This window comes from Pipistrellus kuhlii, unplaced genomic scaffold (assembly GCF_014108245.1).
Source record: "Pipistrellus kuhlii isolate mPipKuh1 unplaced genomic scaffold, mPipKuh1.p scaffold_m20_p_5, whole genome shotgun sequence".
NCBI lineage: Eukaryota > Metazoa > Chordata > Mammalia > Chiroptera > Vespertilionidae > Pipistrellus > Pipistrellus kuhlii.
Window position 1 is genome coordinate 32,592,108 of NW_023425551.1, and position 144,179 is coordinate 32,736,286.

The 144,179-nt window shown below is 41.4% G+C and overlaps 2 protein-coding genes and 2 long non-coding RNA genes across 10 annotated transcripts in view; 2 read left to right on the top strand and 2 right to left on the bottom strand.

The window, feature by feature from the left end:
• Positions 1-1,222, bottom strand: part of LOC123651368 — a 1,647-nt gene extending 425 nt beyond the window's left edge. The window contains exons 1-2 of the long non-coding RNA XR_006740024.1: positions 927-1,222; positions 1-577 (exon numbers count right to left, since the gene is read on the bottom strand). The exon at positions 1-577 is cut by the window's left edge and continues 425 nt beyond it. This is a non-coding gene — a long non-coding RNA (uncharacterized LOC123651368). The remainder of the gene's footprint in view (positions 578-926) is intronic.
• A 14,812-nt stretch (positions 1,223-16,034) lies between these two features.
• LOC123651387 lies at positions 16,035-73,812 on the top strand. The gene is made up of 3 exons (XR_006740061.1): positions 16,035-16,134; positions 67,681-67,686; positions 73,675-73,812. It is a non-coding gene; the product is annotated as an uncharacterized LOC123651387 (long non-coding RNA).
• Positions 73,813-106,533: 32,721 nt separating this feature from the next.
• Positions 106,534-128,013, bottom strand: QRSL1 (glutaminyl-tRNA amidotransferase subunit QRSL1). Of its 5 annotated transcripts, none has more exons than XM_036414913.2 (12): positions 127,858-128,013; positions 125,558-125,717; positions 125,153-125,251; positions 123,416-123,512; positions 120,013-120,189; positions 115,967-116,142; positions 115,765-115,877; positions 113,019-113,211; positions 112,370-112,487; positions 109,497-109,702; positions 106,915-107,260; positions 106,534-106,692 (listed from the first exon to the last, which is right to left on the bottom strand). In XM_036414913.2, exons 1-11 carry the CDS (start codon positions 127,879-127,881, stop codon positions 107,043-107,045), a joined length of 1,581 nt encoding a protein of 526 aa, XP_036270806.1. In that variant the 5' UTR covers positions 127,882-128,013; the 3' UTR covers positions 106,534-106,692; positions 106,915-107,042. The 5 variants fall into 5 exon arrangements, with proteins under 5 accessions (XP_036270806.1, XP_036270807.1, XP_036270808.1 ...); XM_036414916.2 differs by lacking the exon at positions 106,534-106,692 and adding an exon at positions 107,398-108,817 and having other exon boundaries at positions 107,074-107,260; XM_036414914.2 differs by lacking the exon at positions 125,153-125,251.
• RTN4IP1 (reticulon 4 interacting protein 1) overlaps positions 127,704-144,179 on the top strand; it is a 43,075-nt gene continuing 26,599 nt past the window's right edge. Inside the window, exons 1-4 of one of the 3 annotated variants that reach the window (XM_045573385.1) lie at positions 127,704-127,721; positions 133,727-133,878; positions 134,659-134,727; positions 135,640-135,764. In XM_045573385.1, coding sequence (XP_045429341.1) covers positions 133,753-133,878; positions 134,659-134,727; positions 135,640-135,764 — 320 coding nt within the window. In that variant the 5' untranslated portion in view covers positions 127,704-127,721; positions 133,727-133,752. Of the gene's footprint in view, positions 127,722-128,102; positions 128,772-133,726; positions 133,879-134,658; positions 134,728-135,639; positions 135,765-144,179 lie in introns of those variants that run through there. The other 2 variants (XM_036414918.2, XM_036414919.2) reach the window with 2 other exon arrangements.

Sequence of the window (144,179 nt, forward strand, 5' to 3'; positions counted from 1 at the left end):
CAGCTGATCCTCAGACCACACTTGGATCCACAACAACAACTTAACCAGCTTTTCTGGCCAGGCCAACATGGAGCAACTTGAAGCCATAGAGTTAGTTCTAAAAGAGAGTTAATAAAATAATAAAATAATAGACTGTAACCATGCACAAAATAGTTTACTGAATAGCTTGCTCTTTAAAAATATTGCCCCCCAGCCTCTGAGAATGCATTGAGAGTCAGCTGCCATGCCAAGATTTTTTTCTTTTCTGGATTTCCAGGTGTGTTTTATGTTCTCATATGCTTGTATTAGTTTTTACCTAGTGCTTCATATCTGGGTTTCTCAGAGAGCAGTGCTTCTAATTTGATCTCCACGTTAACCATCGACTGCTGATGGATGGCAAACGAGGCTGACATTCTCCTGTGTGTCTCACAGTGAGCTCTGGCCTTGGCAGCTGTCTGTAGTGGAGATGTTTGGCTCATGGAACCATGTTTTCCTGATCAGGGGCTTGGCGTCCCCTCTCGGTCACACGGGTGAAAGGCCCCATCAGCCTTGACTGCTCAGGCTCTCCTTACTCACAGCTTTCTCTGTCTCGTTGTTTCTGCAAATCAACCAGATTTGGCTATCAGCAGGCACTCTGGCACATTACCACCAGCGTTTTTCATATTTTCACTTCCTTCCTAGCAGATCTAAGCAGCTACTGGCCTGCTTCTGCCAGGCAGACGTGAACGTCCTTTCTGGAGGAGGCATGGGAAGTTCAGTTACTTCAGTCATTTCTTTTAATGGCACCCTCTTTCCTCCCACCCTGGCTGCAAGCAGCTGAAAACACAGCAAAAAGTTGGAAGACCCTCAGAGAGAAATCACTGGCAACACTATTTTCCCAGGTCTTACTTTCTTACTGAGGCTCAAAGCCATAACCCAATGCTTTCCTGCCACCATTCTGATGATACCTGTTTCATGGATTCGAGAAGCTTTGCGGGTCTCCTCAGTGCATAATGCGGGGATGGAGAACAAAGGTGTGAGGTGAACTCTCTATTTGGTCTTTATGCCCCTGGCACAAAACTGGGTACCATGGCAACCATTTGACCTTGGACATAGGTCCACAAAGGGCTTTCCTGTAAGGCAGCCACATCACTGATGGACTTCTACAGGGATAAGAAAATGGAAAAAGAGTTTCCTGTCAATCACCAAGACCTGTCACCTCTTCAAAATGCTTTCTGTGTGGAGGCTTTACCTTCCATTTGCACTGACAATGCCCACCCCACCTCGGTTCAGCCCTCCTCCCCACACTCCCCTCTCTGTGTCTTGCAGCCTGCAACCCCTTAGTACACACTTGCAAGAAAAACCTCCCCAGCACACTGCTCCCCTGTGCTTCCTCTACTTAGAAACTGAAAATAGCTCTGCATTGCCTTGGAGATGGAGCACGAGTTCTTCCCATTTCTGAGTTCCCAGCTGTCAGCCTCACTCTCACCATTCCACAGTGGGCTCGGGTCAGCCTCGCCATGCTCTCTGCCCCTGGGAGCTGGTCTTTGGGCCTCCCTGTGCTCCCTCTGCGCAGTTTCACTCTTTGGGGCTTGACAAACCTTTCTCCTTGGCTTGCAGATGGTCTCCCTGCTATGGCCTCACATGGCTGTCCCTCTTTGCTGCACATGCAGCTCTGGTGTCTCCTTGGGTGTCCAGCTTTCCTCTTCCTTATAAAGACACCGTTCAGACTGGTTTAGGCTCCACCCCAATGCAATCACCGCCAAAGGCTCTATCTCCAAATAGAGGCACTTTCTAAGGTACCAGGGGTCAGGGCTTTAACATGTGAATTTGGGGGGAACCCAACTCGGTCCTTAAGAGGCAGTATCTTTCTCCCTCACTTGCATCCCCGGTAACCTCGTCCTATTTCCAGCTCATGGAAAGCAGGACTCCAGGTTTGTGGCTAGAATGTCTGTCCCTGAGCATCCTGACCCCCCATCCCTCATTATTTGAGGCCTGGTCTAGCCCTGCCCAACCTGAGAGGACTTCCCAAGCGCTGGCTGACTTTTTCCTATGACCGTCTCTAAGTCTCTAACGTATATTTATGCACAGGCCCATGGTGCCCACCCATTCAGGGGTTCAGCCTTGACCCCTTAACTAGAGTGGATGATTATAAATATTTCTCTTTTCTGCATCTCTTTTTTTTCATCTAGAGAGCAGTCCAGATTCTGAATAGGGGCATCTGGGGATTGAGAAAAATGAAAGAAAAAGACAATACACAGAGACTGAAGGAAAAAGCTGGGGCCAGGTGGGACTGCTGCCCTCTTCTGATGGAGAGATAGGGATCCAGAGCCAATGCAGCACATTTATCTTTTTTTTTTTTTTTTAATATATTTTATTGATTTTTTACAGAGAGGAAGGGAGAGGGATAGAAAGCTGGAAACATCAATGAGAAAGGAACATCGACCAGCTGTCTCCTGCACACCCTGGACTTGGGATATGCCCGCAACCAATGTACATGCCCTTGACCGGAATCGAACCTGGGACCTCTCAGTCCAAAGGCCATCTATCCACTGAGCTAAACCGGTTTTGGCAGCACATTTATCTTATTCATTCCTAGTGCTTGGCTGGATTTACATAATAAAACCCACCCTCTGGCACCTGGGCTGAAATGAAGGTCAAGCTGACAACCTTTTGGCAGAATGTGTTTCCGGGGCGTGGCTTTGCTGACCGCCCTGGATTCGGCTGACAACTTAAGAAATGCCCCTGTGCCTTCCCAGGCGCTCTCTACGGATGATGGGGCTGGGCCTCCCTGGGATCGGGCACGACGAAGCTGCTCTACAAGACTCCCTTCCCCCGAACGCATGTGTGCGTGACTTCTCCTTAGGAACCGTCTGGATCCACCTCAGTGAAAAGTTCTGTTGATGGGTTCCTCGTGGGAGCTCTAGCCGGGTCCTGGAATGGCCCAGGCGAACCCACGGGCCCCACAGAGCAGACGCCGGGAGTGTGGCTGCTTTAACCAGTAAACCTCCTCTTATCCAGGAGAGTATCACGGACCAGGATGGGAAACACCGTCTGCTGCTCCTCAGCTTCTCCCACACGATGATGGGCACCTTTACTACCTCGAGGCAGTCCAGATCTGTGTGCATTTTGTGTTGATCCCAACCACGGTTTTCTTGCCAGCCCTGGGAACACGTCTTCTGAAACGGAAAGAGTTAAGGCTGGTTATGTGTATTGGACACATTCCCCGGCAACTTAATTATTGACCCGGCTTGTAAATCATTCATAGCCTTCCAGAGGTGTCCGTATACCTCTGCTGGCTGGAAACGGGACCCTGGGCTATTTGTGGAGTGGAGGTTGGGGGTCAGAGCGAGTGTGAAAAATTAAGAATAACAACACTTCCTTTCCTCCCTGAACTTTAATCGCCCTTTTAAATAAAGCCAGCGCTTTCTTCCCTTCCTGCCGGCGCAGGGAACCTCCGTGAACTGCCAAAGCAGCTTCGGTTTCACTCACCATTCTCCCCGCCATGCCACCCCAAGGAAAGCAGGTGACTTCTGTTTCACCTGGGAGCGAAGGCACAGGGACCAGCCCTCCGGTCCAGCGTCCCTCTGGGCTACAGCCAGGGCTGTGGGGAGGTAACATTTAACAGTTAAAGTAACTTGTCTAATCCGATCCTTTCGGGACTGGGGAAGAAGCAAGGGCTTTCAGCTGGCCTGCCAGTGAGGCGTTGGGGTGGATTTGTGGTTAACCAAGGCCACACACCCAGAAAGCAGCACGAGAGAGGGTTTATACTGGCGGTGTCTGGGGGTGGCACCTCGGGGGTGTTTCTGTGGTGTCTTGTATCAGCGAGGCCTGCCTACTCTCAAATGAGAGGAGAGGTCCAGTCAGGTCTCCAGGCTGGCGGCAGGGCCCGGCTTCAATGCCTGTGAAAACAGACACCAACATAATCAAAGCGCTGCATTCCTGCGTCTAAATAGCAGCTAATCCCCGCTCCTTTGAAGGAGCAGAAACCACAGGTGAGAGGGAAGCCCTGAGTCGAATCAGCCCTTGGTTCCTTGGTGCCTGAGTCCCGCAGTTCTCTGAGCTGGAAGGAATCCCGCAGATGCCCCCATCCACCCTGCTGACGAGGGAATGGGGGCTGCGATGCGCTCACACATTGCTTTTGGGGGACACTGATGAGGAACTGGAACTTGGTTCTTCGGTCGGCCGGTCCAGTGCTCCGCCCCCCACCAAACCATGAGTTGTTTTTCTGAAATGGGTCTTATAAGGCTTTTTTTTTCTTTTCTTTTTTTTTAACTCAGGAGTTTAAATGGATACAAGGCGGAAATAGGCCCATTTTATTCAGCCAACACATGAATGGCATTTTTAAGGTAAACAGTTGAATACGTAAACTGCCAAAAGGTGATGTCATAATTCCCCAAAGCTAGAGACAAATCCCTCTCAACCTGTTCAGTGAGCACAGCCCAGTTCCCAGTCAGCTCCAGCCAAGCATGTCCGGAGGCACATTGCCCTCCCTGGGGAAAACTACTGGGAGGGCCGGGCAGCTCCTTTGTGCCTTAGAATCGCCTCTTTGTTTCCCTTGCACGTGCAGGGGCTCCTTGGTGTGGGGCGGGGAAGACTCCAGGAGAAGAGGTCTGTTGGAAATGTTTAATAAGCTTTGAGTGTTTTACAAGCATCCTTGCAGACTGCACTACAAGATGTGGCATTGTGACTATTTGTCCCCGCACAGAAGGTTAGAGGAGCCGAGATTGCAAAATCAAACTGCGCAGGCAGGCAGCCCTCAAAGCCTCATGTCATCCAGCCACAGCCTTGCTCGCCAGCCTCATCTGTCACCTTTGGGAACATCTGTTAGAGCCAAGCAAATCTTCTTTCTAAATTCCATTCTCGCTTGTTACCACTTCTGGCCAGTTGCGTTTGACACATTAATGTATTCATTTAGCATTGATGAAAATCCCGCCAGGTGGATTTATCATGCCAAATTTTCAGATGAGAAAACTGAGCAGGTAAGTGACTTCCTCAGGTTCACATAAGTAGTAGTATGGCTCGGGCTGTCTTCATTCCACAAGGCCTCTTTAGCGAATCACAGCATCCTAAAATTAAAAAAACAAACACCCTCTTGACCTTAGTTTAGAACTCTGTTTAGATAAGTACATGACCAGAGAATGTTGCTGACCCTCAAGAGAGTTCACACTGTATGATTTTAGTCCTGTGTCTGCAAATTGTGTGTGTGTGTGTGTGTGTGTGTGTGTGTGTGTGTAATGGACCGAATATTTGTCTCCTCTTTGTCCCCAGTCCATATGTTGTAATCCAAACACCAATGTGATAGTATTAGGAGGTGGGGCTCCTAGTAATTAGGTCAGGAGGGTGGGACCCTCACTAATGGAATTAGTGCCCTTATAAGAAGATGCACAGAGAGCTTACTTCTTTCTCTCACCTTGCCAAGTGAGGGCACAGGGAGAAAGTGCATAAACCATAAGGAGGGTTCTCATCAGAACCTGACCATGCTGGCACCTTGACCTTGAACTTCCAGCCTCCAGAACTGTGAGAAAGAAATGCTTCTATTGTTTGAGACACCTATTCTATGGTCATTTGTTATAGTACCTTGAAGAGCCTAAAACTACATACGTATCTCCTACTGCTTTCCCGCCAGGATGAAGCCTTGGTTAGCTTGAGGGTGAAGCAAGTGACTGCGGCTGCAGGGCTGGGTCCGAGCTATGGCGTCTTGAAGCACGCTGCTTGCTAACTTGTTTTGGGGGACAGGCCAGGGGGAGATCTTGTTTGCTCCCAGAGTCTGGGTGTCTTTCCCTGGCTTAGCCGGTTCAAGGAGGATGTATGAACTCTGAAGTGAGGGAAGCCTTTCCGGAAACAGATGAAAAACGCTGCCTGAATGTACAGCAGAAATGCCACTTCAGGCTCTTGGGCTCCCACAGGCCTCTCTCCACACCTTTGTGGCTTTGAGCAATTTGTGGAGGCTCCAACCCTTCTCAGGTCCCTCTGCCAGTTTCGACGCTTCTGCGGAGCCAAGCAGAGGAGCTCAGCAGCCCTCATTCCTCAAGGCTGGCCTGCCTGGCTCAGGGCAGTGAAATCCTGCTCCGGAGCACATGTATTATAAAATTTCGTCTAAAAGTTTTCTTCAAAAATTATAAACCGGGCTTTACAGCTATCAGAACACTGTTCTGTCCCTAAGAGCTGGCACAGTACCTGGGGTTTATGAGGAAGGAATTATACGATGTTTTCCTGTACTGGAGTTAGGGTGTAACCTTTATATGAGGGAGGTCATTGTTTCACCTCCCTGCCCTCCCCCACAAATTATCTAACATTAAGTCTGCATTACTCAGACCATTAAGAGATATAATTGAATAAAGACCAGCATTTATAATTTGTTATTGTTACCTGTTGCATTTATTCAATCAAGTTTAACATAGCCTCATCTTAATTTTCAAAGCGTGTGCTATTTAACATCTTATACTAGTATTTACTCTCTTAAAATAAATAAACAATACATTTTAAAAAAATCCAACAAAAGGTGGTTGGAAGATATCTTTTTTATGAATGTGTGGCCCTGGATTCATTTCTGTCTCTGAATTGGGTTTCTGGTGCTGGTCTCCTGGTCTCGGGATACATTAAGTTATCTTGCCTATCTGTCAGGGAGGGTGCTCAGTGGACTAGACTTTGTTCTGTGGGAATGTCCGCAGCCCTCCTCCCTTCCCCAGACAACCAAAAAAAATAAAATAAAATGCTGCAATGGCCTGCCCTAAGTCCTCTCTGCTTTCCCCTCCTAAAAAGGAACTGGCTTATTTCTTTTTAAAATCACTGGGATAAGCTTGCATCATTATACACCATCAAGAGCTAGAAAGAAGAAAGGAAAGGGAAGGAAGACACAGGTGTGGGACTCGGTTTGGAAAAAGGCTTGGGGGAGTTGTGGCGAGAGGTGCATGAGAACAAATGCAATGGACAGGAGTGAAATGGGGCGGGTAGGGGTGGGCGGGGAAGAGAGATTTCGTAAATGTTGCAATAGACTTGCCTTCTCTTTATGCTTTCCAAGAACCTCAAATAAAGAATGTGAGTCTTTGCAAATATCACATGATCTCACCTATAAGTGGAACCTAGTGAACATAATAAGCTGGTGAACACAATAGGTCCAGAGGCATGGAGGCATGGAACAGAATGACAGATCTCACAGGGAAGGAGGGCAGGTGGAGACGGGAGGAGCTTAACCAAGAACGTATACACATATATGTATAAACAATGGACACAGACAATAGTGTGGTGAAGGCCTGGGGTGAGGCAGGGCCTGGGAGGAGGTGGGTAAAGCTGGGGGGTGGGGTGGGCACAATTAGGGGACATCTGTAATACTGTCAGCAATAAACATTTTAAAAAGTCTTGTCTTAAAAAATAAAAAAGAGAAAATGAGTCTTTGAAATTCCTTTGTGTGCTGGACTGTACTTTGGATGGGGCTTCCAAATGAGTCTAAACATAACTCATTCTTACTTTAATTAATTGATGGATCTAAGAAAAAGCTGTTTCATTACCATGAGCGAGAAAGGTCCTTATGTAAGTATTGAGGGTGTATGGTACTTTCTCCAAGTATATTGACCTAAATCATGTTTTTTAGATAAACTTCAAAATATTTGAGGTTTGCTTTATCCTCCTGTCTGGAGAATCTCATGGAGACCACACACCTGTCTTATAGAAAATAATTAAACAATTTTTTTGGAGGGAATGGTGATTTGTTGAAGTCTTTTCAAATTGTGCCTTTTTTTAAAAAAAAAAAATTAGAGAATTTCCATTGCCATTAACTATCTAAAAGATGTGGTGCTATTTTTATCTATAATAGAATTATCTTCACAATTTTCTCCTGTGCATTTTATTAGAGATGCTGGCTGTTTATGGTATTTTTCAGGTTAAAAATGCATCGTAGGCCGAGTTCACCTTTTGGAGTGCTCAGAGTCCAGCAAACATGGGTGCCCCCTCACCTCCTGGGAGCTCAGAGCTGGCTTCCTTCTCATCCTGATGGAAATGGTGCACGCTTAATTTGAAGGTAACTGACTCACAGTTTATGTTGACCTGGTTTTTCTTCTTTTTCAATGCTCAGGTATTTCTGACCTCATCAAGAAGTTTGTGAAAGATAAGTTTCAAGTGATTAATGGACTGGGGGCTTATTTTTGCTATTTATTGTTTCCCTAGGTTTTATTTATTTATTTATTTATTTATTTATTTATTATTTATTTATTTTAAGAACGGAACACCGAAACTTAGTTGTAGTTCCCAACGTTCTCTTCTCCCCCATTTTAATCATTTACTAGTAACTGAGTTTTGTCTATGCAAGACCTCATGCTCCGATTCTCTGGCTTTCTCCATTTCTGAAGCATTGTTCCTATCTTCCCAGCACATCTCCTGGACCTTGAACTATATAGCTGGGGTCATGCCAACATTTTCCTGGTCCTACGAAGGTCACTTAATCACAGAGGACATCCTGATTACCTTGGTTTGGATGGAAGGGAGTGTGTGCTCTCCTCAGAACTTCTTAGATGCTTACTTTTTGTGTGTTTATGGCTACTTTCCCCTCTAAATTGTTGGCTTCCGAATATGGTATCTGGATATCAACCATTTCCTACCCACTGGGAAGCATTGTCCAGGTAACCAAAGGTAGAAGTTGACTTTGGTAGGAGATGCACTGTGAGCTTTTGCCAAGGTCATTGGAGGTGGCAGGGCATGAGGACCAAGCTAAGCTAGAGTCCATAGGAAGTCTGGGGTCCAGACCAGGGCACATACGAATGCATGTGAGGTCTAAGGGGTTCTAATTTGAATTAGAGCCTCAGAACCCAGGGTTTGGAGTTTGGGAGACAAAATTAAAGTGAAAGAAGATTGGTATCAAGGCTAGGGTGGGAGGAAGAAAAATGTCTAAGCACTTTTTCAGAACTATAGGTAATTTTTATTTCCTCTTTTATACCTTTTATTTTAGCTACTATGTGCTTGAATCTAGTTGGAACATAGTGTGTGTGTGTGTGTGTGTGTGTGTGTGTGTGTGTGTGTGGCAAACATACCTGAGAGATAAGCAATAGATAATTTGTCAAATAAATAAATGAGTAAGCCTTTGTAAAGATGCTTCCTGTTCCAAGAATGTTCTGGTTGAATGTCCGAGTAAAAGTGCCCAATGTTGCCTAGGCTTTGTAGTTCCGGGTAGAGAATAGACATTTCCCTGTGTCTCCACAGGGCGTTTTAACTTTGCTCCTCTCCTACCACTTCAATCAATACACAGTTAAACTTGATACTCTGTTCAATCAACAAATTCCAAGTTCAGTCAGGTATAGTTTCTCTGAGAGGTAATCAATACATACTTCTCTATCAGTCAGGTCCAATCAAAGATGCAGAGCCACTGTGAGTGACATACATAAGCGGTACAGGGGTCCTGCCTCTGCACTTGTATGAGTTGGGGGAGGTCGTCTATGGCCGCCGTTGGCCCTGCATCTAGTGTTGAGCCTGAAGTGATGATGGGTCAGCCAGATGGGCTGCCAAGGAGGGAGCTGGGAGTGGAGAAGAACAAGGACATGCAGACCATGGAAAGAAACACTGAGACCCTTGTCTCCCTTTCATCAACTCCAGCCTTGCCTCTGTGTGACCTGCAGGACAAACGGCTGCTCTTTGCCATGGAGCTACACTTGCACCTGGCCCAGGACTCAGAGAAACCGATGGGAGAGATCTGGCAGGAGCTGGAGGAACTGTGATCTGGGTGTTGCCTCAGGATAACCAGCCAAGCTGGTGGGACAGCAACAACGTCCACCAACGGCCACAGCACCTGATGCTCCGCGAGTACTTTCGGGAAGTAAAACCATAGCTGTTCCTTCACATCCATCTTCCAAATCTGATGCAAAACACCTCTTGAGGCCAAGGCTAATCTGGAACTCTTCAGGGAAGGACATTCTCGGAACATAGTTAAAGTTTAATTCAGTTCTCTTGGTACAAAGCCACTGCAGTCTACCCCTTGTCAACTTGGCAACCGCACACCCTTCTTTTACTTAGGCTTAACTTCCAAAGAAAGACAATAGCGACATTGTGCGTTTGCTTAACACGATGCAATTATTCTCGTACTACCTAAAACATGCTACCCTCTCCTGCTAAGAAGTTCTAGAGCAGCGTTTTTCAACCACTGTTCTGCGGCACACTAGTGTGCCGCGAGATGTTGCCTGGTGTGCCGTAGGCGCAGACAAGACAAGAATTTTATAATTTTTCACTATTTTGTTTACTTAATATTTCATAATAAAGTAATTATAAAATACTTTCTTTGTGTTTATTTGATTCCTATTCAAGAGAATTACTTTATATATAGTCAATATAGGCACAGAGTTAAACTTTTTAACATTTTCTAATGGTGGTGTGCCTCGTGATTTTTTTCATGAAACAAGTGTGCCTTTGCCCAAAAAAGGTTGAAAAACACTGTTCTAGAGTTCTGTGTCTATCTTTGGGTGGTGTTAATTCCTCTCTCATCTAAGTCAGAAGTCCCTCCCCACCCCTCCCTCGACTATTCTGTAACAAATACTGAGGTATAAACGTAATTACTAGGAACACACCTCGTGTTAGATGGGAGGGGAATAAGAGAGGTAATTATCTTCTTTAGACAATCAAACAATTTTGACCAAGCTAGACTCAGTCAAACCTTTATTTGGAACGAGTGTGAATGTGCTCCACTCATGACTTAGTCCCTGCGCTTAAATTGGCCACCTCATCTTTTTTCACGCTGTCAGATTTACCCTGAGAGGAGTGGGGCTTCTGGCCAATCCTAAACTATGCTGCTGCAGTTTTGCCCAGACACATCTGATGAACGTGTGAAGGCAGCGTTTTACTTAGAGGAATGAAAAACCATGATGAAGAAGCTGTGATTAGAGGCCCCTGGGGCTGAGGGTGAGCATAAAGGAGAAAGGGCAGTGTGCTCAGCCCCGCTCCAGGCTCAGCTCTGACTCCAAAGATAAGGGACCTGCAGTCAGAACTGTAGAGGTAAGGGCTGCAGAGGTGTATGAGGGCAAACCCAGTGCTGCTTTGGGGCCCAACTGGCAAAGTGGGACAGAGCTGGAGAGCAGGCAGTGTCTCTATTTCTTAGAGATTATCTGGGCAACTGATACTCATCACAGTTCCTCTTGGCATATCTGAGGTTTATCAGCTTTGGAGGACCCTGGAGGCAGCATGGTGGGCAATAGGGCATGGGCGTGGGGACAGCAATCAAAGAGGGGCAGCACCAGGCCTTACACAGGAGGCTGATAGGAAGCCACAGCATCAAGCAGCTGGGAAATCATATCTGAGATTTCTCTCTGAGACACCTCCCAGAGAAAACTGAAAAATAAGTAGAAGACTCGGTAGGGACGATGTAAGGAGGAAGGTGGGATAGCAGAGGAGTCGCTATGATGATGGAACAGAAGATCTATATCTTGATTGTGGTGTTGTTTATATGCATCTACACGTGTGATAAAATCTACACGTGTGCGTGGACCCTCTCTTCCCGCCCCCCTCCCCCCCCAAAAGAAGAGCATTTAAAGCTAGTGAAATCTATGGATTGTACCCAATATCAATGTTCTAGTTTTGGTGAAGATGTTAATAGTGAAAAAAACTAAGGGTACACAGGCCCTTACTGAACCATTATTGCAATTTCCAATGAATTTATAATTATCCTATCTAATAAAGAGGTAATATGCAAATTGACCATCACAAAGATGGTGGAGCCCATAGCCACAAGATGGCGGCATCCAGTCCCCTCAGCCCCATAGGAGTCCTTCAGTCCTTTCAGCCCTGCTTGGGGCGTGTGTGTGTGTGTGTGTGTGTGTGGCAGGCATACAGTGTGACCAGACCAGTCCTCAGCCCCCCAGACTCTCAGGGTTGGCCTGAGGTGCAGGCAAGCCTCGGATGGTGGCTGCCCAGGGCCACCCAAGGTAACCAGGGCCGGCTGGGGCTTGTGCTGCCAGCAGTGGCAGCAGCAGGGGTGTGATGGGGGCATTGCCTCCCCCTGATGGCTGGGTCACCTCCTGCCCCTGAGGACTCCAGGACTGTGAGAGGGGGCAGGCCAGGCTGAGGGACCCCCTCCTCCCCATCTAGTGCATGAATTTTCATGCACTGGGCCTCTAGTTCTCATATAATCAGTAAAAAAAGAGTTTATTTTGATAAAATTCTTTTAAAAAAGATGTTAATAAATCAAAATATGAAGAGTGCTTATCTCTAGGTTAGGGGTGTCGAACTCAATCAGAGAAGGGGCCAAAATCTAAAATCCAGCCTAAATTGCGGGCGGAATGGTTTACTGAACAGTCATAAACTGTCATTGTGATGGAAACGCAACAGAGTGCAGTGATGACAGCGCGGTGTGGGCCACATTGCAAGGCCTGGCGGGACGGATTTGGCCCGCGGGCCTTGTGTTTGACACATGTGCTCTAGGTGATAAAGTAAAGGTAATTTTTATTTCCTCTTTTATACCTTTTATTTTAAAATATTCTACAATAATTAGGTTGGCTTTTACCATTAGAAATAAAATAAATGTTATTAATTTAATAATATGCTAAGAAATGGTACATATTTGATATGCATATAGCTACGTTATAGTTGGTGATTTTCTTAAGTTAGGCCTTGTGGCTATTGAACTATTTAATTAATAGGTTATAAAAGTATCTGGACTACTGAAGAGTGTAAATCTACAACAAAATGAAAGCAATAGAGAAAATTGACAATTAGAATTTATTAGTTTTTCCAAAATCCATATAGTTTCCCTATGATGATTTTAATTTTATCTATGTGGTGCACAGTACAACTTTATTTGTAATTTTCCTTCTGTGTTTCTAGAATGTAAGGAAAATAATCTGTGTCTATTAAGTAAGATAATGCTATAATAGTATGTACTTAATTTTTATTGTAAGCTGGCTATGTGCTAGGTGTTTTCCTTTTTTACTTTTTCATTTAATCTCCATATCAGCCCTATGAAATAGTTGCCATAGCTATCCATTCATTTTACAGATAATGACACTGTCCCGGTGAAGGTTAAGGCCATACAATTAGGCTGGCTGACGTCAGAGTCAGATCCGGACTTCTAGCTCCACAGTCCGCCAGGAGAGCGGTGTAGATGCACTGGCATGGAAAACGGAACAGAGGGGGATTCTGCCTGAGGAGCTTCCAGCACAGGCTGTGCAGGGGTGGCTGGAGCCGGGCGGTGGGCTGAGGCTCCCTTTGAGAGCAGCTCTCGGAGCAGAGCTGGGCAGACACTGCCCGCATCAGGGCCCTGGCTTTTGGTTCCCAATGAGTTCCAGCTCTTAAATACCAGGGCAGATTATCCACACAAAAGAAAAATGAACTATTTAGATCTTTGGGAGGTTGTTAGGATTGCATGTGGCACAACAGAAGGTTTCCAAATCATTCAGTCTTCTCTTTCATAAGCTATCAAGCAGCTAGAGCAGTGGTTCTCAACCTTTTTAATGCCGTGACCCTTTAATACAGTTCCTTATGTTATGGTGACCCCCAGCCATAAAATTATATCTGTGTTTCCCGATGGTCTTAGGCTCGACAGCAGTGGTTCTCAACCTGTGAGTTGCGACCCCGCAGGTTGAGAACCACTAGCAGGGTCGCCCAAGACCGTGGTCAGCAAACTGTGGCTCACAAGCCACGTGCAGCTCTTTGGCCCCTTGAGTGTGGCTCATCCACAAAAAACCATGGCCTGGGCGAGTCTATTTTGAAGACGTGGCATTAGAAGAAGTTTAAGTTTAAAAAATTTGGCTCTCAAAAGAAATTTCAGCCAAAACCGGTTTGGCTCAATGGATAGAGTGTCGGCCTGTGGACTTAAAGGCCCCAGGTTTGACTCCCGTCAAGGGCATGTACCGTGGTTGCGGGCACATCCCCAGTAGGGGATGTGCAAGAGGCAGCTAATCGATGATTCTCTCTTATTGATGTTTCTAACCCTCTCTCCCTCTCTCTGTAGAAAATCAATAAAATCTATTAAAAAAAAAAAAAAGAAATTTCAATCGTTGTACTGTTGATGTTTGGCTCTGTTGACTAATGATTTTGCCAACCACTGGCCTAAAACCATTGGAAAACAGATATTTACATTACAATTCATAACAGTAGCAAAATTACAGTTATGAAGTAACAACATGAGGAACTCTATTAAAGGGTCGTGGCATTAGAAAGGTTGAGAACCACTGAGCTAAAGCCTTCATCCCAAATTACACAAGGAATCTCCCAGCATTGCAAAGGTTCCCAGGGTGTTGACAATCCATGGCTGCCCTCTTACTCAGCTGACAAATTCTTGAATGGGAAAGTTCAGCAGCCTTGTTCAGACAACGCCAGGCATGTGCACAAGAGGCGGGTAAAGGGCAATGGAAACGCAGAGTTCTTCCAGCTCCACCGTGGGGTGGCCCCTTGGAGGCTGGCAACGTCAGGGTGCCCTGCTGCCCCATCCCTGATGCTGGCAGTAAGCCCCTCTTCTCCCAGGACAGGGTGCTGGCTGGGCCCAGCTGGGTCCTGTCCTTCTGCTCTGCAGGAGACTGTGCTCCTCGGAGTTGGTTCTCTGTGTCCAGCAAGTGTTTTGCAGCGTGCCTGGCACAGAGGGCCTGCCTGTGTTCCAGAGTGGGAGAAAAGGGCCCTCGGGTACCCCTGGACCAGGAGAACATGGAACAGCCTTATCTCTAACATCTGTGTCCTGAGAGGAATGGGGTACCAGGTATGGAGGTCCCAGGTGGGGATGGAGCTTGGAAACCTGGTGGGAACAGAAACAGAACTGCCCTGTTGGGCAGGGGACGTGGGCAGGAGAGGTAAGAGAGCTCCTTTTTATGGGGGACCTGGAACTCCAGGCGGCCTGTGAAGAAGGGAAAATGCTACAGAGAGGATAAAGCCCCCCTTCCTCCATGGGACCAGACACAGCCTCCTCAGGTCCTACCTGACTCAGGGAAGGGAGGAGGGAGAAGAAAAAAGGAAGAAGAGGGGTAAGGGTCCTGTTGACCACCTGCTCTGGGCCGATCATCAAGCTGAGCTTTAAGAAAATGTATGAAACTTGGCATAGCCCCTCACACACAGAAGTTCCTTGGTCACTACGTCATTCATCATTACAGTGGACATCATGGCCTCATCCACAAGACAGTGCCATAGGTAGGCATTATTATCATCTCTGTTTTATAAGAAACTTGAGGTTCAGAAAAGAAGTGATTGGTATAGATGGAGTCAAAACTTAAACACAGCTGTTGGACTCCGAACCCTGCGGTGGGAAAGGTGCCTGGTGGGGTCAGAGCAGGTGTGGGTAGAGGGCCAGCACAGCACGGAGGAGGAGGGGGATTGGAGAAGAGCAGTGGAGGGAAAGGAACCCCCTTCCTCAACAAGAACCCCAGGGCTGGGCTGCCGCATGAAGTGCCCATTCAGGGGTAGGGGACCAAGGCAGGCCAGATGCAGGGCTCTTCCTCCACTACCAGCCGCCCCACAGGCTCAGTGCTGGGAGCCAGGCCTGGGGCAGCTCCACCTGAGAGGGCATTAGCAGGAGCATCGGGCACCACAAGAGAGAAGCAGCCTTGGCACCTGGTGGGGCCCTGCCAGGTGTGGACCAAGGCAGGCACAGCCTCGGTCACCTGTAAGCCAGTCCTGGATGTTGCAGGGGGTGAGGGGGCACTTGGCTTTTCAGGAATGACACTAGCCGGTGCTAAGCCAGAGACCACATGCATATTTATTTGTCATGTTGACTAGTATTATGGGGGGATCACATCCTCTGACTTTTATGTCTTTACACAAAGGAACTTCAAAATAAAAGTTGATTCATCTTTCTTGGCCAAAGAGATACAAAACTGTCAAAAATCTCAGGTCAAGTGGCATCATGACTACATGCCTGTGTTGAAACTCCTCTTTGCAAGGCAAGTGACATGCGCTTTTCTTTTTTTTTTCTTTTTTCTTTCTTCTTCTTCTTTTTTTTTTTTTTTTTTTTTTTTTTTTTTTTTTTTTTTTTTTTTTTTTTTTTTTTTTTTTTTTTCCAGCAGTGAAAATACAAATGATTCACTCTGGCAACCTTGGCTGTCTAGCTGATAACTAATTTGTTTGCTGATAAATGATTACCCAGCAGCTGGAGTGGGGACCCAGAAACCACACTGTATAACTAACATATGAAGCTCTTCCTGTGTGCAGACTATTGTGCTAAGTGGCTGGGTGCTGCAAAGGATGTGGGGGACAGACCTTATGCCATAGATTGTATAGGTTAATGCAAAAAAGAATCTAGAAAAAGCAACATGAACCCTTTAACTGTGACAATCAAGATCTCTGCTGCTCACACTGGCCCTGGTGTGATTGGAACAGGGTCAGCGACACGGACAAAGACTTCTTGCAGGCTCAAGGCTCAAGCCATGGTTTGGAAAAGAGAACCCAGAGTCTGCGGGGAGAAAGGAGGAGAGCAGGCCACTGAAACTACTCCCATGGCATTTTTAATGCTGTGCTTGTTCTTATTGGTTGATTTAGAGCAGTTGTGGTGCAAGAGGGAGGAGGGTATTTAAGAAACGAAACAGGATCTTGCAGCATTAGGTCAGAAGTTCTGCTCAAGTAGAGGCCAAAGATGGCTTTTGGAAATGTCTGGAAGATTGTTAGTTTTAGTCCCAGGACCTGATGTTTTTGTGGCTGGATATTCTACTTGAATGTTGGCTTTCTCTGCTCATGCAAAGTGTAGATCGCCCAGACAAATAGCTCAGTGATCCTAGGACCCCACTTCAATGAGGGAAAGGATCTTATACTGCCGCTGTGGGCAAGTGGAACCACTTTAGGATTTGAGGCAGAGCAGCTAGGTAATCATGTTTGTATTTTAGATGATAACTCTATCCACGGACTATAGGAGAACAGTTAAAACCCTTTTAGTATTATGGTGGGTATTACTATTGAAATATTATATAGTCTTTCTCTTCCTAATACCTATTTCTTAACTCTCTCACCCACTTCTCATCTCCTTGCTACTTTGAGCAAGGTTAGTCTGTGCTCATTACCCCAGCCAAGGATGTTCAACAGAGAATAGGGATACAGAAGGTCCATTTTGTTGGCTGTTGAGGGTTTGTTTTTTTTAAGTCTAAGCCATGGAGGTGAAGGAAGGACCCGGACATATACTAGAGATTTGGGAGTGCATGATGTTCCATTTGAAGGTCCCTGTCTCTAGTTCCTGGGACTATGGAGGGGGAAGTGGCTCAGAGAGAAAGTAAGAACGTACAGTCATGAAGGGATTCCTGAAAGCGGGATTGTGTCTATGGGAATGGAACCCAATGACAGAACAAACAAAACAAACAAAAACAGCAACCAAGTTCATACATACAGAGAAGAGATTGGTGGTTGCTAGAGGTAGGTAATGAGGGTGGACAAAATGGGTGAAAATGGTCTAGGGGTGTCGAACTCAATCAGAGAAGGGGCCAAAATCTAAAATCCAGCCTAAATCGCGGGCCGAATGGTTTACTGAACAGTCATAAACTGTCATTGTGATGGAAACGCAGCGGAGTGCAGTGATGACAGCGCGGTGCAGGCCACATTGCAAGGCCTGGCGGGACAGATTTGGCCCGCGGGCCTTGTGTTTGACACATGTGGTCTAAAGGCACAAACTTGTAGTTATAAAATCAATCAATCATGGGCCTGTAATGTACAGCATGGTGACTATAACTAATAATACTGTATGATATACTTGAAAGTTGCTAAGAGAGTAGATCTTAAATGTTCTCATCACACACAAAAAAACCCTGTAACCATGTGTGGTTGCAGATATTAACTAGCTTTATTGTGATGACCGTGTCACAATTATTATGTTGTACCCATGAAACTAATATAATGTTGTTTGTCAATTATAGTTCTATTAAAAAGAAAGAAGAGAGAGAAAAAAAAGACTAGAGACCCTTAAACACACACACACACACACACACACACACACACACACACCCTTAATGCCCTAGACAAAGATATAACCCTGAATTAATTAAGATAAATTTTTGACTGCTCTGGTGAAATGAAGGCTAATTTAGAAGGTAAGTTGTTCTATAGAAAAATAAATAAAAATGTACATGTCTGTAGACTAAGATTTGTACCTGCTTCTGTCTGTTGCTAAATGATAAAGATGTTCTCCCAGCTAACTTACCTGGGGTTCTAATGGACTTCCTAGGGGATTTTGGATAGAAAGCTTAAATTTTTAAATGCCATAGTTTTTAGTTCTGATCCTGCTTTTTGGGCTTATTGTTGCTTTCCCATGACTCCCGAGAATGTTGAAACACAATTATTACAATTCCCCAAGTTTATGTGAAGAGCAACTACAGCAAAGAGTTGGAAAATCATCTTGTGGTGGACTGTAGCCAGGGCTGCCGCCCAAGGAAAGCCCCTAAGTAGATGTAAATACAAAACTCCTAGGTCCCACAGCGTAAGTGCAGATAAAATTGCTTAACATGTACTACTGGCACAGAAAAAAAAGAGATTGTGTAAATCCTCTGCACAAAGTACTTTTGAACCCCAAATCTAGATATAGACTTGTGAGATATAGCTTGTTGAGTAGAAAAATTATTTCCTGATACAGTGATGTAAACAGTTTTGGGAGTTGACCTGGCCGTCCCAGCGGGGAGAGGATAAAAGCCAGGAGCCCTTTAGTTCTGGGCCCTGGGCCAGGTTGATTTTTCACCGCAAGGGGCTGCTGTCCCTAATGCCTTCTTAGGCATGTCCCGTTGAGGAACAAAAGGGTCCGGGACCCTGAAAGTCTGGCTGTTATGCTGTATTTGTGACCACTTATTTTTAAATATTCTAGCATGAATAACGTGATTTTTGTGTGTCAATGAGTTCACCTGCTCTAACTTTTTTGGGATGGGTTAATTACTAGATAAAACCAATAAGTCAGTTCTAGTCTCTATCAAAAATTTAGTTTGCTTTATTTGTATCAAAAGTGTTAGAAGTACCGTAATTCTTGATTTAGAAGAACCTGATTTCTTGAACTGTATGTGGTTAGGAGTAATAATTGGACTAATTGCCTCGTATGAATAAGGGATAAAAAACAGCAAACCCAACAATTATGGCATCACTGGAGGGCTGGTGTGTCTCTCAGATAAGATCTCTCTCCCCTTCCCCTCTTTTTACCATCTAACCATAGGAATCCAGTATTTGTGTTTGTTTCAAAAACACTGCTTCCTTTTTGAAGACTGGACAAGAGTACAAATGGAGACCCATTTACAATGTGTCTTAATATTTTAAAACTGAAAATCCAGCCTACAAACTATACTATAGAACAGCAATTTTCAACCTTTCTTTTCTCGCATGGCACAAATAAATTAATTACTAAAATCCTGTGGCACACTAAAATATTAGGTCGGCACCTAGGTAATTGCGGATTTTTTAAAGAAAATCAAAGACAATTTTTTCATGGAACTAAATAACTTTATTCTGTAATGTATTGCCCATTTTTATCAATGACCTTTTGCCATCTTTCAGGCAGCATCATAATCCCACGTTCAAAAAACTTCTGGTTTTTATTAGCAAAAAACTGAATCAGGTACGATTTGACATCATCATCATTATTGAAATTTTTACCATTCAAGGAGTTTTGTAAAGATCGAAACAAAAAGTAATCAGATGGTTCAAGGTCAGGACTATATGGTGGATGTGGCAAAACATCCCAACCAAGCTCCATTAATTTTTGCCGAGTGACCAAAGATGTGTGTGGCCTTGCATTGTCATGATGGAATACAACACCTTTTCGATTTGTCAATTCGGGCCGCTTTTCTTCAACTGCATTGTTTAATTTCGTTAGTTGTTCAATGTAGACATCAGAATTGATCGTTCGGTTGGGTGGTAAGAGTTCAAAGTAGACAATTCCTTTGTAATCCCACCAAACTGATAACAAAACCTTCTTTTGATGAATATCAGCTTTTGAAGTTGTTTGAGTTGGTTCACCTGGCCTGCTCCACGATCTTTTCCACTTGATATTGTTGTAAACAACCCATTTTTTATCGCCAGTTATCAGTCGTTTTAAAAATGGATCATTTTCATTACGTTTCTTTAGCAAATCGCAGCTGTTAATGCGTTGCGTTAACTGTGATTCTTTCAGTTCGTGAGGAACCCATGTATCGAGTTTTTGAACATAGCCAAGTTGTTTTAAGTGATTTTCAATGCATGTATGTGATACATGAAGCTTCTCTGCAATCTCACGTGTTGTACTGTGACAGTCCGAATTGATTATTGCTTTGATTAGGGCGTCATCAACTTCAACTGGACGACCAGAGCGTTTTTCATCTTTGAGTGAAAAATCACCAGAACGAAATTTGGCAAACCAATTTTGACACTGCCGTTCTTTTAAGGCTTCGTCACCATAAACAGCACATAACTTTTTATGAGCTTGCGATGCGTTTTTCCCTTTGCAGAAATAAAAAAGCAAAATATGACGAAAATGTTCCTTTTGATTTTCCATTTTTCAACGAACGCCAAACGAAAACTACAAAACAGATCAAAAAACTTTTTTTACTGATTAACAGCTGAATAGCCAACTATCAAATAACAAAATGTGTTTTACATTTGTACTACGTCTGCAAACCTAAAAATTCAACTGAAGCCATATATGTGTGAAACCCGCAATTACTTAGCTGCCGACCCAATATATAATATTTTTTGCCAATCTGACAAAAAAAATAGGCATAATTTTGATTTATTCACACCAGACAACTATGGTTGTGTTGGCTGTTGTCATTCTTTTATTTGACAATATAAGGGAAAAGAGGTCAGTGCCCCTGACCAAATAGTCAGGTAGTGGATACTTTAAAAATTATTGTGGCACACCAGAGTGCCATGGTACACTAGTTGAAAATCTCTGCTGTAGAATATATTCTAACCTCTTGCCTTGAAAAATATATCTTCAGAAAGACCCATAATGCCATGCCTCAATATAGAATTCTTGGACCCCTCAGAGTTTCACCTGCTTCCCCCAAACCTCCCTCCTCTGCCCACCCCTCAGCTCCACCTCACTCATTAAAGTTTAGTGTCCAGCTCTCCGTGAACCCGGTGCCCTAGCCACTCCTCAGGCCTCGGGGTGAGCACAGCCACGGCCAGCCCATCCACAGGACTCAGATCAGAGGAGAGGCCTATCAGATTCTGGAGATGGGTTCAGGACCCTTGGGCAGGGAATTCTGGGTCTCGGTACCAAAGGGTGGCCTAGAAGGTGGGGTGTGGGCTTTGAATGGATGAGTTCCTCATCAACCTGTGGAGAGAGGGTGCATGAGGACACCCAGAGACAACAAAACTGTTAAGGATTGGGCCCAGGACAACAAAACTTCTTGCCTGGGTGTTTGTGCTGTTTTTTTTGTGTTGTTTTCTTTGTGTGTGTGTGTGTGTGTGTGTGTGTGTGTGTGTGTGTGTTTGTAGGGAGTTTGGGGGGAGGGAGAAGGGTTTAAGGCAGAAGAAAGAGAGAAACATCTTCTGAACCATAAATAAATACTTCTTTAGATTAATTTTGTCTGCTATTTGAAAAAGGTCCCTCAATTTGATGAAATTTGGTGTGAGCTAAGACTGCTTTTATGCCAATAGCTCCACTTGGCAGTGAGTTTGTGGGCCCCATTTGTGTCTAATTGCAGGAGGCCACTGATATATTCTATGGGCGAATCATAATTTCCGGATGTAGGCCCACCTATGGTTCGAGAGTTCCTTTCTCACCTACTCATGCCTATGCTGGAACTAGCATGTGCTAAATTAGTTGGGTCCGATAAGAGCTTCATTTCTCCCCCTAAATGTGAAAATGGAGTCTTCAAGGAGGTGGTATAAATTCATAAACCTAAGGCCCCCCTCTTCCAGTCTCCCAGGGACCTTCAGCAAATACCCCCATTCCTCTGGTCTTTGAACCTCAGAGGACTGAGTGAATGATAGAATTGTCCAACCTCAGTTAGGAGACTAGGAAATAAGGTCAGGTGAAGGTCAGCTTGGGTAATTGTAGGGTTTTTGGAAAACTGCAACTAGACAGGACAGCCACCAGGTTCTCTGGGCAGGCAGCAGTGGAAGGGCCCTGGGAGCTGGGAGCGGGGGTGGGTCTAGGAGGCACTGGATTCTAGTCGCACCTCTACTCAGAATTTACCAGTGAATTTGTACAAACCTCTTCAAACCCCAGTTTCCCTGTCTATAAAATGATGCATGTGAATTACCGTATTTTTCGGACCATAAGACGCACTTTTTCCCCCCCCAGAAGTGGGGGGAAAAAGTCCCTGCATCTTATGGTCCAAATATAGCCTACACATATACTTTAAAAAAAAGTTTTTTTACTTGCCCGGCTCTGTGTGGTCTCTGTGTGCTTGCCCGGCTCTAAAATGGTTCTAAATGCTGCTGTTTACTTTACAGGGTTGATTACATGTGTTTATGACTGTGATGTTGGGTTTTAATGCACATAAAATATTTTAGGACACTATTTGTTTCAGAATTTTTTTTTCTTCATTTCCCTTCTCTAAAAACTGGTGCGTCTTATGGTCCGGTGCGTCTTATGGTCCGAAAAATACGGTAAATGCTCTAAAGTCCATTCTAGTGCCAAACTTCTTAGATCACGTTGCTCTCTTTGGTTCAAGGGAGCCTCGCAGGGACCAGAGAGACCTTCCACCTACCTCTGTCACAGGCCTTGACTGCCCGCTCAGCCAGGCTGCACTGCGGCAGGCTTCAATGGAACAGAATAATTTCCTGTCCCGTCATTAGTTTAATTGAGCATTCATTCACAGTGTGTCTGCCTGTCAGTTGGTACTCAGTGAATCATGTGGTTTATAGAGGTATAGATATAATTTGAATATGGAACTCCTTTCCTTGGCCTCAAATAGCTCAGATGGTCTGTACTCCTGTCTTTAGCCCCATTCCTCATGCCGTCTCCACCCCCTTTTCAGGAAAAGTGATTCCTAGGTAGAAGAAAATACACAGAGGGGAAATTGCTAGAGCAAGCTCTTCCAGGCTTTAATGTCCTAATAGGAACCCACTCTGTTCCTTGCTTTTATTTAAAAAAAAAAAAATCTATCTATCTATCTATCTATCTATCTATCTATCTAGTTGAGTTTTCACAGAGAGGAAGGGAGAGGGATAGAGAGTTCTGCACACCCCCTGCTGGGTATGTGCCCAGAACCAAGTTACATGCCCTATGACTGAAATTGAACCTGGGACCCTTGAGTCCGCAGGCCAATGCTCTATCCACTGAGCCAAACCAGTTAGGGCTGTTCCCTGCTTTTAAATGTTGTTTCAGATCTTATTCAGTCACTATGCCCATAACATAAGCAAATTAAGTCTGAGCAGCAACCTCTGAAAAGGTCTTCTGGCTGCCTTCTGCTCCTTGAGCATGGTGTCAAAAGGCTCAGCATTTGTGGGGGAGACTGAGTGTCTTAATTGCTGGAAGAAAGATACATTTCCTCAGCCTGTTGACAACCTGTCTCAACCTGGCAGTAATGACCTTGAAGGGAGTTACAGGAGATAAGAAAGAGGTTGTGTTGCCAAGAGGTTGAACCTACGCAGCTGTTCAATGGCAGAGGCAAGCCTTTGCTTCCCAGGACAACAACCCACCTTCTTCTTCTTCTTCTTCTTCTTCTTCTTCTTCTTCTTCCTCCTCCTCCTCCTCCTCCTCCTCCTCCTCCTCCTCCTCCTCCTCCTCCTCCTCCTCCTCCTCCTCCTCCTCCTCTTCTTCTTCTTCTTCTTCTTCTTCTTCTTCTTCTTCTTCTTCTTCTTCTTCTTCTTCTTCTTCTTCTTTTTCGTGTTTGCTGCCAGTTCTCCTGCCCAACCTTCAGGCCCCAGATCCTTCTCCTGGGACCCCAGTGACTATATTAGGGAACTGTTTGCAGAAAAACTGCAGGAGGAAGATGCCCAAGGGCCTCTCTCCTGGACACAGGAAATGAGCAGTTAGAGGAATTGGGGGGATGTCTGTTTTACAAGAAGACAGGTGGGACTGTTTTAGTCAATAGTGGCAGCTCCTTTGGACAAAATTATGAAGAAGGTCAAGTGTACTTCAGACCCTGGCTTCCCTTTCTGAAACATCTTTCTTATTCTCTGCTCCACCCATCCCCCCAAACCCAACTATTTCCTATGGAAATCTCTTTCCAGGAAAATCTCCCTCATTATTTCTTTATTCTGCTGCAAGTCTGTGCTTAACCTTCCTCAGCGATTTTGTATTTTAAGCCTCACCACTAATTATGGAGTGAGTGAAAAACTCTGTCCTCTGTTAGAGGAATGTCAGGCACACGCCAGCCCACGGGGAGCACTCAGAAATGAAGGGTGTCCTTGTGATGTTCAGATCACACCCAGCATTGAGCCTCCTGTTCAGTCATTTCAGTCAGCTGATAGGTAAAAAAATTTTCTGGTCTCAGGATTTTTGAAAACTTTTCAACACTGTACTCTGGGATACTAACTTAAGGGGAATAAATCCTCTATGGGTTATTTTAAATATCATAAATGAAGGAAATAAATCCATTCTCTACCATCACAATTTAACTGAGCTAGGCCATCTAACACTAAATGTAGACTATTTTAAATGGGTCATTTTGTATAATATTACCACTAAGTAATTGATGTAATGGAGAATATTTAGCTGAAAGAGACTTTAAAAGTTCTTTATTGCTGGCTACTGGAGTGTGGTTTATGGATCAGCAGCATTGGCATCAAAATCTTAATAAGATCTCCCAGGTAGTTTGTAGGCACAATAAGTTTGAGAAGCAAAGCTGAACACCTGCCACAAATACTGATACCCTCTGAAATCTATAGATAACCGGGATCCATCCCCAAAGTCTGTTTCAACATGTTTGGAGTAGACCCCAGTAAACTCTGTATTAAATCTCCCCAGGAACAGCCAAGTTTGGGAACCATCAATCTGGTCCATCTCCTGTTCTGATGAGGAAAATGAGGCCCAGACAATTTATGCAAATTACCAGCAGATTAATATAAAGATCCCTTGAGCCCTGATCAGGCAGCTGAGTTGGCTAGAGCATGGTTCTAATACACCAAGATTAAAAGCTTGATCCCTGATCAGGGCATATACTACTGTGTTTCCCTGAAAATAAGACATCCTTCAAAAATAAGATCTAGCACATGGAAAGATAAGACATCCCCTGAAAATAAGACCTAGCGCAACTTTGGGAGAAAAAATTAATATAAGACACTGTCTTATTTTCGGGGAAACAGGGTAGAAGCAACCAATGAATGCATAAATAAGTGGAAAGCAAATTCATGTTTCTCTCTCCCTTTCTCTCTATAAAAATTAATATCCTATCTAATAAAAGAATAATATGCAAATTACCTGCTCACCAGCCAATCAGGTGCAAATTCACCCAACCAAAATGGCTGCAGCCATGGAGAGAACAGGAGGCTTGGGTTTTCCCAGCAATGGAGGAAGCCAAGCTTTCTGCCTGCCCTGGCCTGCCTTGGTCTCTGCTTAAGGCTACAAAGTTTCAATTATAGAAGATAAATAAATCCCAGATCCCAGGGCCTCTGCTTGGATAGTCAGGGGACATGGCCAGTCTGCAAACCACTACAGGTCCCTTGCCCAGGCTGCTCCATGCCTCAAAGAAATCCCCACTTTGATCCGGGACACCTTTCAGGGCACACCAGCCAGCCCCCACCTGTGCACCAGGCCTCTATCCTATTTAATCCTATCTATTGTAATAAAAGAATAATATGCAAATTGATCATCACTCCAACACACAAGATGGCTGCCCCCATGTGGTCAAAGATGACTGCCCCCATGTGGACACAAGATGGCCACCACAAGATGGCCAGCAGGGGAGGGCAGTTGGGAGGAACCAAGTCTGCAAAGGAGGCAGCTGGGAGGAACCAGGTCTGCAGTTGGGGGCGATCAAGCCTGCAGGGGAGGGCAGTTAGTGGTGACAAGGCCAGCAGAGGAGGGAAGTTGGGGGCGACTAGGCCTGCAAGGAAGGGCAGTTGGGGGGATGCAGGCCTGCAGGGGAGAGCAGTTGGGGGGGACCAGGCCTGCAGAGGAGGGTATTTAGGGGCAAACAGGCTGGCAGGGGAGCAATTAGATATCAATCAGGCTGGCAGGGGTGTGGTTAGGGGTGATCAGGTTGGCAGGCAGAAGCGGTTAGAGGCAATCAGGAAGGCAGGCAGGTGAGCAGTTGGGAGTCAGCTCTGTCCTGGATTGTGAGAGGGATCCCAGATTGAAGGGGGTGCAGGCTGGGCTGAGGGACACACCCCCTCCTCCCCATATACGAATTTTATGCACTGGGCCTCTAGTAAATAAAATAAAATCCAGACCCCTTACCAGGCCAATAAATACAATAGATAAATAAACAAATAAATCACATTATCACACAAGATTGGAAAGACAGGATACTTGCGGAATTTGTTCCAAGAAATAGAAAGGATTTTGCTTGACATAAAACTGAAGCTTGGCGGCGATACAAAGGAATTAGAAGACTTGAGACTGGCTCTCAAGAAGCTTCTAATTCACTGGGATGAAGAAGATGGTGGCCAATCAAAACAGCTCCATAACAACCAATCAGTTCACAGGAAGATGACAGATTGGGACAGCCTGACTATTTGTACCAATCGGACCTTGTAAATTTGAATTCTCCAGTTGCATAAAACTGAACCAATCAGGTATCCCCTTTGTTTCTGTCGCATGCACTTTAGGTTTCCGCTAAAGGCTGTGTTTCCCTGCTTGGCAAACTGTTTACCGAGTCAAGTTTCTCCTTTCACGACAACCCAGATTGGGGACTCCTGTTGGCATTAGATTGGTGGCAGTGAACTAGAGTTGACACCATGGATAATGTGCGTCTTCAAAGTGATGAACAAAGGTAAAGTCTGTCTGAACAAAACAAAGCACAATCTTCCCTGAATTTTCACAGAAGTTGAATTCCTAGAAAATTCAGTGTATAACTGCAAGCAGTACTTTGTGTCTATATGGAAATAGGTTCCAGGCTCAGATAATGAAAAAGTTTTTTTTTACCTACTTGACTGCCTGGCAGCTCTTTGGAAAGTCGTGAGACTTATGATGCAAGTCTTCCTTATGTGGCACTGCGCTGTACACAGCAGGCAGCCCAGCAGCGTCCCTGCCCACTGCCAGCAGGGCTCCCGCCCAGCACCCATCCTTGTGACAACCCCCCAACTCCCCTCCACATTCCCCAAACATCTGTGGGAGCAACATGACTCCCAGTGAGAGTCTCTGACTTCAGTGCGTACCGGAATCCCCTGGTGAATTTGCTCAAATGCAGACTCAGAGGGGCTGGGGTGGGGCCCGGAACTCTGCATTTTACCCTGGTCCCACGTGATACCCAGACCAGGGCTGGAAAGATCTGAGGAGGAAGAAATGACCTTGGGTTTAGGCAGCAAAGATTTCACAGAAAAGAAGGAACACAAATAGGACCTTGAAGATTAAATGGATGTGGTGCCGATGACATCCATGAGGCCCAGACAGTGGGGGGATGGACATTGGAGAGGTAACAGCAGCAAGCAGTGCCCAACGTAAGTCAACAGCCTTGACCTTAACGAGTGGCAGAACCACTGCCAGGCAGGGAAATAATTATCGCTCCTTGTCGGGGTTTGGTCTGCTAGACTCTGGTGAAGTTCATTTCTTTCAATAAATCCAGCAGCCTCCCCTTTGATAGATATTGTCAAGGCTGGAACATGTGGTGCTAACAAAATATGGTTTTAATTTGGGGCCCACGGCACTCCTGGTTAAACACTGTGTGTGTGTGTGTACATAAAAGCAGACGCACAGCGAGCCAAGTTAATATTCCTGGGCTGACAGTGGCTAAGCCCGGGAGGATTCAGTTATACAGATTTTGCTGCTCTGAAAGGCAACCTAATCACCACCATCAATTTTAATGCCTCAAGACTTCTTGAGAACACGGAGGCTCTTACAGATCAGCCGTGGGTGCATTTGCATCCAGCGCCGAAGCAGCCCACATTTGTTTTCCTGATACGTTAGGCCTGCTTTATTGTCGTGTGTTGTTTGACATTCAGAAAATAACACGCTGTTTTAATCAACAGCTCAGCACCGCATTAAAACTTGATGGTCCGTAGCTTCGTGGCAAAGGGAGACGGAGGCGGAGGGGAGAACAGAGCGGGGAGAGGAAATGGCAATCATAGTTTAGCAACAGACCGAGGCTTGTTCTGGTGGGATTTATTCCTGAGAGCACAGAAACTCTCAGTGTTTTTTCTCAATCTCTGTGTGTCAGTCTTGGAACAACCGAGTGAAAGAGGGAAACTGGCTAAACGAGTTTCTGACTGGCCTGGGAGGTGGACACGGCTGGTAACTGGAACTCCAGCACGTCGTGAATAATGAAGAAGCCGGGCTGCCTCCAGAGTGTAGGTCACAGGAACTGCGAGGCAATTGCCAGGCACACCAGAGATTCCCGCACCTGGCCAGTAATCTTATCGGGTAAACAAACAAAGCTGAGAATGAGGTCAGTGGCAGGTGTCCTCGGGGAGGGGGGATGCAACGTGAAGAAGCAAGGTGTGCGGTGGGAGGGCAGAGAAGAAGATGTACCAGAATATCTCTGCCTCTAAAAAGACCAGCTCATCAGGAAGGTGAAACTGAAGGAAGTGAGCTGGATGGTTTCAGAAAACAAAGAAGGGACTGATTTCCTCATCCAACTAGTTTATCTCAAAGGGAATATGGGTATGAAAGAGCTGACGGGAATTCTTTTTTCCAGAGGCATCTGCCATGTTCCATTTTTTCATTTGTCAAAAAGTATATTTCTCTTTTTATTATTTTATGTAATTGTAGTGCCAGGAAAAACCTAAAACGCTGTGAGCAGCAACTTCCCAGCCAGTTAGCAAGGGAACTTCTAAGGGAATCCTTAACTGATGACTATCCATACTTACTTTAACTTTTTTTGTGTGTGTGGCAAAAGGAAGGCATGCTTATCATAGAAAAATAGAAGGTACTGAAAAGTACAGACATTTAAAAAAAAATCAGGGGGAGTCCTCTAAATTATTGAGGGAAGTCTTTCGTGGGATTATCTTTAAAATAATCAGATTCAAGTTAGAAGGTGCTTAGGAGCAATCAATGAGCTGGAGTGAATTGGGAGACTCCCAAGGTATTTTCCAGTGGTCTCTGGGGTCCTCTATATTTTATTTGGTTTCCTGGAGGGGGAGAGAAAAAGCAGTCTTCTCTTCTCTCCCTTCCCTTCTCCCTCCAACCCTCCTCTCCCCCCAAATGCTACTAGATAGTTTGGAGCCATGGGGGAAGCTGGTCCAAGCCAAGTGATCATTCGGAAACATTGCTGTGTTTGGCACAGCCTTCTTTTCCCCTTGGATTGCTTCCTCACTAATGGAACAGACTGAGAGGGCTGGGCAGTTTATCTGGAAAAAGAAGTCATACCTCTAATGGTATGGAGATTGGGTCCCATCGGAAAGGGCGGGGAGAGGAGGGTTTGTTCCCAAGCATTCACCACGGTGATGAAACGCTATAGCGACGCGAGGTCACTGGGCATTAACCCACACCAAATTTAGCAAGTGGAACAAGCCTCTAATTGGAGGCCTGGATTCCACATTAAAAACCATTCTCCACCTGATACCTTTTAAAGATACCGCTGTGGTATCTAAATTTCATGGATTTTGCTCATTGCAGGTCCCCAAGCACCTGACCATGAAGCAATGATACAGTGCAGCCCCTGCTTCCAGCAGCCCTGAGCAGCAGAGCTAAGTGGAGTCAGACAGAGGCAGTGTTTCTCTTTAAGGCTCCCTGCCTCCCTCGTTGGTAACCTTTTCACTCCTTCCAGGTACCTTGGTCTCAGTCTCCTCCAATAACCACCCTAGTGGGCTTCTGTTGTTTCTGTCCCAGTGTGTGTCTGTTCTTCCAAGGAATAAGAACCCAGATATTTATCAGTCAGTGAGGGTCTGGTGAAACTGACACCCCTCTGACTGTGGGGTGAAGTAGGTGAGCCACCCACAGGCCACTCATTTCATCCTATTTCACGGCCATCTGATTGGTCCAGAGATGAGCACACCACCCAGGCAGAACCTATGAGAAGCAGGGAGATTTCTGCAGGTCCTCCTGGAAAACAGGCTCTAACTTTCTTCTCTGGATTGGACACCTGACAAGGTGCAGGCTGAAGCTGCTACCATCCTCTTGCAGCCACAGGAAGCTGGGCTTAATTCTACCAATGCAATAGGCAGGTCCAAAAGCTGAGGTGGCCGGGGGGGGGGGGGGGGGGGGGGGGGGGGGGGGGGGAAAGAGGAGCAAAAAGTATGTTCTGGTGATAGTATATGAGCCCTAAATCCAGCTATGCCTAGAAGCAGCCCTACCATGGAATTTTGACCTAGGCTGGCCACTAAATTCTCCTCTTGCTTAAGCCAAAATTGTGACAAGTTTTCTGACATTTGTCATCAGAATATGGAAACACCCAGCAATTTCTTATTTGGTCTCATTAACCCATATCAAACGCTGCTTTCAAAAAAAGGTCATCCATTCCAAATTATGAATGGCGGCTAACGCTTTACAGTATGACTCCTTAGGAGAATTTTCAGTTTTCAGCATTTGTTTAGCAAATATTGAGCCCTGTCTGGTGCAAAGAAACATGGGAGAGTGTGCTAGGAGAAAAGGCTAACCAAACTTTTCTACCAAACTCAATATTTTAGTGTCTAATTTTGGCCATTCAGGTCAGTTCCAATGTCTGATAATGGCAGAGTAAATTGTGTTTGATTAACCTTCCCACCAAAAGACAATTATAGCCGAAACCGGTTTGGCTCAGTGGATAGAGCATCAGTCTGCAGACTGAGGGGTCCCAGGTTCGATTCCAGTCAAGGGCATGTAACTTGGTTGCGGGCACATCCCCAGTGGGGGGTGTGCAGGAAGCAGCTGATTGATGATTCTCTCTCATGGATGCTTCTAACTCTCTAACCCTCTCTCTTCCTCTCTGTAAAAAGTCAATAAAATATATTTTTTAAAAAAGACAATTATAAATTCTGAACCTTAACCAAAAATAATAATAACAAAACCCATTTTAAGGTCCTGTAGAGCAACCAATAGTTTGGTTTTTCGGACAAAAACTGTAGAAGATATGACCCTTGAATAAAGGGAATCATATTGGGTGAGACCCCCGTTGATCAGGCGTTTCCTCTCACAGCACTATTCCCTTCCCACAGATAGAAACAGAGCTCAAACAGAAAGTGGCAGTCAGTCCTATTGAGCTAAGGAGTCAGAAGCTGGAGTTTGGGGTTTCCACAGTAACTAAATTGGGGAGGAAAACATCCCAGAGAGGAAGGACCCTCAGAATTGGAGCTCCCAAATCTACAAACATTCCTCATATCCTCAGTTGACAACTGATCTGTGCATGTGCAGGCGGAGAGACACAGGGAGAGTCAAGGAGCCCAGAGGAACATAAGGCAGCAGCTCACTCAGGCCTCCAGCCACCATTTCTCAAATACTTTTTCTGTTTCATTCTCTCTCCCCTCTCATTCTGGCACTCGATACATGTATGTTAGGTTACTTCAGTGTTTTTCAACCTTTTTTGGGCAAAGGCACACTTGTTTCATGAAAAAAATCATGAGGCACACCACCATTAGAAAATGTTAAAAAATTTAACTCTGTGCCTATATTGACTATATATAAAGTAATTCTCTTGAATAGGAATCAAATAAACACAAAGAAAGTATTTTATAATTACTTTATTATGAAATATTAAGCAAACAAAATAGTGAAAAATTATAAAATTCTTGTCTTGTCTGCACCTACGGCACACCAGGCAACATCTCGCGGCACACTAGTGTGCCGCGGAACAGTGGTTGAAAAACGCTGGGTTACTTGATACTATCTGACTGATTATTGCGGCTCTGTTCTTTTTATTTTAATCTTTCCCCTTCCCTGTGTAGATAACACTCATTGTCTTTAAGTTCACTGATAATTTCACCTGCTGTGCTCATTATGCTATCAATTCCTAACCAACGAATCTTCAATTTCAGATATTGTGGTGTTCAATGATTTCCATTTGGTTCTTTTGAAAACTTTTCATATTTCTTTTGAAATTTCCCATCTCCTTACCTACTATAGGCATATTTTTTTATAGATTCTTCAACATATTTATCATAGTTATTAAGTTTGTGTTAATTCTAACATCTGAGTCACATGTGGGTCTATATTTATTGACTATTGTTTCTTTTCATACTAGATGGCATTTTCCAGCTTATTTGCACATTTAGCAATTTTTAAAACTATATATTGAGCTTTATGAATAATCAATTAAAGAGATTTTGGATTCTGCTATCTTCTTCAGAAGAAAATTTAGATTTGAAAATTTTCAAACGTGGTCAAAACCAGTAATCTCAGTAAACCCCAAATAGCATAATTTCAGCCATTTAGATGTCTTGGGCCCCAAGACCCCAAACCCAGCCTCACCCACTTACCGACAAGATACAGGGGATCTTCCATAGGTACAATAGGGCTTCAGTAAAGGATACAGATATTTAGAAGCAGTGACGGTCTTGAAAAAATTCCAGAGGTTTCTTTTCAGATTTTTTTTTTCTCTCTCCAGAAAACAACCCTAGCACACACTTTTCCTACGGAGTGGACATTCTTTTCAGGCCAACCCTGCAATGGGTTCTTCACACATTTTGAAATATTAGATAAGATTTAACTTCAGATTTAATTCAATTTGAAAGAAATGTTATGTTTAGATAGAGAATGACAATGATTTCTGAGAGCTAGAGAAAATGGGGTGAAGATTCAAAGGAAAGAATGGGGAAAGAAACAAAGGAAAGTTAATTCAAAGCACTAAAAATTACCCTATCAGGAATCAGGTTGGGTGAGTGCAATGAAGAAAATATTGCAGGAATTAATCCCAGTCACTCATATTCCTGATGGGCCCTCCTAAGTTATATGAGTGAGGCACATGTGAGTACCTATGGTAGCTACCATATTTTTCTTGACAAACACACACACACACACCTCTGAACCAAATGGACTGAAATAAGGAAATTTGTTATCTCACAAAATTGAAATCCCAGAGATGGGGTGGCCTCCAGCGTTGGTTGATTCAGCAGTTTAATGATGTCAACAAGGACCTGTATTCTCACCTTCCCAGTTCTGCTCTTCTCCATAAAGGTTTCATCTTAAGGTGGATTTTCTTTGGGTTTTAAAAGACTGCCAGGGCATGGGCTACATGTATAGACTTGTTGGCATATAAAAGGAGAAAGAAAAAGCAAGAAGTCTCCTCTAGCAAGGACTATGGCCTTCACTTAGTTCAATTCTGCCAACTCAAGTGGTACCTCTAAGGAAAAAGGCACTTATCTCTGACGTTAGAAATAAGATTTTAGAACAGATATGTGGAGATTAACTTTAATCCTGAGTTTCCACCAGCTTCTTAAAAAAGGCCTCTGATAACAGGGAGGCGCTGGAATTACGTATCTCGATAATTTAGAACTAAATCTCCCACAGTAACAATAAATTACATTTCTGTTTATTTTATGTAACTAAAGCACAAACAGGCAAGCCCATGCAGTTGCTATTGAAAATCTGAGTACCTGTGCTATGGGACTTTCTCTAGTATCAGATGTTTCTCCAGCCCTTCAAGGTGGGCCTGATAGGCAGTAGTTTCTGCTTTTGAGACAGTGTGAGAGCATTTTAGGTGATAAGTGATAACAAGTGTGGGTCAATAATGGAGTCAATCCACTCACAGCACCACCAGAAAATATTGAGGGCTCTAGCAACAATAAAATTTAAAACAACAAGAACAAAACAAAGTGGAAGAGAACATTGAATTGAAAATCATGGGAATAGTTTTGAAAAAAAATATATATCCAAACGGCAATAACTTATATGGCTATTCTCAGTCATCCTGTTGTGTAACTGCATTTGTGTCCTAGACTGGCCTATCCACTATGGTGCAGGGTATACTCTTGGGGAAGGAGAAAAACAGTGACAAACACTTGTGATCTACTCATCAAGATGAGATCACAGCTTGCATTCTAAGATTTAGTAATTAATTACAATGAAATCAGAAAGGCTTTTTCCGTTAGTGAAAGAGAAAATTAGTAAGTTCAGTCTCACTGTTTACACACTGACTTTTGTTTTACCTAATAATACCTGCTGAGTTTGTTTAGCTGTCCAAGATGCAACTAACAAGTCCTGAAAGTTAGGTCCCACATTATTTCTCTTATTAATAAAGGGCATTAGTTACACTGCCATCCACCTGGTGATCTTGGAGACACCCTGGCTGCCCCCAAACCCCATGTATTGTTATGAGAGTGGATAAAGGCATAGGGTGGATACCCAAGCAAAAGTAAAGTGGGAATAGAACAGCACAGAGAAAGAAAGCACTGGAGGGTAATCACAAGTACAAGGCCTAAAGACGTGGTGAGAGACAGATACAGAAAACCATGCAGAGAACACTGGCCTAAAGCAATTTTTGGTGGGTAGTTTCTTTACAAACCATGATGTTTAGTGAACTAGGAAAGAAGGGACTAAAGTAAAAATCATTCCAGACTCAGCAAACAGCAGCTGGAACCCAAGAAACCCAAGGACAGTCCTGAGTATGGGAAAAATATTGCTGGTAGGCATTGTTCTTTAGCGCCAGACCACACACAGAGGGTCACCATTGAAATGAAGGACAATTAGAGTTGGCATGTGTGTATGTCTTTGAAAAGCAAGCATAAAGCTTTCTGGACACAGACACTTATTTTGAAATATTTCTAATGGCAACTCTTTTTCACAAGCTATGAGCCAAACACACTCCAGTTGAAGCTTCTCTTCATCCCTGGTCACTTTGCTGCCTATGCTCACAGCAGGATTCTTGGTCCCTCAGAACCACGGAGAACTCTGTCTCCTTGCCCGATTTTAAACCCATCTCTACTGCTTCTTTAGCTTTTCTAAGTATTTTTCTATAGCCTTCCTGCCCGTGGGATGATCCTTGTGCCCTGGTGTGTATCCAGACATTCCTGGAAAAAGGGCTGCTCTACTAAGGTTCTGATGATGTTGGTATCCCAGCCACTCATTCTCATTCCCCAAGGACTTTTCCTTCTGGCTCACAATATTCCCTTTAACCTTAACCCCACCATCCTTCTAGGAGATTCATGAATTACCTAGTCAATACTCTGGCCTCTCAAATTTCTTAATCTATTCCACCACCTCCAGAAGCATCTACTTATTTGTCACACCCTGGATCTTGTCATCTTTCAGATTTCTCACTCTGATTACAACTCTCACTCTCTCATTCTATGCAGTCTAGTCTGCTAATTGACCCACCCTGTACCTCACTTCACTGAGGCCCTTAGCTCTTGGGCCTCTCTATGTTTTCTTATTTATCAACCTGCTCTGCCTTTGTTTGCATTGGAAACCACTGTAGATTCCATAGTCCATTATATTAATCACTATCTTGCCTATATCCTATACTTATTGGCCTATTTTATCCTTTTATTACACTACATAGCTTTGGTGGTTCTGGGAAAGCAATTCTGGAAGAACTCAACAATATACCTTCTTCACATCTCCTCTTAGGCAGCAAAGCACAAGAGAAAAAAAAAATCCCCCAACTTAGCAGAGTCTTTCCTGTCATCATCTCCACTGACTCTTAAACCACTTCCACCCCTGGGGAATCCCACTGTCCTCTTGTCCACTAACCTTTCAGCCTCTGAAATGAGCATTTCGAGCATTTTTCTCAAGGCCTTGTGTCACCATCTCATCCCTCACTTATAGCAGATGTCTTTGTTCCTGCTTCATGGAGGAAATAGAGGCCCTTGGGTAGGGATTACCTCACTTCCTGTCACCTGCATCAATAAACCAGATTCCATCTGTGCCCATCCTTTGTTCTTCCCTTCTGACAAAATGGAAGTGATGTCCCTCCTCCCAGGTAGGTCAATTCTCTTCCTCATGTCATGGATTCCAACCTTCTCAGACAGGTATGTTACCAATTAGCCCCCATTCTATCTTTGATCTGTTCCCCTCTTTTCATCAACATTTAAACATGCTCTAGTCACTCACATCTGTAAAATCCCATTTCTGGATCCCAAATTTTCTTCCTGGTTCTACTCTTTCCCTCTGCTCTCCTTACACCCAAACTGGTTAGAAGAGTTGTGCATAGTTACTGTTTGCCCTTATTCCATACCTGTTTACTTGTCAGCTTCCTCCAACTGGTTTTCTCCCCACTTCTCAACTAAAACTATTTTTATCAAAGTATCTAGTGACATCTTTGCTCCTAAGTCTTATGGACACTCCTCAGTCTTTATGTTATATTACCTCTCAGTGAACTTTAACAAAATTGACCCTTCTTTATTTTTGAAAGAAACCTCATTTTTTTGGTATCCAAGTTTCCACATTCTCTGTTTTGTTTTGTTTTGTTTTGTTTTGTCTTGTTTTGTTTGTTTCTTTCTTCTCAGTGGCTGTATTTCTCTGTCCCTTTGCCAGATTTTTCTTTTCTACTTGACCTTGAAATGTTGGAACTTCACAGTTCAGCCTTAGGTCCTTTTCTTTTCTCATTCTACAGTCTCTGCTTAAGTCAACTCATCTGCTTTCATGGCCTCATTTCTATGCTGAGAGCTCTCAAGTGTGTACAACTGCCCAGACATTCCTCCAATCTCAAGAGCCACTCAAATACCTGCTTTGCATCTCTGCTTAGACACCACAAACACATTTGTTCATTTTTCTCTACAGATCCACTCTCAACCCAGGAGGCTGACTTGGTTGACTAACGCCACTGGTTCACTTGCCTCTGGCTTCCACTTGGGTTTGGCCACTGGGAAACCCTGGAAAGAGAATGAAAATAGGGAGAAAGGGAGTTCAAGGTGTTTATTCCCTTAGCTCCCTCTCTGTGAGGTTGCCAGGGGCTGTCAGAGTCCCTTGACTGAAGGTCAGTACTTCTCTTAATGGGGCCTTCTCCATATGACCCTCCTCCTCAAGTCTAGGGCAATAATACGCAGCTGCTACTAGCCCTTGGTTATTGCCTTCTCTCTTCTGATTTTCCTATACCCATCCACACCAATGTAAGTAGTTCCCTTTTAAAATTATTCTAATTTGAGCATATAACTGTTTCTTACTGGTACTCTGAATACTACAGTAATTGAAACTGAAGTTGCATCAGGAACTAGATCTTCATAATGGGATTCTGAGATTGGGTTGATCTTGTTTGAGGAGTTGAAGGGATAACTTTGTAAGGAATGGTAAAATTCAAAGGATGGCATTGAGTTGGATGCAAACTGTTATCTTGTTTTAATTTGAAATTACTTCTGTAGGAATTAGAATTCAAGTATTTCCCCCCCCCCCTCCCCCAAAACAAGATTTTTTATTCTTTGTATTTCTTATTCTGGGCCTAATCACCATATTCTTTGCACAAAATAAAACACTTGAATGATTGGTCTTTTGCTAACTTTTAGTCATTTTTAGGCATCAACCCTTTATCTGTTGGTCTTAACCTTTCAATATAGAGCTTTTACTTTTTAAAATACATTTTTATTGATTTCAGAGAGGAAGGGAGAGGGAGAGGAAGAGAGAGACAGAAACATCAATGATAGACTCATTGATTGGCTGCCTCCTACTAGAGATCAAGCTCACAACCCAGGCATGTGTGCTTGACTGGAATCAAACCTGGAACCCTTCAGTCCACAGATAGAGCCCAGTGCTCTATCCACTGAGCCAAACTGGCTAGGGCTCAACATAGAACTTTTAGATTTCTGTAATAGATCTGTCACATTTACCTTTAAGCCTTCTTATCTTGTTTGGGGAGAGTTATCCTACCTTCTACCCTGATTTTATTCCTATTTTATTAGAGGTATGCTGCACATATTAGTTTGTAAGTTGCTTCAAATCCTGTTTGAAAGAGATAAGGGATATATAGATCCTATAAATAAATAAAAGTGCTATAGGAAACATGATGAATAATTTTTATTTATTTATAACAGTCATGTTCCCTGACAAATGTAATTCTTGCTGTGCCATATACACTTTAGAATGGTGCTGGAAAGAATAATTATACCATAACTTTAAAGGATCATAAATACCTTAGGGAAAGGTGCTGTTTAAATAGGTTGCTAACAATGTGTTTGCACATTTTCCAAACTGCTCAAATTACATTCATGTGGATCAGCAGCATGACTTATCCCAGCCTCCTCTGAGAAGGACAGAGAATGAGAGGAGGTCAGAATATTATTCTGTAAGAGGTTGTTTAGGCAAAGAAGTCATTTATCTTGCCATGGACAGAATGAAGAGCTCACCAGCCAGCCATTGTAATTGATCAGAATTATGTTGTCTTGTAGAGTGCAAAATGAAAGCAGGTATATGGTCAAAGATTAGCACAAATATCAGAGTATTTAGTCATATCCAAAATTTAAGTTGACTTAGCACCACCAACAAAAATGAAATCATTCAGAAGAACCAAAAATGAAACAAAGACATGAAAATGGATTTGAAATGTGAAAATTTATTCCACATGTTGTGGGTTGATGTTTCCTTGGAAGGAGTGATCAACAATTTTTGATCCTTACAGAAACAACATATTAAAGTAATTTAACTAATTTAGACATGGTTGCCACTACCACAAAGAAAATAAATTATAGTGGCCTCTAGACTTATAGCTAAAATGCCAATTCACCAAAAGTGGAAGGATGTTGAAGGTACTCACATTATGTAATCAGTACAGTATGTCAGTCTTAGTGGCCTGGTTAACCAAATGAGTGCGCATTTATTGAAATTTGATATAAATTTTTCCTAGAACTACCCCACTCAATTACAGAAAAATAGGTTTTACTGATCACAGGCTGCAGAACTTGGAGATTGAGCATGGTTTGGAGGACAAAGATGCTTTTATTATATCCTTTGGTTTTTAGGCAGATGAGGGAAGACGTGTCAGCAAAGCTAACGTCGTTCCTTTATTTAAGAATCTACTTAAGGTTAAGTGATCATGGAGCTTGAACAAACTTCAGCACTCATTTAGTCAACTCTCTTTGTTTTACAAAAGAGGAAAGAAAAGAATAAAAGTTATGACTTGTCTGAGACCATTTAGTGAGTTCATGACAAAGCTTGGCATATACACCTGGACCAGCGTTCTCTCCATTGTAGGAAAAAAGATGCTCCAAAAGTCCAAGCTGAGAGGGACCTCTGCCCTATTTCAGGTAACTCAGACAGTTCATAATCTTCCCTAGATATAAAGCTATATTGAGTTAATTCTATTGAACAATTGGAGGGATAAAGAAGGGATCCAGAAACTGAGTCTTTGAATCTAAGGTCAGGGCTTTAGTCTTTTTCTTTAAAGAATAGTTGATTGATTTTTGAGAGAGAGAGAGAGAAACATCATTGTGAGAGCACAACATTGAGTGGTCAGCTGCTGCCTCTGGCATGTTGGCCACAGGGATCAAACCTGCAATCCTGGTATGTGCCTTGATTGGGAATCGAACCGTTAACCTTTTGGTGCACAGGACAATGCCCAACCAACTGAGTCACACCAACCAGGGCTCTCTTTGATCTCTTTGAAGTTAAGAGCTGAGTTTGATTCTTTGCTTCAGATGAAGATTAAGACGTGGCCATTTATATGGAGTAGCCAGATCACTGCTCCTGCTCCCTCTTGCTTGCTCTCTCTCTCTTTTTTTACTGGGGCTTTGTAACTTGAAAAATGAACAATGGGCTAAATATTGGGGAAACTCTGAGCTGGGGGTACGAGCATCACCAAAGAGGGGGGAAGAGGTGCCTAAATGCTAATTGAACATCACTTTTTTAAAATTTGAAATTTTCTTTACACATTTGGGAACCTGTAATTCTCTCCCCCCCCCCCCCCCCCCCCGCCCCCCTCCCCAGGTCTCAGATAGTTTTTTAGCCCCCGGGGAAGCTCACAGGCTTAGACACTGTGCCTATAGCACCTGCAGGATAAAGGAGCTGAAAAGGAGGGACATCCCTGTGCTGTCCCTCAGTTTCTACAGCCCCTACCCCTCACCACCACCTCCAGGATTCTCTCAGTCAGCTTTGACTGCACTGCAAGGGTCCTGGAGTGACTCAGACTTGCTGAAAAGGACAAATTAGGAAACTTTGAGTAACACGATCTCTTCTTATTCAAGTCCATTGGAAAACAGGTTAGCAAATCTGCTGGCTTTATTGTCATGTCAGATCCCCTTTCCTTGCTCACCCTACAGGCTCAGGCCAGTTTTCTCTCATTCCCCATATTTTTATTAACACCATACTGTAAGTATCATTCTGTTGAAGGGAGGGCTGTAGTGAACATGTGGCATTTCTTTGGCTACTCAATATGCATTCCACCTTCCAAATGACATCTGATTTCTCCTCCCATGTATGCAGTCTTAGTCGGGTATAAAGCCAGGGGTCTGCTCCACACCGTGAAAGCTCTTAAAGAGACCAGATTCTACCTCTCCCAGCCTTGGGACTTGACCTGTGGTCTAAGCTCAACCAATCTGATAAGCTCCTCTGGAATTTTGAATAGTGAAGAAGTGACTCAAGGACCCCAGGGACTGTTGTTAAGAACAGACTGAATTGCCTGTTCTTGACCCTCTGTTACTCCCCATTTCTATGCCTGGCCCTTTACTCTCCTATCAATTCTGTGAGTTCCCAGATATCTTTCAATAATACATAATCACCTGATTACATTCATTTGAGCTGGTCTCTGTGGCTTGCAACCCTGCTATAGGACCATTTCAGAGGTCCATAGTGTTGTCTTCCAGTCTATCTCATCCAAAGAGTTCTATTAATAGAATGAGCCTAAATTAGCTCTTTGCTCCACTGGTGACACAGCCCTATAGGCTGCCTTTCTTTTAGTTGGTATTGATAGAAAACTTTCATCTAGCTTTTTAGCCCTTACAGTTTCTTGTTATTAGAACAAACACGCAAACAAAACTCACCAGAACTCCACTTCCACACAGCTGTTAGAAATGTGAGGCCTTCATTCTCTTGCTCAGAACCCACCTCCCAGGCAAATTTATTGCACATGTTTCTGTACCACAATGGCTAAAATGAAAAAGACTAACAGTGCCCAGTGTTCCCAAGGATGTCGACCAACTGCAACTCAAACATGTTTGTTGGTGGGAATACAAAATGGTACAATCACTCTGGAAATCTGTTCAACATTTCTAATATAGTTAAATACCCTGTTTCCACGAAAATAAGACAGTGTCTTATATTAATTTTTGCTCCCAAAGATGCGCTAGGTCTTATTTTCAGGGGATGTCTTATTTTTCCATGAAGAAGAATACGGTACACATTTATTGTTAAATGAAAATAAAGGAAATTTATTACCTGTATACGGTATGGTAGTATGGTAGTTGTCAACACAAACCAGACAAACTGTGAATCCTACAGTATCAAGAATTTACTCATTTATTCAATGACAATCATGTCATCATCTTCTGGAACATCATCATAACAATCCAATTCCTGAATTTCCTGGTGAATTTCTTGTGACTCCATTTCTTTCAGAATCAGTCGACCAAATCTCTCATGTTTAGCCTAGGGGGGCCCTATTTTCAGGGGGATGCCTTATATTTCACTCAGAAGGAAACCTGTAAGTAGGTCATATTTTCGGAGGATGTCTTATTTTCGGGGAAACACGGTATATGCCTACTCTTTAACTTAATAATCCCACTTCTAGGTATGTATCCAAGAAAAATTAGTGCATATGTTCACAAAGCAACTTGTACAAGAATGTTCTCAGCATCTTTATTCCTAATAATCAGAAACAACCCCCATTCCATTAACAGAAAAATGGATAAATAAATTGTAGTGTATTCATACAAAGGAATACTAAACACTAATAGAAAAGAACAAATGACTCATGCATGCGACAGCATATGTGGATCTCAAAAAAAAAAAAATTATATTGAGCCAAAGAAGATAGGAATCCACATGACTCCAGTTATAGGAAGCTTGAGAACAGGCAGAACTAATTAACAGAAGTCAGAACAGTAATGATCTCAGTGGGAATACTGACCAGGAAGTAGCACAGGAAGCCCTTGGGCATTTGTAAGTAGATTCAATGTAGGTGGTAGTTATATGGTTATAGAAATTCATTAAATTGTACACTTAAGATCTGTACCCTTTATTGTGTATACTTCAGTGAAAAAGATTTTTTAAAAAGAAAATTATTATATGGACCCAGCAGTTCTCTAATTTAAACATGTTTTGTTAATTTTGCACCTAGTCAAATTAGATTTATAACAATTCCATATGTGATGTTGAGGAGGGTTTGGAAACCTTTGTACTTTTCCCCTCCATTCTTTGTTTATATGAAGGCATTAGGAAAATAATGTACTTTCCTATCCAGGAGTATTTTAATGTACAAAGAAAAACCTTGTGGAGAAAGTAATGATTAACACAAAGGAATGATTGGCTCAATGGTGGGCTTTCAGGCATCAGTAGAGGAGGTATTTCAGGTCAAGGGAAGGTCAAGAGAAGCTCCCAGAGCAATCCACACTGAATGGATAAAAATGAACAATAATTCCTAAAAGACCTTCTGCGGATCCACTGGTGTGGCCAACAGCCTTTGGTGTTCCGCTCCTGTGATGGAAAAATCAGCCTACTTGTTTCCAACAGACAAGAGGAAGGGTTTGTCTCCTGGGGCCAGTCTTTTCCTACAAAGCTGCGGGGAGGGGGCTTTCCTGGGCAGCTTTCCTTCCATACTGAGAACAAGACAAAAAGCAAGGGAAAGAGAGGCAGGAATAGGGGACGCTGAATGGAAGATGAAAGTGGAAAAGCACAGGAGAAAGTGAATATGGGGCAGCACCCGTGGGGAACAGACAGAAGACACAGCAGGGGCAAGGAGAGGGAGGAGACCCCAAAGTCAGGCCCCTATGCACTCAGCACCTGCAGCCTGTGACTCCCCTTGTCCCTCATGTAGCAGCTGGGAGGGACGAATGACCTTCTGGCTATTCCTTTCAGTCTCTAAACTCTCCACTCCCTTACACAGTAGTATGCCCACAACAGCACAGTAGCTTTTTGATAACCTCATCTGATCCCATTATTCCCCATTTGAAAATTGCTTAATACAATAGCTCAACATTATCTCCTTAAAACATCCAAGCTCCTTAGTGCGGCCCACAGAACCTTTCACGACTGGTCCTTGCCTGCTCCTCCAGACCCTTCTATTTTGTGAACAGTGAGTGAATACGTTCCATGAATTTTAGTTATAACCCTATTTGTGGAATTCAACTGTCTAGTTCCTCTTTGCAAACCCTCGGAGGATATCAATTGTATTCACACACCCCAACTCCAGGAAAACACTGCGGTGGATACCTGTCCATGCAACAAGGGCCCTGGCAGGTCTTGATTCTTCCAGCCAGGACTTCCTGCACACTTACCTGTTGTCTAGGAGCAGGGGGTTGGGATTACCAAATTAAAAGTTGAGTAAAGAGAAGACTCCATTAGCCTATGATCTTATCAAGGCTCTGGCTCTGACAGAGGAAGTCTCTCTTCTGCCCAAATCCTGGCCACCCTTCAAGACCCATCGTAAACTCCACCTCTAGTATGGCCCCCTCAGGAATGAGGCTTCCTGGTATTTTGGCTGCAGCCCTGGTTTATAGTGACAAGGAAGAACTTGGAACCAGAAGCTGACACTTGTTGGAATGGTAACATGAAGAGGTGTTAGTGGCCCGAGGTACAACCTTCAGGGCCTCACGGCACACAGGCTTGGTTCCTGCAAGCAGCAGTTGGTGACCTCAAGGGTCCAGCCTCCTGCGGGGGCATCGAAGTACAGTTCTCAGAGGGGGAAAGAGCTGACATTAGTGAGAAGCTCTGTCTGTGTGGTTCTGGGTGACCGGTTTATTTAGAGCATGACCCCAGCTAGGGTTGTGGAGCTAGGACTTAGGTGCCCAAGGGGAAAAGTAGGCAAGAACAAAGCAGGACGCCCATGACCCAGCCTGGATTAGGAATGTGAATCAGATCCCAGTCATGCAGACCAAGTCAGGCCCCAGGGAGAGCTCAGGGAAGGTGGAAATTCTACGGGCCTCTGGTGTGAAAGGCCCAGTGCATGCTGCATCGATGAACTATCAACAAATTATTGATTCAGCCTGACTAGCTGCTAGTCTCCCCAGCTAGAGCTCAAAACATGGTCTGGCTGAGCTTGAAGGAGAAGAGTACTCTGAGCTGCCCATGCTTGGGGTTGAGCAGGGCAGGGGCTATGCTTGCTCTGGGAACCTGTCCTGCCCTCCTCCCGCCTCACTGTGGTATTTGCTGGCGTGTCTCCTCACATTGTCTATATTGTCCTACTGTAAATAACCTTTGCAGCAGGTAGCAGAGGGCCTGGCACACTCAGTAAATGAGAATTAGGTGGGATCAAGTTGCCTTTACCTCGTTGGCAGTGCGGGCCATAGTGTGTGCTATGCTCTCTAAACCAGCCCTTTCCCATATTTCTTACATCATGGATCAGGACCCCTCTTCCTCCAAGCCTAGTAAAAGGTAGAAACAGCCACCCCCAAATCTTGCTGGGAATTCGTTGGGAGTCACAGGGAAATAGAGGACAATGCATGCACCCTACACCCACCTTCCTCTGCCATCTCAGGGTTCAGCTCTCAGCAAAAGCGATCCATTCCTTCTTCCTTTCTGCCCCCAATATCAGTGGAAAAAAACGTGCTCTGGTTGCTATGGAGACCAGTCACTGACTTCAGAGGGCCTGTTTATTAAAGATGAAAGTAACGTATGCCTGGCTGATCTGAGCAGCTGTCAGAGATTCGGCTGTTAGTAAAGGAAGTCACTAATTTCGAGGCATGATCACTCACTTAAAAGCGAGATGGCCCCCCTCGTCTTCTGAGTGAAGCTGGGCCGTGCGGATAAGGTCTGCCCCAGCGAGCATTTCTTGTTCAGGTTATTTTAGCATGGCAATTCTACTTCTTTCCCCCCTTATTCCTCCTGAAAAAATATATATCTTTTCAGTGGTGTGACAGATTAATTCAGCTTTGTGGGCAGGTCAGGGAAACCCAAACCCTTATGACGTTGCTTCCCTTGGAAAATGTACTCTGGATTTCAAGCCACCTACTTACAAATGAGGTTATCTGTTTATTCATTCAACAGTCCCCACCAGGTGTGTGAGAGGGAAGGAGGTGGTGTTGAGAGCCATGGGGAGCAGAACTGATGTATTTTGTGTGCTTTGGGAGAGAAGCAGGCACCTCCTAGAGGCAGCAATAAATTATGAGAGGTGGAATTGCCTCTCTGAGCTGTGTGAGTGAGCTACACAAAATGAGTCCTTTTGTTTTTTTTTCTTTTTGTTCTTTTCATTCATTCAGTAGTAAATTCTGAGAGAAAATTTGAATTCTGAGTTTCATTATTTGATTCACTAAATATATAAAACCGGCTAAGCAACTAGGTTAACCACTGGTGGCTGGTGAAGGCTGTGCTCTAAGATGAACAAACCAACCAGGGAAGCATGTGGTCCAGAGAGGAGGCTGCTGGTAGCTGGCCCTCAGGTCCAGAAAGAGAGGCCTTGCCCTTGCTGTCTCGTCACAGTCCAGCCACGTCTCTCAGCCTTTCTTACCTCAACTTCCTCTTCTGAAAATGAAGCAACGAGCTGGCTGTTCCTTCCCAGTTCTAAGTATTCTTTTGTTCTTGGTAAAGAGTGCACATGTATGTTTCCGTAAACAGAAAGAACTCCTAACCTTGGATAGCTAAGCAAGGGTTAGCCAGGTCAAGGTCATTGTTAATGAAATACAACCTATGCCTTTGGTCAAAGATGTCTCCGGCTAAGGCAGGCACTTACAGCCCCTTTGCATCAATGTCTAGCCATGTACATGGGGGCCTGGGACAGAGTCAGCACTTCATTTATTCTGAGCCAACTGCTGTTTGGGAACAAAGAGGACGTGTGCAGCTCAGGAATGGACATTTACATGGTCATTGCCTTCAGGACACAGTTCATTCAGAACCTAGATCAGCCTGAGGCTCTAGACAAGAAGCTTCTGGACAGGCAGGCCACTAGTCATCGCCTGAAGCTGTTTATTTCTCACACTCTCCAGACAGAGGGCAAGCAGAACTGCTGTTTAGTGTCATTGTAATGGCTGAAATTTGTCCTGAAACCATTTTTTTTTTAAAAGAAATTTCTTTTCTTTTTTTTTTTTAAAATATATTTTATTGATTTTTTTACAGAGAGGAAGGGAGAGAGATAGAGAGCCAGAAACGTCGATGAGAGAGAAACATCAACCAGCTGCCTCCTGCACACCCCCCACTGGGGATGTGCCCGCAACCAACGTACATGCCCCTGACCAGAATCGAACCCCGGACCTTTCAGTCCGCAGGCCGACGCTCCACCACTGAGCCAAACCGGTTTCGGCCATTTTTTTTTTCTTAAAGAACATGCACAGGTCTTATGTCTCATATTTCATTAAAGGAAATTTGAGTCTTTTCATGGGATGCTAAGGTTGGTCATAGCAACATTTTTAAAAAACATATTTTTTTTAAAAAATTGATGTCAAATGTACAAAACAGTAGGTTAAAAGAAATAATATATATTCATTCATCCACCCATCTATTTATTTAACTAGAGGCCCGGGGCATGAAATTCATGCATGGGGAGGATCCCTAGCCCTGGCTGGTGATCAGGGATGATGAGGGCCTTCCCACTGCCGACCAGGGCCTCCCTTCCACAGCTGCCAGCTGCCAGCTGCTGGCTGGGGCCTCCCTTCCCTCGCTGCCAGCTGGGGTCTTCCTTCATTCTGTGCCACCCCCTGGTGGTCAGTGCACATCATAGCAAGTGATCGAACTCCTGGTCTCCTGGTCAAACTCCTGAGGGGACAATTTGCATGTACCCCCTGGATGCAGTATCCACCCTTATGGAGGGACTGACAGGCCCAGACACTCCAGTAATGGCAGAGCAGTCTTTGACCAAGTTGACAGGCCTGGACATTCCAGCAGTGCCATTTTTGTTGGGTTAATTTGCATACTTGCTCCTGATGGACTGGTGGGTGTAGTGGAGTGATGGTCAATTTGCATGTTTCTTTTTATTAGTGTAGATGACTTATTTTAGGCATGTATTACAGACCTGTTCTAAGCATAAACCTGCCCTCAAGGGGGATAGATTTATTTTTCTTAAAACCAGTTTTATTGAGGTGTAATTTTCATGCCAATAACTCACCCATTTTAAGTGTAAAGTTTGATGTGTATAGACAAATGCATAGGTTATGTAGAACATTTCCATCACCCCAAAATATTTTACTTGACTGCTCTGTCCTCAATCCCCTGCCCCCACCCCCTGATCTGCTTTTTGTCACTATAGTTTTGCCTTTCTAGAACATCATATAAGGAACATACTTTTTAGTAGAGAATACAGCTAAGATGATAACAAGGCATTTGCACTCCTAAGTGAGGTAAGAGCTTTAAAATGGGACACACAGACTGTACTATTGGAGCATATAGTGATGTCAAGAAAGGATTTCCGTGATCTGAAAGACTAAGAGCAGTTAATCAGGTGAGGAGGAGAGAGAGTCAGAAGTGTCCCAAGCTGTGGGGATAGGATACAAGCCCAAGAGGAGAGAGAGTGCCAGGCAGGTTTTCCCGGGACCTAAAAGTTTTCATAGCTCAAGGATGGAGAATGAGGGGGAAGGAGTGGCAAATCAAAAATCTGAAGAGACAAACTTGTTCAATCACAGAAGGTCTTGGTGAGCCTTTTTTTGGCCCTTATCTGTAGAGGGAAAGCCATAGAGGAATCTTAAGGGGAATCAGATCTGCATGTTATAAGGGTCACTCGCCTTGGGTGGAGGAGGCATGGAGGGCCAGGCAGGAAACAGAGCCCTGACCAAGAGGTTGGTGCTGTGACCCAGGTGAGAGGTGCTAGCACATTGGGCGGGGACAGTGACAAATGGTGGGAATGAAGAGGTGTGGACAAATATGGGAGAGATGTAGGAGGCAGATATAATAAGACTGACTAACTTGTTGGATGTTGAGAGGTGGGGAGAGAAAGGCATCAGGAAGATTCATTGGTCTCTAGCTTGGAAAATAGTGGCATTCACTGAGATGGAGAGTACTCTTAGTGAGCAGAGTTGGAGGAGTGGGCAGAGGTGACAGTGGGTCCTGCTCTGGCCCTGGCTAGTGTGGGGGCATCTAGGAGATGGCACCTGCAGTTGGCTGTGTGAATCTAGAATCCGGTAAGAGATCCACTGTGAACTTACTCCTCTTCTCTACTCTCTGTAAACTCGCTCTGGGTCTTCCATAGCATTGACCTACAGTAGACCAAAGTATTTATCCTATCAATTGGAAGGTTTTTCATATGAATAGGATTTGCTTCTTGTGTATTTAGGTCTAGGGAGATTTATTTCCCTGTTACACACCTTTGAATAATTGGGAAAGTATAAGGAACTTTCATGGACATTTTCTCCCCTCTCCTTTCAGTACAACTGTCTATCAAAGCTTATGTATCTCCGAGATGAGAAAACAAAACTGGAGTGAAGTAAGGCTAATCCTATCTGAGTTTCCTAATCTACCATGGCCCGGGGGCCTGGATGCTATATGTGCAGTGACGCTGATAGATTGCATTTGGTTGCATGAAGAAAAGAAGCTCACAGACATGTTTCAATAAACAGAGACTACAAGGAAACCCTCTGCGTTTCAACCTCCATTTCTCTTTCAAACAGGAAGATAAATAAGAAAACTCAATTCATCTTTGTTGTTTTGGAGAAACCTAATCCTAGTTGCTGCTATTGGGGCAATGGTGGGCTGGGAGGCTGGCTCAGCACTATTTTGGTGTGGGGCAGAGCTAGGAGGAGGGAAAGTATATCATCACTCTTTGAGGCCAAGGAAAGCCACCGACTTTTAAGAAACGAATAGAAATTCCAAGGGAAAGAAAATGAATATGGAATTTTGTAAGCAATTTCATTCCTTTCACAAAACTCACCATCTAAGATGTAAAAGCCTTCTGCAGTTCAGTAGAGGCTGGGTGTGAGTGGACAGTGAGTTCGTGGTACACAGGTCAGACTTGTCCTGGATCCCTTTCCTCATCACAGAGGAAGTGAATCACAGACCCTCTGTTCCCAAAGGCAGATACTGTTTTCTTTCATCTCAGTAAGAACCCGGGCAACTGTGATTCCATCAGGCATACGTCATTAGTCAGCTTATCAAAGCCTCCAGTGGGACTACTCCTAAATGATCTGTGTTTTAAAAGTGCCTCTCCCCTATCCATCCACAACTAAGAGGATGGAAAAGGGCCACTCAGTCACTTACATCAACACAGTGAATTGTGAGCAGTCACCCTGCGTGCCTGAGAGCTCTGGCAGTTTATTCATTTGATGCTTTTTCTCCGCTCTTCTTTAAGCTGACAGTCTCAGCCAGGTTTCATGTTCATCAGCTGTTTGGGCTATTTTAAAATATTTTTGCTTTTATTACAACATAAGTCACATTCTACTTGCTTCTGTTGCTGCATTTTCTGAAGGGGTTATGTCAAAGGGAATTTAACACCCACTTTTCTCATTATTTGCTCATCAGTTTGCTCAGTCATCAAAAGACCAACGCTATTTGATACTTCAGGGGATTATTTTCCCCATTAGGTGATGTGTCCAGGGAAGGGGAGCCGGCCTCAGCGTCAGGTGACTGAGTTTTGTTCCCGATTCTACCGTTAACTCAATAATTGCCCTTGGGCAAGTCACTGAGCCTCTGAGTGCTGAGGTCTCTGGGGATGAAATCTGCCAACGGCATCATGTAGATTTGAACCTTAGTGGCCTCCGGGATAAAAATAGAAGGGGGGCAGGTGTCCACGTGGCTCCGAAGAGATGGGAGGAGAATGACCACGGGACCTCAAAAATGTCCTTGAGCTACAGACTCTGTAACAGGGTCCAGTCCGGTGCCCTCAGGCATTTGTCCAGTCCCCTGGGGGTGGGGGTGGGGGGGTCAATGCTAGCACTTGAATTTTTCCAGAGAAAGAGAAAGAACTGCTTGACCTCCCTATCTTGCATATTCTGCCTGCTCTCTGTCCCCACACTTAGGTGCCCCTCCTGCCATGCCACTCACCACTGATTGCTATTACTTGTTTGATCACTTGCCTCCCGGACTAAAAGCTTCTTGAGAGAAAGGATCATGGCTGCCCCATGCCACGTTGTACCCTCAGCATCGAGCACATGTCTGGGAAATAGAAGTTATGTGAGAAATATGTGTTGAATGGACAAATGGATGAGTGCTGCCTAGATGCAATGGAATATCCCATTTCTGCATCAGTAAGGTTGCCTTTTTCTGGCCAAGATATGGTGGGATCTGATTGATCTAATCTCCCTGCAACTCCACTGGGGTATAATAACGAAAGCAGGTCTCAGACCAAGTGCTGTGACACATTTATTAGAAAGAAGACCCCAAACCGTGTAAGCAGCTGGTTCTCTAAAGCTCAGCAAAGTCCCAGCCCTCTGACATTTTAGGTGCTCTATCCACACTGTATATGGAAGCTTCTCTTGGGAATGGCAGGACAACATTCCAAATACCAGGTTTTAGTTAGTATCAGGCCACCAGAATTGTCTAAATGTATGGCTAAACTTGCCTCCTGGGCATTCAGGATAAGTTCTGAGTGGTGCCTCTGATGCCATTCTGAAAGGGGATCAGTGAAGGGATGCCTAGAATCTTATACTCAGTTTATGTAAGGGCAGAGAGGGTTTGTGAAGTTCTAGCCATTCCACTTGTCTTGAACATCATTAGGTTTAACAGTAAAAGCCCATTTTAAACATTCTTTCTTCTTTAAAAATATTTTTTATTGATTTCAGAGAGTAAGGGAGAGAGAGAGAAAAAAAAAAACACCACACAACATCAACGATGAAAGAGAATCATTGATCAGTTGCCTTCTGCATGCCCCCTACTAGGGACCGAGCCTGCAACCCTGGGCATGTGCCTCTGACCCAGAATGGAACCCAGGACCCTTCAGTCCGCAGGGCGACACTCTATCCACTGAGCCAAACTGGCTTAAGTATTTTTTATGTTAATTAACACATTGCTAATTTTGCCAACAGAAACCATTTCTGTCATTCACTGTGCTAATCAGCCACGCTTCTGTTATTGACTCAGGTAAAGATAGTTAAAGCACTTGGGGCAACAACTTGAGTAAATTTTTATGGTGAACTAAGGGACGCCACAGAAGCAGCTCAGACTTTTAAAGGCCCATAGTGGCCCTCCTCTCTGGAAATCTACAGGGGGAGCTGGCCTACTAGCCAGATTCCTCAGGTGGACCTCAGCTATGGGTTGTAACTGGGAGTAACTAACCTTCTGTGTTCCCTTACCACCGGCTTAGCCATGTAGGTAATTGTGAGCCTGAGGGGAAGGTATCAGATGGACCCGAGAACTTTTTCCCCCCTATTGGCCAAGGAAGGTTTTTTTAATCTTCCTCCCTTTATTTCTGATAAATACTTATATCAAGGTCAGTTGAAGAGTCATCTGTGATGGCTTCCCTGACTCCTCACAAACTCATCTCTGCTCCCACCTTCTCTAGCCTCCCAGGTCTGGACATGCATACCCTGCACGGCGGACCTACTTCGTGCTGGTCAGGAGTCTAGCCCATGTTGCAAGTGGAGGGTTTAAGTTGTTGGTGTCACTACCGATCTGTTGTGTTATTGTGGCTGATATGTATCCCTGGCGTTGTAGCAAAGTTCTCCCCTACACGCACATACATCCTATGTATGTTCTATAAGAGTGAACCTCTATCTTGGGTGTCTGCTCAGCACTCCAGTTCCCCACTGGAATTAGTCTTTTGCTCTGAACTTCAGACAACGTAGAGATTCTGCCTAGCTCTTGTTGCTACTCACTGGAGGACTAGAGCCACCCATGGTATAGTGCATTCCACCTCCTGGAACCATCCATCCTGCCAGGCTGGCTGCCATGAACACCCTTGGATACAACACATAGCTGACAACTCTGGATATTGCCCAAGTGGCTATCCCTGGGACAATGAGTCCTGCTGACAAGTCCTGATTAGAGGTCCCCATCCCTAATCCTACCCAGTTACAGGTTCTTTTTCCCCCCACCATCTGTGCTGCCAGACTTGCCCAGGGAATTTGGCTCTTAGTCTTATCACAGCATAGAGTTAATTTTATGTTTCACTCATGGTAAACAAATTATTCACATTATCTGTCATTTCCAGTAACCCTGCTGGGGAAAACCGAAGGAGCAGCTTTAAATGGTTATGCTTCGCCCCGTCTACCTCCCACCTCCACCCCCATCCCCACCCCCAGAGCTGATTGGTGCAGAGTAGGCATCTAACCAACAGGCAACTAATCAGTGGGCTATTCAACGATTCATTTTAAAACCTGGCACACACACATAAAAGCTGGGAAAATCCCCGTTTCTTTCTTGGAAATGTAGACAGAGAAATGTCAGGAAAAATAAGATTTGGTAGGATGTTTAGAAGCAAGAAAATATGAGTTGAGGCCACATGGGTCATAAGAAGCCCAAATTACAAAATATTGAAACTGTGAGCAAGCAGAAGTGATGGAGGTGAGAAGTGCTTCAAGCCAAGGGAAAGAAAAGCTCAGAGGAGACTGAGCTAGCTCAACAGATATGGCTCCCAACAGCTGCCACAGCCTGGAATCTCCCCCAACTAGTGTCTCTCCAGACCCAGTGCTCTGCTCCTGCCCCTCCAATGCCTGCCTCTGGCTGCCTGTGGAAGACCCCTCCATTAATACTCATATTGAGTTAAAAAAGATCCCCCTCCCGAGCCAGCTTGCCTGAATCTGCTCCTTCTGATCAAGGAAACACTCCCATTTCACCATCTCCTCTCTCTGTGCAGGGAGGGTGGCATTTTTCTTTGCAGCTTTTTGCCCCTAATACAATCTTGGTAAGTAATGGGTTTTGGGTAAATGAATGAATGATTTTTTAAAGCCCAAATGGACAGACGAATTCACACTTACTATATTATGTGGTGATGTCTTCAATTCGGTTCTCTCAAAGCTGAACAAAGAGTGGCCACATTTCCCCCTACCCCAAACCTTTCCTATTCCATGAAATTAGAGACACATTGCTAATTAAAAAAAAATCCTTTATCAGATTCAAAAACTCCCGCAAGAAGCAAATTCTCCTACTCCTATTTTCAATCCAGCTTGTTGAACTGATTAACACACACACACACACACACACACACACACGGGAGTTCATCATTTTGATTTTTAGACAGTCTTCAATTATTTTTAGTACCTAAGTTTTTGGTTCCAATTGTCTGATTCTTCTTAAAAAAAAGTACTAGCACTAGTCTGAAATCATCTTCCTGCTTAGAAATGATCAATTCACTCTTATGTAATTTTGAAAAAAAGTTAATTTGATACAAAAAAGCAGTGACCCTTTCTTCCAAAGATATGTAAAAATTAGTTTGGCTATGAAGAGAACTTTTGAACTTGGAGCTGTTGAAGATTGTTTACCAAAAAAGGAAAGTGTATCAATCCCCTAATACCATGGTCCCCACTCTGGTGGCTGTCAGTCTGCCTTTGCCCACCATTCTGAGAGCAGTGGTAGATTTCATTGCACATGACCGTGAGGAGAGGGAGAGGGAGGGAAAGTTTGTAATAGACCAGTGGCCAGCAAATGTTTACTGTAAAGGGCCAGATGGTAAATATTTTTGGTTTGTGGGCATTGCAGTCTCTGGCACAACTACTCAGATCTGCTGCCGCAGCCATAGACAATACCTGAGTCAGCGAGAACAGCTGTGGTCCACCCAGGCTTTATAACATGGCCACTAACGTTTGGATTTAAAAAAAAAATTTTTTTTCACATGTCACAAAATATTTTTCTTTTGCTTTATTTTTGGCCATTATACATGTAAGAGCTATCCTTATCTTGTGAGCTGTACCCCAACTGGATGAAAATGTGGGTGCAGGTTTGAGGCCCTGCTTCCTGCCCAACCTGAGTGCTGGGGGTCAGGGTGTAGAACAGATGCCTTGGATAAATGCAGGGGGCCTTGTGGTGCCAGGGACTTTGGACTCCTTCCCAGGGTGAGTCCTGCAGAGATGTGAGCCTCCTGGAGAAGCTTCGTGTCCCCTGGTGCAGGAGCATCAAAACCACGGTGGCCCAGGGGCAGGCTGCACCAGCTCTGAGACAGGCACCTGCAGTGCTGTGAGCTGAGCAGTCAGAGCCCCAGAGCTCCAGAGCCCCCGTTCAGGCGAGTGAGGGGAGGCTGACCATGAGCCAGGATAGCAATGGAAGACTGGGCTGGGGAGAGAGACTTGCCCAGACCCACAACCAGAGGCCGGGGCGGGGGGGGGGGGGGGGGAAGCTCCCCAGGGCCATCGCAGAGGGTGATGCCCACAGTCAGAGGGGGATGAGGCTTCTCAGAGGAGAAGCAGCCTGCCCTCTCTCCTCCAGGTTCCCTAGAGCTGGTCAGTCCACTGGAGGAGCTGGGGGACTGCATGCAGAGCACGCTCTGTACAAAGCCAGGCCTGAAACAGAGCTAAGACTGAGTGTATCTTCTTAGAGGTAGCATCTGCCTTTCCTTAGAGAATAATTTTACCCACACACGGAGCGATATTTAAAAGCCACACCCATCTCTTACCACAGGACAAGGCGGGTTTCACAGACCAGCTGTAGGATGGTTGGCCACCCAACACACTGCACATGGCCCCTGAGACAGGGTGTCACCTGGCAGTGGCAGGAAGCTCAGCCAGCCCCCGGGGTGCTGGATGCTTCCTGTGGGGCAGTGACATCACCCCGGAGACAGGAGGCCAAGCCAAAGAGCTCCCGGTTCTGTAATTCAGCATCTCAGACCTACCAGAGCTCTTGTGAGTATGGCTGTGGTCTCAGGGGGTTACTCCCGAATCCCCTCAAGGTACTGTTTGAGTTCAGAGCCAGAATGAGTACTGGAAATGATACAGCCTTCCACAATTGGCTGCCGTTAATTCATTATGATAAAAAGCAAAGCTTTTGGTCTCTTTATGCCTCAATTTTCAGACCAGTCTTATTGCTGTGTCATATTTATTTGTTAAACTCTCCCAGCCCTTTCTTATCAGACTTTCTCCTACTGTTAAGAGCTAGTCTGGTGAGAGGGAAAGTTGTACAGTAGATAGGAAATGTATATTACCATCATAGTTAGATATCTCTAGGGTTTAAAAAAAAAAAAAAAAGCAAGTATTTCTTTCCATAAAATTTAACTTATCCATCCCAGATAACTGTGCTTTAAATCTCAGACTCCTCTGCATGAATAGTCAATTTCTGGATTTTTCCTTCTTCCTGGGCCACCTTGTCCCCGGGTGCCATCCCAGGTCCTGGCAGAGGGGACAGGGCATGCAGCACCCAGGAAATGGTGAGAGGAAGTTTCTGGCTCAACACTGTCCTCTGCCCTCCTCTGGCATCTACTCAGCTGGATCTTGTCCCCATAGTAATGGGTTGGCATCTCCTGTTCGTGTCCCCAGTCTTACCAGGGTCTCCACTCAGCAGGCCCACATATCTGCATTCTCTTGGTCCCAGTATAAAGTTCCCTGGGCTCTGCGAGCCTGCGGTGCTTGGCTGCCTGGGCACACTTGGCTGCTTTCTCTTCCCCTTGCTGAGGGGTAGGAGCCCATGAGTCACTCCTTTGGCCCCTTGCTCAGTCATTGCTGGTGCCATGCTAGATGCTTGTAGAGCCTCAGGCCCACTCCTGGGGGAATGAAGGATAGCACCCCCTGATTCTGGTTCCTTGTTGACCAACATGGGATTTTTAAAATATATATATAAATATATTTTATTGATTTTGTACAGAGAGGAAGGGAGAGAGATAGAGAGTTAGAAACATCTATGAGAGAGAGTCATCGATCAGCTGCCTCTTGCACACCCCCTACTGGGGATATGCCTGCAACCAAGGTACATGCCCTTGACCAGAATCGAACCCGGGATCCCTCAGTCCCCAAGCTGACGCTCTATCCATTGAGCCAAACCGGTCTCGGCCCAACATGGGATTTTTATTGCTTCACCTCCCCAGACTCCTGTAAGAAGGCCATTGGTGAGGACAGAATTTGGAGGCCTCTCAAAGATACTCATGAATACCTATTTTATTCTCTTATTACAATTCTTTCTCCTCAGGTATACCAGGTCTTGATTGCATGACAAATTATAAAGATGTTAAGAATCCCAAAATTAATTTATGAACGTAATGCAATCTGAATCAAAATTCTAGTTGTAATTTTTAAAGAGATTATATACTTGTTCTAAGATGTATAGGGAAAAATAATTTCCACAGATATCTAAAACAATCTTGGAATGAAAGAATAAAGACAGGGGAATTGCTCTCAGATGCTGAGACACCTACACAGTTGTCTTGAATGTGGCAGTGGAGTGGAATCAAGAGCTTGCAGAGAGCCCTGTGTTTACCCGTGAACTTCATCTAACATGGAATTGGTACCACAGGTTAATGGGGTAAAGATGGGTTGTCTAGGAGATGGTGGAAAACAGGGAAGAAAGACTGAAGAAAAAGTTGGATCCCTATCAAAACCCACATACAAAGGAGATTTCCAACAGATTAGAGACCTAAAAACAAAATGTAAAACTATAAAGTTAACAGAAGAAATGTGTTGTAACCTTAATGGTTAAAAATTTCTTAAACCAGACTTCAGAAGTACAAACCACAAGGTAAAAATGGTGTTATTTTTACCTTGCCATTGGTAAAAATGGTAGATCTGATTACATAAAAATTAAGGGCTTCTGTTAGCAAGTGACACCACAGTTGAATTGAATTTAAGTGACAGATGACAGATTGGGAGACAAGATTTTTGATGTCTAAAATTTACAATGACAAAGGATCAACATCTAGAATATACAAGGAACTTCTGATATTCAACAAGAAAAGTTAGTATACCAAAAGAAAAATGGGCTGGATATATAGAAAAATTACAAAAGAGGAAACCCAAAAGGTTTACAAGATATGAAAGAGACTGCTTGTTAGTAATCAGAGAAATGCAAATTTATGCAGTGAGAGATCACCTTACATTCTAAGGGAATGATAAGCTGTAATGGCAAAATTAGAAAGCTAGACAATGCCAAGTGTTGGCAGGGGTGAGGGCATAGAGATTCCTGCTGCTGCAGATGGGAGCACAGGTTGGAGAATTATCTGGCACTAATTAATCATATTAAGTATAAGGATATCTTATGACCCAGCAATTCCACTCATGGCTTGGGTCCTTTAGAAATTCTCACACAGCTCCTTTAAAGGGACTTTCAAAAGCAGGGGTTGATCAAGGAATTGTGGGGCTTGAAATGTATGTAATTTGGAGAACTCTAAGAGAGAGAATACAAATATATATAACCCTAATATGCAAATAGACCGAACAGCAGAACAACTGAACAACCAAACAACTGGTCACTATGACATGCACTGACCACCAGGAAGCATGTGTGGAACATGGTGGGTGTCAGCAGCAGGTGGCAGAGTGCAGAACATGGTAGGCATCGGCCCCGGCAGGATGGTGGAGCAGGTGAGTGGGGGCGCCAGACCAAGGCAGGGCACCAGTAGCTATCATTGGGACAAGCCTCTGGTGGTTACTGAAAATTCACTGTCTGCTCACACCTGCTGCTGGCCCCCTGCATTAGTCCTGATCTCTCGACACCATCAGCAGATGCATGTGGCAGCTGCTGACCCTGATTGCCCCTCAGGGTTTCTCCACCTCCCCTGCTCCTGAGTGGCAATTGGGGTAGCAGCCGACATTTGCACTCACTGATAGCACCAGCCCTGCTTGCACCAGCTGCTGGTGCTGGTCCCAATCGCTTCACACAATGGTGGGAGGGGCCAGGCCAGGGTGTGGAGGATGGTCCAAGACCCACCCCTGTCTCCACAGCAGCCTTGAGGCCCACAGTTCCTTTCAAGGTGCATGAATTTATGCACTGGGCCCCTAGTTAATATAATATAATATAATATAATATAATATAATATAATATAATATACGAAGCTTAGGAAAGGCCTGTGCAGGCAAGGATCTTTATCAGCTCCTCTGTGAATTTGTCTCTGTATATGAGGAGGTTCACTACAATGTTGTATATAGTAAAGTGGGGAATTGAAAGTTTCTAAGCCAATTTGGCCATCACACCTATTGGGTTCCTTGGAGTAAATAATGGATGATAATATTTCAGCATTCTCTTTCATAGTAAGACATCCACCTGAACTTTTTTCAAAAATGTGATATTCCAATAATGGGGACCCAGACCCCCAAATTGATTTAAATAATCTATTAATAATGTTTTCAGGTATAAATACACGAATAGACCCATAGAGATACAGTGAAGTAGTCCCCATGCCTCTGGCATGGCAGGAATATTCAGGTGTGCCAGAGGAGAGAGTATTTTGTAATAATTTCCAGATTTTGATCTTTAGAAATGCCTTTCTACCAAGGAGAGTGCTTGGGGCTCCATGAGATTCCCTGGGTTGTGCCAGGGTTTGTCCTACTCTGTGGGCTGAAGGTGTGGGGTATGGCTCTGGACAGCATGCTGGGTTTATCTGCCCCAGACAGCTTTCCTTGGAAGGGCAGTGGAAGCTGTAAATGCTGAGCTCTCCTGTGAAGCAAGGTACCCAGAGAATAAAAGAAGCTAGATGAGTATGGGTTTCTCCTATGTGATGCTACTGTGAAGCCTCTGGGTAGTGATCAGGCCATGAGGGTGGAGCCCTCATGAATGGGATTAGTGTCTTTATAAAAGAGGGCTAAGAAAACTCTCTTCCTCGTCTGTCATGTGAGGATATGAGAAGACAGCATCTGCATCCCAGAAGAGGGCTCTCCCCAGAACCTGACCATGCTGGCAGCATGATCTTGGACTTCCAGCCTCTGTGAGCAAAACTTTTCTGCTGTTTACAGGCCTACATTGTTTTACTGTGCTTTGCATTATTGCACTTCATGGTGTTGTCTTTTTTACAAATCAAAGGCAAGACTCTCGCCGAAACCGGTTTGGCTCAGTGGATAGAGCGTCGACTTGCAGACAGAAGGGTCCCGGGTTCAATTCTGGTCAAGGGCATGTACCTTGGTTGCGGGCACATCCTCAGTGGAGGATGTGCAGGAGGCAGCTGATCAATGTTTCTCTTTCATCAATGTTTCTGACTCTCTGTCCCTCTCTCTTCCTCTCTGTAAAAAAAAAATCAATAAAAAAAAGAAGAAAAAAAAAAGGCAAGACTCTCCATCAGCAGAAGTTTACAGTGCTACTTCCTTTATTGTGGAATCAAATGCACACTACTTCTGAGGCATGCCACCGTAAGCCACCCAGTCTACAGGCTTTGTTATAGCAACACAAAAGGACTAAGACACCACAATAGAAAGAAGCATCCATGAAGGTGCTTATAATGGATCTAGTGGTCATCCATGCCTTGGGGCTACTAGGGTTTGTGATAGAGCATGGAACAGAATTCCAAGGAGGATCCCCTGGCCACTCTGGAAGGGGTCCAGGACAGAGGACCAGTTACATGGAAGAATGGAATGTTTGGCTGGTGCTCAGGACAGCATGCCCAGCCTCACTGAAAGGCCATTATGACGTGCTGTGAATCTATGGAGTGTGTATGTGTGTGTTCAGCATCCTGGGTTCACCTCAGGCTCAGTGTATGAGGCCAAAGACAACTCAGCACATTCCAGCTGCCACCTGCTGGTCAGGAGCTCAGCCTCTAACAAAGGAACAGCTGAGCAGAACTGGCCTGAGTCATCAGACTCTGGAAAAGAAATTAATTCTGGGTTCGGAGTGGAAGGCATAAACTGGTGACATTGCACCTGGGGTTTGCCAATCAGGTAGGAGAAGAGGAAACCCCATGAGCCAGAGTGGAGAAGAGACTTATTGTGTCCCCTCTGGGGAGCTTCTGACTGGTTGTATGACTCAAAATGGTGGGAGGAGAAATTTGGAGTCAGGTTAGCAAGGACCTTGAATGGAGGCCATGGAGATGGCAATGAGAAGCAATACAAGACTTTTTAAAGAGAGTAAAGAGGGAATCGAATGTGTTTTTTAAATATATATATTATATTTTTATTGATTTCAGAGAGGAAGGGAGAGGGAGAGAAATAGAAACATCAAGGATGAGAGAGAATCATGGATCAGCTGCCTAGGGAAAGGGAGAGGGAGAGAGATAGAAACATCAATGATGAGAGAAAACCATGAATCAGCTGCCTTGAGCCTACAACCTGGGCATGTGCCCTTGACCAGAATCGAACCCAGGACCCTTCAGTCCACAGCCTGATGCTCTATCCACTGAGCCAAACCGGCTAGGGCATGAATTAAATGTTTTATAGATAAAATTCAGGAGGTGGGAAGAGAGAGAATGGGGGAGGGGAAAGGTTTATTGGAAGCAGCAAGATCTGTTATGAAGGTACCTGCAGAAGTCCCTGGAAGAGAAAACAAAGACCTGAGCTAGGGGTTTAAGGATGAGAGGCCCAGATCCCCATTAAACCTGTATGAAAAAGATGAGAAGACAGATAAGTATAATGGTAAGTCAGAGCCATGGGTCTAGCAAGGCATAGTCATGCTGCTGACCAAGCATAGTGGTCAGGAGATGGAACATGAGCTGTATTCTGCAGGATGACTCAGAGTGAGCCAAGCAGAATCCCTTATAGGCAGTAAGAACAACTTGTGCCGAAGTGCAGAGGCTCAAGAGAGCATGGGGTCTTTGGGGAACTGCAACGAATTGGTTGTGTGTATGGGGTGTGAGCAGGAAATTTCAGTGGGGCTGACTCACAAAGGGCTTGTATCCCCATGTTGAATAATCCCAGAGGTCAAGTAGGAGCCACTGGAAGTCACAGTTGACAATCAGGTTGAGGCAAAAGATAGATTGGAGGGTCATTGGAAGCGTGCGAGAGGACCAAACTTTAGCCTCTCTTCTGGCTGGTCTAATTATCAAGACTAGACATGCGACTAGTAAGAGAAAATAACCACATTTACTACATACATATGTATGGGAACCCTGTATACATGAGAGAGTCAGAGACCCCACAAGCAAGAGAGGTTCAGAGATGGAAAGGGGGACTGAAATGTATAGGACATCCTGAGCTAGGGATGAGGTAATGCACCTGCAGGGCTTCAAGGGGCCATTGCAGAACAAGAACAGATGTTTAGTAAATAATTTTCTTTGCCATGTAGGTGGGTCGAAAAGCTCATTGCTGATAATCTATTATTATGGGCAAGGCCTCTAATCTAAGTTCTTCTAGGTGGTTTCAGGGAAAGGCAGAGATTTCTCTTGAGCCTAAAGCTAAAATTGCTTTCGTTCAAGGTAATCTGCATACCACAGAGGCACATCTTGACATGACTTGTTCTGGACCCCCATGTAAGCAAATTCTGGTTTAGAATAGTTGGGGCGGAAAGCGGGGAGAAAAACTCTCAGACTTCTCTCTGGGCTCTGTTTTATAAATTCTATTTTACGTTTGGGCAATTTACTGGTACTTTCCCCCCAATATAGATAATTACTAAATGTATGGATTTGCCCATCTGCTCTGGGCAGCAAATTGCTTGAATAGAACAACCTTTAAACCTTTCCTTCCCTGACAGCCCCCACCCCCAGATCCCAGGATGTGCTGAATTTGAACAGGAACTAAGTCCCAGGTGGGCTACTAAGCCAAGGCCGAGGAGGGAGGAGACTCCTGCCCTCAGAGCAGATCTGGGAGGAGGCACAAGGCTGTGATGCTCCTACTAGACTCTAGAGTAGGGGTGTCGAACTCAATCAGAGAAGGGGCCAAAATCTAAAATCCAGCCTAAATCGCGGGCCGAATGGTTTACTGAACAGTCATAAACTGTCATTGTGATGGAAACGCAGTGGAGTGCAGTGATGACAGCGCAGTGAGGGCCACATTGCAAGGCCTGGCGGGACGGATTTGGCCCACGGGCCTTGTGTTTGACACATGTGCTAGAGCCTCGGCTCTCTCTGGGCTGCTCAGAGGGCAAAGGTTCCTGAAGGGGGCAAATGGTAGGAAAGCAGGGAAGTGAGAGAAATGGGAAGAACGAGGCTTCTTTCCTGCTGGTTCTGCAGTGATGGTTGAAAAACTATTTTTCTAGCCCCCAGGAAACCCACACTAACTGAAAGGGAAAAAACCTTGGCATTGCTTTAGCAGATTTTAGGTAAACTCCACATTCCACCAGAACATTCTAGAATGCATGTGCTAGTTTTTCCATGTTGCAGGTTGCACTCTCTCTGGCAGGCCTGCCTCACTGGGCCCCAGCCTTGTCAAAAGGAGAAATAAAATTAAAATAGGATTTAAGTTAAAACATACACACACACACACACACACACACACACACACACACACACATTAAAATTGCTGGCTCAATTCAGATGGGCTTTTCTTAAAATACTAGAGGCCTGATGCATGAAATTCATGCACTGGGGTGGTGTCCGTCAGCCCAGCCTGCACCCTCTCCAATCTGGGACATCCCTCTCACAATCTAGGATTGCTGGCTCCTAACTACTTGCCTGCCTGGCTGCCTGATTGGCCCTAACCACTCTGTCTGCCAGCCTGATCACCCCCTGATTGCTCCCCTGCTGGCCTAATTGACACTTAACTGCTCCCTTGACAGCCCAATCACCCCCAACTTCCCTCCCCTGCAGGCCATCTTGTGACAACACGGGGGTGGCCATCTTGTGATGACTTGAGATGGCCATCATGTGAAAATACGGGGATCGCCATCTTGTGATGCAAGGGTGTGAGGATCAATTTGCATATTACCTCTTTATTATATAGGATTGCTCTTACTTGCTGCTCTGTTGCTGAGGAACCCATGGTGACTGTCTCTCAGCCTTTGGGTTGGGTTAGAATGCTCTTTGGTCTTCAAGGCACTCCATAAGGCTCCAGGCGTCTTCAAACTACGGCCCGCGGGCCACATGCGGCCCGCAGAGCAGTCTGATCCAGCCTGGCAGGTTTTTTGGGCAGTGAGCGCAGCCGAGGTGTTACAGAAGGAATTAGTAGTTCATATAGTCCGGCCCTCCAGCTCTCTGAGGACCGTGATCTGGCCCCCACTTTAAAAAGTTTGAGGACCCCTGCAAGCTGTCTCTTCAATTTTGTCTCCCACTCCTGTGGATTTCTGTCGTATATTCTAGCCCAGCCTGTTATCTTACTGACCTCCCTGGGCACCAGACACTGTGCTTGTTTCTATTTTTGCCTTTTATTAGGATGCATTTTTTTTTCAACCTAAAAGGATACAAAATATAATGCATTTCTACTCTTGCATTCAATTTTGCATTCTCTCTGTATAGCTTTCTCCAACTGTCTCTCTTCTTTTCTACCTAGCCAAACATGTCAACATGCAGACTTGGACCCAGTCCTTCTGTAACTGACCATTACTGGTAACCTTCACATATCTATGCCCCTCTTTTCCCTGGCAAACAGGACCTCAGACCAGTTCAAGGCTCTGGCTCTCTTCCACTCAGTTTAGTGTTTCCTTCAATTATGAATGTAGGCAACAAGCTTTAGTAATATTAGCAGAACCTGTGACTTGGCCCTAATGGCTATCATGAGATTTCTGTAGCACATTTTGGTTGTTGCTGCTATCTTGAATAAGGTGGCATTATGATTTTTATGGTCTTTCACACCTCTGCTTTTGTGGGTACCTTGCTTTATAAAAATTGTATTTTTCTACAGCATTAGCATATATATGGATAAACATTTTATTCAACCCCAAATATATGTTTTCTTTGGACTTTAAAAAGTAAAAACATTTTAGGGCCCCAGAAAATATGTTGGCCCTTAGGTCTAATCTCAAATATCATTAATACTCTCACTACTTCAAAAATTTAGTAGTTATTAGACCCACGGCTGGATCTAATTATTAAATGCATTAACTAAAATTTAAAATATTTTGATCCTTTTATTTCAATATAACTGACATATTGATAGTCATATATATTTAATTTTTATGCATTTAAAAATATTCGGAGAGGGATCCACAGATTTAACCAGAGGCCATGGCACAAAATTGGTAAAAAAAAAAAAAAAAAAAAAAAAAAAAAAAAAAAAAAAAAAAAAAAAATTATTGCAATTGCCCTGGCTGGTTTGGTTCAGTGGATAGAGCATCAGCCTGCAAACTGAAGGGTCCCAGGTTTGATTACAATCAAGGGCACATGCGTGGGCATGAGCTTGTTCCCCAGTGGGGGGCTTGCAGGAGCCAGCTGATCAACGATTCCCTCTCATCATTGATGTTTCTATCTCCCTTCCTCTCTGAAATCAATAAAAATGTATTTTAAAAAAATGATGGCAATAGCATTCCCCATGAGTCAAAGTGGTTTTGCTTCCCCCCCCCCCCCCAATCAGGACTCATATTGTAGTGCCAATCATTTTAGAAAATAGTTCTAGTCTATTTGAGATTTTAAGGTATTTTTCTTACTGTGAATGTTGCTTTGGATCTCCTCCTCCTGAAAGTTCTTGAGAGCTGATTGGTATCCATTTCCTTATATCCAATAGTCACTCAGTAAATGCCCAATAAATGCCTGCAGACTCGACTTTGCCTCTGAGCTGACTCAGAGAAGTAGTGTGGAGATCAAATAGCAAAATCCACAAAAGTTCTAGTTCTCCTTAATCCAATTTGCAAACTCAAAGGCCTAATAAGTATCCCTAGACCAAAACAAGCTACAATTGAACAAAAACATAGAAGCAGGATAGTAAGATATGTAGAAAAAAAAATAAGAAATCTCACTTTAGGGAGGCAAGGAGAAAGAAGCCTTCCTTAGAGCTAAAACCAATGTTTGCTTTTCATATAGCCCTGATGGAATTCAGGCCCCCCCAGGCCAAGACCAGAGTCCTGTCCTACATATTTTCAAATGTCACCCTCCAGCCCCAGAAACTCTGGAAGAGGCTAACCACAAAACAGGCTGAAGAAGAAGTTCTCTCTGCCTGTCCTTTATCCACCAGCAGGTCCCAGAAATGGTGACATACACCACCCACTTACACCCTCTGTCCTCACATTCAATCCTCACCAACCCTGTGAAGTGGGTATTATATTCCCTACTCCGCAGATGGGGAAACAGAGCCAGAGAGATTGAGAGTGAGGTACTGACCTCCTGAAATACACCCCTACTTTCTTCAGTGTGCATCTCCTAAGAGGATCATATTCCATACATTCCTATATAACAATAGTACAATCAGTACAATGTTAGCTCAGAAAGGCTGACATTGATGAAATGTTATTATTTAATATAAAGTTCAAGTTCAAATTTCCCCTATCATCTTAATAATATCCTTTGTACTTGGTTTTGTCCTGAGCTAAGATCATCAACAATTATACATGGCATTTAATTGCTATATCACTTGTCATTAATCTAGAACAATTATTATTATTATATTTCATAACAATGACATTTTTAAAGAGTGCAGGCTGGTTGTTTTGTAGAATATCTTTATTTGTTCTCCCTATTTGGATTTGCCTCATCATTTCTTCCAGATTTGATGGCAGTTAAACAATTTTCGACAGGTATATGGATAATTCACTCTTGATTAACATAGAAGGCTAGTCATATATGTGTTCTAGGGTCCTTTAAAGTGTGAAGGGCACCACAGAATCCATGTTCTTGGGGGTATCTTGTTAATAAAAGAGTTCCCCCAATACATGCTAATGCTGAGGATCCTGTAATTTTTGTGTTTCTTGTCTTAATTGGTGATAGCTTCTTGTGCCAAGACAGGTCTATATTTCTCCAGATCCTTTACAATCCTGCTTCAGACAGACAGTGCCTGAACCCAGGGCCCAGGGCCTGAGCTGGAGCTGCTGCCAGGGGACTGTCATGGGTGGAGACAACCAGGGGATGACAAGTGACAGATCCATGTGAGGTTGCTATAACCTCTGTGTAAACTTTGCAGGGATTTGGGAGAGGCTCAGCTGATAACCTCAAGGGCTCTCTGCCTCTGCCTCTTTCTGCTGGTAGCTCCCAGCCCAGCCTTGAAAAGGCTGCACAGGGAGGAAGCTGGCCAGGCACCATGGCAGCAGGCCATGTTGGTGCAGATAAAGGATCTGAGAGTCAGGACTCTGAAAGAAGGGACCCCAGTGAACCTGCAGATGGGAAAGAGCTTTAGTGTGATTGACTGGGTAGCTTTTCAGATCGATGCTGTAAAGTAGTACAAACACTGGCAGGAAAATCGGTTGTTTAAACTTTATTATTTTGCTTACCAACATTCCAGAGCTTTAGGCAAAATCGTAAAAGAGCTATTTTTATTCTTTGATGCCTTTAACTTTCCTGCTTCTGATCCCCAACAGTTGTCCTCTGTTAGATTTCAAGGCCTCAAAATTACTCCTGTCAGAACTCTTTTTAGATTCTTTGTTCAGGCTAAAGTGCAATGAATTAACAACACTTTAAAGTATTATTTATATGAAGAAATAGACTTAAAAGCCACTTTCCCAGACATTACAGCCAGTGGAAAAGATGTAGCTTAACTTTTTTTTACATCTGCCAGATGGGGAAATATCTAGTTTGTGTGTGACTCCCCCTAAAAATTAATTTATTTGTTCAATAAATATTTCTGGTGCCTGTTATTCCAAAGCATTGGAGAAATATAGAAATGGATATAAAAGCACACACACAAAAATTCACACACATGATGAAAACGTGGCAAGGAAACTTAAGTGTTTAGCCTGAGATGACCAAATTTACTTCTGTCAATCAATTCATAAATCACTCAAGTATTTATTGATTATTTTAAGACATGCCTTTCACTATACAAAGAACCCTGGGAAATATTGGAGAACTGAAACTCAGTCTGTGACCTGAATTTACAACCTAATTTGGGTTGCGAGTTTCCCAGAGCACAGACCGAAGACCTCACATGCCCGCAAGCCCTACATGTGCCCCAATTCCAACCCTTCTGGCCCACCTCATCCATCTCCCCGATTACTCAGCTCCAGCCACACTGGCAGCCTCGCTGTTCTTTGATTATGCTGAGCACATGCCTACCTCAGGGTCTTTGCCATTGTCGTTCCCTCTGCTAGAACACACCTCATCCCAATCAACACATGGCCGACTCCCTCTTAAATGCCTGGTCTCTGCTTAAAGGCCCCTCTTATCAGTGAGACCTTCCTTTACCACTGGGCATAAAACAGCACGCTCTGCTCATTACCCCACTTCATTTCCCTCCAGAGTAGTTATCACAGATTGTAACATATGGTATTTATTTTCTTATTTATTATTTCTTGTCCCCCCTAAAATGTGGGTTCCATTAGATTAAGGATTTTGTCTTTTTAAAAAATATATATATATTTTTTATTGATTTTTTATAGAGAGGAAGGAAGAGGGGTAGAGAGTTAGAAATATCCATGAGAGAGAAACATCCATCAGTTGTCTTCTGCACACCCCCTACTGGAGATGTGCCCGCAACAAGATACATGACCTTGACCAGAATCAAACCTGAAACCCTTCAGCCTGTAGGACGACACTCTATGCTAGGGGTGTCGAACTCAATCAGAGAAGGGGCCAAAATCTAAAATCCAGCCTAAATCGCGGGCCGAATGGTTTACTGAACAGTCATAAACTGTCATTGTGATGGAAACGCAGCGGAGTGCAGTGATGACAGCGCGGTGCGGGCCACATTGCAAGGCCTGGCGGGACGAATTTGGCCCGCGGGCCTTGTGTTTGACACATGTGCTCTATGCACTGAGCCAAACCAGATAGGGCAAGGATTTTGTCTTTTTTTATTCACTATTATATCCTCTAGATACAGCCTAGAACAGTGCTTCACGTGTAGGAGATGCTCAATAAATGATTGCTAAAGGAACAAGTGCTGTACCTCAAAGAGACCTTACAGGTCATCTGGTCTGGTGTCAATTCAGAGAAGGAAGCAGACTGGCACACATTCAGTGGTGGTAGAGCCGGGACAAGAACCCAGGCCTCTCTTCTGTCCCATTGTTTTTCCTACTGCATTACTTTCTACCAATGCATGGAAGCTCAGGACTGATAACTGATGAGTAAAATAGTAGGGACTAGTACTGAACGTGTCCTTGAATGTTTTGCCAAATAAAACAATGCTGCTCTTTTGATCTAGTCACTTGTCTAAAGCCACAGTCAACAGTGAATAGAAGGGAGTGAGTATGAGTTATTATGACTGATAAAGGGGCAGGTTACTGATCAAGCGAGTCATTGTCCTGCCCCAGGGAGCAGTGGTCTCAGTTGTCTGCCAAGGTAAATGAGTCAGTAAAAACTGGGTTTGCTCCTTTGATGAACAGGTGAGGGAAGTGTTTGCTCAATGGCCCCTTTCACTTGGTTCTCTTCCTGAGTGATGGCTCCATGAACTGCTGTCAATAAGCTCAGTGTCTCCTTGCATAGTTCAAAAAGGGAATTCCTCCTCTAGGAAGTGGTTTGGGCTCCTTTTGCAGAGAGGTTGCATGTGGAGAAGAACACCCTCTCCTATTCTTTCCCCTGCCCCACCTCTCACCATCCTTTTTAGCAAACTGCGTTGCTAAGGCAATTTAATTAAGCTAAAACAACTTCCCAGGTCCCCAGGTTATTTCTTTTCCCACCTTGTTTTTATGTACTTCCCCCTTTCTGTACCATATTCAAATATATTTTCTGTAACGACACTCTATGCACTGAGCCAAACCAGATAGGGCAAGGATTTTGGTAGAAAATTGGTACGAACTAAAAAAATGTATTATTTTATTTGCATATTTCCATAATTTCTCCAGCAATATGATGGTGGGAGTGGTAGAGGAATTTCAGATGTCAAAGTTGCAGGCAGATGTCAGAAAGTTGTCTCTTTGCTAATTTAAAATAATTTATTGTAAACACTATGATGCACATATTTGTAAGTTGGAAACATTTGGGGACAGATGAGTTTACATAAACAAACATAATTACATGTTAACTTCAAAGACGGAAAATACCAGCTATGTCAAATTCCATAATCTGCTAGGAAGGAAATTGTTCATGTTGATATAATTTTATTTCTGATCTACCTACCATTGTTTAGAATTAAAATAAATGTTGGTGGTTGACTTAATAAGTCAATGCTATTTTTGGAAAACAAATTTTTAAATGGCAGTATACTACAAAATAGAACATGCCGTGCTCCAATTACATATTTTACAAGTCATTGATTATTATGGATAGTGGGTGGCTACTAGGTAGAGAATTTCAGTCTTTTTTAATTTTTAGTCTTAAATTCTTATCATTATTATTCATTGATTATTTGTCATCACTGTTTCTCTACCTTCCTGTTTTCATGCATTGACTCAACCTAATTTGTGTCTAAATTTCTGGCTAGATGCAACATTATTTCACAAAAACTTTCTGGTTCATTTTATTTTAGGTGCTAGAGAAGACACTAAAAAGTAGGAATCAAAAGAATCTTAGTAATCATTCAATTCAATTTACTCACTTTAAAGATGAAGAAACTAGAGTTGGGAACAATGATACTGCTTATTCAAGGTTGCATAGCCAGTTAGTGGCCAAAAAATAAAATAAAAAAGAATGTAGAGCCCAAATATCATGACTCCTGGGTCAGGGCTCCTTCCCCTGCACCATGCTGCTTCCAACTTCCCTGTCCATTCCATGTTTTAAAATTCTGATTCTTACCCTTAGAGTAAATCTGGACCTTGTGAATATTTTTGTGTCAAGATAGAATTTTCCTCATACTTGTGGAATCTTTGAGAAGAATTAAAAGGAGATATTTTTGTTTGACCACCTAATAAAAGGGGAGGAAGATAGTCAACATAAGATCTGTTTGTCTTAAATCTGCAGTTTGAAGAATCTGAAATATACAACCATTTTAAGATCAGGTATAGGCTCCCAGATTGGAATCCAGGATCTTGAGGACATGGTAGAGAATAATAACAGACTAAGGGGCTGCTATAAATGATATCAAGGAAGAGTAACTAGAGAGAGAGAAGGGAATAGGCTACCCATCCAAGAAGGGCCCTACAGGAACCGACGGAAGACTTGGCACTGTGTGTCAGACTCCATATGGTTGGGTGATTGCCTAATAGTAGGAATGCCTTTTTTGGTAATAGGCTCTAAAGGTACAGTTATAGGCCTAATTAACAAGTTGCATTGGAAACTTGGGCGCATTGGCAAGTTAGGGTTTTAATATTCTATTGTTTGGAATCCTGTCCTACCCCAGCTAATCTGAGCATTCCTAAAACAGTTCTTATGATTGATATGTGAAGCTGGGCATCTGCTTATGAAGGATTCAGAGAACTGTACAGGATACATAACTGGACTAATGCTTGGGGCCCTTCATTCCTTTTCAATTCACCCCTACCATATGAGCAAAATGACAGACACAAATTCTAACCTCAACTCATTGCTTCCTAATTGAGGACATAGTTTCTTTAACTACCCAAGTCTTAACTTCCTCATTTTAAAAAATATAGTATTAATATATACTTAGGATTGTTGTGAGAATTAAATAACATATGTAATACACTTGGGATAGTGCTTGGCCATAACTGTCAATAAATAGTGACTTTTGCCTAAACTGGTTTGGCTCAATGGATAGAGCGTCGGCTTGGGAACTGAAGGGACCCGTGTTCACTTCCGGTCAAGGGCATGTACCTTGGTTGCGGGCATATCCCCAGTGGGGGGTGTGCAGGAGGCAGCTAATCGATGACTCTATCTCATCGATGTTTCTAGCTCTCTATCTCTCTCCCTTCCTCTCTGTACAAAATCAATAAAAATATATTTTTTAAAAGAATAGTGACTTTTTTCCTCTGGCACTACTGAAGAGAGGACAGAGGGAGATGCTATCTGAGGAAAAAGGACAGAAGTTTCTTTATCCTTGAACGATAAAGAATAAAGAAGGGCTGGGAGTTGGTAGGGATGGCTGGTAGGAATAAGAAGTTTGCCAAGAAAAAGGATGGATGGAAAGAAGCAAAGAAGAATGGGGAAAAAGAATAAAGTAGAGAAAATAGGCAAGACCCTCAGAATGAAGAGCAAGACATGGCCATGAGCGGTGATAGAAGTTTTCTAGAGCTCATCTCTACTGAAAGGTTGTCCTTGGACCAGCAGCATTGGCCTCACCAATTGTTAGAAACGCAGTCTTCAGCCCCTTTCCTGGACCTTCTGAATCAGAATCAATATTTTCCAAAATCCCCAGGTGATTCCTATGTCCACTAAATCTGTTGCTGCCATTCTCATCTGGGGGTTGAGCAGATTTAAATCAATTGGAAGGCACTGGGGCTTTGTGATATCTTTGAAATTATTAGGAAGATTTCCTAACTAAATGAATGGGGTTGTGTCACTCGCCTGGGCACTCTGGTCTAGACAGAAATCCACCAAGCCAGAGCCAGGCTGGAGGCTCTGAGGGATTCTTAGAATTTCTTGCCTGGATCTAAAGTAGCAGGTGTGGAGGAAGTGGAAAGTGGTGTGGTTAACCTTTTTCTGAGGAAACAGGAAGAGAGCTAGGATTGTCCTACCTGGTAACCAGGGAGGCACTCTTTCTTCTTCTTTCTTTCTTTCTTTCTTTCTTTCTTTCTTTCTTTCTTTCTTTCTTTCTTTCTTTCTTTCTTTCTTTCTTTCTTTCTTTCTTTCTTTCTTTCTTTCTTTCTGTTTTTAATATATTTTATTGATTTTTTTACAGAGAGGAAGGGAGAGAGATAGAGAGCTAGAAACGTGGATGAGAGAGAAACATTGATCAGTTGCCTCTTGCACACCCCCTACCGGGGATGTGCCCGCAACCAACGTACATGCCCTTGACCGGAATCGGACCTGGGACCTTTCAGTCCGCAGACCAACGCTCTACCACTGAGCCAAACCGGTTTTGGCTAGGCACTCTTTCTGATAGGCATCCAGCCATGTGTCCCTGTAGCTCCTGGTGATTTCCTTGACTCTGAACAATGACCGCACTATTGTATATGCCCTGCATTCAGGGTCTTAATGACAGTTATGTGGGAAAGAACTGTGGACTAGTAGCCTCGGGAAGGTCTCTTCCTTGTTCCCTGTTTCCTGTTCCCTCATATGAACTAAAGGCTTAAAATTATGATGTTAGGTGCCTAGCACTTTCCAGTGCAGTGAGGATGTGGGGACTATTACCTTCTCGTGACTCTTCCTATCAGACTGTACTCCTAAGTCAGCAGCCAGGCAAGTGATGAAAATAAGAGAAGTTTCAGGATATAAACAAAGTGTTGGGCCTAGGGTCAACAGGAGAACACTTGCCCCATCCAAACAGGGACAGTCTCTACTCAGTCCTGCCAGTTGTCAGGGCCAGACTTTTATGATAATGCTCTGATTTTATTTATTTGTTTATTTATTTGTTTGTTTGTTTGTTTGTTTGTTTGTTTTTATGTTCTGATTTTAAATGCGGACAGTAAACTCATTGAAAAAAAACACCCCTACTGCTCAGACAAAACACATCTGAGGCTGACTACAACCCACAGGCTGCCAGTGTGTAATCTCCTTCCTAAGTCATTTAAAAGGGAAAAATAAAAATTTTCATCCAACTGGAAATAGGCAAATGAGACAAAGACTCTTGATTTACTGCTTGCCCCAGGGTGGCAGGTCCTGGTGATGCCAGCTCAGGAGGATGAAGACGCCTATTTACTCTTCCAGATGGGCACAGTTTGAAATGAAATAATGGTTGTCATGCTCTCTAGTTGGCCACTAAATACAATAATACAAAACAGTCAATAAGTCACATGTTCTGTAATGAAAAGAGCCTGTCGTAATTAGTTGATTAATTATTGTCAGCCTCTTGTCCTGTGCTGATACATGAGTAATGTAGGTTCTCAGTATTGATTGCATTCAAGCCAGGATTCCTTTGAGGCTGTCACCTGAAGGACACTGTAGCCACAGAGGTCCACCTCAAGTTACTGCCTTTTGCAAAGTGATAATGGGGTGTACAGCCAGGTGTAATTTAAGCACATCTTTCTACAGGCAATGGGTGGTTATGGCTGCATTGCTGTAGCTGTATTGCTTTCAGCTTTAATGGGAATCTTTATTGAAATAGAAACCTAATGCCATTTAGGTTAATAATATGCCCACTCAATCTTCCTTTCAAGAACCAGCCTGATCTTTAAACTTTCTCGGAGATTGGCAGTGATTCCTCATTGCAGATGGAGATCTCATCAGATAAAGTCGGGTGAGGAAAGACTTTCGTTTTTACTCTGAGCCACTTTCATTGCTTTTTTTCACAGTGGAAGGCAGAACCTCTCTTATGTCTCATGCAATGGTGCTAAAATCATGGTTTGTGACCACCATGGCTGGCATTTGTCTCCCAGATGGGCCAGCCTGAAGGAATGATAGGAGCTTGTATTCACATGTTGAACAAGGATGATGGCTATTCATTCTAACTCTGCTCTTTTCATCTGGGCTTCCTTCCTGGTGTGATTAATGACTATGGAAGTAACTTACGGAGGCCAAAAGGGGGATCTGGAGACAATTTCCATCTTTCTCACTTCTAAACTTAAAATGTTTTCCTCTCTAGAGCTGAACAGCTGTTAACTCCTGTGAGTGGTTGGGTACGAGTAGAGGCCGTGGGCTCTGGTGGCTCCCACCAGAGAGAATTGTGAAGTTCTTTTTCCCAGTGGCCTGGGCAAGTGCCTAGAGAATAATGTCAAAGGTCAGGAGTGAAGAATGGAAGGCAAACAATCTTGGGAGTTTCTGTAATTCAGTTTGGGGGCTGAGATTTTTTTCACCTTCTGCCATCTGTGGGACTCCCACCATTTGGGACTCACAAGCCACAACTCCCTGGAACCTAAAGAGCCCACACAGAAAAATACCCTAGAGTTTCAAAAGGCCCCACAGTCAGAAAGATGATAATCAGAGCAAGCAAAACACATTCCTAACAAAATGAAGCTGTGAGAGGAGTGCTTGAGTGGGGGACAATGGGTGGTGATAGGAGCTTAAGTGAAAAAATAGTAACTGTTGGTGGGTGGGAAGAGATGGGGAAGTAAGCAAGATTCCTAAGGTCCAAGGCAGCGAGGAGAGAGAAAAGTAAAATTATTCTAAAACTCTCATCTTACTGGAGTGAGGGGCAATCAGGAGGCAGCTAAACAGCTCTGTGGGGAAACAGTGCCTATTAGTGAGACTAATAGTATCTTGTTTTCTGGGAAACATACAGATAAAAAGCCTATAGGAGAAGCAGGTAGGCTCTCATGTCACCTCTCTTTCACAGGGTGAAAGGCCATTCACTGCCTCCAGGCAGAAAGCTCTCTAAGGGGTTGAACCAGAGGGATTCTGGACTCAAGGACACCAGGCTCACAGAGGCAAGGACACCACATCGAAAACGTGGAGGAAGATTAGTTACCGAAAGGTGGGACTCAGGCCTTGCTCTTCTTTTGTGCCTCACCTCCCAGATTTCTAGCAGCCATGCCTTTTTCTCCCAGGAAGGGAATTAGAAGTCTCCTCTCTGGGGATCTGACTAGCTCAGGGGAGAAGACCTAAAGATACTGACAGGTAGAAACCCCCAATGAAACAGATAGTGCTACAGGGAAATCCACCAATGAACAGATGCCATCCACTCAATTCCTGAACTGCTATGTAGAGTATCACTCTTAAATATGAGTAGACAACCAAGGATTACCAGACATGTGACATAGTCTGATATAAAATGCAGAGACAAAAAAAGGGAGAAAGAAGAAATCTGGGAAACGAAAGAGAAAAAGTAGGGCAGCAGAAGAAAATTTTCAAATCCCTCAATGTCTCCAGAAAGAAAAGAGAAGATATTGTATTCAAGAGAGAAAAAAACAAATAAACACAATTAGAAAGGAACATTTAGAGAACAATTTCAAGAGATCCTAGTGATTAAAACTAGGAACTAGGATAGCATAAAGGAACGTTGCAAGAGAAGAGTTGACACAAGTATTGCCAAATTTAGCAAATAAAAATACAGGACTCCCAATCTACTTTCAATTTTAGATAAGCAATAAATTGTCCCATGCAATTCTTGTCTGAAATTAACATTTTCCTGTATTTAATTTCATAACCCTAGTTGGAAGACAAAGCAGATGAAATTGTCAAGAATTTAAAGAGAGAGAGAGAGAGAGAGAGAGAGAGAGAGAGAGAGAGAGAGAGAGAGAGAGAGATAATTTGAGGAAGTTCCAATATTTGAATGATAAGGAGTTCCAGAAAGAGAGAATAGAGAAAACAGAGAAGATAATTGACCAAGGAGATTTCCTGGAACTAAATTAGAAGTTTGCCTTAGAGCACATGTGTCAAACACAAGGCCCGCGGGCCAAATCCGTCCCACCAGGCCTTGCAATGTGGCCCGCAATGTGGCCCGCACCTCACTGTCATCACTGCACTCCGCTGCGTTTCCATCACAATGACAGTTTATGACTGTTCAGTAAACCATTCGGCCCGCGATTTAGGCTGGATTTTAGATTTTGGCCCCTTCTCTAATTGAGTTCGACACCCCTACCTTAGAGCTAAGCACAGAGGATAAAAAAAAAAATCCCTAAATGATGCACATCATTATAAATTGCATAGCACTGGGGATAAAACAGTGAGAGACAAAGCCATGTACAGAGGATCAGGAATGATAGGGTCAAAATTGTCTACAGAAAACAGCAAGGCCTTTTGAATTCTCAGAGAAATTTTATTTCCAGATTAGAATTCTGCCCCCATCTAAAAAGACCACCTAATCTGCAGGCAGAATAAAAAAAAAAATTCCAGACCTTCAAGATCTCAACAAACTTAACTTCCATGCACCCTGTCTCAGAAAGCTATTGAGGATGCACCCCATCAAAATGTGAGAATTAACCAAGAAAGAAGGTAAGGACCCCAGAAGGGATAGGCAGGCAATCTCTGAGATGATTTTAGGGAGATCTTAGCTGTGCAACAGGCCTACAGAGTTATCAGTTCTAACTGGAGCAGGACAGAAGCTCCAGATAGGCTATTTGAAAAAGAGAAATTTTATAAAATATCTGATGTTTGAAAATATTGAGATGAGATTTTAATTCTGTCAAAGAGTTTGTCTATGAATTAGTAATTGGTACATAGTAAAATTAATAAAGTGAGAAAATTATTAACATGAGAGAAAATAAAAAAGTTGTACAAAAAGGAAATTTAATCATAGCTCACTTCATGACTTAGTTGGGAATATTTTCACATAGTCATAATAATGTAAACTGAATATTAATCAACCAAGATTATGGCATGGGGAAGAGTGTGTCTGTATGTATGTATGAGTATGCCTCTGTGTATGGGGGAAGTGGGTTGATTAATATTCATCTTATGTATGTTGCAGAGTTTGTGTGGGTGAGAAAGCTAAATTCCAAGCAATAGTTGGAAATCTCTAAGTGATAATAAAAAACTGAAATATCAGGAAATAGCTACATAAACATGCCATTTAGAAACAGATATATAAGTTGTAAATGGCAATCTTCTGAGTATGAACTGAAGGGTAGGTAGGGGCAAGCCAAGGACTACTATTTTGTATTATAAGTTTTATGGAACTGTTTGACTCAAAGTATTTACTTTGATGAAAACAAAATTAAAAAGGTTTTAATGTAGCAAATTTTATTTTACAAGGAATCTAGCAATATATCCAACGAGTGATATCCTTGACTATACAGGATTTATTCTAGAAAGAGTGAATTAATACCAGGAAATCTACCAACATAATCTATTATATGAACAAACTGAATTTTTAAAATGATTGTATCAATAAAAACATTGTTTATGAAATTTAGCAGACATTCCCAATAAAATTTCTAAGTAAATTGGATACTGAAAAAGGATGACTTATGAAAACTATAAAATAGGTTTGACTAGAAAAAAAAATAAGAGTAAATGTTATCTTATCCTAAATGGCAAAAGGAGAATGTAGGAGGCTGTTCTTTTGTTTTTTGTTTTTTTTTTAAATTTTTTAATATATTTTATTGATTTTGTACAGAGAGGAAGGGAAAGAGATAGTTAGAAACATCGATGAGAGTCATGGATCAGCTGCCTCTTGCACACCCCCTACTGGGGAAATGCCCGCAACCAAGGTACTTGCCCTTGACAGAAATTGAACCGGGGACCCTTCAGTCACCAAGCCGACGCTTTATCCATTGAGCCAAACCGGTCTCGGCAGTTTAGGAGGCTGTTCTTAAAACAAGACATAGTAGCTCCCACATTGTAAAGAGACTGGTTTTCTGCCCTAGCCAGTTTAGCTCAGTGGATAGAGTGTTGGCCTGCAGACTGAAGGGTCCCAGGTTCAATTCTGGTCAAGGGAATGTACCTCAGTTTCGAGCTCCTCTCTGGCCAGGCCCATGCAGGAGGCAACCAATTGCTGTGTTCTCTCAAATTGGTGTTTTTCTCTGTCTTTTCCTCCCTCTTCCACTCTCTCTGAAAATCAATGGAAAATATATCCTCAGGTGAGAGAGACTTGTTTTCTGTGAGATTAAGAAATTTAAGCAATATCTTTCCTGTAGTCTCCAAAATGTGAAGGACCACCTGCATTAGAAGCACTTGCCTTAGGGTTCCAGGGATCTATATTTTAAACAAAAGCCCCAAGTAATTCTGTTTTGGATTAACTTTGAGAACCATTACTTAGGACTGTGGTTGGCAAAGAGCCCCTTGAGTGTGGCTCTTCCACAAAATACCACGGCCTGGGCGAGTCTATTTTGAAGTGGCATTAGAAGAAATTTAAGTTTAAAAAATTTGGCTCTCTCTCAAAAGAAATTTCAATCGTTGTACTGTTGATATTTGGCTCTGTTCACTAATAAGTTTGTCGACCACTAACTTAATACAACACAGGTTATCAGAGGGTTCAAACTGAGAAGCAACAAAATCAGATTCTCAAAGACCTCTCCCTTCCTCCTCTCCCCATCACCCTCTGGGGGCTCACCCATCTCCACATCATGACAATGGAGGACCACCAGGTTTGTTACTCTAGGTTAACCACACCATTTCGTACAGAAAAGTTGGGTCCTGCCGCCATTCAACACTGAAAAAGTTGAAATGGCCTTGGTTCCTGGAGCATCACGCTTCATCTGATTCACCGTGAACAGCAAGATAATATCTTCTTGGGACAGGGAAAGACATTAATGCTCTGTCTTGTCTGAAAATCTGAGGCTGGTTTATCTTGAGTTTGAAAAAAAAAATTTTTTTTTTAATTTCATAACAAAGCTTAAAATAGTTCTCAGAGATAGTCCATGCTATTTTTACAAGTGCTGGAGGAAGTACCAGGGCAGAGGAAGTCCTCAGAGGGTCTCAGAGCCCAGCTGGAGCTGTGCTCATTCAGAATTCAGTGACACTGCTGTCGGGAGGTGGATGGGCTATCCCTGGAGATCTGGGGAGAAAGAACCCCAGAGAGCCCTGGGGCATAAATATAAATAAACATAAATAGCAGCAACGATCACAGACGGTCTTTCTGATAAGGCAGTTTCAAGGAGATCAAAGGAAATGACGTGACTAGGACGTGACTGTGCAGCCTTTCCCAGCCCTGGGAGACTTTTTGACACTGGAGGCACTGGCTCTGACTTTGGCACACATCAGAATCAGCTGGAGGGCTTGATAGACAGTGATTGCTGAGCCCCTTCCCAGACTTTCTGATTCAGCAGATCTGAGTGCAGCTTGAGATTTGGCATTTCTAACAAGAAGCTTCCAGGTGCTGTTGCTCTGGGGACCACACTTCTGGAACTGTTGCCCTGTCTTAGGCAATGAAAATCCACTCAGCAACTCTACCCCTCTCCTCTACCCCCACCCCTACCCCTCCCGAGCCAGGGCAATGGCCTTAAGACACTACTGATGGAGAAAAGCTAAGGGTGCTGATGGGATGTATACTTAGAGGTCTGCAGGGCTGCAATAAAACATACCTCTCAAGCCAAAAACAGACTTGGGCCTAGTTGACCAGATAACTACGCACCTGTTTACACCAATCAAGCCATAAACATCTGATAGTGACTATCATAATTACAGCTACCTTTTATTAAGTGCTATCTGTATGCCAGGCACCTCATAAACATTCAGTCTTTACAGTAGCTCTACAACTTTCTCCACACTGGCCTTGCCAGGCATATCCTAGCCTAGGGCCTTGGCACAGCCTGGTCCCTCGGCCTGGAACATGCTTGCCCCATACAGCTCTCTCCTACTCTCAGTCCATCTTGTCAGAGGTCTTCCCTGGCCACCACCTCTAGAACTCAACCTCCACTCCTGCCCCAAACTGTCTTCTCTCCTTTGGGGCTTTGTTTTCTCTCCTTAGCATAGGGGTGCCGAACTCAATCAGAGAAGGGGCCAAAATCTAAAATCCAGCCTAAATCGCGGGCCGAATGGTTTACTGAAGAGTCATAAACTGTCATTGTGATGGAAACGCAGCGGAGTGCAGTGATGACAGCGCGGTGCGGGCCACATTGCAAGGCCTGGCGGGACGGATTTGGCCCGCGGGCCTTGTGTTTGACACGTGTGCTAGCACATTATCACTAGCTCTCTATATGTTTTGTTTACTGTCTGTTTCATTAACAGGTAACCACAAAAAACAGGGATTGTGTCACTGTTTCCCTAGAACTGTCTGGGAGGTATTAACAGTGGGTGCTTACTGGTAAAATGAACAAATGGAACTTCCAGAGATCCAAGCCGTACTTTGCAGGGACTTGCAGAATTTGGTAATGAGATGCTTAGAGCCCATCAATTAAAAAGCACTCATGCCCTTGCTGGGTAACTCAGGTGGTTAGTGTCGTCCTTATATGCCCAGGTTGTGGGTTCCATTCTTGGTCAAGGCACATACAAGAACAAATGCATCATTAAGTGGAACAACAAATCAATGTTTCTATCTCTTTCTCCCTCTCCCTCTCTCTAAAATTAAATTTAAAAAGTGAAAATAAAAACCACACCTGGCATTATTGTATTGGAGCTGTTTAAATGTGAGGAAAGAAAATAAGTAGAAATTAAAATAGAAAGGATGTGCCAAAACCGGTTTGGCTCAATGGATAGAGCGTCGGCCTGCTGACTGAAAGGTTTCAGGTTCGATTCCTGTCAAGGGCATGTACCTTGGTTGCGGGCACATCCCCAGTGGGGGAAAGGGGGGGGGGGGGCGGTGGTGGTGCAGGAGGCAGCTGATCAATGTTTCTCTCTCACTGATGTTTCTAGCTTTCTATCCCTCTCTCTTCCTCTCTGTAAAAACTCAATAAAATATATATATTTAAAAATAAAATAAAATAGAAAGGATGGGAACTGGGTGGGGGAGGATCAGGCTGGGCTGAGTAGAAGCCCAGCAGTGGCCCCACTCTTCTCAGCCTGGGAGGAGTTGTCCCTCACACCTCCTGCCAAGGGTGGCTCTGAGTGGGTGGGGGTGTCCCCTGGGCTCCACCTGGGGCCGAGGATAGCCTCTGCTCTCAGCCAGTGTGGAAACCCCTGCCCAGCCCCGCTGCTGGAAAGCAGGGTTGGATTCTGAAATAACAAAGAACAGTTCCGTGAAGAGTAGCATTCAAAGAGCCAAACCAGCGGATACTGGAGGAAACCAGCACTAGGTTTTCAGCCAGAAGTAGAAGCTGGCACAGTAGCATGGCCAGCAAGGAAGATGGAGAGTTCAAGAGCAGCCAGCAGCGAGCCAGAGACCAGACAGATGACTCCTGAGGCAAAAGGAAGAATCTAGACCTGTGATTGAACTGCGTAAACAGACTCAGATTGGGAACACTGTCTGATAGAGGCCATGCCACGTGGAAAATATTAAACATTTCCTCTCCTAGCACCTGTTTCTAACCGACAGTCTGCAGTGTTGACTGTTTTTCAACAACACATAAATTCAGTTCCTTAGTGAGCTTCTGGGAGGGTCCACATGCTCAGGCCAGTGGGGCTTGTCTCAGATGTGAACATAGGAAAAAACACACCCAGTGCTGAACGGTTGAGTTCAGAGTGCACACAAGCAGGTGCTTGGGTCACGCTTCACAGAACAGCAGAAAGAGGAAAAAGAATACATTTTAAAGCCAATGAACAGACTTCACCTACTGTGATCAACTGACCCACAGTTAGATTCAATTCAATGTAATAAACAGTAATTGTAGAAATCAACTGTGAGTGGGAAAGTCGTCTTTCAATAAAAGTTGAATTGTGAGAGTGATGGTTGGGTCCCCAACATTAAAAGTGCTCAAACTGCAGAGCAGGAAATTCAGCAAAGCTGACTTCCGGTCTCCATCAGGATAAGGATGAGAACCTACTGTGGATTGCTATAGTACAGGTTGTCTGTGTGACTTCAATCCCAGTGCTGAGTGGAGCCAAAGAGAGTCGCTATCAGGCTAGGATAGTGCAGCTGCTTTTAGAGGTTGTTTTTATAAAGAGCCAAGGTCACATATGTGGGGGAAACATCAGATTAAACAGAGTTAAACTGGTCTCTTTACTGTATTCCTTTTAAAAAATATATTTTTATTGATTTCAGAGAGGAAGGGAGAGGGAGAGAGATAGAAATATCAATGATGAGAGAGAATTATTAATCAGCTGCTTCATGCACACTCCCCACTGGGGATGGAGCCCGAAACCTGGGCATGTGCCCTTGATCAGAGTCAAACCCGGGACCCTTCAGTCCACAGGCCAGTGCTCTATCCGGAGCCAAACCAGCAAGGGCTATAATATTTTATATATACATATATTTATTTCAGAAAGGAAGGGAGAGGGAGAAAGAAATAGAAACATCTATGATGAGAATCATTGATTGGCTGCAGGCCCCACACTGAGGATCGAGCCTGCAACCTGGGCATGTGCCCTGCCTGGGAATCGAATTGTGACCTCCTGGTTCATAGGTTGATGCTCAACCACCGAGCCATGGCGACTGATCATCTTTGCTGTATTCTTTTACAGGCTTACTAGAGGCCCGGTGCACAAAAATTTGTGCATGGGTAAGGTCCCTAGGCCTGGCTGGCAATCAGAGCCAAACTGTGGGGCAACCCACGGGGTGGGCAGGATTTTGCTTGCACCCACCTTGGATGGCCCGGCACCGCCTACTCTCTGACCTTACCCCCCCCCCCCACACACACACACCTCCACTGCCAATCACCTCCCTCTGCAGGGTGACCTGTGGGGGCAATCAGGGCCCTGCTCACACCTGCCTGGCCTGGCCCCACCCGCTCACTGGCCCTGACCCTGCCACTGCCACTGGCACCGCCAGTCAGGTCCTGTAGGCTGGGGGCAGCTCTACATTGAGTGTCTGCCCCCTGGTGGTCAGTGCACATCATAGCAACCAGTTGTTCCCCCGGTTGTTCTGCTGTTTGGTCGATTTGCATATTAGGGTTTTATGTAGATAGATCTGCACTGGGAATCTATGAGAGGACAACAGCATAGAGTATTTTTCAAGTATTTGACCATAAGAGCCTTTTAAAAAAGAACGCATATTATAAAAAACTGCTCTCAGACCACCTATGTTGGGAAGAAGGCTATGGGCTGAGTGTTTATAAGCATATTCTGTTAGATTGATAGGGGCAGATTTGATCATCACTGTTTTAGTGAATTCTTGAACTGGATATTAAGTTTTTTCAAGCCTCTAAACCTGACTGTGCTGCCGAAACCGGTTTGGCTCAGTGGATAGAGCATCGGCCTGCAGACTCAAAGGTCCCAGGTTCGATTCCGGTCAAGGGCATGTACCATGGTTGCAGACACATCCCCAGTAGGGGGTGTGCAAGAGGCAGCTGATTGATGTTTCTAACTCTCTATCCTCTCTCTTCCTCTCTGTAAAAAAATCAATAAAATATTTTTTAAATGAATAAATAAATAAACCTGACTGTGCCAAACAGTGACCTGGAAAGTGGCTTCCCTCCAGACAGGAGAACTTGAGGCCAGCCTTTCCTGCTACCCTCTCACACTGCACAGCGGCAAACCACGCCTGCCATAGGAGACAGGGTTTTGTGTGTGTGTGTGTGTGTGAGTGTGTGTGTGTGTTTTAAGTGCCGTTTGCAACTTAACCAACCTGATTTTATTCATCTCTAAAGGGTTGCAATTTGCAGTTTGAAAAATACTAAATCCTATTAAACTTTAGCATGTTTAAAACTTCATACCATTTCCCCTAAAGAATTCCGTGCTCATTATCTAACCTCGTAAAAGGGTCTGGAGAGGCCCTGGGGCCAGGGTTTTCCTTCGGGAAAGAGAGTACCTAATACCTTCTTCATGCAATGCAAGTGCTTGATGAGGCCCCTGCTTTTGGAAAACAACAGGGAGAACTGTGATTGTTCAGAGTTCTTTCCCATTTAAAATGCGATTCCACCGTCTAATCTCATCCTGTAAACAGCACACAGCTGGCATTTGACTTAGCTGAGCTCACAGGTGAGCGCCCGGAGAAGGCGGACGACATGCACCTGAGTGGGAGGCTCCCGGGTAGTCTCAGGACCTGAAGATGCTCCTTCTTCCCTTCCTCCCACAATTAGCGTCTTAATTTTACTCTTTGACACCGAGGAGCAGACCGAACTTACCGGACGGAACTCAGGACCCCAAATAGTCTCCTGGTGCCTTGGGAAAGGTGAGAAACTTTAGGAATTTAAAAAGATTTCTCTTGATATCTTTCTGCTATGTTGGAAAGGCCTGAGCCTCAAGGCCCTGGGCGTCCATCCCCACACTGTGGTGCACTAACCATTTTTTTTTTTTTTTTTTTTAAGAAACTAACAATTGGATGTGATATTTTGCAAAGCACTGTGGTTTTCCAAGCTTTAATTTTGAGGGTCTAAGGCAATATTTGTGCTCAGCTTCTTTCTTCACTCCTTTCTTCTCCTCTCGGGCTGCTTGATTTTCTTCTGAGCGTTTTGGCGGTAAAGTTCACCATTATTGTCCCCCGGAGTAACATTTGAAGTATAAAATACAATCTTGTTGTTTGGAAAATTAAAAGAAGAATAGGAGCGCCGACATTGGGGTCTGGGGAGCCCCGGGAGAGAAATAAGGTGGTGGTGGGGCCGGGAGGGACTGTGGTCCAGACACAATGGCAAATGATTCACTGTAATTTCAAGACTGGGAAAAAGTGGATTTTACCATGCTAAGTCAATTTAACCGTTCGAATGGTTACTGCTCCCCTGGTGTTTATAAAAAGATATGAAATGAAAGGCGACAGACTCAGAAACCATTATATCCACAAAGTCTGTTTGTTTTTGCCCAGTGTTATGAATCCCAGCTTAACCATTTAAGTGCCTGCAGCAATGAGACAGCAGAGCATGGTGGTCAAGAAGCACTCTGGCCCTAGCTGGTTTGGCTCCGTGGGAAGAGCATCAGCCTGTGGACTGAAGGGTCCTGGGTTTGATTCTGGTCAAGAGCATGTACCTCAGCTGCAGGCTTCTCTCCTGCCCGGGCCCTGGTTGGGGCCTTTGCAGGAGGCAACCAATCAATGTGTTTCTCTCACAGTGATGTTTCTTTATGTCTTTTCCTCTCTTTTTCACTCTCTCTAAAAATCAATGGAAAAATATCCTCCGATGAGGATTAAAAAAAAGAGAGAGAGAGGGGACTCTGTCACGTACTTCCTCTGTGACCTTGGGCAAGTCACTACACCTCACTGAGTCTGTTTCCTTTTGTTTAAATGGAGATCATTCACAACTGCACTTAACCACTTAGGGTTGTCATCAGAATTTAATGAAGTAGTGTGTGGGTGGCACTCCTAAAAAGTCTGTCTTATGTTGAATGCTTAATGAATTTTGTTATGAAATGCTACATGAGTAGTATTACTTCAAGCTTGTCATTGGCAAGTCTCCATAAATACCATGCAGGAGAAGTCCTATAGGCCTCTTGCCCCATCTGCTCAGAACAGCAGATTTCATCGAGGAGCAACTGGCCCTGCAGGGGACTTGCTCAATGTCTGGAGACATTTTTGGTTGTCACAGAAGTGTGTGTGTGTGAGGGGGAGGGATGGGGGGAGATGCAGAGCTACTGGCATCTAGTGGGTTGAGGCCAGTGACACTATTTAACATCCTACATGCACAGGGCAAGTCATACAACAAAGGATTATTTGGCTCCAAATGCCAATTGTGTCAAGGTTTGAAAAAAAGAAAGAAAAAAAAAAAGACCTAGCACAGCTCCTTTAACATCGTAGGTCAAAGGGTTATTAGTTGCTATTTTTTCCCTGGAAAAGAAGAAGGAAAAGGAGAAGGAGGAGAAGGAGGAGGAGGAGGAGGAGGATTGTATGCTTGGCCGGTATTGTTCAGTGGTTGAGTGTCAACCCAGGAGGTCACTGGTTCAAATCCCTGGCCAGAGTACATGTCTGGGTTGTGGGATTGATTCCTGGTAGTGAGTATGCAGGAGGCAGCTGATCTATGATGTTCCTCCTTTTATTGATGTTTCTATCTCTCTATCCCTTTCCCTTCCTCTCTCTAAAAATCAGTAAAACAAACAAACAAAAGACATTAAAAAATAGTTGTAAATAAAGACTCGAGAATAAAACTCTCAGTTGCCATTGGCAAAGAGCGTGGGGACAGGATTAGACGATGCAGATTTTAGCCTGGTAGTTAATGCTGGAGACAGAGCCCTGCTATATAGGTCTCTGCCCAGGCTTTCAATGTGGAGCTGAACTGGTGGGAGCCCAGAAGCCCACAGGGAGCTCTAGGCCAGTGAGAACCTGGTCTCACTTTGAAGAATTATGATTGGTGGCCAGAAAAAATTTTGATGTTAACCAGGCTCATGAGATTGAAACACAGACATGCTAAAATAATCGTAGGGGAGTGTCTTGACTGATAATTCCTTAGGCCTATTTCAAAATAAATATAAATCTGGGTGCAGATCCTTGTTTTGATTCAAACAAATAGACTAAACAGTGTGTGATCCTCCCAGATTTCAGACCCATAGACTTTTCTAGATTGTTGTTAACAATAGCCCTAAAGGGAATCTGTATCTTTGTGTCTTGACTACATCCTACCTTCAATTTGTTATCAAACATAAGACAAAGCAGAGACATGGGCTGAGAAATGAGTGAGCATTTGCCCACTGTTATGAATGCTAACTTATCAATTTTTATTGTCCAAAGAGATGAGACATGCCACTGAGTGTCAGGGTACGACCATCTCCCCTAGGCATCGCAACAGAAGCAGTAGGCGTGGACTGGTCCATGTGTAGGGGATGCAAACCTCTGTACTTGAGAGCTCTCCTTGTGCTTGTCTATCAGAGAGAAGACCAGACAGCATGTCAGTCCACAGTCTGGCATTTGCCTGAGTTGCATAAGGGCCAATCCTATGGCTAGTGAAAGGGAGGGTGGAGGATGGCATGTCTGACCAAGAAAGCAGAGTCAAAACCCCCGTGAAATAGCACATGACCTTCCATGTTACACTTGGAAGGTCAGTACATCACTTGAACTGCCATTCTGGCTTATTCCTTATGAAATACTCTTGAAATTAAAGAAAAAAAATTAATGGCTATTTAGAAAGAGGAAGGGAGAAAGGGAGGGAGAGAGGGAGAGAGGGAGGGAGGGAGATAGATCAGTGTGAGGGATAAACATTCCGAACCTGCAGCCTAAGTTTGTGCCATGATTGGGAATCAAACCCACCACCTTTGGTGTATGGAACGAAACTCCAACCAACTGAGCCACAACAGCCAGGGTTGAAAATTTTTCTCACATTTAAATTTCTATTGGAGTTTAACCAAATATATAACTTCTTTACTGGCAATTTAAAGTTGAAAATTTTCAAAAGGGTACAAAAATTGAATAAGCCTCTTGGTTTGGAGCAGGGCTGATGACCTTGTAAGGGGCACACTGAACTTGCCACTTCAGTAGAAGGCGGTGTGAACTTACAAGACAATGTCCCAGACACGCCACAGAAAGTGAATCAAGATCACCCCGTCAAAATGCTATGCCATTGTTAGGAGGGCCAAAAAGTTCGATTACTTGGTCAACTTTGTAGCTTGAGAGATCTTCAGAACACTGACAGACGTGGTGTTCAAAGCTAGAGTGCTCCTCAGAGCACCGGAACTATTGGTCATAGAAGGAAACATCTGCAAGCAGATAAATGCCTTGAGGATAAGCATTGTAACTTGAAGAGTGACTAACTGACCATGATATAACCACAACCTCTACAAAACACCTGCCTCTGCAGAGGCCCCCATGGAACCTGGAGAGCTGGGTGCTGGAAAGAAGTCTCCTTGTCACCCGGGCGAGTGGGAAAGGCAGCATGGACTAAGGCACAGTGGTAAGACAGCACTGGCCCACGTGCCCAGAGACCAGGTCAGCTTTTTATTTCCTGCCCTTGTGATCGCAGACGTTCTCCAACCCCCTAGAGTTCAGCCCCATCAGTAAAATGAAGATGGATGCTGGTGCCTGCTGTGTACCCTCCCGAGCTGTGAACATCTGAGGAAGCTTCACGAGTTGTTGACTAAACAGCCAGTGTCTTGCTCTTCTTGTCAAAAGGTAATGAGCGTTAGAATCAAATTGTCTGCTATTAAGGAAATATGTTTATAACCAGATTACTTCCTGAGATCTTCATGTTTCCTGGCTTGGTCTTTCATTTCTCTTCTAATATAAAATTTGTCAGGAAACCCATGTTTCACTGAGTAGAAAATTGCAAACATATTTTAAAATGTCTTCTTTTATGGCCTTCTCATTTGGTCAACTGGATGTAGTGTTTTGGAAGGGGTCTTAGCCAGAGGTCTTTTTATTGCAGGGGGCAGAAACCCAGCCAAGTTAGTTCAAATAACAAAAGGCAAACACAAAATAAAAAAGCCAGCGGGCTATCTCACATGCACCCCAGTTGAAGCAGAGCCATCCCTTCCTGCAACTGGGTTTGGAAGCCTCCCAAATCAGAGTGGTGCTTTTTCCGTTTCTCAGTGGCTTTGTGGCTTATCTTTCTCCTATGCATACCACAAACTCTCATGCCGCAAAACTGGTCCAATTGATACCCCCACACCTATATGACTTAATCAGTTCAAACCATGAGCTGCAGTTTCTGTGTCTGTTAGTTTAAGCTCTCTTTCTTCCTTCTTCTAGGCTGGAGTGTAGCTGCAATGCTATTCTCTCTATATCAGCTTCCTTTTTTAGCATTCAAAGCCCAGAGTATGTGTCACCAAAGCTATAAAAAGACAAGCAAATCTGGAACTGTACTTTTTTGCAGGACCACCTTTGGGCAAGTTACTTAACCACTTTGGGCCTCAGTCTCCTCATTTGGAAAATGGGGATAATATTATTTATTCTTAACCGTAGTGCCTGTTCCATGATGCTCAACATTAGCCAGTATCATTATTACTTGTAAGGAGAGATTAATTTATGAAACCCAAAAGTAGGCATAGGACTGCACAATCCAAGCACTGTATCCAAGTTCTAAAATAAGATGGAGTAAATGTTGAGTTTGTCAGATGCATTTCCAGAGAAGATGACTTGAAAGAAGTGACTGGAATGACTTTATGAAGAGAGGTGTTTTGGTTTTCTAGGAGTATATAACAAACCATCCCAGAACTTAGTGGTTTAAAACAACAATTATTTACCTACTTCTAATTCTGCCATTTGGGCAGGGCTTGGCAGCAACAGCCCATCTCTGGTCCACCTGGCATCTACTGGCTGGACCACCCAAGGCGGCCTCCTTGCTTACCTGCCTAGCACATAGCTGGGGCTGACCAGGCTCCATCCTCCTTCCATGTGGCCTCTCCAGGTGGGTTTCCCATCATCATGATGGCCTCAAAATGGTCAGACATCTTACAATGTGCCATTTCCCCAAAATGCAAAGGCAGAAGCTTCTAGACCCTTCTTAGTACCTGGGCTTACAGGTTCCAGAACATCATTTCCACCACATTTTATTGAAGAAGTCGCAGGCCAGCCCAGCTTAAAAGGGAGGGGACTGCATAGGGCAAGACTATCAGGAGGCGGGGATCATTGGGGCCACAGGGGAAAGAGACCGTGACAAATGGTCACACAGAAGCTTAGGTGCAGGTGACAGTAAATACAAAACACAAAGCAAACAAACAAACAAAAAACCCCCCAGATAGTCCATGATGAGCATGCGAAGGTCAGAAGAGAATGGCCTGGTGGTTGTTTTGAAGGGTATGAATGGAATCTGAGGACTTACTGGGAATCTCAGTTGTATTATATCACCTATTCAATGGTTCAAACTAGGAAGTAACAGATACTCCCCCCTCTCACCCCTTACCTCCAAGTGTCCCTGGAAGCTGTCATCTTTGGGGAATTTGAGTAATTTCTTTCTTCCAACGCTAGATCACATCTATTTTCGCTCCGGCCAAGGATCTAAATCAGCATGCACGCCATCAGAGCCCACAGTGACAGAGGCTCTGGGTGAAGCCTCTAATAAGACCTTCATCCCCATGGCTACTCTTTTGTCACTCCACCGTTAGTATTTTTCCTATCAATTTCCCCCTTTATTTCTCTGTTTTCTAAAGCAGTAAAACCCTTAAATTTTTTTGTGTGAGCAGATTATTTTCCATGTGGATAGATGTGGAAATTTTCCCAAAGAACCAGCTTTTGGTTTGGCCAGTCCTGGGGGCTGTTTGGGGATCTGCTTTCTGCCCCCATGGTTGGGGTGTGGTGGGGCTGATAGGAGAGGCTCAGTTAGCTCAGGTGACTTTGATGTCACTCAGTGTGGTTACCTGGGGCATGACATTTATACACCGATGCTTTTCTCTCCTCCCCCTGAGACGGAGCTCGCAGGCCTTCCTTCTGCAGTGGCCTCTCTTCCCTAGAGGCTGGTGGGCCCTGTGAGGCATCCCCACCACAGGGAGGTGGGTGTGGGGCAAGGCTTCTACCATTCATGGAGGCTGCCTCTTCCTCATCCCCGGCTCCCCGTCTGCCATTGTCTCTGCCTCCTCACTCTGCTCCTGCCTCTTAGCTCTATGGAGGTAAGGCTCCCTCTTTTCCTTTCTTCATTCTGATCTCCAAATTTCTCTATGGGGCCTTCAAAATGTGAGATGCATTAAAAAGCGCACACAACTTGCCCAGCAGGCGTGGCTCAGTGGTTGAGCATCAGTCTATGAACCAAGAAGTCATGGGTTGATTCCCAGTCAGGGCACATGCCCAGGTTGCAGGCTTGATCCCCAGTAGGGGCCGTGCAGAAGGCAGCCGATCCGTGACTCTCATCATTGATGTTTCTATTACTCTCTCCCTCTCACTTCACTTCTCTAAAATCAATAAAGATATTTAAACAAAAGTGCACACAACTTTATTTTAAAAGCATAATGAGGGTTGCTCAGGGTTCATGAACAATGACAATGCACTTAACGAGAATGTTAAGTTACTCTTGTCTAAATCCCCAGGGTCTGGTACAGAACCCAACGCAGAGCAGGAACTCAAGTGCTAGGCATTGAATGATGCATGGATAGCACCCTGCAAAAAAAGGCACCATGCTTGGGATTTTATATTTTGTGTCCTAAGTTTGTCCCTATGGACTTTTCTCCCATCACAGACTGTATCCAGGGAAAACAAAAGATGAGTTTCTTAGAAACAGCTTCTGTCAACAGTCAGTCTCCTTCCTGCCCCCTCCTCTGCCAAAGTGGTGAGGCTGTAAACAGCTTTCATCAGAAAACAGGCACTTGGAAAATAGAAAACCAATTAGGGAGCCGCAAAGTGACTCAGGAGAGCATCGTCTGACATCTAGGAGGGAGCACACAGGCATATTGGACAAGAACATTTAAGATGTAACCTTTTGGAAGACAGCGCCAACTATAAATTTTAATGATTCTGAGTTGAAACATTCATCAGTTGCTGAGCTTCTCGTGCGTTGTAGAATTGCTGTACCGAGGGGGTTTATCAAGGAAATGTATGCATGGTTTCAGGGAAATGCTTGATGTGATGTTCTTTTCCCCTGTATATTAATGTGCTTGGGCTGCCATAACAAAACATCACAGACTGAGTGGCTTCAGCAACAGAAATGTATTTTTTTAGTTCTGGACTGGAAGTCGGAGCTCAAGATGCCGGCAGGGTGGGTTCTTCTGTGGCTTCTCTCCTTGGCTTTGCATATGGCACCTTCTTGCTATGACCTCACATGGCTGTCCCCCGTGGGCATGCTCCTGATTTATATAAAATTATTATTTTTTAAATCAGGACACCAATGATACCGAATTATTTCCCATCCATATGATCTTATTTAACCTTAACTACCTCTTTAAAGGCCCTATCATCAAACACAGTCACATTCTGAGGTACTAGGGACTGTGACTCCAACATTTGAATTTTGTGGGGACAGTTCAGTCTATAACACCTTGTTTGCTGTGGAGGTGAAAGTAGCAGAATATGTCACTCCAAAATATACCACTTTGGCTTAAGCATTATTTTGAGTTAAAGGTATTGAAAAATAGCATATGCAAGAAATGCATGCTGACCTCTCCTTTTCTTCCTAAAAGCAAGAGACAAAATTCCTGTGTGAAAGATGCCCTGCCTATAGCAGGAGGAACAGAATATTCTCATCACCAAACGTGGGGAGTTGAGGCTGAGAGAAATCAGTATAAACAGACCTTGTTGAAATAACCTTATCTTCCTTTAGACTCCCCATACATTTTTAGATATATTTCCATAATAACTACCTTTTGTTCAACCTACTCCATAAGCACTTAGACCCCGCTGCTTTTTGTGCCTTCATTTTTCTGTGAAGGCTCCTATGTATTATACATGTAAAAAAAGTAAATAAAATGTATATGTCTTTCTCCTGTTCATCTGTCTACTATCAACCTGATACTCATGCCCAATTGGAGACTATAAGATCATAGAGGAAAAGTTTTATTTTGCTTCTCCCACAGAAGCTTGCTAGATGCTTTTGAATGAGAAACAACCTTTTTTCTCCCAGTCCCCCATTCTTTCAGCCAGTTCCAAGGGCTGTGAAAACATAAAAGGGCTATAAACAGAGAGGAGGGTTGTCTAGGGAGCTCCAGTGGGAACATGTGAACACAGAGGCCAGGCCAGGAGTCCTGTCCCTGTCTCTCCTTTGCCTCTGGTGCCCTTGAGAGCATGACTCTTTCCTTGCTGCGTTTGTCAGAGCAAAAGAAATTAGATTTCAGAGTCTGTGACGGGAGGTGCAAGAAAGCAATTATTTAATTATGAACCATCATTTCAGAAGTCCCGCAGGCTTACCGCTGTGGAATTCCCACAGGAGGTTACATTACAATATTTTCCTTTGGGCGGAGGACAGGACTTGGCCTCTAGCTATCATTTCTCTGCAAGTCTCAGGATGCATCACATTTCTGGTCTTTTGCCTTGAGGAGTGTCTTGTGTAGCACTGGAAGCCAATGCCATGAACAAAGGAGAGGCTAAAGCATAAGTTCTCCTGGGTTGCTGCCAGCTCACTGTGTCAGGACTTGCTGGGTTTACTCCGCCCCAGCTTCCCTACTCAAAGGCTCCCTCCCAGGTTGGCTGCCTGCAGAAAGGCTGCCCTCATTGACATGCAGAAACCAGACAACAGGCCTTGCTTTTCAAAGAAGAGAGATCACTTTGGGGCCCCAGGAATTAAAATACAGATGATTTTAAAAAACAAACAAACAAAACAACAACAACAACAACAACAACAACAAAACCCACAGGATATAGTGCTATTTTTGTCAAAGTTTTTTCTCTATATATTGTACACATATTTTTTTCAATATACACAAGATTATACGATAGCCTAGAAAAATATACATTACAGAAACAAATCATCCCCGTTTTCTCTTGGTGGTGGCATTTTTTCCTTTTAATTCGCCAGTGTTTTTCTAATTTTTCTACAAAGAGATTGATTTTCTTGAGTAATAATAGAAATTTGTTTTTTCAAGGATGGGAGCATTTTCAGCTTATTGTAGTCTCTCATTTACTCCACTAGCACTTGACAGGATAGAAATATTACCTTAATTTAATGAGTTGGCTCATTAGTGCCATAGATTAGAAATGTAATGAACTATGTCTCAGACAGGCGTGGCTGGAAGGAGTGACTTTGGCATAGCTCTGGGAGATGGATTTCGGGTACTGCTATGGCTATAGGAAATCTATATTTCATGTCAGATTATAGCTAGACTTTCTATTTTCTTAAAAGGGAGAACTTTTCTGCTGCTTTAAAAACTGATCAGATCTTACCAAACAAATACACTTTATTTGAAATGCAATTGTTTTTACTTTCTTTCTTTATGAGAATGGGAAATGGCATCAGGAAGAAATTATGTGGTATTGTTTTTGCCTTTACTTTTAGGCCAAGAACTACTAAACTAATTTAGTTTTGGAGTCATTTCAATCTATAATAAATACTAGAATGACTGAGTCTTACATTTTCTTTCCAGGTCACTTAAATACATTTCTCAAATAATAGCAAATGAAATTGATGCAATTATTTAATTATGAATATACAATTTTATTAATATTTACTTATTGAGGTATTTGTCTTGTATTGTTTAATATATATATTAATAAATATATATATATATATTTATTGATTTCAGAGAGGAAGAGAGAGGGAGAGAGAGATAGAAACATCAATGATGAAAGAGGACCATGGATTGGCTGCCTCCTGCATGCCCCCTACTGGGGATCAAGCCCACAACATGGTCATGTGCTCTTGACTGGAATCAAACCTGGGACCCCTCAGTCCCCAGGCTAATGCTCTATCCACTGAGCCAAACAGGCTATTTTTAAGAATTTTTTCATGGAAAAGGATACATCCAAAAATGTTGGGGGCAATATGTTTATTATTTTCTACCAGATTTAAACTTTTATAAAACATAGTTATATATATAATTGAAATAAGGAGAAGCTTAAAGTTTAAAAAAATCTTAAAGAAATTTACAATCTGCTCTTTAAATTTTCATTAAACTATATTTTACACATTTACCTCCCCAAGAACTTACCCAACTTATCTTGCAAAGGTATGCAAAATTTATTCTTGTTGTTACAGTGTTTGATTCTTTTACTTAATTTGATTTTTTTCCCCTACATAGAAATGTATCATTTTCCCAAAGTCCACTGGAAAAGTAACACCAATAAAGCTGTGTTTTTAAACTCATTTTCTAGTCCAGAGCAATTTCTAATTAGACTCTACAAAAACAATTTTCACTCCATGTAAATTAAAAAAATGGGTTTATGAATGTGTCAAGGATTCCATACAAAATGCTACACTTTTAAATGAGAAGCAAAATAAAAGCCCAAAATACACTAATATATTAGCCCCAAAGCTCCTGTTGACGCCGGGAGCTCTCAGAGAATGGCGGGTTCGCCACTGGAAGAGACAGAGCCCCCATTCTGTACTCAGACTCAGAACCGTACAAACCTCTTTCTTGCTAGCTTCCTGGGCTCCTATTTTAAGATTCAGAGCAAACTCAGTGGGTTCTACATAGTCTCGCCTCAGTGTAAACAAACTTCATTACCAGAACAACTGATGAGAGTGGTAGTTAACGCCTAGGAAGGCATGGTAAGTTTCCATAGTGTATGTGGAACGGCAGGGAGGACAAAATGTCCTTCACAAAAATTCTGGTCCACCCCTGTGAAGATTAAAAAGTATTTATACATTTCATCCGATCATGTGTAGATCTTATTTTCTGCTGCTTTTATTCTTCTTTGTTCTGAGAGACCCAAAGTCCATTTCTAGGTGATTTCACATAAATCCTGTTTCACTCTTTGGTTCACACGTTATTGCTAAAAATAAACGTTTGTCTACACCAGCATTTGGAACAGGAATTGAAATATTCTCAAAAAACGTAAATTCAAATGCCACCATGTGAGTTCTGGTTAAATGTGCCAATTCAACAATTACTTTACTATCATTCCTGCTAAAAATTACTCTTAAATGACAGTAAAGAATCTAAAGGCATAAAACACTAAAATGAAGAGAATAGAAGAAAAAAAAATGAGGTAGCATCAAAAAACTAGAAGCTGCACTGCATGAGTTAGGGCAGGTTTCTCAACCCCAGAATTACTGATGTTTTGAGCCAAATAGTTTTTAGGAAGGATTCGTTGCTTCTTTCTCAACAAGGAGTGTTAATGGTGATTTAAAATTCTTTGACATCTTTCCAATTGCTTCCACATGTTCAGTTTTCACAGTAATCCCCCAGTATCTGTAGAGCAGATATTATTTTCCCCATTTGATGGATGAAAAAAATGAAGGCTCAGATAGACTGTGTTTTACCAATGAGACTTGTCTATAAATATTGGACAGTAAATTTAATAATAAATAGATTCACTTCATGTGTCAAATGGTTATCTTGACTTTTTAAAAAAATATATATTTTATTGATTTTTACAGAAAAAAAGGGAGAGGAGTAGAGAGTTAGAAACATTGATGAGAGAAACATTGATCAGTTGCCCCCTGCACACCCACTACCGGGGACGTGCCCGCCACCAAGGTACATGCCCTTGATTGGAATCGAACCTGGGACTTTTGAGTCCACAGGCTGACGCTCTATCCACTGAGCCAAACTGTTTTCAGCCGGTTATCTTGACTTTTAAACCAATAAAAAGAAATTGTTGAATGTTAAATTGTATAACAGGGCAGATTTATAAATTTTATCTTTGGGTTTTATGATAAATTATTTGATTTATTTCAAATATAATTAATTCATATGTATTGTGCAAAACTGAATGGCTCAAAAGTGTCATCAGTGGGAACAGTTTCTTCTCACCACTACCCAGAGCTACTAGTTCATCTCTCTACTAGGGGTGTCGAACTCAATCAGAGAAGGGGCCAAAATCTAAAATCCAGCCTAAATCGCGGGCCGAATGGTTTACTGAAGAGTCATAAACTGTCATTGTGATGGAAACGCAGCGGAGTGCAGTGATGACAGCGCGGTGCGGGCCACATTGCAAGGCCTGGTGGGACGGATTTGGCCCGTGGGCCTTGTGTTTGACACATGTGCAGTGAGTCTAGATGAAACCTGTTTCTTGTGTTCCCCCTTCTAGAGATGCTCTACACACGCAAGCCTATCCATAGGTTCTACACAAATGCCAGCTAACCACGTATTTCTGCAGTCCATACAAGAACATAATAGAGCTGCAAACTTTCTTTTCCAATTGCTAAATAGTATTAAATTGAATGATTACACCTCATGTATTTAATCATTTAAGGGCATTTAGGTTATTTCCAATCTTTATCTGGAAAATCTTTTATTTATCTGCTACCATAAAGAATGCTGTAACATAGGTTACTTTATGTTTACATCTTTGCTACACTTGGAATTCATTGTGGAGTAAGAAGTGAAGTAGGAATACAAATTTTTTTCTAGGTGGCTACCAACTCCTAACATAATTTATTGAATAATTCATCTTTACCGTTGATTTAAAATACCTCTATTTTTTTTTATAGGTATTGTAGTAAGTTTCTGGAATTTCTATTTTGTTTTCTTTATGTCTATTCTGTGTTGAATGTCTATTCAAACATTTTAATGATAATAACCTTGTATCTTATAGAGGTGTTCACCTTATTATTCTTTTTCAGAATATTCCCTGCCTGTATTGGTTATTTTTTCATATAACCTAAGGAAAATAGTTCCAGATTATCTATTTTCTCCCAAATTTCAAGTGACTATTTAAGCCTTGGAATATGTTACTAATGAGCCAAATTTTAAATTTTATAGACTTTTTACTAAAATTTTAATAGGTATGTATGACTACTTTATTAAACAAGGAAGTTATAAAATATTCTTATTTATAAGTAGAAAGATTATTGATTTTGAAACATTAATTTTTGTGCCCAGCCGCCTTAATCTTTTATTATTTAGAATGGTTTTTCAGTTGATTCCCTTGGGTTTTCCAAGCATGCAAATATATAACCTAAAAGTGATAATTTTATCTCTTTCCTTCCAATTAATTTAACTTCTATTTATTTTTGTCTTTTAGTTTTATGGAAACAGTGGTACATTGACAATTTCATGATATTAATTAATTCAGTCAACAAACATTAATTGTCTTCCAAATATTAGACCTTGGAGGATATAAAATAATTAAGACATATTCATTGCCTTTAAGAATTTGTAGAATGTGGATAGGTCTATCTCACAAAGAAGTATCATACAGCATAATAAAACCCATGATAAAAATATGCAAGAGTTTTGAGGGTGGTAATGGTATAAAAGCACACTAAGTGTGGTGTGTGTGTGTGTGTGTGTGTGTGTGTGTGTGTGTCTGCAGCTGCAGGCAGGGGTGGAATCCTTTCCTGGGCCAATTCTTAAAAAATGAGATAAAATTAATCCATTGAAAGGTGGAAAAGGACTAAGAAGATAGTAACATCTATAAAGTAAATATTTTAGTGTTTTGTTTTGTTCTTTACTTATATTTATTTAATTATTTATGTCTTAAATTAAATTCTTTATTGTTTAAAGTATTACATGAATCTCCTTGTTCTGCCAGTGACCTCTCCGCGGCTGCTTCCACCTCCCACCCCCCAGCACATACCATCACCCCCTCCAGCTACTGTCTGTGTCCATTGGTTATGCTCATATGCATATATACAAGTCCTTTAGTTGATCTCTTACCCTCTCACCCTGCCTTCCCTCATAGGTTGGACAGTTGGTTCAATGCTTCTATGTCTCTGGTTCTATTTTTTGTTCTTCAGTTAATGTTGTTCATTATATTCCATAAATGAGTGAGATCATGTGATATTTATCTTTCTCTGACTAGCTTATTTCGCTTAGCATAATGCTTTCCAGTTCCTTTCAGGCTGTTGCAAATGGTAAGAATTTCTTTTCTTTTTACAGCAGTGTAGTATTCCATTGTGTAGATGGTACCTCATTGTTGTTTTGATTTGCATCTCTTATTATAGATCACACGTGTCAAACACAAGGCCCGCGGGCCAAATCCGTCCCGCCAGGCCTTGCAATGTGGCCCGCACCGCGCTGTCATCACTGCACTCCGCTGCGTTTCCATCACAATGACAGTTTATGACTCTTCAGTAAACCATTCGGCCCGCGATTTAGGCTGGATTTTAGATTTTGGCCCCTTCTCTGATTGAGTTCGACACCCCTATCTTAGATGATTAGTGACTTTGAGCATGTTTTCACATGTCTCTTGGCCTTCCTCTGTCTTCTTTCAAAAAGTGTTTCTTTAGGCCCTTTACCCTTTTTATGATTGGATTGCTTATCTTCCTTTTGTTAAATTATATGAGTTCCCTATAAATTTTGGAGATTAAACCCTTATAAGAGATAACATTAGCAAATATGTTCTCCTATGCAGTGGGCGAACATATTTGTTGATGGTTTCTTGTTTTGTTGATGGTTTCTTTTGCTGTGCAGAAGCTTTTTATTTTTATGTAGTTCCATTTGTTTATTTTCTCCTTAGTTTCCATTGTCCTAGGAGCTGTATGGGTAAAGATAGTACTACAACATATGACTGATATTTTGCTGTTTATGGATTTATCTAAGATTTTTATAGTTTCCTGTCTTACATTTAAGTCCTTTATCCATTTTAAGTTTATTTTTGTGTATGGTGTAAGTTGCTGGTCTAGTTTCATTTTTTTTTTTTTTGCACGTATCTGTCCAATTTTCTCAACACCATTTATTGAAGAGATTGTCTTGACTCCATTGTATGCTCTTGCCTCCTTTGTCAAATATATAATTGAGCATAGTGGCTTGGGTCAATTTCTGGGTTCTCTGTTCTGTTCCATTGGTCTATATGTGTTCTTGTGCCAATACCAGGCAATTTTGAGAACAATGGCTTTGTAGAATAGCTTGATATCTGGTATTGTGATCCCTCCAACTTTTTCTTCTTTCTCAAGATTGCTGCAGCTATTCCTGATCTTTTTTATTTTTATTTTTAAAATATATTTTATTGATTTTTTACAGAGAGGAAGAGAGAGGGATAGAGAGTTAGAAACATCAATAAGAGATAAACATCAATCAGCTGCCTCCTGCACACCCCCCACTGGGGATGTGCCAGCAACCAAGGTACTTGCCCTTGACTGGAACCGAATCTGAGACCTTTCAGTCCGTAGGCCGATGCTCTATCAACTGAGCCAAACCAGTTTCTTAATTCTAGATGTATTTTTGGAGAGTTTGTTCTAGGTCTTTGAAATATGCCACTGGTATTTTAATGGGGATTGCATTGAATCTATAGATTGCTTTGGGTAGTATGGACATTTTAATGATGTTGATTCTACCAATCCATGAGCACGGTTTATTCCTCCATTTGTTTATGTCTTCTTCTATCTCTTTTTTCAACGTTCTGTAATTTTCTGAGTATAGTTCCTTTACCTCCTCGGTTAAGTTTATTCCTAGGTATCTTAATTTTTTGTTGTTGCAATGGTAAATGGGATTTGTTTGTTTGTTTGTTTGGTTTTTGTTTCTCTGTTTATGTGTTCATTATTGGTCTATAAAAAAGACGCAGATTTCAGGGTGTTAATTTTTCATAGGCATTTGATCAAATATTTATACAACATGCTGAACAGGCAAATTTTGAAACTACATTTATATTTGCAAAGTATGAATATTTTAATAAAAATGCATGATAAAAATAAAACTTTTCAACAGCTGTTTAAGTTGCTTGCCTATAATGGTGGCAGTACAATTTAGCTGGTAAGCTAGTTTCAAAACCAATTCCAATTCCAAAATTAATTTTATAGTAGTCCCAGCTTCTTTGCTAGTAATTATTTCATACTGGCAATTCATTCAGCCTCAAAATGTAGAACCCTTTCCTGGTGAAAGTGCTTTATGCTAGGTCTCATGTTCCCCACAGAGCCAAAGGGACACATTTTCTCTGAAGCTCTTGGCCAGATTGCTTTTTCTAGAAATGCTAAAATTATAACTCATCATCATTAAGCAGAAATAAATAATATGTATTAAAACTCTTGGATACATAATGCTACTCCTTTCTCTTTATTTTATCTGGTTTATGATTATAAAATCTCCACTATTATAAAAGCTCTCAGTCAAGACAGCGCCTTGCCAAGTGATCAATTTATCAAGTCATATATCGATGCACTTTCTTTATATTAAAAGTTATAGTTTATGCCAATTTACTTTTTGCTGAGGCCTCGGTGTTCAGTGTGTTCAGAGAATGGGCACACCATGAATGTCAAGAGTTTTGTAAATGTCCACTAAATAGAAACATAAGAAGGCCATGGAGTAGATTGAAAATGGAAAATATGTATCAATTTTGGTGAATGAATTTCACATTTCTTTACAGTAGTCTTCCTGGGCTGTGTTGAAAGTTTTGTCTTGTATTGAAAACTGGTATTTTCTTTTTTCTCTATAAGTTATTACCTATTCAGTGTAGCTACATATACGTTTCTTTTACTTTTTATGGAATTGCTCATTTTTCAGGGCTTCTACTTTTTGAACCCTGGAGTACTTTGGAACACTCAGCTTTTATTTACAAACTAGAGGCCCGATGCATGAAGATTCGTGCAAAAATGGGCCTTCCTTCCCCTGGCTACCGGCACTGCCTTCGCTCTGTCTCAGAGTGACCTTTCTGCTTTGGCCCAGAGGCCCAGAGTGGCTGGGGTGGTGCAGAACACCTGCATCATTGCCATGGTGACAAAGCAAGCATCCCGCCCCACTCCAGGCTGCTTGGTGCCTGCATATGCAAATTAACCCACCATCTTTGTTGGGTTAATTTGCATACTTCTGAGTGGCTGGTGTGCATTGTGAAGATATGGTCAATTAGCATGTAATTTTTTTTTAATAAGATTTAAAAAAAATATATTTTATTGATTTTTTACAGAGAGGAAGAGGGAGGGATAGAGAGTTAGAAACATCGATGAGAGAAAAACATCCACTAGCTGCCTCTTGCACACCCCCTACTAGGGATGTGCCTGCAACCAAGGTACATGCCCTTGACCAGAATCGAACCTGGGACCTTTCAGTCGGCAGACCAACGCTCTACCACTGAGCCAAACCAGTTTTGGCAGCATGTAATTCTTTTATTAGTGTAGATGGTGGGCTTACGCTAAAATGTAATTGTAGTTGTTATGCATATGAGAAGAGTGAATGAAGATATAAAGATGAAGTCACTTCAGGCCCAATTTCTTCATTCTCTACCTCAAACTGTTTCTTTATATCCCATTCAAGAAAGCAAACCAGTGAATTAAGAGGACAGTGACTGGTAGATTGGTTAGGATAGGCTGCTATACTTTATTAACTTTCTACTGAAATTTTCAATGGTTTAATACACCAAAAGTTTTTTAAAGTTTTATTTCTGCTCATGCTACTCATCCAATCAGTTGACAAAGAGTTTTGTTAACCTTGGTCACTTAGGGACCAGGCTTATGGAGCAGCCAGCTGGAAGTGCCTATGCATCAAACTCTGGCCCAGACACGATATTCCACTCCTAATGCATTGGCTGGAATTAGGCACGGGATTGTACCTAACCATAAGAGGGTCTGAAAGGGCAGAGAACTGGAAATATTTAACAAACAACACTAATGATTATCATGATTATATTGCAAATGTGTTGAAAGAGCAGTTTTGACAAAAGCAGAGATGACCCAAGCAGAAATGGAAACATTATGAACAATGCTGGATCACAGTATTGGCTATTCTGTGATTGTTCACATATCTCCCTCAAACTGCTTTCCAATCCAATCCAATCCAATCCAATCCAATCCAATCCAATCCAATCCAATCATCAGCATTTAATAAAGCCTTAGAGTGCGAGATACCTGGTTAACAAAGGTGGGCAGATGCAAAATTCTAGGTATCATTATTTCTTTTGAATTCTACACACAATTGCCCTACAATCGCCCCACAGAGGGAGGCCCAGGCCACCCTGCTGGTAATGCTACAGCAGGTGGGCGGGGCCTCCCTCTGTAGGTCAATGGATCTGGGGGCCCCATGATTGATCATCCCGAGGAGGGAGGCCCAGGCCACCAGCTAGTGATGCAGTGGAGGGTGTGTGGTACCGGCCAGCAATCGCCCTGCAGAGGGAAGCCCAGGCCAGCCAAGCGAGAGCACCCCACACCTGTCACCTACAAAGGGAGGTGACTGGTGGTGGAGGAGAGGGGGACAGTGCCACACAGATGGCAAGCAGTGGCAGTGGGGGGCGTCAGGGGAGGGGGAAGGGGCCAGCTGCTGGCAACCAGGGGAAGAAAAGCCCCATAGGCCCTGATTGCCATCCAGGACTAGTGATCCTACCTGAGGGATTCTGGATTGTGAGAGGGCACAGGCTGGGCTAAGGGAAAACCACCACCCTGTGTACAGATTTTGTGTACCAGAACTCTAGTATTCATATGAAATTCTAGAATAAGCAAAACTAAATTGTGTCGGGGAGAAAAATCAGAAGAATGTCTGCCTCTGGATGGGGTGGGAGCAGGGATTGACTCGGAAAGGGCATGAGGAAATTTTCTGGGGTGACAGAAATCATAGTAATGGTCTATATGTTGATAGGAGTTTGGTTACACAGCTGTATGCATTTGTTAAAACTCAGGAAATATACATTTATGAGTTGTGCATTTCATTATATATATTTTACATTAAAATGCATAAACAAATATTTAACTCAAGTTAGTGATAAGTATGCTTAAGCATTCAAGTAGAATAATGGATGAATAGAGATGATAGAGGGTTAGGAATGTAATATAGTAAATGGTAGAATATTGATGGTTGGATATACAGGTGTGAACTGATTTATATTTAAATTTTTTCACAACAAAACATGGGCAAAGTGAGGGGAAAGGGGGATATATGTAATAGTGCCAACAATAAAAGAATAAAACAAAATAAAAAAATATATACAAAAACCCATGGGTGAAGAAGGAACCCAATATGAAAACTTCATTACCTATTCTTCTGACCTCCAAACTCCATCTTACCTACTTGCCTCTTTTCCTGCTACCTGCTAGGTATTTCAATTTGATTGTGGAATTCATCTCCGGCCTCTACAAATCATTCTTGCTTTCCTCATTTTTGTTAAGGGTAATATCATTCTTCTAGTGTGAACATTTCTCACGATAAAAGTCACATTCCTTTTCTTTCTTTCTCCCAGGCCTTCTAATCAGACAAAGCTCTAAATTCTCCTAATTTTCACTTTATAATATCTTACTTCTTTTCCCTTTAGCACCACCTTAATTCTGCACCAATAACCTGAATCCTGGTGTCATTTCAATGGAGAAATAGATTGGTCTAGCTAAGAAAATAATTTCCACATAATTTTATGCTCTGTATCTTTTTACATGCTCCCCATAGAATGGTTCCTGATAGAATATATATTACAATTTACTTGGTTATTGTAAGTCTTACAACTCTAATTCTAGACTTGGCTCCTTTCAGCTTGCCTATTAATAATTTGCAGTCAGTTTTGGGTGATTTAGATGCATTCACCCCTATCACAGACAGCAGATAAGAACTCTATATTATGTTTGGCCTCTATAGACAGCTTGTCCAGGTAAAAGAACTTTGCTAAAATTGTCAATTATCATCTTGGCACATACCTGATACCAATTCTATCGTATTATCCTGCAGGTCCATTTTGCAACTAATTTATCTTGAAAGATTCAACAAGGAGTAAAATTGCTTATCATAGATGCCCCATGAGCATTTCATTAACTCCTCCCCACACCCTGCTCACCATGGCTACACTAGCCGGCCATTGAGAACATCAGCCTTAAAATTTTCCCATGTTAAAATTGCAGCTAAGCCGTAGTAACAGGGCCTAAATTATCTGTGAATCTATATGCTGAAGTAGAATTAAATTGTATGATGAACTTATCTATCAAAAAGCATTTCCTGCTAAAACCAGTTTGGCTCAGTGGATAGAGTGTCAGCCTTCAGACTGGAGGGTCCTGGGTTCGATTCTGGTCAAGGGCACGTACCTTGGTTGCAGGTACATCCCCAGTAGGTGGTGTGCAGGAGGCAGCTGATGGATGTTTCCAACTCTCTATCCTCTCTCTTACTCTCTGCAAAAATCAATAAAATATATTTAAAAATAAAAATATGCAATTCAGGGGTTAAGGGATTGAGCTAAAAAGAGGGAACTCAAAGATATGGACAACAGTGTGGTGATGGTGGGGATGGAAGAGTGCATAGAGGGAATAAATGGTGATGGGAAAAAAACATTGAAAAAAAAATGCAATCCATTAGTTTTTCCAGGTATGTTAAACTTTAGCCTCAGAGGTAGCCAGGTCATCAGGGAGCTATATAACTGGTCTCTAGCGTAAATTTCCAATAAACTGCCATTTGTGTAAATGCCATTATTTACCATGAATCTATAAGAAAATGACTTCAATTCATGATTGTATACATTTATTTATAGCTACAAATTATTCAGTTCTTATTCTGTCAGGCATCATGCTAGGTGCTATCAGTGTATCATTTAAATTTAATCATCCCAATCATCTCTTGGGAGTAAATAGTATCCCCATTTTATAGTCAGGATACTGAAGCTCAGACAGGATACATGGTTCAGAAATGGCAGTATTAGGATTCAAATCCAGATTTATCTGATTTTTAAATCTGGTGGCCTTACCCACCAGGAAAGCTACTGGGAGTTTTCCATTATATCACACTATACAGCCTAAAGCATCTTTGCCAAGCATTTATTTTTAATTTTATTCTGGTTTTATCTTATGCTTTTTATCACTTCACTGGTATTTTCAACTATTTACTTTTATACCATTATAATATATTTTTAATAAACTGCTTAAGATCCTTTTGGATTTATTTTCCATTGAGGTATACTAAAGAAAAAGAAATTAAAAAGCCCATCTGAAATCCTGTAATTATTACTTTTATTTAATGTTGGCTGGATTTTTCTTGTGTTTCCTTGCCTTTATTAAATTTTCAGGTTTATGTGTACACACTGCTTAAGAAATAACTGAGGAAAGCTTTGTATTTTCCACTGTCCTCTGGTGCTTGTAAACACAATGAGTACATTTTACCCTAGGTTTGCACAGTCAACACCCATTTAGCCTTCATATACACAATCAGATATTTGAGGAAAGGGAGTTTGAAACAGTGAAAAGTTTATAATAAAAGCTATTGTGAATATTCCATTAGTTTGCCCCCGCTTTGAGGGAACAGGGTATGACACCATTTACAGAATCAACCAAGTCTACTTATTGGTGCCCTGTAACCAGATCTTTTACTGTCCGTAAGATTCTGTTCTAAAATCCTATTAGGCATTTGTCTACAGGTGATTTCCTCATGAATCACACTTGTTACTTTTAGTTCTTCTTCTGTACCAGGCTGTCTTTTCTAGATGGCCCAAGGTCCTCTGTGTTTCCGATGAGCTGATGTCAGCTAGCCAAGGAGAACATTCTGCCTCCCTGGTTTCAAGGGGTTTTCTTGGTAACGCTGAGTGTGGGCCAACATGGAACACTGGTTTTCCCACTACCTGCTCTCTTGGCTCTGTGTGGTGATTTGGTGTCTAGTTTTATGAGTTCATCCCAGTTGTTCACTCTAGCCACGCTTTTGCTGCCAAATTAAATTCTTGCTTTGTTTTGCTGCCCCTTATCAAAGAACTCATCTCACACTGTCCCACCTTCGCTCTTGAGAAGTGCTCTGCTCGGCAGCCCTTCCACTAACAGGTTTAGAGTTTAATTAGCCGAGATACAGAAACTGTTTCCCACTTAAATTCCCAGATGGCAATTTGGCAAAATGACATCTGCTAGAGTTAGGGTAAAGGTGGAGGAGAAGAACAAATTAGGGATCATTTCATGCTAGTTGGGTATTGTTACGTGAGGGCGGTCAATGTTTCACTTCCCCATTTTTAGATTCAGATTGTTAGTGCAGCTAAAGTAGGAACAAGTGCTATAGAAATAAAGAGAAATTACTTAAAAATTCTTAGAAAATTTTTTATTTCAAATTATGCACACATAAAAAAAGGCTAGAGAAAATATTTATTTGCTTGCTTTTTACATCTTACTCTTTCAAATAAGGTGTTTTTCTCGTTATAAAGTGACTAGAGGCCTAGTGCATGAAATTCATGCCCTTGGGAGGTCCCTTAGCCCAACCTGCACCCTCTCACAGAGCAACAGGCCTAAGATGGCAATCAGACATCCTTAGTGCTGCTGTGGAGGCAGAAGCTCCCAGCGGTGAGCTTGGCTTCTGTGGGAGCACACTGACCATCAGGGTGCAGGTCTTTCATTGAGCTTCTGCCCCTGGTGGTCAGTGCACATCATAGTGACTGGTTGTCTCGTTCAGTTGATTTGCATATTAGCTTTTTATTATATAAGATACTTATATAAGAGACCCAGTGCATGAAATTCATGCATTTGGGGGTGGGGGGTTTGCTGGCCTGCACTCTCTCAGTCCGGGAACCCTTGGGGGATATCGTCCTAAGCCGGCAGTCAGAAATCCTTATCATTGCTGTGGAGGTGGGAGAGGCTCCCATCATTGCTGCTGTGCTAGCCATCCATGAGTCCAGCTCAGGGTTTCTGGCTGAGTGGCACTCTTCCTGTGGGAGTGGACTGACCACCAGGGGGCAGCTCCTTCTTTGAGCGTCTTCCCTCTGGTGGTCAGTGCATGTCATAGCAACCAGTCGTTCTGCCATTCAGACAATTTGCATATTAGCCTTTTATTATATAGGATGATTATAATTGTTCTATTTTATTTTCAGTTATTGTATCTAATTTATAAATGAAACTTTATCATAGGTATGTATGTATAGGGAAAAAAATAGTATATGTAGGTTTCAGGCATAGATGGAGGTCTATGGAAAGGGGAGACTACTGAATATTGAAACTTTCTCACTAAAACCAGGTTTCACAACCTACCAAATTTTTAAGTCCAAATGGTCTATAAAGTTACAACTGATGTTTATGGGACATTAATGAGTTCATATGTGATCAGTTAATAGGAGAAAGAGCTCAGTGTAACATGGAGTTGTTCTGGTTTCTTGGCATGGGGCTCTGGAATAGAAGTAAAATTTTACCCTTTAACATGAAAGCAAGTTCTCATTCGGTGCAGGTCTATTTTTAGAGAAGCCTCAGGTGCCTACAGGGGGGAAGCATACTCCCAGTCTTGCATGACTCTGGGCCCCAGCAGGTTGCACTTCCTTCTGTGATCAGAGCTCCTTACATCTGCTTTGCTCAGCAAAGGCAAATATTCCCATTTTTGTGCATTTTGCACCATCTTCTGAGATAGCCTCCATTACATGTTGAGTTGCCTGTCTGCGTAGTTATCCAGATGATATCTGGGGGCTTCAATTATTGTTTTAGTTAGCATAAGTTTTGAGACGTTTATTATTAAACTTATTTTTACTGCAAACTTTTTTATTTTTTTAATTAAAATGTAGTTAATATACAATATTATTTTGGTTTTGGTGTACAACGAAGTTATTCAACATTAATACACATAATAAAGTAAATAAGCTGTTATTTTTAACGGACATTTTTTTAAAATGCATCATTTTTCAGGAACATGTATCTTGTGTTACAGTAGAAATCCTGTACTTTGCACTTAGCAGATGCTTAATAAATGCTGTCAGATGATATATAATTAACTATATCACAAGAATTTTCTTTTCTTTTTCTTTTTAAAATACATTTTATTGATTTTTTACAGAGAGGAAGAAGGATAGAGAGTTAGAAACATCGACCAGCTGCCTCCTGCACACCTCCTACTGGGAATGTGCCCGCAACCAAGGTACATGTCCTTGACCAGAATCAAACCCGGGACCTTTCAGTCCACAGACCAACGCTCTATCCACTGAGCCAAACTGGTTTCGGCTCACAAGAATTTTAGACAATGGTTCCAAGGAATGATTGTGTTGACAATGAACCAAACTGCAAGAGCTTAGCAAGATCATTTGACTTTTCTAGAATATAAAATCTTTAAGTCATTTTAGTTTGCATGATATACTTGTCACTACTGTTTTAGAGAAACAGAAGCTAAGTCGTTTTCAAAGACTGATGAACAATCACCCATTATTTCTTGAAGCTGAATAATAGGAAACTGTACTTGTTTTTCAAACCATTTGGCAACTGTAAGAAGCTGCTGGTCACAAAACGCACGTCCAATAAACTGTAGTCCTATTGGCAACCCTTGGTTGGAGAGGGCCATAGGGACACTCACTGCTGGCAACCCTGAGTACAAGAAAGAAACCCATTAGTTGATTAATTGTCCATCCTAAGAAGCAGAGACCCCTTCCACTTTCCAGTGCTAGCAGGACCACGATAAGGATTAAAAAATAACAAAAAGTATGATATACATGCTTTTGCACCTTTCTTCATTCACTTCATGATAAATGTTGAAAATCACTGTTATTGGAACATCTTCATTCCTTCTTATAGCTGCATTTATTCCATTATGTGGATTTACCATAATTTATCCAGCCATTCTTCTACAGTTCGGCATGCAGGTTGTTTTCTGTGCCTAGCTATCAATATTTCACGCTATAGCCTAGTGAATTACTGTGTTCATGTTTTCTGGTATTCTTGAAAGTTTCTCAACAAAAAAGGATTGTTTCACCAAAGGATAAATAAATATGTAATTAGCGAATGCCAAATTCCCCTCCAAAAAGCTGTACCATTCTGAACTCCCATTAGCAAGATGAGGGATTTTTTCCTGCAGCTTTGCTTATAGGCTATATTGTTGAGCTTGTAAATTTCCCCAATTTGTTAGATGAGAAATAGTAGCTCAGGTTTGGGGCAGAGAGAGTATAAAATCTTGGGACATCTTGTTATATCATAAAAAAAGGAAGTTTTCAAAAATTACTGGGGACAAGTCTAAAGGACACATGCAATTTGAAGGGGGCTCCTATTGACTAAATCTGGGGCAGTATGAGCAACAAAAACAATGATAGTAATTGCTTATATTACATTGAATTAAAAAAAAAAAGAAAGCTGATCTTTAGAGAAGACTGCTAACTAATATACAAAGATGGAATGCTATAATTAGAAAGGTCAGTGTTTTGTAATTTTCTAGATATTAACTCAGGCAGGCAGCATCAATGGATGCTAAAACTGAGTTCAAGTTTATTGGGGATTCGGATATTCACATGGTCTCAAAGTATCACTTCACCAAATGCTGACAAGTGATAAAAGGAAAAATGTAACTCTACAAGGAAAACATCTGCAGTTACTTCCTTAACTAAGGGTTCAACGTAGTTTCCAAAAGCAGAGCAAACTAATGTTAACTGTTTCCTGACATCAAGAATATGTAGTATTTCTGTCAAAAATGTTGAACTCAACACAATCTCAAGGAAGCAATCTGACAATTCACTTCAGGACAAGTGAACTATATTCTTCAAAAGACAATGTCACTTAAAGGTAGGGGATTTCTTATCAGAAGTAAGCAGGCTAGAAAAAAGTAGCACAACATTTTTTTAAGTGCTAAAGAAAAGAACTGTCAAAACAGAATCCTATATATATAGCAAAAATAATCTTTAAAAATGAAAAGAAAGCGAAGAGAATTAGTTGCCATCAGATGTACCCTAAAAAAATGGCTAACGGAATTTCTCTAAACAGAAAGGATGTGATAAAACATAAAAATCTTGACAGATCAGGGAGAAATAAACACAGTAAGCAAAAGTACAGGCAAGTACAGTAGACTTTCTATCTCCTCTTGAGTGTTCTATGCTATGTTCAATAATTGCTATAAAAATTATAATGCAGCCTGATGTGGTTCTAAAAAACAGAGAGCTGAGGGATTTAAAAAAATACCATAAATGAATTATATATCAGGAAAAACAACTTATAAAAGACATTTTTGGTACAACTGATAATTCAACTTTATTAATTTAGAAAACTTAATTATTTAAATTTAAAATGCAACACTTAAATATGGACTACATTTGGCAAGTTATTGTATAGTATTTATGTTAGTTTTCTTAGGTAAGATAATGGTATTGTGGTTATATAGGAGAATGTCTTTATTCTTAGAAGTCTCATGATAAAGATGAAGTGTCATGAGGTTGAATCTTAGAAGTGTGTGTGTGTGTGTGTGTGTAGAAAGAGACAGAGACAGGGAAAGAGAGAAAAAGAGGAAGGAGAAAGTAAATGAGGCAAAATATTAACAAGGGTGAACCCAGACAAAGGTCACAGCATTCATTATGCGACTTTCAACTTTTTTATAGGTTTCAAGAATTTTTTAAAGTTTAAAAATATGCTAAGTGAACTGATTCTGAACATGTGTATGTGTGGTGAATCTGATGATTTGTGTACCTATGCCCAGGCACCACACACATACACACACTTTTCTAAGCATTGCAGAAGGACAAGCAATTGCCTTTAGGGAACGATCTAGCTGGAACCTAAGTGAAGACCAGGGTGCCTACTTAAAAATGTAAAGAAAATCTGAACATTCTTGATGGACCCTCACCTGCCATATTTACAGCCTGTGTAAAAATATCACCCTGGGCACTTCGCGTTCTGTTGTCTTCTTTGATGAATTCCACGTACGGCACTGCCTCACTCAAGGTGGTGGGAGTTAACAAGACATCCACTCCAGAGTTAAAAACATTCACAAAATCATTAGCAATGAGTCGTCTCACTTTCTGTGCTTTGATGAAGTAATTCTCATAGTTTCTGGGGAAAACAATAGATGAAATTTTAAGGGCTTTTTGTTATTTCTTTGAACAATTCTCAGACGTGAGGCTTGTTAAAGAATTCACTGGATCTCAGCCTTTATGAGTTAAGATTCCTAAAATTGAATTTTGTTCAATTGTGATGTCATTAGAAAATTTGGTAGATCTATAGTTTAATCAATCAGAATTCACTACTAGATGCAATTCTGCATATATAATCATAAAACATCAATACTTCCAGGGAACCATTCAACCAGAACATTCATTTTCAGGTGAGGAAAATCAAGTATAGTTATTAAATGATTTTGCAGAGGTTACAGAGATTGGCAGTGGTAAAGTCTAGAACTGGGTTCCTGGAGGCTCAGTTTAATCCTCTTTCTATTATAATGTCTTAACTCATCTAGAGTATAATGATAAGTAATTATTAGAAGGACACTGAAGTTTTGCAAAATTCTAACATATCATCATCAGAATTAGACATTAGAAAAAGGCTCTGCAAACAAAAACTGGGGAAAGTATGCTAGCTTACAATTTTGTATTTTGTGGATAGGCACAGCCCAAATGGAAATGTGCAATTCAAGGAAAGATGCTTACTTTACTGAAAAGATTAAGAAATTAGCCAGACTTAGGAGTTCATGTAAGTTATGCAGAGAAAGGGAAAAAGAAAATGCCTTTCAACTCCTCCTGAAACTAATGAAGGCTGGCAAAAGTACTAACTATTCGAACTTCAGTTTCCTCACCTGTAAAAATGGATATCACAATTCCAGTCTTACTGCAAACCAAATACAATGAGATAAAAATGCAAAAATCTTTTTACCCTCAAAGAATGCTCTAGAACTATTAGATGTCCTTACTATAATATTATTTGACCACAGGGTTTATAGAGAAGAATGCAGCCCTAACAGGTTTGGCTCAGTGGATAGAGCATCGGACTGCGGACTAAAGGGTTCGATTCTGGTCAAGGGCATGTACCTTGGTTGCAGGTATATCCCCAGTGGGGGCTGTGCAGGAGGCAGCTGATCGATGTTTCTCTCTCATTGATGTTTCTAACTCTCTATCGCTCTCTGTAAAATATCAATAAAATGTATTTTTTTAAAAGAAAAAAATGCAGACATCACCTCTCTGTAAAAAATCAATTAAATATATTTTTTAAAAGAAAAAAATGCAGACATCACCTGTAACTTACACAACAACAACAATTGATGGATTAAATAATGTATTAACAGCATTCCCAAACCTGAATTTTAAAAGAGAGCAAATACTTCTGTTCTCTATGAAATTTCTTCCTCCTTTAAATATGGTTCAAAAGCAGAACTGTTCCTATCAATGATGCTTCCATCAATGATGCCATATAAAAAACCAGAAAACAAGACAAAAGGCAACTACCATTTTCAGACCTTAGACATCAGGCATTCAGAAGAGGGAGCTATGAGAGAAGAGAAACAAGTATGTGAAAAGCTCTTTGATTTCCCTAGAGCAGTGGTAGGCAAACTGCGGCTCGCAAGCCACAATGCGGTTCTTTGGCCCCTTGAACGTGGCTTGGCATTAGAGCCCCTCCTTCAAAATAGACTTGCCTAAGCCGAAAACCGACTTCTGCGCCTGGGCCACAAAGTTTCAATGGCACTGTATGTGGGTGCCCGCACATGGTATTTTGTGGAAGAGCCACACTCAAGGGGCCAAAGAACTGCATGTGGCTTGCAGTTTGCAGACCACTGCCCTAGACTAATGCCTGGAGACAGTTTTCAGGCCTGAGCCCAGAGAGGCGGAACCTAAAAAGAGCTTAAGAGTGGAAATACGGGACTCTCTGTCAAAGAGGAAGATGGAAAGTTTGGAGAGGCAGACCACCACAATTTGCCAGAGCAGAGTATTGGATAGGAATAAGTAGCACTCAGAGCTAAAGGGATTACTTGAGTGTGGTGAGACTATTTAAGATCTACTCCCTTAGCAACTTTCAAGTTTATAATACAGTACCGTTAACCATGGTAAATATGATGGACTTTAGATCCCCAGAAACTTACTCATCTTATCACTGGAAGTTTGAAACCCTTTGGCCAACATCTTCCCATTTCCCCCCAGCCCCAACCCCTGGCAACCACAATTCTACTCTGTTTCTATGAGTTTGGATTTTTCATGTCTGTCTGTCTGTCTATCTATCTATTTATCTATCTTAGATTCCACGTTAGTGAGATCGTATCGTATTTGTCTTTCTCTTACTTCATTTAGAATAATGCCTTCACAAGACGGTCAATAAACTAATACTGAAGACACTCTAGGTAGGAGTCATAGTAATTTAGAATTCTTTCTTGGAGCAACAGGTGCATAGTGGAAGGAAAAACTAAGTTGATCTACTAAATTTTTCTCGAGGGACATCAAAGTAACTTCCTACTTAAGGCTCTAACAGCCATAAGCCAATGTGGCAATAATTGTCAGGGGACATTTAATGAGGCCAAAATCCCTCAGGGCTTCCTACTTTACTAATCATTTAATTAAAACTTCCCATTTTTGTTTGTTTCTGAAAAACAGGAACCATAAATAAGCCTTTAATTGATTTCTAATTAAAATCACAAAGATTTTGCTTCTTTAGCAAATATTTCAACTTGTAAGACCTGCTACTACTTTACTGTTGAGTTTTTAAGAATGGGGAAAATTCCTAAACTAATTATCTTACTCTTTTAGTAAGAAAAAGTTTCCTGAGAGAATTCTTCCTCTCACCACATCATTAAAGCCTTCTCGTCTGGTTGCAGCATACATGGCTTCAGTAGACACATTAATGTCACACCTGTGACCTGAAAACCAAAAAGAGATAGACATTACTTAAGAAGGAAGTTTTGGCTGAAAAACAGACCTAAATTTACATTTGTGACCAATACAAAATTTGCAGATTGCCCTTCATGGTTTCCCTTCTTTATTTGCCTTGTGAGTGATTGGCCAGTCAGCAATCAAGGAAACAGAAGAAGATAACCAAGAGGGAGACACTATTGGTTCACTTCCTCATTTTTTCCTTCATTGAAATGCATACTGAGCATCCAGCACATACTGAGCATTACATTAGATGAACTGAAAATACAAAGATGAAATACTCTCTCTTCAAGGTATTCAGTCCAGAAAAGTGAATTGAACATACAGAGATATTACTGATCAATAATGTAAGAATAATGCTAAAATGAAAGGATTCACTGATTTACTTTTCTAACTCATCAATACGATCTTGATCAATATATATATATATATATATATATATATATATAGTCACTAATAAGTGAACCTTTCAAATGTTGAGACAACTACCTTAAAAATACAAAACACAACCATCTTACCATACTCCAGCCCATCAAATCTTGCCATATTCGATGCCACTTCTGATGTACACAATACATGGTAGCAGACAATTGAGTAACTGGTGTGGGGTAGGGACACTTCAATTACTTTGGCCCCCTCAGACTCAAAGAGCTTAGCGGCTTTGGACCAAAGAGACTGTACTTCACTCGATAATTCTGGTACAAGATATTCCTTATTGGAAAAAGGTAAAAAACAGAAATTAGAACGTCTACATTGATGATTTATAAAAATTTGTACTCCAGGACCTTTGGCAATACATTAGAAAATTTAATTAACTTGCTAGTAGATAGCCAGAAAGACTGAACTGATTTATGATGTTCATGGCACAGCAAGCACAGTACTAGTATGAGTGAGCTCTCTAACAATAGTAAAGATTGGTGATTTGGTTGGAGACCTTATAATTGTTAAATGCTTATTATATATCAGGTACCCTGCTAGATGCTTTTCAAAGATTTTCTACTTTAATGCTTTTAATAATCCCATGATGTAGGTATTATTTTTCAAATTATTAATATAAAATATAGAGACTAGAGAAGTTAAATAAGTTTAATATTACATAGCAGGTAAGTAGAGGATCTAGGATTCTAAACTACATTTGTTTCTACAACCTGTGCTTTCTCTAAGCCCTTACAAAAAGGCAGAGTTATGACCTTAACTGAAGATTTTAAAGAAAGTAGAATTTCCCTACAGTAATAGTCTCAACTGGGGGCAGTTTATCTTCTTCCTGTCAACCAGGGACATTGGTAGCGCGCGCAACATTTTTGGTTGTGGGACTGTGGTATGGCGGGGCGCTACCTCTAGAAGTAGAGGCAGTGACATCTTACAATGCATAGGGCAGTCTCCCAAACAAAAAATTATCCAAAAAATTACTGCTGCCCTGGCTGCGAGGCTCAGTTAGTTGGAGTGTTGTCCTACACACCAAAAAGGTTTGGAGTTTGATTCCCAGTCTGGCACATACCCAGGTTGTTGGTTAAATCCTGGGCTGGGGCATGTATGGGAGGCAACTGATTGATGTTTTTCTCTCACATTGATGTTTCTTTTTGTTTCTCTTTACCTCCCTTCCTTTCTCTCTAAAATCAATAAACATATCCTTGGGTGAGGATTAAAAAAAAATTAATACTAAGCTTAAAGGTCAATAATTTAATTGACTTTCATGTATGAATCACTTAATTGCTACCATAATAAATATGGTAGTAATACAAATAATAGTAATGTCAGTAACATTTATTGATCCTTTACTTTGCAAAGTACATCTTGGACTATGCCCTTTACATCAGGGATTAATAAATTAGGCCCATAAGTCAGATGTGTTGATAGCTATTTTTGAAAATAAAGTTTTATTAGAACACAGCCATACTCCTTTCTTTACATACAGTCTATGGCTGCTTTCACACTACTATAGTGGCAGAGTTAAGTAGTTATGACAAACTGCATGGCCCACAAAACCTAAAATATTAACTAATTGATACTTTATAGAAAAACCTTACAGACCCTTGCTTAACACATTGCAGATGGATCACGAGGAGAATCTTCGCTTCATATTTACACAGTGTTGTACAAAGTATCATACTTTAAAAATATATTAGCTTGTAAGAACATGTAATAACTTCAAAATGCAATGGGTATTTAATTTTAAAGCATGCCTTTAACATTTATGTAAAAAGTTTTTTGTACTTGTTCAATAGAAACTTATCTGGCCACTGGGTAAAGCTAGCAATAAAACTACTAGTCCGCAATGTGTTAACATGAGAATCTAATTCTTTTTATTGAGGTGTAATAGTTTACAACATAATGCTACATTAGTTTCAGGTGTACAGCATGATTTGATATTTGTATGTATTAAGAAACGATCACCACAATAGGTCTAGTTAACACCTGTCACCATACATAGTTTTTTTTTTTTCCCCCTTGTGATTAGAACTTTAAAGATCTACTCTCTTAGCAACTTTCAAATATGCAATATAGTATTATTAACTACTAGAAGCCTGATGCACAAAATTCATGCAAGAGTAGGCCTTCTTTCCCCCAGCTGCTGGCACTGCTTCCCTCCAGCACCTGGGACCCGGGCTTCCCTCACAGCCCCAGCTTCGTCCAGTCTAATTAGAATAGCATAGTATGCTTTTATTATTAGAGTCACCATGCTCTATATTACATCCCTATGATGATTATATAATTCAAACCTCACCATTCTCTGAAATCAATACTGTTATTATCCCCATTTTACAGATGGGGAAATTGAGCCATGTGTGCTCAGGTTACACATCTATAATAATAATAAAAGGGTAGTGTGCTAATTAGACCCGACATTTTTCAGACATCATTCTAGATGCCCTTCCTGACGAAGCTGGGGGCCTGAGGGAAACCAGTCCAGGTCCTGGGTGCCTGTGGGCGGCCCGAGGGAAGCCGGCCCGGGTCCCAGGTGTGTGCAGGTAGCTGGAGAAAGGAAGCAAGCTGGTGTTCTGGGTGCCTGCGGGCAGCCAGAGGAGGGAAGCAGTCCAGGTCCCAGGTGCCTGCTGGAAGCCTGAGGGGGAAAGCCTGGGTCCCAGGTGCCAGAGAGAAGCCAGCGCCGGCAGCTGGGGGAAAGGCCTACTCTTGTACGAATTTTCGAGCATCAGGCCTCTAGTAGCAAATAAAAGTGGAAGAGCAAGGATTCAAACCTAACCAATCTGTGCTTTGTATGTGACAGTACAGTATTCCTGTAAAGTAATGAAAGGGAAGAATTACCTTGGGAATTCCTATACATAGTTTGCTTACATCTGTCAAACTGGGAAGTATAAACGATTTAACAGGATCTTGTACTGTGGTTGAATCTTTGCAGTCATGCCCAGCCAGTACACCTGTAAAGGAAAATTCTTGGGAGTGACAGACATCATTGGTTTACAGTGAAACTGTAACGTTTTCAAACCACATGGAATCATATAAATACCCAACACAGTTGCTGCATCATCCACGCATCTGGTTAAGATTCCTGGCACATCCATTGAATTCACCAGGGGAATGAGACCGTGACGGGAAACTAAGCCATAGGTTGGTTTTAAACCAACAACTCCACAGAGGGCAGCTGGATTTCTGGTTGATCCTCCCGTATCTGATCCTAAAGCCCTGGAATTCAAATGGAATTCTCTTTAGAAGAATGACATATCTCTAATTACATTTGGAATCGACCTTTTAAAATGTATATTTTAAAACTGTATTTCCCTCTGATTATATAAAAATAAAATATGCTTTTCTCAGAGAAGTATTAAAATATAGAAAAGGATAAGAGGTAAAATATCCCACCATCCTGAGGCACTGGTAATTTTTGGCATATTCAAGTCTTTAAAAATGCATTTCTCTTTCATACTTCAGGTTATTCTGTAATCATAAGTTTCTATCTCTTTTTTGCTAATCATGAACCTTTTATCAGATCACTAAAATTACTGAAAATTTAAAATATTATATGTATAATACTCTATCATCTCAGTTGGCAATTCCCAATATTTTAAAGTACATTCTCTTATCAATCTACATACAAATCTTTACCTTCTTTAATGGCGACTTTACAGTATGCTTTTAACAACTGAATATACCCTCCCAGAAATTCAGATATAGCCCTTCTACTACCCCAGTTAGAATAATGGGTAGAAATGTATTTTAATTTATTTAAACATTATGTCATTGCCAATTATAACAATTGAATAAATTACTTTGTAATAAACACCTTTAAACATAAACCTTCGCCCATATGTCTGATTATTTCTTAAGTTAGCTTCTAAAAATTGAGTTAATGGGCCAAAGAGTCTGCCTATTATTATAAGTTCTTAATATATATACAGTCAAATTACTCATTAGAAAGGTTATACTAATTTATATTCTCAATTGCAGTGAATCCAATTGTGTTTAATGTTCCATTGTTCCACTGAGTACTAACAGTTCTTAAAATATGGTTAAAGTGATAACCAAAAAGCTTTGTAAAGGTGTATTTTAAAATAATTTTTCACATTTATTTGTATTTGTATTACCTAACTATGAAGTGTCTGTTCATTGTTTTGCCTAATTACCCATAGAGTATATGCTTTTCTTATTAAACAACAAAAACTCCCACAAAAATTAACTTAGAGGACATAATACTAGGTGAAATAAGCCATCACAAAAACTGCATAATTTCACTTAGAAAAGATAACCAGAGTAGTCAAATTCATAGAGACCGAAAGGAGAAGAGTGGTTGCCAGAGGCTGGGGGACAGGCAAATGGTGAGCTGTTGTATAATGGGTACGAAGTTTCAGTTTTGCAAATGAAAAAAGTTCTGGAGATTGGCTGCACAAGTGAATATATTTAACACTACTGAACTGCATATTTAAAAATGGTTATTAAAATGGTAAATTTTATGTTATGTATATTTTACAATTAAAAATTAAAAACATTTAAAAAACTTTCAGAAAAATTGTTTTTCTAATTAGAAAAGTATACATGGCTAATGGAAAAATTAAAATGACCTACTGTATGAAGTATATAAAGTAAAATTTCTCTTATAATTACTACCCTGATAAAAATCTAGTTATCAATTTTAATATACATTCATCCAGACACTTCCATGCAACTTGCATATATACATATGTATTACTTTTAATAAAACTAAGATCACACTATACACACTATACATGTCTTTCCATGTCACCAGTGCTCTAGCTCATTCTTTTTCATGGTGCATTAGTATTCCAAGAATTTTCTTATTTTTAAAACTATTATAGAAAGAATGAACCAAAAGGTGGGGGTATAAAGCAGAACATTTGACAGTTTGGGACCCATTCAATTGGAGTTAGTTTGGGTCTGTGCTTCTCTTGACTACACCCAGAGTGAAGCTTTGAACTAAATAAGGCTCCTACCAGTCACATGGTCTTTGTGTTCTACAGAAAATGCAAATTAGACTGCCTTTCTTACAAAGTCCATTTGAGTCACAAAATCAGACTGTTGCTTTAACAATTTCTAAAACGATACATTTTCTTATTAGGATTCACTGACAGCTATGTAAAGTAAAACCTGCATTTCGATAGGAATTATGTGTCAAAATGCCATCTTCTCAAAGCCCATTCAGAAAGATGAACACTGAATGGGGTGATGAGGATAGGAAAGAGTACCTAATCTGGCAGGCCTAACTTATCAGAAGTCTCATTAATATTAATGCAGTGCTATAAAATTTCACAGAGATAAAATGAAATGTTTTACTTGTTAACAAGATTCCAGAGAAACTAAAAAAAAAAAAAAAAAAAAAAAAATCTGTAGAGTCTAATAAATCCTCATAGCTCTAAAAATATAAATAATTTATAGCTTGCAATGTCCCTGAAAGAGCTTAGTTACAGTGGATAATTAAGGAAAGAGAACTATAATAACAGCAATATTTATTTACTTTTCCTTAGATGGTTAGGAAATGCTTTACAAGTGGGACTTAAGAGATAAAGCATGATTGATGCTTCCTAAATACAAAGTATATGATAGTTGAATAAATCAGCTCCCTACAAACTTGAAAAACCTTTACTTACTAATATATATTTTTAGTTGCTGATTGATAAAAACACTATTTTAAATATTCTATCGATATATATTAGGAATATTTTTTTTCTTTCCCTTTTGGGGGGACAAAAGTCAGAATTAGGCGAAGGATAAACCATAGCTAACAATTTAACTCAGTAGCACTCAGCTAAAGCCATGGTATGTGAGTACCTAAATATCTGTACAATCATGACACCCAAATAAATTATTTTAAAAATGAAATTCAATGAAACCCATTTATGCTAACTGGTTTATTCTGCAAGATCCATAAAATCATGTTTTTAAGAGAACCAGGTACTATATAGGAAGACTTTAAATGTTAAATTGTTATTATTATTATTATTATTATTATTATTATTACTAGAGACCTGATGTATGAAGATTTGTGCAAGAATGGGCCTTCTTTCCCCTAGCTGCCAGCACCACATTTACTCTGGCCCAGACCCATCTTTCTGCCTTCACTCTGGCTGGGACTGCCTTTCCACCTCTTTCCATGCTGTTCAGAGGCCCAGAGCTGCTGGGGTGGTGTGGAATGCCTGCGTCATCGCCATAGCGATGATGATAGTGTCCCGCCCCAACCCCGCCACTTGGCGCCTGTGTATGCAAATTAACCCACAATCTTAGTTGGGTTAATTTGCATACTCACTCCTGATTGGCTGGTGGGCATCACGAAGGTACAGTCAATTTGCATCTTTCTTTTTTATTAGTGTAGATTATTTTTTAATCCTCATCTGAGGGGTAAGGATATTTTTTCCATTGATTTTAAAGAGAGTGGAAGGAAGAGGGAAAGAGGGTGAGAAAAAGGAGAAAGAGAAACATGGATGTGGCAGAGACACATCAATTGCTTCCTACATGGGTCTAAACTGGTGGTGGGGATCAAACCTGAAACCCAGGTATATGCTCTTGACTGGGAATTGAATCTGAGACCCTCCGGTACACACACTGACGTTCTAACCATTGACTAATGCTGGCTACAACTAAATATTATCTTAAAGTTAAATGTATAACTACACATAAGTGTACTGTATAGTTAAGTATTAATAGGATAATTTTGATATACTATTGGACACAAATAGCTCACTAAAAAGAAATAAAAATAGTGAGGTACTGCCCAATTAGTATGAATCAATGGTTGATGGTAAACCTATGAACTAGGAGGTCACAGTTTGATTCTTGGTCAGGACACATGCTCAGGCTGAGAGCTCGGTCCCCAGTAGGGGGCGCAGGAGACAGCTGATCAATGATTCTCAACACTGAAGTTTCTATCTTTCTTCCTCTTCCTTCCTCTCTGAAATCAATAATATACCTGCGTGTGTGTGTGTGTGTGTGTGTGTGTGTAAGAAATACCGAAGTATGAATTTGCCTACTGTTGGATTTTGCCTACAGTTTATGACTATTTGTGCCAGGTTGGGTTTTAAAGTACAAATAGAAAAAACATCTTACGCAAAGCATGTGAACGCTGATACGGCGGCTGCACTCCCTCCGGAGCTTCCTCCCGTTATTAGCCAATTTGTATCCTCGTTCTCGCCATGGGGTTTCTGCTTCTTCTTTTCTCGGTACTGTTTTGAATAACTCCATGGGTTTTTAACTGGTCCGAATACACCATCTGTGCTACCAGATCTGAGAGGAAGAAGTGAAGCAAGATATCTAATAAAACTTTCATTTTATGTGACAATTTCATCTTCTGATAATTATTTGCTTCTGACATTGTATAATCCACTGTAATAAACTGAAAAGATAGGAAGCCTGCTTAGATGTAGCTTTATTCAATTACATAGTTGAGGAGTGGAGGATGGAAAGAGCATTTGTGATAGAAAGTAGAGAAAACTAGTCTACTAAGAAATAAAGATTTATATCCCAGTTGATCATCTAATTCAGTTTAAGATGATTTCCCATGTAAATTAATGTCTTCTGGTTGTAGTGTCACAAACATTCAGTTAACACAAAGTCTTTTATAGGAATCCCTTTTTTTAAAAATATGTTTTATTGATCTTTTTACAGAGAGGAAGGGAGAGAGATAGAAAGCTAGAAACATCGATGAGAGAGAAACATCGACCAGCTGCGTCCTGCACACCCTCTACTGGAGATGTGCCCACAGCGAATGCACATGCCCTTGACCAGAATCGAACCTAGGATCATTTAGTCTGCAGACCAATACTCTATCCACTGAGCCAAACCAGTTTTGGCGGAATCCCTCTTTTAATCAGAAGTTTTAAGAAAAGCATTATAAGTAGAATACTAATAAGTTATTTTTTAAATTTTGAAATAATTTCAATCATACAGAAAAATTATAAAAATAAAAGTAGTATGAAAAGCACTTTACACCCTTTTCCTAGATTCACCTACTGTTAACATCTGATCTTATTTATTTTATCATTTGTATGCTCTGCGTATGTGTATCCACACACTTTTTTTTTTTCTGAACCATTTAAGGGTAAATTATATTGCAATGGCTCTTTAGTCCCAAATATTTTAATATGTACTCGGTATGTTATTTCCTAAGATTAGAGTATTCTCTTATATAGTCAGTAGAGGCCCAATGCATGAAATTCGTGCAAGGGGCTCGACCTTCGAAGTCCTGGCTTCGTCTGGAAGGTTGTTTGGAGGATCGTTCTGTTGATTGGTCTAATTAGCATATTAGCTCTTTATATATAGGATAGTATAGTTATCAATATCAACAAATTTAACAATATACTTTTATCTAATTTAATGTATATAATCCAATTTTACCAGCTGATGCAATAATGTCCTTTATAGCATTTTACTCCCTTCCTGTACAGAAGCAGACCTAGAGGTAGATAGATACTACAGCTAGTTATCATTATCTCCTAAGCTTTGTTAAAATTAAAAAAAATATATATATATATATTTTATTGATTTTGTTACATAGCGGAAGAGAGAGTGATAGAGAGCTAGAAACATCAATGAGAAAGAAACATCTATCAGTTGTCTATTGCTAAATGCTATGTTTTCCAAAGACAGTTTATATTCACTATTTTTATAACATAAAAACACTGACTTTAACAGTACTACAAAATATTGAATATCGATCAGTTAATATGCCCACAACTAAGGTACATGCCCTTGACTGAAATCCAACCCAGGACCTTTCAGTCCACAGACCAAAGCTCTATCCACTGAGCCAATCTGGTTTCGGCATTTTTTTACTTTTTTAAATCATTCACTAGCCAATGAACATTGAGCTATTTCCACTTTTTGGCAATTTGAAAAAAGTCACAATAACTATTGTACTGAAAGGCCATTGACAGTGCTTTTGTGTAAACATAAGTTTTCACCTCTTGACAGAGATTGTTGGGTCATATGGTAAGTGGTGTTTAATTTTATAACACACTGCCAAACTATTTTCTCAAATGGCGACACCGCCCTAACTGGTTTGGCTCTGTGGACAGAGTGTCAGCCTGCAGACTGAAGGGTCCCAGGTTTGATTCCGGTCAAGGGCATGTACCTTGGTTGCAGGCATATCCCCAGCAGGGGTTGTGCAAGAGGCAGCTGATAGGTGCTTCCCTCTCATCGATGTTTCTAACTCTCTATCCCTCTCCCTTCCTCCCTGTAAAAAAATCAATAAAATATATTTAGATAAATAAAATGGTGACACCATTTTGAATTCCCTACCAGCAAAGTATGAGAAATCCAATAGTTCTTTATGCTTGTCAGCACTTGATATTTTCATTTTTTAAGCCATTCTAATAGGTATAAGTATCTCATTGTGTTTTTTATTTGCATTTTCTTAACGTGATGCATTTTTATGTGTTTATTTTCCAATTGTATATCTTCTTTAATGAAATGTCTACTTACATCTTTTACCCATTAAAAGAAAAACTGAGTTGTTTTCTTAGTGAGTTGGGAAAAGGTCTATATATACTGGATGCATGCTCTTTCTCAGACAACAATGCAAGTATTTTCTTTCAGTCTATAGTTTTATTTTGTTTTTTCATTTTTAAACAGTATATTTCAAAGTGCAGAAGTTACTAATTTTAATTAAGTCCAAACTATCAATTTTTTATTTAACAAATTGTACTTTATGTGTCTTAAGAAATTTTTGTCTAACTCAAGGTCATATAGATTTTCTCCTACATTTTCTTCTATAAGTTTTAGGTTTTATGTTCTTTAACTTATTTTAATCTAGAACATTTTCATAGCCTTCCTATGCTTTTTAGATATTGATACTTAATAGAATGTTTCTAATTTCAGATTTGTCTTTTGTTTCCTTATTATTACTTTAGGAAAGGAAAATTGCATAGATGATGGTGTGTTCTCTTAGGGAATCACATCCGGAGGTACATGATGTTGAATTCATCCTCACTGATATTCATTTTGATCAGCTATTCAAGGCAATGTCCTAATAACCTATGTTTGAGTTTACTCCCATGGGTTAATCTATTCAATACGTATTTACTAAATGCCAAAACCATGAAAAGACAAGCCAGAGAATGGAGAAAATATTTGCAAATCACCTGTATAATAATGGTTTTGAATCCAGACTGTATGAAAGAACTCTTACAACTCAAGAAGATAAACAACGCAATTGAAAAAAAAAAAAAGGGTGGGAGACAAAAGATTTGAATATATTCTTCGAGAAGATATATGGGTGGCAAACCACATAATGTTTAACATTATTAGTCATCAGGGAAATGCAAACTAAAACTGAGATATTACTATATATGTATTAGACAGTAGAGCATAATATCACAGAGGGAATGAGAAATTGTCATTAGAATCCTCAAAAAAAAAAAAAAAAATCACCTCAATACTTTTAGGGAACTACATAATAAAATTGAAGACAGATAGAAAAAATACAAGAGAAGAGAATTTCAATTTTACTTACCCCATAGCAAACTCATCTAAGTTTGTTTTTCCCATTAGTAGAGCTCCCTGATCCAACAGCTTCTGAACTACTGTGGCATTATAAGGTGGTACATAACCTAAAAAAAATTAAGTAATTTTTATTACAGGAAAAAAACCAACAACAGTAAACATATAAAACATACTAAAGAAACAAGATTTAAAAATATATATATATATATATATATATATATATATATATATATATTTTTTTTTTTTTACAGAGAGGAAGAGAGAGGGATAGAGAGTTAGAAACATTGATGAGAGAGAATCATCAATCAGCTGCCTCCTGTACACCTCCTACTGGGGATGTGCCCACAACCAAGGTACATGCCCTTGACTGGAATCGAACCTGGGACCTTTCAGTCCGCAGGCTGATGCTCTATCCACTGAGCCAAACTGGTTTCAGCAAGAAACAAGATTTTTAAACTGCAATTAAACAATTTGTATTGACATGTGTTAATTATTCTTAATTTTACTAGTCGGATGTACTTTCTTCCAAAAGTTATTTTTTTCTATTGCTAAATGCTATATTTTCCAAAGACAGTTTATATTCACTATTTTTATAACATAAAAAAACTGACTTTAACAGTATTACAAAATATTGAATAACAAAGGTGTACCTAATTCATTTGATACTAATCACAAATCGTATTTGTACTTGACTTTTTCTTCTCAGATAATGCTATTTCACAGTGATTTTTATCCATTTCCAGTCAGAAATAGATTTTTATTGTTAATTAAAATTCTCTCATGTAGTGTATATTCAAAAACAATTATAAACAGTCTACTTATCAGAGGAACCTAGGCACATACCTCAGAATATTACTTTTAGTATATAGTACTCTGAATAACTTTTTCCCATTTCCTGTTCTTTCTATGATCCAAGCATCTTGATAAACTTGATTCCTTTTTGACTTACTAAACTGTAAAGAATAAAACTAAAATTATAATACTCAAATAAATATCTATAATAATAAGAATGTAAAATGCTAATTAGACCGGACAGCCAAATGACCTTCCTGACATCCTTCTAGATGAAGCCATGGCAGCAGGGGCCGAGGCAGAGGAGGTTAAGGGTGATCAGGCAAGGAGGTGAGCAGTTAAGAGGCGATCAGGTAGGCAGGCAAGTGGTTAGGGGTAATCAGGCAGGCAGTCAGGCCCGTGGTTAAGAACCAGCAGGGATCGGGCCTAAACCGGCAGCCCAACATCCCTCAAGGGGTCCCAGATTGCAAGAGGGTGCAGGATGGGCTGAGGGACCCTCCCCCCAATCCCTTGTGCATGAATTTTGTGCACTGTGCCTCTAATAGTGATATAAGAGGTACAGGAGTCAAGAAATAAAAAAATAATGGGACTATAGTGGCTAATAAATCTTCACACCATCCTTGAGAGATGGGTAATGACAGCCACTCCATACTCTTCCCATGTTATCACGGAGTGGGAATTAGAGGTTGCTTAGTGTGTTTGTGGTGATCAGTTACTGAGTCTTCCTAAATAGGATTGCTAAAACTTCCTAAATTACATTCATCCACTAAGCAGGCCTACCTCTAAAGAATAGTTTTGCATTCTGAAAGAGTAAATAGAAAAAATGTAATACTCCATCCTAAGTATCTTTTTTTCAGATATAGAGTGAGAATATCTTGGTGCTTTACTATCTTTTCTTTAGTATTAACTGAAAAATTCTTATTTTTAATAAATGCTGTGATCAGTTAAACTTTACCTTTCAACATGTTCGATGCACACGTTGTCTTAATGCCAGTTGTGCTAAAGTTGTCTTTTACTGCAACAGGAATTCCATCTAACTCCCCAAGTGAGTGACCTGTGTTAAAAAGCCAAAAGAAAAGAAGTATTTAATTCAAGATATAATGACACATTACTACTAGTTAATAACTATTAGTTCTTGGTAAAGATACTTCTTCAGAAATTAAATTCAGGTTAGAAATTATTGCAGTTGGACAGTAATATCCAATTGCCTTTTTTAATTATTATTACTATACTGCATGGTAAGTTCTTTAAATAAGGGAATGCTTTATGTTAAAAGATTCTCTTGCCAAATGGAGACTACTATATCCAATTAAAACTCTTTCTCTGATATAACAACTGAGTATAATTCAAAGCAATTTACCTTTCTTATATCTTTCCTCTGATTCTTCAGCTTGCTTTAAGGCCACTTCTTCTGATACAGTAATGTAAGCATTTAGAAACTTGGTCTTCTTGATCAGGGAGAGACATTCTTGACAGAGCTCAGTTGGAGTAATTTGGCCTTGTTTCAGTGCGACAGAAACCTATAATGTATTCAGTTAAAAAAACCCTTTGGTGAGTCTGCAGAAGTTTCAAATTTTACACTGATGCAGGCAGGTAGAGTGATTAAGTATAAATTTTGAAGTAAGGCTTGGAGTCCAAACCAAGAGAACCTATTAACTCTACACTTAGTGTAGTGAACCAGGGTAACACTTTGACCAGCTTGAAGATGGTTTGGAGAATACCACATTCATAGGCCTAGCTAAGTAACTGTCTCTAAGCCAGGCTTGAACAAACAAGAGTGATGGTTTAGGTCATTGATCGGCAAACTCATTAGTCAACAGAGCCAAATATCAACAGTACAACGATTGAAATTTCTTTTGAGAGCCAATTTTTAAAAAATTTAAACTATATAGGCAGGTACATTGTTATTAACTTAATTAGGGTACTCCTTCAATCGCACTGTATGTGCGCACCCATGCGTGGTATTTTGTGGAAGAGCCACACTCAAAGGGCCAAAGAGCCACATGTGGCTCGAAAGCTGTGGTTTGCCAACCACTGGTTTACTAGGTAAACCATCCTGCCCAGAAGAAGTAGAGGTCCAGCATGGGTGAAGCACGGGTTAGGATAGACTGTGTAAAGAGAGTAGCTTAGCTGCAACGCATGATGTGGAGAGAATATAGAGTGGACAGAAGATATATTTTGGGTTGGGAAAATCACCACCAAATAATGTTTTGCACACAATATCAATAAATACTTGTAAAAGGACTGATAAAGTAAAAGCAATCATGCCAAGGCAACCATCCTCCTGTCTACCCCTGGGTCATTTTTTTTTATCCCCTTAACGTAAAAGTTGTTTCGCATGATGCTTCCCTCAACGTCATGAGGAAAGGGTTGGCACATAAAAGGTGGAGCTGAATGGGAAAAGAACAGAAAAAGAAAAGGCCACGTTTTTTCAGTTATATTTCATTTTCAAACAATTTTTTCTTTTTAAAGGACAAATAAGATTCTGCACTAACAGTAAAGTCCAGATGCAATTAAAATAGTAAAACAGTAATTATTTGGGGGAAGACCTATTTATTATTTAAAGCCTGCAAACTTAAAAGAAGTTCTCATAATTTAGTTTTCTAAAAGGCTGCCAGGTGGGAAGAAAAGACCTTCCTGGTGAAGACAGAAGGCATGGTAGGTCCTCAACCTCTACGTATCAGCAGAATCACCTGGAGCCTTTGTTAAACCATGTACTCTGGGCCTTACCACATAGATCTGCCTCCATGGAGAACAGCTGAGTTTTAACAAGGGCGAGAGGTAAATCTTACAGCAGTGGGCCTGCAGACAGTTATAAGGCTGAGAGAGCTAGAGCAGGAAGCAGAGACCTGAATTAAAACTCTAAGAGTAGGGATAAAGCAAGAAAACAGATTGCAGATATAATTTTAAGACAGAATTAAGAGGGGTTAGTGACTTAGTGGATATTACTGATGAAGAAGAATCTAAAGGCAAGGAGGATAAAGTTGTCTCATTAATAAGAGACTATTAAGAGTTCAGAAATCAGGTTTTGGAATTTTTTTTCCTAAAGGTGGAGGTTGAGACGTAAGAGAGGGTCCTGTTACAAGGAAGTCAACTTTGGTTAAATTGGGTTTGAGGTGCTTACGGGGACATTTGTTAGAGATGTCCAGAAGACACTCATACAGCCTAGCCCTAGAGTTACTAAAGGACGTCCAGGAAACAAGGACTAGGATAAAGGAATTATTGGTATTTTAGTGGTAGTTAAAGCCTAGAGGGAGGGGGGAAAAAAGGGGGATCATTAGTTTGGCTTTTGCAAGGGACAGAGTTGCATCTCCTTAGAACCGCATCAAATGAGTGGTCGGGGCAGAAGAGACACCGAGGAGGACCAACGCAATCCCCCGCTTCTAGCAGCGCCCCAGCCTTAGCAAACGTCTAGCTGCGAAGCCGGCGTTCACTTCCACCCCTCAGCTCCGCGGTATGGAAGCTCCCCGGCTAAGGTCCTAACTCCAGAACCCACATGGAGAGTACAGCCGAAGGACCCACAGGTACGAATCCCCAACCCAGTTCCAGGGGAGGCGGCGGGGCTGAACGAGATGCCTGGCCAGGCCCGGGGACTCCATGCCCACGGACTCCACGAATCTGGCCGACCTCCCTGGGCCCTCAGCACCCAATTCCACTCACTTCTCGGAGGGTCCGGCCCAGCATAGTCTTCGTAGCCAGTCTGCCACCACAGGGGCCAGGTGACAGGGAGGAAAAATAAAGGTCAACAACTGCTACGGGTAGTACATGGGCGCGGCCATCTTTGCTCGTCACTGGACCTCTCAACACCGAGTTCTGCCATTGGTCGGGTTGCAGCCCGAGGAAATGATCCTTGCACACGATTGGTTGGCGCCGCAAGGCACCTCCCTTGGCGGTGGCGGCAATCGAGTGGAAAGGAGACTCCGGGCTGGGGTCGCGGTGGGAGTTTGGAAGCGTCTGTTTTCTCTGTGGCGTCGGGTTCGCGAGCGCAGTCCGTCGGTTCCGCCGAGTGCTGCCGAGACGGGGCAGAGTTCTAGAGGGTTTTGATTTTGGTCTGTGTTTAAGGGGTGGGGGTTGAGCGGGGGAGAGAATGGACAAAATACTGATTGGAACGTTAATTGGAGCATTGCATATGCGAAGAGCCATCTAATTCCACATTCTTCTTCCTTCATTTGCTCCATTAGGCCCACTTCATTTTTTGAATCCTCCGTCGGACAGTGTGTTTGGCCTAGTTCAGGGGTGACAGGTTGATCCGATCTCAGTGCATTTTAATCAGGGCACGCAACTTAACCCCATGTTCGCGATGGAATTCCTGAAGACTTGTGTCCTTAGAAGAAAGGCGTGTGCTACGGTTTGCTTCTGGAGAAGCCACGTCACACTAAAGCTTTCCGTTAGGAAGATTAATACCACCTCTCCGCGGAGCACGGTCATGCCCGCGTGGGTGATAGATAAATACGGGAAGAATGAAGTGCTTCGGTTTACTCAGAACATGATGATGCCCATCATTCACTATCCAAATGAAGTCATTATCAAAGTGCACGCTGCCAGTGTCAATCCTATAGATGTTAATATGAGAAGTAAGTTTGAAAGACATCCCTCGTTATTATGGTTTTTTGGGTTTTTTTTTGTTTTTTTTTTTTAAGAATTTCGCCAGGATTCAGTAATTTTAAAAGATCAATTGTTGTTTTACTACACTTCTTTGGTTAACACAAAGGAATGGTTTTAGGCTTTTGACAGTATGTCAGCAGGCAGTTCCAAAATGTGTGAAATTGCAATGCCCATGGTATACTTTAATTTTTTACAAAATGTTAAGTTGGAATTGCTTCCAGGTTTCCTTAACATGTAAATTGGGACTTGAGAGTTGTGTGCACAGCTAACTTGATGGTATCCTCTCCTGGGAGTTTTGTGATATTCTGGGGTCTATCACAGGTTTTAGAGGTATGGTTATGTTTCCACATCAGTTCAGAATTTGCACTTTTGTAATAACTTCTTTGCTCTCTCACTGTTCACAGCTTTCTTTATTTCTTCAGAAATTCCATCCTTGCAGTACTTTCCTCCTTTTTGCTGTTGCATTTGGCCTCAGCTGTTAAAATACACTTTTCTGTTATCCTAAGGGGGAACAATGTTACTGTATCTTAATTTCTTTTGGGATATTCTAACAAAGATTGAAGAGCACTATTGATTCCTTAAATATATAGTATGTAATTATAATGCTGAAAAACTTAATTACTATTTGTGAATTACTTTAACTTTGGAGAGTAATGACAAAAATATTGCTTATTGGAACTTATTCATGTCTTCTGAAAGAGTAAAACACACACACACACATTTAGGATGATTGATCAGTTAACCTCAGTGCTCTAAACAAGCTTCCACATAAGTTATAATTTTATCACATATCTGTGTTTTGAAGACCTATATGTAGACCTACAGTTCTCATCAGATTGCCTCAATAACAATTGTGCAGGGTGGGGCCAAAGTTGGTTTACAGTTGTATGTGAAATACAGTTTATTCTTGTATTATTTATTAATTATTGTGTTATTTTCTATACGAACAACTTAAACCTACTTTTGCCCCATCCTGTATGTGAACATAGAATAATTAATCTTCTTTAATTTCTTCCTTTTTGTTTCTAGGTGTTGTGTGAGTAGAATAGCAATTTTCAAATTTTTTGTTCTTAGATTTCTTTACATGCATAATAATGATTTGGCTTTTGTTTGTGTGAGTTATAGCTATGAATATATCTCCCTTGTTAGATATTAGAATAAGATAACTGGATCTTCATATGTATTTTTGTATTCAGTCTGTCACAATGTATCCATGATTTTGGGTCAAGACTTACTGTATTTTTGTTGTTCACTTTGACATCATAATTGCTGCCACTATGTGAACATATTGTTTTATTCCATTTACACTGGATGTGAAGATAAATTTTTATAGGATATGTCTTTAAGTGGTTGTTTTACATCCAATGATAAGTGTTTACACCCAATGATCAATGAGTATAAATTGGAAGGTAGATTGTATACTCTGTTAATTACTACCTGTTTCAGTACAGTACTTCACATATGTGGTTGTAATGCAGTCATTATTTTTATGGCATTTTACATTTTCACTCTAATTTAAGATTACAGACTAAAATTAGCAGTATTTTATCCATGAGCATATTTACATTTGTCTTTTTTTAGAACTGCTAACTTTCATTTCTTTGAATGCACATGCATAATTTGTATTGTGTACATTTCAATTTCAGCAGAATGGCTGGATTTGGACTTTTTTTGCTGCTATTTAATAATAAAATATTGTAACATTTTACTTTTATATAGTATTCTTAAGACATCTTAGTTTATGATTTGAATGGGTAATATTATTTGCAAATTACCCTATTTCCTACTCATGGGTTCTTTTTGGAGAATGTGCAATTGCTGTTGCAGAAGGTATCTGAAATGGTTGCTTGGGGAAATAAGTAATAACTAGAAGCTTGGAAACTATAGGAAGCAGTTTTCCTTGAAAAGAAAGCAAAGACATGCTATTTTCTTTTGAAAGATGAAAGTAGGCTGTTTTCCTGGAGATGACCATAATTGATGGACAGAAAATCATAACTTATTATAAATGGCTAAATAAATTTATTTCATTTAATAATATTTTATTCCCACCCCCCTCTCCTTTGGTAACCATCAACTTGTTCTCCATATCTCTGGGTCTGTTCCTGTTTTGTTTATTCATTTGTATTTTTAGATTCCACATCTAAGTGAAATATATAGTATTTGCCTTTCTCTGTCTGAATTATTTCACTTAGCCTAATACCCTCAATCCATCCATGTTGTTGCAGATGGCAAAATTTCATTCTTCTTTCCTGCTGGATAATATTTCATTGTGTATATATATATTTCACATCTTCATTATCTGTTCATCTGTTGGACAGCTAGGTTACTTCCATATTTTGGACATTACTAGGAATGCTGCAGTGAAATAGAATAATTTTGAAATAAAAAATACAGCCAATAAGATTATACCAACAGTCTGGTTTCTTGAGGTGGAATTAAAGCTTTGAAACTGATGACAGATTTATGATTTTCCAAATTATTTTAATTCTGACCCAATCAAACTGACTACCTCTAACAATGGAATGAAGCTCCTAAGGACCCTCTACTAGTTACTACTAGCTGCATTTTGGATTTGGGACTAGTTTAGCTAATACTTGTGAGCCGAGGCTAGTTAGTTGATACATTGGTATCACAGTGACCAAGAAAACTAATTCTGCCCTGCAGGTCTGTACCTCAGAGAGGACTGAAGCTTTTTTGCAGCTCTGAAATAGCAGCTAATATTTGGTAGGACTAAATGCCTACTTCTGTTGCTCAAACCACATAGGAATTTCAGTCAATAATTGTTTAAATGTGTGTTATGATGGAAATGGAATGTAAGATAGGAAAAGTAAAACATGATTTTTTATTACATGTGAAGCTTTTTTTTTTAATTTCTTTTCCTGATAGAATGTACACCTAACTAGCTAGATGACAGATGTGAAATACTGGCATGATGGCTTAGATTTTCTGGGACTATCCCAACTTTCAAACACTTTCTCCCATATTTTTTTAATTACTAGAAAAACAGCTCTGCAAGCTACCCACCTGTTAGCATCTCGCCCTACATCTCCTACATTTCCTCCTACTTTATAAGTTAATTGTCATTGTTGTAAGCCCAGCCCTCCACTTGGGTTCTAGATTCAACCTCTTAGCTACTCTGGGCATTGTTTCAGCAGTTCTCTCCTGCAGCTTGAATCTTTTCTACTGGGTTATTCCTATTAGCATACAGACTGCTGCTTCTCCCCTCTTAAAGGGGGGTGGGGGGTGGGGGGAAGGAAGACACACTAAAAAATCCTCTTTCCATCTCAGTTGCATCTCTCACGTCTCCTACTTCCCATTCTCTGTATCTCCTCCACACACAACAACTGCTCCTATCAAGGTTACCTAATGTGTACTACCCCTGAGAATGGGTCAGGGTAAAGGAGACATACAGACTGGTTTAGTGATTCTGGAATTTAAATTATGGTACATGACACTGGAAAGGTAAACAGGGTGCTTATCTTGGAGAACTTTGCTACATGTTCTCAAAAAGATGTCAAGTAGGGAGACAATTACAGATACTTTTGTGTCTTGGAAATATATATATATATATATATAATTTATTTTAAAAAATTGGTTTCAGAAAGGAAGGGGGGTGCGGGGAGAGAGAAACATCAATGATGAGGAAGAATCATTAATTGGCTGCCTCCAGCACATCCCCTAATGGGGATCGAGCCTGTAGCATAGACGTGCCCTGAATGGGAATTGAACTATGATCTCCTGGTTCATAGGTTGATGCTCAACCTCTGAGCCACACCAGCTAGTCCATTTTATATATTAGAATTATTGTAGATAGAGTAGCCAACTTATTTGAACCAAAAATATGATCAGAATGTTTTCAGCTCTACTTAGCTGATATTTATGTAAATGTTCTTAAAAATAAATGGATATGTATAATAAAGCAATTAACTTGATTTAACGTATTAGAACAGGTGCAGATGAGTGGTCCTTTTTACTGGCGAATCAATCTGTGGACTTAATCCATAGATGTTCTGCAAATACTTTTTGGGAGGTGGGGGCCATTACTTACAGACCAATGTCAGTGTCAAATATAACTATACCTTATTTATTGGTTTATTAACTTTAAACAGCTTTAGTGTTTCTCTTCTTCACCAGACTGGGCTCCAACAACTTTGTTGTTTAAAAAGTTTATGAATGACCTGAAACCGGTTTGGCTCAATGGATAGAGCATTGGCCTGCGGACTGAAAGGTCCCAGGTTCGATTCCGGTCAAGGGCATGTACATTGGTGGCCGGCACATCCCCGGTGGGGGGTGTGCAGGGGGCAGCTGGTCAATGTTTCTCTCTCATCGATGTTTCTAGCTCTCTATTCCTCTCCCTTCCTCTCTGTAAAAAATCAATAAAATATTTTTTAAAAAGTTTATGAATGAATAAATTAAGGAAACTATCTTCAAAGAACGAACTAAAACTATAAGACAAAATACTGCAAGTACTGAAGGCAGTTTCAAAATTGGATTTTAAACATTTTGAGCAACGGTAGCTTTAGTTTAACAAGTGATTATAATTTTCCAAGTAATTTTCTTTGAAAGAAACAGCATTCATTGTTTTGTTTCTTTTTTATTGAATTTATTGGTGTGACATTGGCTAATAAAATTATATTGGTTTCAGGTGTTCATTCTATAAAACGTCATCTGTATATTGTACTGTGTTCACCACCCCAAGTCAAGTCTCCTTTGATCACCATTTATCCCCCCTTTATCCATTTCTGCCTCCCACCCCCCTTCGGCACTCACTGTTTTTATGATTTGTGTGGTGGCAAAACAAAATTTAAATTTTATTTTCAATCTACATCCAGAGTATCTAGAATTATGCCTGGCCTATACCCTGTAGGTAGTTTTTAAATCATCCCATTCTTTTGGAAGAAACAGATAAAACTGTATTTTATAGGTGGTTACGGAGCTGCAGCTTTAAATATGAAACGTGACCCTTTACATATTAAAATCAAAGGGGAAGAATTCCCCCTGACTCTGGGTCGGGATGTCTCCGGTGTGGTGATGGAATGTGGACTTGATGTGAAGTACTTCAAGCCTGGAGATGAGGTGAGCTATAGAATATTGCTATTCCTTTTCTAAGTATGCAAATTTCATTCTGCTTCCTTTGGAAATATATTTCATATCAGTGGCCTTTCCTCCTCTTTCCAACAAATATACTGAGCTTTGGCTGGAACCCTTATTTTCGTCTCTGTTATCCTTGGTTCTGGCAGAATAGCTTGACTGCACTCAAGTGTTCTAAATCTAGTGCTTAAGAATTACAGGACTTTTTGTATGATTGGGACTATTTTTCTTTTCATTGAAAGAATCTTTAAGTGACAATTTTCTATCTTATAGGCTAGCTGAAGTTTGGTATAATCACCTGTCACTTATCACTTTGAATTTTTACACCAAGAAATTAAAGTGAGTTCATAATAATAGGTAACACTGATCTTGTTGCTTTTCATAAAATAATTCTTTAATCTCTATGAAGTAAGTACAGTCAGGCCCACTTTACAGATGGGGAAAGCAAGCTATACAGCTACACAGAAGTTCCACAGCTGGTGAGTGGTGGAGCCAGGATTCATGCCCCAGAGACTGTGCTCTTAGTGGTATTCTCAAGTATGCAGTCAGCAAATTCAACGGGATTTACTGGCATCTGCTTCCAGTGTGGCTTGACATCAAGTGCAGAATCATACTAAATAATAGTAGTTATATGTAAAAATAACTTTTGGTGGTTGTATTGCTGACTTGTGCTTTTCTCATTGGGTGGAGTATGTATTGGGGACTACCCTCCTGCTTAACTTTGGTTAAAGATTTGTTTCTAATGAAGTTGTGTGTGTGTTTCAGGTCTGGGCTGCAGTTCCTCCCTGGAAACAAGGCACTCTCTCAGAGTTTGTTGTAGTCAGTGGGAATGAGGTAATTCAACAGTTCTGTGCTGAAATGCCATTAGAAAGTATAAACAAAGACTGACAAATATCTCTGAAATAATTGTGGGTTTTTTTCAGATCAGGTTCATGTTTAATGGATAGGTTTAAAAGAGCTGAGATAGAGAATAGGAATTTTTGAAAGATTAGAGAAGTATTTGATGTCATTTAATAACACTGCCTGCCAAAGTGGTATCTTTGTCTTGTGGAGCAGGGATTTGGAGTGAGATTTAGAAACCCTGCTGTGTTTCTTGGTTTTACCCAGTGTAAGTAGTGGAAACCAAATATACCAAATGAAGTGTACCGATTAATTATAAACAGAAGCATGGAAGTATCAAACTATTTCAAGGAACCTTAAAAACAGGAATCTAATCAAATACAGTCAGGAAGTCTGACAATTTGAATAGAGAGAAAGGGGTTAACATTGCAGAAATTGGCTACAGAGGGAGGGAAGAAGGGATATTACTAAGATTAGAAAAAGTCTGGAAAGATTACCTTCCAGTAAAGGGGAGTAAAGGAAACAACTGATCTAAAAATAAATAAATAAATAAATAAATAAATAATAAAAAGCAAGTTACAATGTGTTTATGAGGGCTCAAGGTTTATTTGGATTTATTTCTGTGTATAGTCAGGACTAGTGGGATTATTGAATTAAGCAGCTATATCTGATAATGTAGCCTATAAAACATTACTGAGCTTCTGACCCCAGGAGGGCAGGTTGAGTCATTTGGAGAATATTCCTTAGGGATAATCTTAAAGTAGGGTATGTAATAGATTCTGAACCTGGTAGAATATTATAGACTTATCTATGAGAATGGTTGAATTCCTGTGCAAGTAAATGTATTTAATTGCATTCATAAGTTTGTAAGTCATTGCTTATTTTTACTGTTATCTTCAAATCTAGGTCTCTCACAAGCCCAAATCACTCACTCATACTCAAGCTGCCTCTTTGCCATATGTGGCTCTCACAGCCTGGTCTGCCATAAACAAGGTTGGCGGCCTGAATGAAAAAAATTGCGCAGGAAAACGGTAAGTATCAATGGTGGCATCTAAACCTTCTCCCTTTCCTTTTGTAAGGTTTTTGGCGTAGATTATCAGAAGCATTAAAACTAGGATCACTTACATGAGCAGAGTTGTGCTGACATTTAAAACAATTTCCAATGAACTCTCTTTGTGTCATTTTGCACTTTCTTAACTTTATTCTATTGATTCTTAGTTCAATCAAATGCAAATTTAAAATTGAAATGTATAGATGGACTTTAGGACTCTGAACCTTCCAAAATCAAGAAAAATCTTATGTGACTCTTGGGGAAGAAAGTCTGTGGCTTTTACCAGATACCTAAAAGGGCTAAGAGTCACTTTATATTATTTCTAAGGAAAGGAGCGGGTATTTTTTTCCTACCTCTACCAAGAGTTGCTCTCTCATACTTGTAAACGTCTATGAAAAGCAGATAGAAAGAGAATGCAAAACACTGCTGAATAATCTTGAGGTCTCTTAGTCTCAATGCTTGGTATTCTTTAGGTTAATTCTGGTGCTTCAAGGCCTTGAATGTAATGCTTGTTTAAGTTAGCAACAATAGTGAGTAGAAATATCTTCGATAAATTGAGTTCAGATTCAGATCTGCTGTTTCTAACTGAGTGGCCCACTTGGTCACTTCTCCTCCGTAAGTTTGTTTTTAATGAGATAATACAACTAGAACTAGTGGCACAGGTTGTGATGCATGGGAGGCACTCAATCAATAGTGGCCACTATTATTAACAATGAGATTATATTCTTCAAATTTTAGAAAGTTGGTATCATAGGGAAAACTAGGATCTAAGAACCGTTTAGTTTAGTGGTTGTGATGAGGGAGAGAGCTATAGGTCAAATTTCAATAAAATCCAATAACTTAGTTTTTGATTGCTAAGAATTGTGCAGATAAAATAACTGAAGTCTGTGCCATTTCATACTCCTGTTGTTGTGAAACATTGCACTTTACATTTAATGTGTTGAGTTACAGAGCATTGGATTTAATGAAAGCTGTATTCCTGAAAGCAGCATGATGAAGGCTATTCATCTAATGAGGTGCTACCCTTTATCGTAGAATTCAAAGCAAATATTTATTCTAAAGGTCAACCATGTTTATTTTTTAAGCTTCGAGGCTTATCTTTCTTGAAGTTGCCATTTTGACTCAACACTTTGTTTAAATTACATTAGTTTGACCACATAGATTTTTCTAATGACTTGTCGCAGTTAATAACCTTGCAAAAATCTTATTCAAGATTTTTAGACCTTTATTTTTATTATTGTAGGCTCTGCATTGACACTGATGTTTTATTGCTTTGTTTTTCCTTAAAAGCATTATACTTTCTATGCCCACATGACTATGTGGTTAAAGATCTGTCATTTCTTTCACAATTTCAGGGCGCTCCAGGCATATTTTTATTTAGTACCCCGAAGAAAACAATTTAGAAACAGATCTAGCTCTCTTTTCTCAGATACACAGATGTATGCCCCCACTTTATTGTAGGGTTTTTGAGTAATTCTGTGTTATCTTTTATTTGAACAATAATGGTTTGGAACTGGAGAAGTAGAGCCTTGACTTCTATTCTCTGCTGCTAACTAATCAGGCAACAATATGCATGCTATCTATGGTCTCTTCACACTTTCCTCCTACGTACTGAATGTAGGAAAGTGTAAGTGTTAGGAGAGCTGTGAGAAGTGGAAAGTTTTATCCCCTATAAGGTGATTTTATATTATATTGCGTTGTTCACTGATTTAGTCCAGTTAACCAAACTGGAGTGTATCCATTGTGAAGAGCCTCACTAGATCACGTCATAGACTTCAGTCACATTCCCATGTGCATGGTGACCCAGGATGCCTTTGTTCCAAATGGCAGTGAGAGTTTGGCCCTGGTGCTCTAAAAATTTTTAGTTGACGGAAATTACTACACATGGGTGGTAATAATGGCCTACCTTTCCAACCTCTTATTTGTGAGAAACACATGAGAGAGTTAATTAAGGCCCTTTAAATACCGTGAAAAATACTCTACATGAAGAAATTACTACCAGAGTGGAATTTTACTATACCTAAACCCAGAGGTTGCAGTATCCAAAGTGGCCTCTCTAAGCAATAATTCTTTTTCTATTAGCTACCGGCATTAAGACACTCTTTAGTCTGCACAAAGCAGGTCTGTGTTTGTTATTAAGGACTTAAAGTCTGTTTTTATTTTCATTATTATTTTTTATTGAATTTATTAGGGTGACATTGGTTAATAAAATTATATAGGTTTCAGGAGTACAATTCTGTAATACATTATCTGTATATTTTATTATGTGTAAAGTCTGTTTTTCTAACAAGTTAATTAAAAAACAAAACCCAGCAATGATAAAAATACCCATTAGCACCTTGGGATTATTGACAAACAGCATTTTGAAATTAAGACAATGCTTTCTAAGAGTTTGAAGGTGTTTACCTTTTCCTTTTAGTTATATAATTTTTGCAAAACCTGAGCATCAGTGAACCAAGGGGATAACTTAATATTAATGTCATATAAAATGTTATTTTTGCCCACACTTTATCACTAGAAAATTTCAGGCGAAATGATTTCCTTCTTACCTGCCCATCATCATTTCTTCATAATTTATTCAATAGGAACACATAGATAACTTAGGGAACTTAAAATGAATACAATTTTTTTAAAAAGTGCTAACATTAGATATATTTTTTAAAATATATTTTTATTGATTTCAGAGAGGAAGGGAGGGGGAGAGAGATGGAAACATCAGTGAGAGAGAATCTTTGATCTGTTGCCTCCTGCACGCCCCCTACTGGGGATCTAGCCCACCACCTGAGTATGCACCCTTGACCAGAATTGAACTTGGGACCCTTTAGTCTGCTGATGTTCTAGCCACTGAACCAAACCAGCTAGGGCCTTCTCAGTTCTTGTTATTTGAACTCTGAAGTTTCTGGCACCATTGACCACTTAATACTCACCTTTCCAATGGTTTCAGGGACACCAGGCTCCTATAATTTTCCTCTCACCTTTGTGACCAGTTCTTGTCATTTTTAAAGCCTATTTTCCCTCTTTCTTCCTGTTACTCTTTTCCTGGTGTCCCCCTTCATCATTTCTATCTCCCAGGATTATCTCATTTACTCTCAGTTCTATATATTTTGGTAACTTGCAGAGTTATGTTTTTAACCCCAACTTCTCTACCAGTGTCCCCTTTGTATCTGAAACTCAACTTGAGCAAAACAAGACTAGCTTATCACCCTGCCTTCCTGTAGATTCCTAATGTCAGTTAACTGTGATTTATCTTGAGCCAACATCTGATAATCATTTACAAATCCTGCTCTTTTGCATTTCACTGTACAACTCTTTATGTTCATGTCACGTAAAATTTAAGATTGTCAAATTTGGAAAAACGTCTTTAAAATTTCTTTAATATATGAGCTACAGGTTTTGAGGCATTTGAAGTTTTGTCCTGCAGTGAATAAACCTAACATACCTTTGCATTTTAACTGACAATCCTCATTAACTTGTTGATGTCTTCCCTTTAGTGGTGTCAAGTGGCAAAAGTAATACAATTTAGTAACCAGTTTGATGTTCTTTATTCAAGAGAAGGCAGTCCATGCATTGGGGGAAGTCAGTGCCTCACAAGCAGTGGGGCACTCTTCCCCAGGGATTTTGGACAAGAGCATGTTTTATAGAAGTTAGAAAAGCCTACATGGAAACAGGGAGTGATTGGTGAGGAGGTAGTGATTGGTGAGGCTAAGGTGTCCTACTTTCTAGGATAGGGTAAGCTAGTGAAAGCTGAATTGGAGGATTGTGATTACTTTTATGTTTCCTTGGCAGCGATGCATTTCCCATAAATGCAAGCTGACTTAGGTTTAGATTTGTGATGTCTTTTAATTGTAAGGACTTTCTACACTGTAGAAATATAGCATATTATGATATACAGACTTCTGGTTCTGTACATCTCAAACCTTGTTTGACCATGTCCTTTCTCATCGCTCTCATAATCTAGTGCTAGGTACAATGGTCCTCAATCGTATCATAATAAAATTTCATAATGCCTTATTGTCTTATCATCTTTTACAGGGGCCTCAGCCAGAAACTTCAAAGGGTAGAGGGAAAAGATATTTTCCCTCTCCTACATAGCCGATGAAGCTTAAGCTTTGGGTCCTGAGAGGAGCCCAGCAATATATTTCTGTGGACATATTATCGGGACGTTGGGATATTCCTAGAAGCCATTATGCAGAGAAAGAGACTTTTCTCTACCCTTCTAGGTTCTTTTGGCTGATCTGCTAAACAAATTGACATGAGACTGATTAGCAAGAGAAAATAATCAAGTTGAATTATACACACACACACACACACACACACACACATAGTGTCTCCATATACATGAGATAGTCCAAGACTCCACATACATGAGAGGTTCAGAGACAAAAAGTTAAAATGAGCAATAAAAGGCATTCTGAGCTAGGAATGAGGTAAGTCACCTTAGGGCTTCAGAGGGGAGGAAGGTCATTCAGATATTCAGTAATTATTAGAAGTTTACCCTGCTTTAGAGATAGGTCATAAACAGTTATTTCTGGTGATAACGGTTAGAATGGGCAAGAGCCCTAATTTTAAGTTCTTTAAGGGGGAGATAAAATTTTTTCTTAAGACTAAAGTGTCTTGATTGCTTTCAGCACAAAAAAAAGTCCACATACCAAAATAGCACACCTTGGGGAGTCTGTTCTGTATCCTTTCCACATCCTTATATTAAGGTAGCCTACAACAATTCTATTCAGAAATTACAATGAACAATCAGTATTTTCCATTAAACCCAAAGCAAATATGTTTTTAAAAAAACTTTCCTTCAGCTCAGTCTAGTCTCATCTGAGAAGAGGGGAAGTATAATACACTGTAGGAGTGAAGAGACAGAACTTTCAACTGATTGTGATTAGTAGGGGAGGAAAAATCGTTTTCACTCTACCCTTCTGAGTTTTCTGCAGAGAGCCCTGGAACAAAAGATTGACAAGAGGAAAACCAATAAAAGTTAATGGGCATGTATACCTCACATATACATGGACGATACCTTCAGCTTAAACTATTCAATATGTTTAGGTGACATATTTTGAGATTGCATGTCCTGAACTCTGTCAGATTGATGGTAAATTCTTCTCTGGCCTCATCACTTCTCTCTCTCATTCATCCTTTTGTTGCATCCTAAATGATCCTGTCCTCATCCCTCTTCCTCCATCCTGTACCATATTGAAGGAACCAGTTCCCACTGCCTATCCTATTTAGGGAGATGTGTTCCCAGTACCCTGGGTTGAAATTCTGAGTACATTTCCCACAGAATCATTGTTAATACTTTGCATGAGGTTCTTGTTTCATTATGGGTTAACTAAACCTTTTTAAACTGCTACCCTGGGCATCTTGCCAAGATGTATAAATAGCCTTGTTTTCATGGGAAAATGTGTTTAAAGTTCCAAACAACTAATTCACACATGAACTCTTCTATAACTTGGGGAATGTGTCTACATGAATTACTGATGCATAAAAGAAGGACACAAGTCCAGGCTGTTTCAGTCATGTTTGGTTGATTTGTTTTGTAGCTATATTCCACTTATTCAGATCGGTTTTCTCACTCACTTCAGGGAATTAACTTAGCATATTATGATATACTTTGCTATCTTTCACTCGTCCTCTCTGCTCCGCCCCCTGCCCAGATTAAAAAGCAGTGTCTGAAAATGAAATGATACATTTTCAGTGTCATCCTTTTTTTTTTTTAATCTTCATCTGAAGATATTTATCTACTGATTTTTTGAGAGATTGGTAAGGAGAGAGAGAGACAGAGAGAGAAATGTCTGTGAGAGAGACACATGGATTGGTTGCCTTTGTACAATTTCCAACCAGGGCTGGGGATCCAGCCTGCAACCAAGGTACATACCCTTGGCCAGAATCAAACCCGGGACCCTTTCAACGTAGCCAAACCAGAGCATCATCCTTATTTTTGAAAGACCAGTTGTTTCTACTGATGGAAGATTTAGCCATATTTAAATCATCTTTGTTTCTGAGCTATTAGGACTTAATAAAGGGCATTCTGCTCTTATGATGTGGCTGTTTCCTTCCCCCAAGGGTCTGAGGGGAATTGTGCAGGTCATTTTCTTCTGTGTTTAAAAGGCAGAGAAACTAAAATAAGCTTAAATTAGATTGAAAAAGCTAATTCTTTTTCCTTGACTCCTATTGTATACCTTCATGATCATCATTTCACAGGTAGGGAATCTGAGGCCTAGATAGTCAGTGGGAGTGTTGGGACTGGATCCCAGGTTTCTAGGTGCCAGCCCTGGCATTCAGAGATTTCTGGGGCTAACCCAGAATATACAAGTTTGAAAGATGATTCCCTACTTCTGGATCTCTTGCTATTTTGTAGTACATTTCATGTATTTTTTTATTTGTAAGACAATTAGGGTGTTGATACCCTTGCCTCATATAATATTGAAAAACGTGATTATAGAAGACATAGGTGCCAAAATGCTAAGTAAAAAGTTAGTCAGAAAAAAAAAAAAAAGCCAGTAGTGCGTTAGCATCTTAATGTATTTTAGGAAGAATTCAGAAGTTGGGCAGAAATGACATAAAATTAGATTTTAGGATTTAAGAATACATAAGCAATTTAATAATTATTCATACTTTTGTCCATATTTAATAAGTCTGCCACAGTGTAATTCTCACTGACTTCAAAAGAAGATCTGTATGTGGACTTAGGAAATGTGAGAGAAAATCTTGGCAATTTTGAATTATAGTGCTTTTTGTAACTAGAGTATTTTCTGGCACTTGCTCTGTATAAACCACTAAGCAATATATTGATAGCATGCCTTTCTGTACTCTAACAGGCTTCTACTTAATGAGGTTTGAGTATATATTTGAGTATATATTGTAGCTACTGGGTAGAAAGTATTCCAAGTATAGCACGTAAGTGAAGGGCAGCTGTGGGAAGCACAGCAGAGCTTTCCCTTTGTAGTGAAAGTGCTTTGAAGAGTACAACAAGAATAGTTAGTTTAGCCACAGGACTTTACACTGTAGAGAATCAACGGACTTAGTGCTGGCTTGGCAATGTATTTTGCCTGCAGTCCCTTTGTGGGACTTTCTTTGTTTGAAGCCAAGTACGGGCCGTGGTTGAACCTGCACAGAACATGGAGTTTGCAGGACCAGCGAATACTATGTCCCCAGGGCTTCTTTGCAAGCCGACCAGTGGTATGCAGACTTCAGTGGGCTTGCTCCTTTCCTGTTTTGCACTGAGGCGCCATCAAGTGGCAATATCCAGAACTGAAGCTGCTATTGCAGCTCTCCCTCTGCTGCCAAGGCATTGCTGAGAAACACATTTTTGCATTTTAATTTGGAGGAATGATACTGCTTTGGATCAAGAATTAGAGGGAAGCAATGAACTGACAATAATGAGGTCAGAGACCTATGTGGCAGTTGGATCCTCAAGCAACCATTATATTTGGCATCCTCTTAAATCCAGCATTCTCAGAGAATTAAAAATTATTGAAAGTCCGTTTCTGTACTGGAATAAACTTTAATGCAGTCTTTCAAATAGCCAGGTGATTTATTCATTTGGGCAATAGCAATTGTTGCCTTAATTATAGGATAAAATGCTAATTTAGAATTTTCCCCCCTGTACACTGTAGTTGTGTTCACCACCCAAAGTCAAGTCTCTGTCCATCACCATTTATCCCCTCTCCCACCTCCCTCTACTCTCTCCACCCTGCAATCACCCACACTGTTGTCCATGAGTTTTTTCTTTTTTCTTTTTTACTCAGCAATACCCCCACTGTGTCTGCTACATCTAGGGTGGTATGCCCAGTGCTTGGGCATAATGTGAGATCTGTCCTCAAAACTTTGCAGAATAGCTTGGGAAACAAGTGAATGAATGAAAATGAACAATGTGCCAAAGGCAGGGTATCAGGTGTGGGGCTATCTCAGGAGTATTGTGCAGGAAAACTTGGACTTGAGCCTTCAGAGGAAGGAGAGACCTTAGCAGATAGTGAAGGCATTTGAGAGCCTGAGGAATGAGCTTATGTACATGGGACTTGAGGTAAGAAATGAGGGACTCAGGGTGGCTGAGAGTTCTGTTCAGGAAATAGTGAGAGGGGTCAGAATTCAGATGAAGATTAGATTGTGAAAAACTTAAATGAGAGTTTGACTAATTGCCTTTCTGTAAGAATGGGCCACAATAAGAGGGTAATTGTGACTGAATTAATCTTTGGATGTATCAGTGAGGCAGTTTAATGCTTTTTCCCTTCATTTAAGTACTAACGCGATTAAATATGTGAACTGAAGGATTTTAGAGTAATTGATCTTTAAAGTTTCTTCTATTTATAATTTATAATTTAGTGAATTTCAATGTAATTCTTCTGTGAGAAATAAATGTACAAGGAGACTTTTAAAATTACATTTAATGGTATTA

What these genes read in the sequence shown, in the direction of transcription:
- QRSL1 (XM_036414913.2), bottom strand. Translation starts at nt 127,881, where the DNA reads ATGCTGGGCCGGACCCTCCGAGAA. An exon ending in TGGGCCGGACCCTCCGAGAA is followed by an intron (nt 125,718 to 127,857) that starts GTGAGTGGAATT and finishes AATACATTATAG; the next exon opens with GTTTCTGTCGCACTGAAACA. An exon ending in TGCATCGAACATGTTGAAAG is followed by an intron (nt 123,513 to 125,152) that starts GTAAAGTTTAAC and finishes AATTTTTTTTAG; the next exon opens with GTTATGTACCACCTTATAAT.